This window comes from Calidris pugnax, unplaced genomic scaffold (genome assembly GCF_001431845.1).
Source record: "Calidris pugnax isolate Ruff unplaced genomic scaffold, ASM143184v1 scaffold20, whole genome shotgun sequence".
In the NCBI taxonomy this organism is placed as follows: Eukaryota; Metazoa; Chordata; class Aves; order Charadriiformes; family Scolopacidae; genus Calidris; species Calidris pugnax.
The window spans coordinates 14,304,091-14,448,269 of NW_015094510.1; the positions used below are offsets into that span (position 1 = coordinate 14,304,091).

The window sequence follows — 144,179 nt, forward strand, 5'->3', positions numbered from 1 at the left end:
ACAATTGGTCTAATAAAAATGTATTTCATTTGCCTACAAAAATCACTCTTCTGGGCACTTTACAGCCATAAAGCACGCTGTTTTCTATTCCTGGCTTCCTTTAAAAGGCCAGATCTTGCTGCTTATATCAGTGAATGCACCAGACACATGGTACAGCCAAGTGAGCACTGCTGTAGGAGTCTTCACATTATAGTTTTTTATGCTTCATCCTCCACGCAGTTAAATTGATTCTACACTCATGGTACTCCTGGGACACCCAGGCAGCTGCTTCAGGTTTTCGCCAGTTTAAGTGAGATTAGGACAGGGCCCAAGAGCTTGTGAGCTTGTGTGGCTTGTAACAGCCTACGTGTTGCAGGTGCTTTTACCTCAGTGAGCTCATATCTGTGTTTCCAGAGGACGAAGAGCAAGACTGGGATCCACAGCTGGGATGCGCGCAAAAACGATGGTTAACTGTGGGAATGGGCAAGCAAACCCAGAGGAAAACAGGCAAAACTGGTTTAGGATCTGGTTGTGATGAACATGCCAGCAGGTAGTGTTTGGTCCTTTTTGGCATCCCTGGGACCACGTGCAAAGGATGGTTTGGTCAAAAAAGGTGTATTAAAACCAGAACCTTAATGCTGCTCAGCTTGGTCTTCTGTGAGCTTAAGGCTGCTCCTGCCACCCACAGCCTCTGAGCTCTTCTTCTCCTCTCCTATTACTGAAACAGCCTAAACATCATGTTTTAGTTATAAAGTGAGTTTAGTGGATGGAAGGGTGGGAGGGGAAGGGGGATTAAATTTACTGCTTCAGTGACTACAGATCTGAAATAAATCTCCGATTCAATGATAGATCAATAACACCAAGATTGGGTTTAAATTATTAATAAACTATGAGAAACGAGGATAATTATTCTATGAGTCACAGCTCTCTAATGCACTGCACATTTTTTCCCCGAGACATCTGCATTGAAGCAAGACCTGCCTATCTTTTGGCAGAAAGCTGTAGCCAAGAAGTTAATGCTTTTTGTTTTGCTAGCTAAGCATTTCATAAACCCTTGTGGCTGAGACAGCCCAGTGACAATGTTGTGATTCTCTCACAGAGATGAGATGCCCTAAAACATTTAGGTGTCTAATGTGCCCCTGGACATCAGTGTGACTTTGGCCCTCGAACGTACTTCTGAACCTGGATGGCTGGAGGTGGAGGAGTTGCATTAGCCTAAAAAGAGATGCTTGAAAATTGACCTTGGATGGTTGCAGGGACCCATCTTGCTGATGGCAACAAGGAAGGACAACCTCAGGACTGCTGGAGGCAGAGAGGGATGGGAAGTACAGTTTTTGCCCATTGCTGGTAGACTGCAATGATAGTGCTGTCAAAACACTCGTGAACTTCAAGTGAAGTTCACTTCACTTCTGTTTTTGGGCAAAAAGAGAAGGATCCATCAGCCCGAGGAGGCCTATTAAAATCAAGATGCTGAAAACTAGAAAATTTCTAGTTTCTCCTTTGTGACCACCTCTGTTGACTGAGACAACACAGTGTGGGCTGGAGATGATGAGCACCTCTGGGCATCCTCCCACTTCAGCAGGTGTCATCCCTTGGCTCCAGCAACATGGCTTGGGGTGGTGATGGAGAGCAAGTCTCAATTCAAGGGGCAGCTCACTGCAAAATCAGCTCATCCCTGCACCTTGACAGAGCGAGCTGGAGTCATGCAGGCTCAGAGCCCTCTGGCTGATCCTAATCAGCTGCTGAGCCATCATGTGAGGTGCTGAGCATGGCCCTGGCTTACTCCTGGGCTCTCACTGGTGTGTGACCGGCTCTGTGTAGGGGACTGAGAGTTTTTGGCTGTTTCTAGGTGAAACCCCTAATAATGTGGGAAGTGAAACAAAGCTGGGTCTAAGGAAAATTGCCATAAGGCATTTTGTACCACAATAATAAGAGAAGAAACAGAACTTAGGGTCTTGGTAATGAGAAGTATTTATCCTTGTCAAAGTGCTTCAATTGAATCTCTTCTGCCAAACAAAACCTACTTTGTGAGTTGTTTTTTTTTTCTTCTAGTAAACTGATGCCAAAAGCCACTTTTTTTTAAAAAAAACCTCTATGATTCTGAGTACTTGGGATGTCAGACAGAGCTGCTTTAAAGGAACTCACCTTCCTCCCTGGCAGCCAGGGACTCATTTGAATAGCTCCACTTCGTCTGGGTCATCGCCTCCTTGATGTCATGCGTTCTCTCGGCAGGATAGCCATCTACACACCATCTGAAAAGAGGTGACACTGGGTAGGATGGTTCATGGCCAAGGAGGGGAAAAGAGCTGTGGGGTTGAGGAGCAGGCAAGGTTTCCCAGCTGTTTCCAGTGATTCTTGGTGACATGATTTTGGGCAGTGAACACCAGCCACCTTAAATGATTTCTGGCTCAGAAGATGTGAAAGTTAAGTCTTGCAGCATGTGGAGGGGAGAGATGTACTCGCAGAGCTAAGGGCAGCAGAGTGCAGAGGGGTAAATGGGGCTTTTCAGACCCCTCTCACTCTCTGTTTTCATCTGCAGTTGTTTGGCAGGGTATGAAATCATTCTCAGCCTACAACACGGAGTATCGAGGTGTCCAGCTGCTTCTATCTCTGTAACACAGGGAGAATTTTTTTGATCGCCCTTGTGATATACTAATTTAAAGATGCCGGTGGCCTTGGCAGATAAATAAAAAAAAAAAGATGCTGAATGAACCATGGTCAGGGCCTGACTTGTCCTGATTCAAGGGAAGGAGTGAAGGGCTTTTGATATTTTTTTTTTGTTTGTCTTCATTAGTAATTCAAGAAGGCCTTTACACATCACTGGTTTTTTATTAGTTGTCTACAAATTTTAAAGGATTCTGGGCACATTGCACACAAATTAATGCATCCGTAAATGAAAACCTTCGAGGAATCACTTAAGACCGATTTCCCTTGATATCACAACAGGGTTTTTACCTCAGACCGTAACATTTTCAAAATTTGGGGAATAGAGCCTGCACTCTTTCAGGCTGCAAGTTATGAATTTATAACCCTATAATGAAAAAACAACCTTTCTGTCTGTTCATGTAGCAATGCAACAGCCTTCCCTTAAACAGCTGCTTATATCCGTTTCCCTTGGTGCCAAGAGCATGTGGTATCATCTTTAAGGACAAAAGCCAAAACATCCTTCAGATATTCATACAAGGAATGTTATCAATGAGCTGAGTGCCATTTAAAGTACACTGCAGGAGAATTTGGTCTTTATTTGTCTCTTGAACGAGCGTCTCTATTCAATTTCTCTTCTCTCCCCTTCTCTCTGTCTGCAAGGAAGATTAGATATGTCTAACATTTATATCGGACAGCCGAGAGGAGTGAGCTACATCCCCGGCCGATGTAAATCCGCCTTTCTGCAGCAGCACCCGTGGCACGAAGGGTGGTATTACACTGATTTACCGTGGCTGGGGAATCAGACCTCCCTTTCCTCCCCAGCTGGAAGAGCAGCCTGCAAAATAAAAATCACACGTCGCAGCCGCTTCAAGAGATGCTGCACGGGATTTATCTATCTAACAACGACAACAACAGCAAAAATAATTATTAAAAAAAGCCTCTGCAGAGGCTGGCAGCATCGCTTTTAATACAGGAAATGCTGAGGGGCCCGAAGACAACCACTTGGACAGACATAACTTCCAGTTTATTAATAGCAAGGGGACAGCAGTGGCTGGCAGGCTGTAGATGTCTCAGGCATACTGTAATTCTCCAGTTGTTAGGTGCTCCTGCTGCTCACCCGCGTGTGGCATAAATACAGCCTAACGTGACTGAATTCTATAGAAAAATGTTACCAATTACTCTTCTTACTTGGATTCCTTCGTCTTAGAGCCAGTGGGCTGATCTGATGGGGAATCTCTTGTCGCTACTGGAGGGAACAGAAAAAGCTTTCTTTAAAAAAAAAAAAAAAAAAATCCTCTTTTTTGTGTAGAACAGCAGGGGTATTTTTCTCGCCTTGAGATTTCTTGCCATTTCATTATTTTTTATTTCAGATAAAACCTTCCCACCTTAACGAGGAACATTTTTTGCCATCGGTTTTAATGGTATAATAAATTGCAGGAGAGCGAAGAAAAAGCTCCCAAAAACGAGCCGTAAAAAAAGTTGCTGGAGACCGAGGGCAGGCTTTGCAGAGGAAGAGACAAGAGTTACAAGCTAATTTACTTTGCCCTTCCGCTCAGGTTTCATCTGTAAGCAGTTTGGGTCTCTTTATTTTACAGACTCTTTGGGTGGGCGTATTCCCACCCGTGTTTCACCGGCTCATGCCAGTGCGGCTGCACAGGGGCAATGGGGGAAGGGGACCGGGGCTGCCCCACTGTGGCACGATGCTACAAGAATGGGGAGGAAACTGAGAATTTTGGCCTGAATAAGCTTGTACAGGCAGATGAAGCACCCTGGGGAGGGGGTGTTGCCAGAGGAGACCCTTTCTCCTCCAGGTTTGCATTAATTCAGTGGCCACAGGCTGCACATGTCCCTCTGCGTGCCGAGCACAGCAGACCTGGGGTCTGTTGCAGCCCCCTCCTACAGGGTTAATTATAGGTCTCATCTCACCTCAAATGCTCTCTCAGATAAATCACTGCTTAGGCAACCTACCTCCGTGCCAACATCCTGAGTGCCGTTATTTCCAAAAAATTAGAGCAGGCAGAGGGAGAGATTTAGGGCAGACATATGCAGGAGGTAGTGGGAGAGAGGAGAGGTCCAGGGAAAGAGCGTGGACATGGAAGAATTTGGGGAAGGCAGTAGGACAGCAGAGGAGATGGCAGAAAAGAAAATGTGGAAGATGTGAAAAAAAGAGAGGCATGGCAGTAAGAGAGAGTCAGAAAAAGCATTAAATGAAGGTTACTGCTCAGATTACATAAGCCACTCTTACGAAAGACAAAAAGCAATGAGAAGAGATTGGAAAAGGCCAAAGAAGCCCTGTGAATCACTGTACTGTACAAATTCTTGAAGACATAATAACTGTTCACTGTAGGTCCCTAATGAGGCATTCCCATATTTGATTTTCCTGGGTAAACCTACTTGTGTCTAAATACTAGCCCTCTACTGAAGCAGGCTGAAAGAAACTTCATATTTCATCTGAATTTTAAATTGTGATGTGGAAATCCAACAAGCGATTGCTTGGAATATCACTGAGCGAGGTTTCTGCTTGCATTTGCTTCTAGTCACTTGTGGCTGTTTCAGCTCCTCAGCCTCTTGCGGGGGCAGATTTGTCCTCAAGGATGCAGCTCACGTGTATTTCTGCTAAGAATACTTGATTTCCACATGGAAAGCTCTTAAAAAATAAACCTTACGTGTGCAAACAGTCGATTTTTCTCATTCTTGGGAGCTGGCAAATTTGCATTGAGAAAAATGCAAAAGTGAGCACAAAACACTTCTGTTGGCCCAGCCCCAAGGAGGACCAATGCATGGATTCCCTAGGAAATTGGTAACCCTTTACTTCACGGATTAGCCTGGCTTTTTCCTACCGGCTGTGCATTTCTGGCTGTGCCAAGGCAGGCTGTGCTAGGGGCTCTCCTGGAGCAGGTGGAATGTGTGCTTATGATGTATTCAAAGAATAAATATGGGAAAAGTCCAATCTTTCCTCTAAAAACCTGATTTATACTTAGAATAAGGCCAAATTGTCCCACTCGGATCCCGGTTTGGTATCCAGTCTCTGTTGTAGAAAGTCAGAGTCTCTCTATGTAGAGAATGAGTTGCCCTTCCCCGTGGCAGCTGTGTGGTCCCTCTCCAGTGGCTTTTGATGGGACCACTTGTCCCTTCTTCAGCCACTCGCAGGGGACAGATATGACCCTGTCCTCTATACAGCCACAAGCCACATACTGGCTTGCAAGCAGAGGAGATGGGCTGTGTCACCACAGGCAGCTAGAGCCAGAATGGGACAAGTTTTTTTCCCCCTGTAATTTAGAGGGGTTTCCTTTCCATGGATTAACTACGCTTTTGTCCCTACTATCTGTCTCCAAACATTGGCTATGTTACTTAATGTGCTGTAAAATATTATTAAAAGCAGCGTACATATATATAAAAAAGGTAAATATAGCTTGTGACATCTAATAAGAGGTAATTGTCTAATATTAATTTGCTGGCATTTAGGTGCCCTGCAACAGAGCAATTCTGCTCCAGACAAAAATAAATCACCGTGTTTGGACTCTGAACACCTTGGAAAGTCAGAAGTACTGCCTAAAACAGGTGGGTGGGTTTCCTGTTTACATTCTATCCTGGGTTCATTCTGCTTCTGTTTAAATTGCTGGTAAAATCCCGTTGGTTTTTTTTTTTCCTGCTGGGGTACTTCGTCTAACACCTTGCATTTGTGATGAGCTCTCTGACAAACTCCATGGTTGGGATTCAGGTCTACGTGCTGGTGCTCCTTACCATGCTCTCACAGCTTAATACTTTTGCCTAAAACATGGTACAAACCAACCCAGCAGTCCACACAACTGCATCCCTCACTGGCAGGCAGGGAAGGAAGCAGATATTGCACCTCAAAATCCATCACCATTTTAGGTGCCCAAATATCGCACTTATATTTACCATATGCAAACAGAAATGTAGAAAAGATTGAGGACAGCTGTCTTATTCTCTCTCCTTCCCTCTAACAGATTGCTGAAAAATACCTGTTAACATCTTATCTTTCCTTGATATTTCTTCAGAGGTCTTCCAACAAACTTCTTTGCTATTTTTGCTCTGCTTTACAGGGAAGGACGAGGAGGGTCCAGGCTCTGCATCCTGGACAGGCTCTGTGCTGGCTTCCCTGGTTGTCTCTTTGTTGAAGCAAGCAAGGTTAGTCTGCTTAATATAATCTTGTATTCTCTGTTTAGTGAAGGCTTCTTTAGAAGTCGTGTATTCATTTTCCAGCCTTTTCACATTTTCCACTGTGAGAGCAGAGCTGGAATCTGATGACCCAGTCTCAGGGGGAAATATTTTGGGTTGGGACTGGTTACTGCCAGACCCTGACAGCTTCTGTCCATTAGACATATCTGCAATGCATTAAGGAGATGAGAATCTTCAGCAACAGGCAAAGTCAATTCATCATTCTGGTAACAAAGAAAGAAAGAAAAGAGAAATCCCATTAGTCATTTACTCCTGACGGGCATATTGATTGATGTAGTTAAAATGTTCACACTAAGATAACCTTATTAGATTGAAAATCACTTTCTTTTCAAGAGGATCTACTAGGCTCCAATTCAACAAAGCACTTAAACAAATACCTGATATTAAGGGCATGCCCAAGTCCCATCGGCGGGATTTGCTTAAAAAGGTTCTACCTAACACTTAAATGCTGAAGCTTAAGACAGCTAAAAAAGACGGCTTAATGCCTATCTGTCTTCAGATGGGCCCAAAGTTGAGCAACCAAATACCTCGCATCATAACATGCAATGGTACCCTTGTCCCCACTAAGGCTGTACTAAAGATTGCATCAGTGATTTTATTATTAACCCAGTTTGCTTTGGCCGTAAAACGCGGTACAGCTGAAATTTACAGTATGCAGGCTGGAACAGAGTGCACTTTATATTCATTACTAGTACTCAGACAAATTATTTTGGACATTTTATGCTACACGCTGATGAAGAAAAAAAATAAAAATGTACAGTGGAATCTATTGAATCTGTTTAATTGGACCTGCTGGTGGCCATCCGACCATGCCAATTAAATAAAGACAAACAAAAGCAGCTCTCAGAGGACTTGCAGTGAATAAACCCAGGGTAAATACCGCATGATTTTTGTTATTGCATTATTCTGTATAGTCGTGTGCCTGAAACATAAACTAGCCATAAAAAGCAACTCGCCCTCCTGTTTGCAGTATCTGGTTAATTGTGTCTGCATCTTCCTTTCATCCACTCAGCCTGTTTAATGTCAAAAGAGAATGGAGGGAAAAATAATAAGGTTAGTTTGGCAGAACTAGTGCTTTGCAACCTCCTCTTCCCCTGCCAGCCCCTCCCTACCAATTCCCATTGGGCATGATGACCCTCTGTTCTGACTGGCTGTCAGCTGTTTCCAGGTGTTTTACTGACATAGGGGGCCCAAAAACCTTCCAATGACCTCGGTGCCAGCTTTGGGGCATCCGTGGATCACCTCTGGACTACACAGCCCTCTCTGTCCACATGGGCAGAGGGGTGTCTGCCCAAGCTGGGGGACCCCACGGACACACATGGGCACTGAGGATGTGCAGGGGAGGGCTCAGTGGGACGTGGTCCTCACCCCTTCTTCCTCTGGGCTTCCCTGGTCGGGAAATTTCTGAGAACAGAGTAGGCAAATGCCAAGCAGGAACGGCACAGTACCATCCATGGTGAAGATGCTGACCAGGTGAGGTCTCGGACAACACTGTTCCTGTGGTACTCTGGCAATGGTCACCTGTTACGACTTCTTGTGTAAGAAGACCATAGATCTGAGACACGGTGGTTAGTGCATTTTAATCCACAAGGCTGACCTAGTTTAGTTTCTTAATACAAGTCTCTGACAGAGACAGCAAGTGTGGAGAACTTCCCCTCCAGCAGTGGAAAGTCATTTCAAATGGACTTTCCCATTCTCCGTGTGCCACTCCACACAAAATCATATAGCTGACCCTATGGGAATTGTACATCAGAAGGGCAAAGCCTTCAGGACAGGCAGCCTCTGGCTCTGTGCTCATATCATGCCTGCCAGGCTGAGCTTTCATGCTCATCGGGATGGTCCTACTGAGTAATATGAATTACGGCAACTTTTAGAGGACCCTCTCTTGGCACTTGGCAGATCAAAGCTGCACAGCTAACGGATCAGCAGTTTCTCCACGATTTGAAGAAATGCAGTGGTACTTGAATGTTCATGTTGAACTTTTCCAGGAAACTGAAGAGGATCAAATGAAGCATTTTATTGAATTCTAAATAGGGTTGGTTTTTTTCTGTTTGCATGCTTGCTTTCATCAAAAGAAATGTTTGAAACAAAAAGCCCATGGCAAATTAGAGGGATGAAATGCCACATTTTGTAAGTGCCAAAATTAAAGATTTCTCCTTTGGAAGTTTGCCTTCCCCCCTCCATCACGAGCCATTCTGGGATTTTGATATCAAGCCATCACATTTTTCACTTGACCTGATACATATTTTCGTTACAAAGCCCAATCTTTTTTGGTAAAATGCAAATAAACATATTGCTAATCTGGCCAGATAGGATCGCCACACAAAGAAGAGTGCTCTTGCTTTTGTAAGCTCATAGTTCACAGGGACCGGTATTAAATAGAAAAATCAGTCATATCAAAATGACAGGCTTAAAAATCTAATAGATAATGGTAAGCTGCCCATTACAATGTCACAGGAGATTGTCCACTAAGTATTCACAAACACATCTGCAGCACAGGGATGCATCTTCTCCAAAGCCATATCTGTCCCTGACATCAGAGCTCGCCATAAAAAGCAAGTGAATTCAAAGCAACATTTATTGGCTATTTCCTCTGTGAAGCTTCAATTTCTCTATAGCTCTTCTGTTCTCATAATAATATGCTGAAATCTAGTCAGAATATTTGAATCTTAGGGAAACAAAACACAGCTGAAGTAGCTGGAAGGCGAAGGGCTAGGGAGGCAATTTCCTCTGATTCATCGGGAGACAAAGGCAGAGCGATGACTGTGTTTGTGCTAATAACAGTGGAATTGCCTCCCTGGCGCTGTTACCCCTCTATTTCTTTAGCTCTTGTTGTCATGGCCCATCTCACAGCCCCTCACTCCCCCGCTCTCAGACACAGCCAGGCTGGTCGTGGTCATAGGAGGTCATGGCAGGACCTCCTGCCATCCCCATCCTGGGGCACTGCTCTGAGCTCGTTGGGGCTGGCAAACCAGGTGCCCAACCCCGCATGGGCATTCCCATCCCAGCCGCCTGCTTCACCATCAAAACCTTGCTTTCCTTAGTCTGAGCTCTCTCATCACCTCCCATTAAAAATCAAGCTGAATTCACCATTTCTATGACCATGGTCCTTGTGCTGGGGTTCCTCTATTGGGTGGTGCAAGGATGGCCTGGAAAGGATGTCTTCTGCTGAGAGTGGCTGGTGGCACCCAGCATCCCCAGCACACAGTCAGAGGTGATGTCTTCCTCATGGGATTGTTCCAGGGGAAATGGTATTATTTGCAGGGCTGTAACTCCCCAGGCAGAGGCAGAAGGCAGAGAGTGCAATGCCATCAATTGAGGATTAAACTCTGCACCGTACCACAAAATGTCAACTTAATTCCAGTCGTAAGCTCCCTGCACGTATCCCAAAAGGTGGAGGAATGCTATGCACACATAGCTAGAGAGACTTTCATACACAGACATCGCAGGGGAATTTCCACTCTGCAGTGGGCCTGGGGAGAATACTATGTAAATATGAGTTTAGTCAGCCTCTGCTTTCCTTTGCTATCTTCAAGATATTTGTGCTTGTGGAGGGAATCTTTCCCTCCAAGCAATGCCTGCTTGATCCTACAGGATTTATAATCTTCTGCTTTGTAGTCCTCTGCAACGAAAGGCATCTGGCGGTGCCTCTGCTTTGTTTAGATGTGACTTTGCAGCAGGACTATATAATGCAATATCATTTCTCAGGAGCTTTCAGATCTCCAGCCCAGGAGGGACTGAGGCTCCCAGTGAAGCCCTCACATCATTGCGGTCACCCCATTTTGCTGGCATCATGGGTGCTGTGATGCTCACAGCTACAACTAAATACCACCCACCAAGGGTGATTGGGCTGGTGGGAGTCCACACTTCCTTAAATGCTAAAGCAGCAGCTATATGTGTGTATATATGCATATACATATGTATGTATATCTCTATTTACAGATTCAAGGAGAGCAGTTGACTATTTTCCTAATATCTTTTATATATGTGTGTATACATATAACATATATTTTATATTTATACACACATGTATGTAAAAAAGCATTTATAGGCTTTAATTGCAGAATAAGCCTATTAAAAGCAAACAGGATGTTTCCTCTATTTCTGCCATTGCAGCTGTGTCCAGAACAGATCTCCAAATTCCAAGTTGCAACCACTGCTCTTGTAGAGAAAACAATATCTCCTAAATAACTCCATTTCTGCACTTTGCACTTTCAAAGACATTTGGATAGCAATTGGTCACCGTAAATCACACAGAAGACTCTTGAGTGGTCTCCTGTTGTGCAGCCCTCATGCCTATTACATCCTGCCAGTCCCGTAAGTGCCAGCAGAGCCAGTAATACTCGTCTCAGCAGTGCGTTTCAGCTTGAAGAGCTGCATCCAAAAGCCTGGATCTCACCGTAGCGGTGACATCGGATCCAGCCGAGGGGCTGCCTACCTCTCTGTAACCTGCAGTGGCCATTCACAGGCTTACAGGAAAAATAAAAGGATAGGAAAAATATGCAGTGATCCAGACCCTGGTGAATTCACTCAGACTCAAGGTTAAAAAGACAGTGTTATTTCTGTAGGTGCACGGATGAGAATCAGCTGCCTCTGCTTGTAGCCACTAACACCCACAAATTAAGAGTTAAAACCATTTATTCTGGTAAATCAGAAAAGTAACTTTTCTCCATTTGCTTTTCTAAAACGTAGACACAAACAGCTTAGGAGCAGCAATCAGGCAACCAACCTCTATCCCTGAGATTTTAAAATAAACCTGTTTTTAGCAGATGCTGTTGCCTGGACCGTGGAGCAGGCAGGACACATGCTCTACAGACAGCCAAGGAACTACAGTCCATGAATATTCTTCAGAAAGCCTGGCTCTTCAACAGGATAGCAATTACACAGCACAGTAAAACGAAGCGGCTCCAGCCGTAAATCACGGTTATTAGTGTGTGTTCTGGGATTTGTGTCACGAGAGACAAGAAGTAAACTGAAGTTAGGTTGTCTGAAAGCACAGAAACCCACGGCTAACAGCTCCAGCGGTTATGGCTCCTTCCTGCTCTGGGTGGGGAAAGGACTCATCCGACAGCACGGCTGGAGATTTACTGGGTTTGGCTCTGGGTAACACGCAGCTGAAGTTACTGCTCTGGCTGCAGGTTTGATTTCTAACACTGCAGCGAACTGCAGGTAGAAGCATTTTGTGCTTGTTTTGGCATGCAGGACCTGATCCTCTCATCCACGCAAAGGTCCTCTGGCAGGAGAGCCCCTCCTGCCTCACGTCCTGCAGTGTGAGAAGGAAGCCCAGCACTGCTGCTTTTTGTCCTGCCCTCCCCAGAAGCCAAATATTTTAATACAGACCAGAACAGCATTACTTACAGGTGGCAAATGATGCATAACTAATCCATTAGGTCCGAGAGGTTCAAGAGGTTTGAGACCTCTTAAGGAACCTGAAGGTGCATAAGTCCATGGGACCTGATGAAATCCATCCTCGGGTCCTGAGGGAGCCGGCAGATGAAGTTCCTAAGCCATTTTCCATCATATTTGAGAAATCGTGGCAGTCCGGCAAAGTTCCCGCAGACTGGAAAAAGGGGAACATAACCCCAATATTCAAAAAAGGAAAAAAGAAGACCTACACAGAAACTACAAGCCGGTTAGTCTCACCTCTGTGCCTGGCAAGATTATGGAGCAGATCCTCCTGGAATCTCTGCTAAGGCACATGGAAAATAAGGAGGTGATTTGAAACAGCCAACATGGCTTCACCAAGGGCAAATCGTGCCTGACAAATTTGGTGGCCTTTTATGATACTGCCACACACTTGGTGGACAAGGGCAGAGCAACAGATGTCATCTACCTGGACTTGTGCAAAGCGTTCGACACTGTCCTGCTGGACATCCTGGTCTCAAAATTGGAAACCCATGGATTCGATGGATGGGCCACTCGGTGGATAAGGAGCTGGCTGGCTGGCTGCACTCAAAGGGTTATGGTCAATGGCTCAATGTCCAATTGGCAGTCAGTGACGAGTGGTGTTCCTCAGGGGTCCATACGGGGACCAGTGCTATTTAACATCTTTGTTGGAGACATGGACAATGGAATACAGTGCACCCTCAGCAAGTTTGCCGATGACACCAAACTCGGTGGTGCAGTCGACACGCTGGAGGGAAGGGATGCCATCCAGAGGGACCTGGACAGGCCTGAGAGGTGGGCCCGTGCAAATCGCATGAGGTTCAACCAAGCCAAGTGCAGGGTCCTGCACCTGGGATGTGGCAATCCCAGGCACAAATACAGGTTGGGTGGAGAATGGCTGGAGAGCAGCCCTGAGGAGAAGGACTTGGGGGTGTTGGTGGATGAGAAGCTTAACATGAGCCGTCAATGTGCACTGGTAGCCCAGAAAGCCAACCACATCCTGGGCTGCATCAGGAGAAGTGTGGCCAGCAGGTCACGGGAGGTGATTCTGCCCCTCTACTCTGCGCTCGTGAGACCCCACCTGGAGTACTATGTCCAGCTTTGGAGTCCTCAACACAGCAAAGACATGGATCTGTTGGAATGGGTGCAGTGGAGGGCCACAAAGATGATCAGAGGGATGGAGCACCTCTCCTATGAGGACAGGCTGAGAGAGCTGGGGTTGTTCAGCCTGGAGAAGAGAAGGCTCCAGGGAGACCTTATAGCGGCTTTTCAATATCTGAAGGGAGCCTACAGGAGAGCTGGAGAGGGACTCTTTGTCAGGAAGTGCAGTGACAGGACAAGGGGTAATGGTTTCAAATTGGAAGAGGGGATATTTAGATTAGATACTAGAAAGAAATTCTTTACTGTGAGGGTGGTGAGACACTGGAACAGGTTGCGCAGAGAAGCTGTGGCTGCCCCATCCCTGGAAGTGTTCAAGGCCAGGCTGGACGGGGCTTTGAGCAACCTGGTCTGGTGGGAGGTGTCCCTGCCCATGGCAGGGGGGTAGGAACTTGATGATCTTTAAGGTCCCTTCCAACCCAAACCATTCTATGATTCTACAATTAGCCTTTAAACACAGAGCTAAAGGTTGTAGTCACGACACACCCAGTGAAACGCCAGCGGTGTAAATTTGCGGCAATACTGAGTAACTACTGTTACTATAGCTTTACAGCAGAATAAATCACAGAATCGCAGGCAGTCACACTGAGAAAGAGCTGAGAAGCTCTCTGATGTCTCCTCCTTCCCCTGATGGAATAAAATATACTTCTACTATTCAACCAAGCCTTTTTTTTAATGTTACTCTTTCTGAAGTATGCATCCAAAGATAAAAATGTTATGGTAAGTCTCAGGAAAAAAATACATATATTCACAGAGATGTCTATTAAAACTACAAGTCCTGAAGTCGAAATTTATGACAGTGTAATCTGAAAAAAAAAAAAAAAAGAAAAAGAGATAAAGGAATGTGAACACTGTTTATTAAGGGAAAACAGAGAATGAGAAAGAAGCCAAGAGGGAATGCTGTCAGCCTTGACCCTGCTGAGGCATGGTCTTGCCAAATGCCCTAAAAACCACCCCCCTGCATGCTACCCATAGGCACCTGTGGAACAAGAGGTTGCCTGCAAAGCAGCACTGTCCCCATGTCTTATTTGTAGGGTCTACCAGCCCAAGGTCTGCACCGGCACCCTGGGGTGGGGGCAGGGGGCGACACTGACTCCAGTTCTCACCAGGATTGGCTCAGCAGCTTTTGGAGAAAGTAAGTTTTCTCTTTTTTTCCCCTTTTTTAAAAATTTGTATTAGGATATGTTATAGTATGGTCTGGGCAACATTGGCTCCTACATTTCAGGAACATCTGACTTCAGGGAGGGTTGGGGCAACTGAAGGAGGAGGACAGTTTTGCATCTCTCCTCTCCTCTCCTCTCCTCTCCTCTCCTCTCCTCTCCCATCACGCATTCTTGTGTTTCCGTCCCTGCCTGCTGTGGGGAAGGGGACAGCCCTTGGGACACCCTGCAGCTTCCTCCTCTTCCTTTCATAATTCCCTTATGGTTCCAGGTTTTTTCATGCAGGCATTTGGTTTTCATCTTCTGGGAGAAAGCAAAAATGGGGAGAAGAGCAACAAAAATGGGAGAAGCAAGGAAACATGGAGAAAATGGTAAAGCAGGATCTGACAGCCACAGCGAAGCTCCAAACAGGCTTCCCCCCACCTAAAACCCTGGACAGGCATCCCAGGACAGGCTTACCTCTCTCCAGGAGACTGGCAGAGGAAACCACCCCTCCCTGTCCCCCGCTGGTGGGGAGGTGCTCAGGACGCCTTCTTGGTTCTCAGTGGTCCTGAGGGTTGGTGGACTTCTTCCCCTTGTTCCATTGTCCCCCCATTCTGGCTGGTGGTTGGTGTCACAGTCCCCAGGGCCATAGCAACAGGGGCAAGCAGGGAGGCTCCTGCCAGCTTGCAAACTTCCCTGGAAATTTTAGCAGGGCTGCAAGGGACTGGTGCAGGGCTGGGGGATGGAGGGGACGGGACTTGCAGTGGTTGAGGATGTGCAGGACTGTGTCTAGAGAGGTCAGGGCTGTCCAACTTGAGGGAAGCGGGATGCCGACCTGACAGCTTGTCACAGGGGAAGATGGCTACCACCATCACTTAAGACATCTTGCCCCAGGCAAGCTCTGAGAGGAGGGAGGTGGATTGCCCCTGTGTGTTTCTCCGTAAGGAGGGTCTGGGCTTCTCACGCTTGGACCCATCTGTCTCAGTCACAGTGGACAGTTTCCACCCCAGGGTTCCCTCCCTGGTGTTCTTCTGCCATATGCTGCATCCCAAGCCCTCTTTGGCATCATCCTCACCCCACCGGCTGCCGGTGTCAGGGTGCAGGATGAGTTAGTAACCACTGCTGTCCTCAAAACAGGCTCTCCAGCTTGGTGGGTTTTAGGTCTTTTATATATATGCCTTTTTTCCCTCCATCCAGAGGTGAAATAAGGTTGCTTCTTACTTCTGGCAGCTGAGTGTCTGAGCTGCAAGGGCTTGGAGTCCTGGGGAAGTCGCAAAGGCCAATGACTCAGGCAAAAGCTGCTTCTTGGTTTCATTCAGAGATTTCTTGAGAGGAAAGCCAGGTTGAAAGGCAAGGCTTGCTAAAGTCCAGCTGTGAGATGTACTGGTGTAGTCAGGAAGTTTGTGGCCTTGTCTCTGCTGCCTCCAGCTGTGTTTTACCCTTTGCAGCCGGTTCCTTTCAACCCCTCCATGAGTCTCTGCGGGATATTTTCCACTCCAGCAGCCATGCTTGCAGTGGGCCCAGGGGATGACCTTACAAAACACACAGAGAGGAATTTACCTTGTGCTCTGTGGTGTCTTGGTGCCTTTTTTTTGGTTTTGTTTTGTTTTGTTTTGTTTTAAAGGGAACAAATGACAATAGGTGAAGCAAAACGTGACAAGGTCAGGGACAGTGCAGCTGGGCTGCCTGGTGAGCTTTACGTGCTCTTCAGCTTGATGCTGCAGACTGGTTTTCCTCTTTTGCAGGACCGGCAGTAAAAATTGAACCAAAATGTCAGTGGGTTTGACCTTTGCGTGTGATCTGAGAACTTACCATTGGTAAGTTGGCGGCTGGAGAGCCGGTGGTGCCAGAGGAGTTTTCCTCCTCCCAGCTCCTGCTGCAAAGGGTGGGGAGAAATCTCCAGACGATGGTCAAAGACATGATGTCTGGGGCCAGGGGCTCACCCCCTCTCCCAGACAGCCGTGGTTTAGATGTTCACCTTGTGTCCCCAGAATTTCCCTAAGGGCACCCAGATGTGGAAGTTTCTCATGCAATGGTGCTGTCAGATGGGGGCTGGGTCTTCAGCTTCCCCTTGCAAAACAAGGAGTGTTTTTGCAGAGGAGGCAGGGGGCATTCCCTAATATACAGTAATTTAAATCCAAATCATGTATTGTACAGTACATACCTCTAATATGCTATAGATTTTATAATTGACTCAAATTTCTCACTAGGAAAAAGTCAATTCCTGCATGGCAGGGCAGCCAGAGGAAAGAATGCTTTAGTCTGTTCAGCAAACAGGGACCTATTTTTAATCCAAAGGCCTTCCGTTAGTTCTTACCTATTTAATGTAAAAGCAGGATTTACTACACATACAACTTAATCCCCTTTTTATATTTGCATAGAGATCCCGGAGCATGTGTACGAACAGCTTCTGAGATAAGAGAGGGAAGGCCTCGGGAGTCAAAGTCATTATTTTTGCATGAAGTATTTAATGCTAAACATAAATATTGAGAGGACTGAATTCCCATGCACTTGCAGACTTCACTCTTGCGCTCCTGAGGATTTTTGCTTTACATCCAATTATTAAGAGTGTGGTTGTAAGTGAATGAAAAAAAAAATATCACAGGAAGCCTTTATAGCAAAGACACTTAGCAGGCTTCATTTTCCAGTTAAAAAGAGAGACAAGGTATAGATAAAACAGAAGCAAAGGTGTTATCCTTCTCACCTCCCCCCAGAAAGTGTGGCTAAGGAGTGGATGTGCCAGGCAGTAGAAACCCAGCCCTAGGAAAGGACTTTCTGCAGTGATGACCTCGAAGGGGATTGCAGCTGGAGTTCCTGTGGTGCACATTCATCAGCCCCGCTCATTGTAATTCGCATGATTTATGTTCTCACAATCATGATTAGGTGGTGAAAAAAATGATCTACACACGGGTTGACTTCAGAAAGCGACATTCTTTGTCCAAATCCAATCAAGCCCCGCGGCAGGCAGTCCTTTTGATTTAGCATTAATTTTAATATGTGTGGCTCTGAAAATAACCCTTCTGGCTTTGGAAACCTCAGAGATGAAAAGACTACGGGGTAAGTGCTGGGCAGAAGATTATGTCCAAGACCTGTCATTCCTTCCTCCAGAGACAGTTTTGCTGGAGTGAAGAACGGGATGCTGCACCGGCGTGAATTTCATTTAAAAAATGTAGTCCAAGGCAAGTCAGTGGGGAAATTCACTTCTCCAGATGTAAAAGTGGGTCTCGAGGAACTCCACCAGAGTGGCTTATAGAGTTATTGTGAGCTCAACAGTGTAAAGCAGTGAAGAGCAGACTTTTGTCTTACTGGGGGCAACATAATCTGATTTATTCCTGCTCTTTTGTTTCTAATGGCTATAATAAGACTGGCAAAATGCTTCTGCCTCTGGATGTGAAATCCCTGACTCACTTGATGTTGTTGTGACTTCAACGGGCCAAGATTTTCTACTGAAATCTCCTGCTGCTGCTACTCAAAGCTTTCCAAGACAGTCATATAACAGCCTGGTTCTTGCCTGCTGACAAATGGGCTCTTCACTGTGAATCAAAGACCAGAAACGGGCAAACTGCATGGGTATCAGTCCCATTCTCACTCCTAAACCAGGGCAAAACAGGAGGGTAGAAACCCGGGCAGCATCTCCCCGATATGTCTTTCTACACCACCTTGCTATATCAAACTTCCAAAAGCAAATCTCGACTGGCACTAATGAGCAAGAACAATCTGTGGCCAGTTATTCAGGCTAATGCCTCATAGGTATGGGGGAGGAGGAAATCAGAAGAAATGTGTTACTTATCTACTGCAGGCTGAGAGAAGGAGTTTGAACCCAAACTTGAGTCGGGTTCAATCAGTCAGACAAATGAACACGAGTGTTTTTATTAGATTGCTACATACCGGAATTAAGGAACTGTTCTCTCCTAATAACTTTTTTGAAACTATTAACCAGTCACACTATGCCGGTGACAGCTCTTTCCTATGCTCTTGAGTGGTTCTCCCGCCCTACAATTTTTCTCCTAGGAACAGAAAGCTGTAGTGCTGATTGCAAAGGACAGACACCTAATTATAGGGCTTGTTATTAGTAGAGTCTGGGAAATAAAAAGTCTGCAGTTCATATAGTGTATAGAATGACAAAGCACCTCTAATGGCTAATGTGACTTAAAATGGGGTCTATTGGAATTTGCACGGTTTTTTTCCCCAATCTTTGGGAAAGCTTATTTGTAGCAATATTTGCAAGGCTTTGCAGTTGTTTTTCTTGACTTTTACTGAAACTAAACTTTGAATGTTTTCCTGACGTCTTTATCCCATCAGTCTGTCAGTCAGGCTCACAATGCCCTTCATGCAAACCTATCAGGGCGTTCTATGATCTGATGTTTAATAGAAGTCTTGAAGGGAGACAGTGGTTGACAACACCTCAAAGGCTTGAGATCCTGCTGCACTCGGACACATCCCAGCAAGTTTCTGGGGCACGTTGTCCCCTTGCTACCCTGGTGCGTGCTCGTGGTTGATCACAGTGTTGCAGGCTCATTGTCCTCATGTGTGGCTAACAGGGAATGACCTTGGGAAGCAATGGGAGTGGGGCTGTTTCCAGTCGGCACGCACTTCTGTCCCTGCTAACAGTCTGCTTTATAGTGGCATTCAAACCAGATATATTGTTTAGTCTAAAACGGGGAGAGAGGGAGAGAGAGAAGAGAAAACGTCCAACAGTAAAGATGTGAAGTGAGGGGAAACAGGCACTTCTTTCTACGTTGCTGAAGGCTTTGTAAAGATAACAAGCCATTAAACTTTATGGCCAGGGTCTCGGGGTAGTACTGGAGTTTTTTTGGTTTTTTTTTTTTTTAATGCTGCAGTTGCCTGCAAAAGTTTTGGTCTGTTTTTGACCCCTCTTGTCTCCTCCTGCATTTTCCTCCCCACTTCCTGTGCCCATTTCTATGAGATATTCAGTCCTTTGAATAAATTGCACCTATTCATTTCTCACAGGCTTGTTGTCAAGCCCAGCACCTGTCTCTTAAGAACAGTCCATCAGACTGAGATAACCTCATTTGGTGATGGTGTAAAGCACATCTGGGCTTGTCTCTTCTCAATTGATGTTTCTCGAAATCTTCTGTGCTGGTACTCACTCGGTTAATGAGCACTGTGTCTTTATGGCCTGAAATACCTGACTCCAGAGTCCCTCTTATGTGACACACAGTATGCACGGAGATAAAACTGGATTTCTCTGCAATTTTAATCTGGACAAAAATATAGGGGAAAGGGTCATTTCTAATTCCAGACTTCTCAATTTTCACACAAGAAACATAGATCCTCCAACCCTCCTTCCTTCTCACACCCTCTTTTGGGACTATTATATCTTAACCTTGTTCTAAACTTTGCCCAAACCCCAGAAGAGATATAGCTCATAATTAGCAAGTGATGACTTGCCAGACACAAAGGTATCAAATGCAAAAGAAAAAAACAACATGAGGAAAAAGGAGAAGAAAGAAGAATGGTACATTCTTGGGACTGGATGGAAGGAATTAAACTTTAACTTCATGTGCAAAGGAGCAACAGAGCAACTTAGGCTAGAAGGACGTTGCAGCTGAACACACCTAAGTATTGGAAATCTTGGTCTTTGTAAGCTTTGTGGGAAACTCAGGGAGTCTCCTGGAAGCAGAATAATGTGATCTTGAAGTTGCTAATGAGCTGGTGGCTGTGGGATTCTGAAGCAGCTGCAAATGATATAAAGAGTTTTACCAGGGAAGTCAAAGATGGGAAGAAATGAGTAAGTAGAGAGAGAGTGACAAAATTATGTTTCAAGGATTCTGGTTCTCCTTGACATAACATGTCAAAAGCTGGAAATATCCAGGCATAGGCTGTAAACAGCTTTGACAATCTGATTGATGTGAGCATTAACTGAAGTTACGACATAAAATATATGATCCTGCAAGTGCTTATTTTTCCCCATGAAAACGATTACCAGAAGCACTTTACGCAGTGACATGTATGTGAACTTGTACCTGTGGTTTCTCAGATGTACTAGAAAAAGATGTCAGTAAAATGAAACGGCACTCTCTCTATCATTTATTTTATATGTATATGTAAGTGACAAGGCATTTAAAACAAGTCTCTTTTTAATAAACTTCATGGTAAGACCACGCTTTAGTTCACCGCTTGTTACCACATCTGCCTTTTTAAACTTAGGAATTTTTTTGCTGATTCTGTTTTTTGGGAAAAAAAACAACAACAAAAAAGTTGTGTGGTATTACTTCTCAAGTATTGGTGTTTTATATGCCGAATTTGGAGGAAATACAGCTTCATATTTCTGTGAGAGTCTGTACTTCCAGTGCTATGTATTTTTCCTCCCTAAGAACACAGAAGGATATCTCACAGAAGGATATAATTTCACTCAATATTAACATTCCCCTATATCTCAGAAGCAGTTTCTTTAGCAGGCCTCCCAGGAGATCTGCAGATCAGCTCCAGCCATCACCCAGGAATTGCCTCTGTTTTGGTGGCAGTTGTGCATCAGAAATGGCATGGTTGAACAATGTGGCAAACATTTTCTGGTCTCATTTGCTCAAACATGTTTATTGCATGCAAATTTTTGCTTTTAAACAGTACTACCCAGGGCTTCCTCAAAAGAGGAAATGTGAGGGTTATATGCAGGTGTAAATGGCGATGGTTGGAGATGGTTTCTAAGAGCTCAGCATTTGTTGGGATGAAGCTGGTGCAAAGAGAAAGAAATGGAAATAGTGGCAGGTAACAGAACTGGCAGGACTGTAAGGGCAGCTAATATTCCCTCTGGCCAGAGCAGCTGGAGGTAGCTTAGTCATCTGTCTTCTTTTCTCTTCCGAGGCAGAGTTTCATGAATTAGATGCTCACAGTGTGGTCTTTTACTCCTGATATAACAAGGAAAAACATTCTGGGAAGAAAATCACAGAGCAAAAGTAAATATGATAAAGCAAAACCAAATAATTAGGCAGATGTCTCATTATTTGTAAGAGAGCATCTGCTGTCATCATAAAGAAAGTAACTTTCTGTCTCCCAGGGGTGAGAAGGAAATTTGACCTCTATAACAATCCAGAATCCAGATGTCAAATAAAAAGAACCTCTTTTCTTTTTTTTTTTTTTATATTATTTTTAAAATGGTCTTTATTTTTAGCAAGTTTTATGACTGTTGAAGGCTCGGGGTTAGCAAGGCTGAACCTAGTCAATGAGACTGTAGAGTACAGCAGATAATGGTATCTTTGATCAATCAGGCAAAGCAGATAAAGATACACTGCAAAAAATTGGCCCGAGAGCCACAGAAATATCTTTTTTTTCTGTCATTCATCAGCTCCTGGGATGAGGCTTGTAGAAATTAATCAGCATTGAGGTGGAAGGTGAGGGAGATATGGACTGATGACATGTACCTTGTCTGTAAGCTTATGACAGGCTTTGGTTCAGTCATTTCAGATGAGGCCTCCCAGGTCACTGTCGTGCCCCTTTCTGCCTCAGAAAGGTGGTGTTGGGATGCTGTCTTCTTATTAGTGTCAGGTAGAAATCTTCACTAGAAATAGGAGGACAGTCTTCAGGTGCCTTGTTAGATACCTAAGATGTGACAATCACAGCAGCAAATAATACAAAGCATTTCATGGCTTAGGGAAGACTTTGCTGTCTCATAAAAAAGGGTTTGCAGCCATTCTGCAGCCGGGGTAACCATTCTTTTCTAGCAGTTCAAACTTGTGAATAAACATGCAAGCAGGTACACTTTTAGAGGAACAGCTGTGCAGCTTCCACAAGCTATGGGCTAGTGACAGCTTGGCTTTAGACAGGAGCTATTGACCCATTATTGTCTTTCTTTTATAAGTATAAAAACCAGTGTCCTTGGTGTTTGTCCATTCAGCAGTGAGCACCATGGTGCTTGGTCTGTGATACCTGCAATGCACTGACAAGTATAAACAGTAAATCATAGTCCTGATGCTCTGTCTGTGCAGAAAGTGACTTTGGTAAGACAAAAAGAGTAGCATCAGCACAATGTGTAACCTCAGTGTTTGTATTATGCAAAACATTAAGTTAATGGGCTGACTGTCACATACTGTATCACAGAATCACAGAATAATATGGGGTTGGAAGGGGCCTCTGGAGATCATCTAGTCCAACCCCCCTGCCAAAGCAGGTCCACCTAGAGCAGATTACAAAGGAACGTGTCCAGGCAGGTTTTGAATGTCTCCAGAGAACGAGACTCCACCACATCTCTGGGGAGTCTGTTCCAGTGCTCTGTCACCCTCAAAGCAAAGAAGTTCCTCCTCATGTTTAGGTGGAACTTCTTATATTTAAGTTTATGCCCATTGCCTCTTGTCTTGCCACTGGGCACCACTGAAAAAAAACCTGGTCCCGTCCTCTTGACACCCATCCTTTAAGTACTTATAAGTATTAATCAGATCTGTTTATCTTGTACAGAAAGTCTAGGTGGCTTATGGTTTCTACCACAATGCTCAGGTTAAATAACATACGAAATATTTTAGTGAGCATCACATATTTTTGCCACCTCTTCCCTGCTTACAGTTGGAAAGAGACAAACTGTCTTTTCCCCAAGCAGAAGAGGCTTAGTTTTGCTTAGGACAGAGACAGCACTTGTCAGATGAGGAGTGATGCCTGGCAGTGCCTGAGATGGATGGCAGCTCAGATAGATAACATGACTTATGTTGTAGGAGACACCTTGCAGAAGAGACAGTGTCCCTTGCACTGTAAATCAGAGAACCAAAGCTTATGTATATATGTGAGCCTGTTGGAATTACACTTATGGTGTTCTGCCTCCCAGGGCCACCATATCAGAGACCTTGCACAAGAGGTAGTTGCCATCACTTGAGTTCACTGGAGAAAAGCTGGTGTAAAAGGCTCACTGGAGGGGAACCAAGGACACATGCAAGCTGGTAGCACACAGCTAATGTGTAGCTGCATGGTCACAGAGCCTGACACCTGGTCCAGAGGTAGGGTCACCTCTAATACTCTTCCCATCAGTTGTGGTAGGAATAAGACTGCAGTTCACATTTAGCAAAACAGGGCAAGGTTACAGCTGTTTTTGAGGAGTGTTTCTTCCCCATCCCATTCCATCCCATCCCACGCTTCACCCCACCTTCTCAGACTTTTCTCACCAAATCACTGACATTCCAGTAATGTGAACATCTTCCGGGAATGCATCCCTACACCTAGCTGAGATCTGTGCTTTGACTGAGATCTGTGCTTTTTTTCCTCCTGGATGGTTAAGAGTGAAATTGCTACACCAAGTAAGGAACAACAATAGTAATAAAAAGTAGGGTAATATTTTTTAAAACCCAATAACTCCGTACTTGCTCCTGCTGAGATACACCTTGCTATGAAGCTTATGCCACTGATGGAACTGTTCATTTGAGCGAGGCAAAGCAGCAGGGACATTATAATTAATAATGCTTAGCAGGAAACAAGTTATTGTGCTTGGGGCGAGAAGGGGGAAAACTGTTCTCTATTATTTTTTGAAGAGTTAATTGGTAGTAGGCAAAGATTTGCTGCATTGAGCCAGCAGGTGCTGCTTTATGACTACATTAATGTTAATGATATCCTCTGGACACATATGAATACAGTTTAACCTATTTCTTTCTCATGGAATTTGTCTGGGTGGATGTGTGTTTTGGTTCCAGTCATTTCTCGAGTGCTGCCACAGAGCACTTGGATAGACAGTGACTCCAAATTTGCACAGATGTTTGCCCGTAGTTTTATAAGACCAGGTAACTTTGGTAACCTCCAGTCACCCCAGGACAGACTTTGCAGATTAAAAGTTGAGGGAAATGGGTAAAAAGGGCTGCTTCTCTGGCATAAAATCATTCCTAGGGGTTGCATAACATTTCCAAAATTGCCTGTTTCACTGTTCCTAGGTGTGCTTAACAATTTTACCTGGGATCTAACTGTTTATTCTCTTCTTTTATTGCTGAAACTTCTTTTCTTCTGGCATACCATTAAAAAAGTACTCTGGCAGCAACTTAAAGCCTGAGATGAACAGGTGTTAAAATTGTGTTCCTCTAAGTAAAGTGTTCCATGGCCCACCAAAGCATGATACATGCTAGAAAAGGTAAACCAGCGGCTCCACAGAACTTGAAATGGTCTTGTTTCACCACTGCTCCACATTTGAAGTTTTATTATGAGCTTATGTTCCCTTTTTCTTTTTTTTCAGTGCTTTTTGAGTTTGTCAAACCTATATTGTCCAGTAATATGCTTCAGACACCCTTCAAGATATTTATATTTTTCATAAGATGCTTGTTTTGAGCAATCCCATCAGCTCCAGTCAAAGTCTGGGTAGATCTGTAGGGGGCAAAAACACTGTGGAAGGACAGTCCTTAGAGCTGGGTGTGGAGATCTTTACAAAACTCAGGTGACAAAGCTACCATTAGAGAAACCCACTGAGTAGAGGGTGTTTTCTGAAAGCCCGACCTGATTTTTAATAAGATTACCAGGTAGGTCCTGTGACCTGTTAGAAGTCTGTCCCCATAGAGCTAGAGATAACAAAACAGGAGAAGAAATCTTCATGCCTGTGAAGGCCGAGAGAGTTGTACGCAGCCCAGGTATGTTTGCCCCTTAGAGCATGGGTTCAACTCCCAGTAGCTATTTCATAATTTGTTAAAGGATGAAACATGAGTAATGAGGGAGGGAAGAGCCTGCATAAAATCATAGGGAGGAGAGTGGGGCCCTACATATTCATCCTTTTTGGAAATGGCATTTCTAGGATGCGATGCTATTTCGTGAGCTATATGTATAGGAGAAAGAAACCGGGACCGGCAGTGGCTGAGGAAGACAGAGAAGAGGTACAGAGTAGCTGATGGAACTGGGCTGTAGTGAAGAGCTACTAGGAAATTCCATCCATCCCACAGATCCAAACCTAGTGTTTTGGGGTCTGCAGGTTCCTTGGTTGTCAGCACATACCTGTGAAACCCATTGACAGTTCAACCATCTCCTTGCATCATATGTGTCTCCCTATAGTGTGGCCTTGTGTATAAAATAATAACTCGTTATTATTGCTACTGCAAATGCATCCTGTTTAATTCAAATGTTACCAGTCCTGCTGGTGACGTGTAGAGATCAATGCTGCTGTATATAATCAAATTTTCTCAGTTCATCTTTTTAAAAATGTCAGAAAACGCACACATACAAACATGTGTCAGTTGAACGTTGAGGCTGTAAAGTCAAACAGTCAAAAGGTGGGAAATACCTGAGCTCGCCAGTATTTCTAATTGAGACACGTCTTCCTTCCCTGGTAGATTTCCAGTGTGCTCTGCCATTTAATCCTCTGGGTTAGCAACAGCATGGATTTTTCATGTTGCTTTCATGATTCTTCATGTGGCATTGTTTATAGTACAGACTTTAGTAAATCCTAATGGGATACTAATTTTTTAAGATCTTCCTCTTCTTTACAGTTTTTAAAATAAAATGAGATGGTTGGTTTTCAGTGTCATTATTAAAGCAGGAGCTAGTCTGATAATGGCTTAAATTGGTTCTACGTGGCCATCACATGCTATTTTATAAGCATTCAATTACAATTAAGAAGTGGCTAATAGACAATTAATATACAGGATTACACACTTAGCTAATTAGATGACTTTTTTTTTTTTTTGTTAGATTAAAATGTACAGGACCCCATAAATCACTATTAGAGATTGTTTAATAAGCCTGAACCCTCAATTTTCTCCCTGTCAATCAGGAATGGAGCCGCTGACTTTTCCTCTCACCCAGCGAGACTTGTCATGTGAAAGAACCACCATATTCAAAATTAGCTGAAACACCCTTGACTCCCAAACCTCACAGCTGTTTGTAGGACATCACAAATCAAGCCTGTGCTCTTGTGGTCTCCTCCGCTCATTGAGACTCTCAGCTCCTGCCCTTGCTCATGAAATGGGACGTTCCTTAGTGTTCCCCCCATCCCCACACTTTCTGCATTTCTTGCTTGATGCCCATGGGGGACAGGGGTTTTGCACATGGTTTCTGTAACCCCTGGGAAGAGGGTTTCTTAACACAAAGCTTTCGTTGCTGTCAAGCTGACGCCATTTAGGTGTCCCAGGCCACGCAGCAGTCTTTGGCTGGGCAGCACCTTCCCTTGCAGGGTGTATGTGGGAACCAAGCTGATCTGCAGGGCTCTGCTAGGGTGTGAGGCTCCTTTCTCACCACCTAATCGGAGAGGTTAACCACTGCAGAGCTCTCTGCAGTCAGTGCAGGGGGAGACAGCTACATCTTTAAGAGGTTGCACACCATATCTGTCAATGCTGTAGACCAGGAAGGATTCACCTCCAAACTGTAGACACCTACTTTAAGATGTCTACATGTGCCTGCAGTGTTTAAGCTCTCCTGCAGTCAGTCAGCACAGTAATGGGAGCTGGAGCATCACTTGACTGATGAGCCACCATAGACCCAAGTCTGGTGCCTATTGCTCTTCGGGGTTTGTTGGTATCAGAGATCAGGGCCAGCAGGTTTGGTACAGCCTGGTGGCAGGTCTGCCTCTTGGAGTGGACCCTGGAGTCCATGTAAGATACCCCACAGTACACATGACACATTGAGGTAACTGTACCCATGCAATTTGTCCCAGTGGATGGGAAGACCAAAGAGCTTCTTTAGATGTTGTGTCAGCTCTGCACCTCCATCACCCCCGATGAGCGTGCCTCTGCCCTCTCCACAAAAATAAATGCACCAGTGACTATTGCTGCTAATACTGAATCAACAATAAACAACCAGTGGGGTTTTTTTCAGCAACACAGAGTATGCTGTAGAGTTGAAGTAGACAGAAGTAGGACAGTGATACTGTAATTGGGCTGTGAGTATTTTCTTGGTGACAAGTGATACATCACAGAGACACAGCACAAAAGAATAGCATTGACAGGCAAAGGCTTAGAGTTGACCAAGAGACTGCACATGGTTTTGATATGTTTTTTAAAATATTCATAGCTGAAGTGCAATGAAAGCAAGGTGGGAATGAGATCTAAGATGGAACAACGCAAAGCCTGACATCTGTAAGATGTCAGTTACAAGCAAAAGGCAAATGTTTTGCTTCAGCTTGTAAACAATGTGTGTATTACAATCCTGGGGATAAATAGGAGTGGTGCGTAGAGCTTCTTTGCTGTAGTGATTTTCATGTTCAAGCCACTTTACAAGTAAGAACTAATTTGGATGGATGCTCCATTCTTGGAAACGTTCAAGGCCAGGCTGGATGGAGCTTTGAGCAACCTGGTCTAGTGGGAGGTGCCCCTGCCTATGGCAGGAAGGGTTGGAACTAGATGATCTCTAAGGTCCCTTTCAACCTAAACCACCGTATGATTCTATGATTCTAATTTCTCTTGACAGCTTGCACCAGAATGTCAGTATCCCAAACTCACTGACAACCTGAGGAAATGGGGATATGGGAACAGATGATTTGCCCAGTGTCTAAAATTAAATCAGGACCAGAGGAAAGGTATAAAAGTAGATTATTTCCACCCCTCACTTCAGCTCTCAGCTGACTCAACCATCCTGGCTGGTGTTGACATGAGTAAGCAGAGTTTGGTGTTTTGCACAGCATTGCACAGTAGGAGTTACACTGAGGCACACTGGCAGCAGCACTGTGATGCTGTCTCTGAAAGGGAAATTAGTTCGAATAGATGGTGGCATAGTTGAGCCCCTCAAGCCATTCATCTGAAAAAAAACAACCCTGTTCTGAAGGCTTTAATTAATGATTTTTACACTGCTGACCAAGTGCACTCATCTCTTCCTGGGCAGAATACAAGTCTGAGAAATCATCATCACCTCTCCTTCCCGACACCTCACTGCCTCAAAAACTGAGAAAACATAATTTTTACTCCCTATCCATTTATTCAGGTCAGGAGATGACTCAAGATCACTCAAATATGCAAGAATCTTTTGAGTGACTCAGTGGGATTTGCAGCCAGGCTTAATGCCCTGCAGAAGAGTGGATGAGAGTGTGGTGAGACCAGCCTGTGCTGACATGAACAAAGGCTGGTGTTTCAGAAGCACAAATGAAATTGGGGCGATAGAAAGGGGCAGTGGATGTCTTTGGTTTAATCAAATTAAAATTCAGTGGTATAACACGCTTATAAAAAGAGAGAAGATGCTCCAAGTTCAAAGAAATATTATGCTTTTACAAAAAAAACCAGATTATTCTGATTGCAGGTACTTTAACAGGTCAAGCAAAGGAAGGAAAGGGTTCAGATTTACTGTAGGTACATGCCACGGTTCCTGATGGGAAGGAGGATGGGATGGCATCCCCCTGAACTTTCTGAAAGTTCTTCATGGCAGCAGTTCAGCCCTCAGTCTCCCCTCCATTTCCAGCCCATCACTGGATGGTGACCTCTTGCAGCCCAACATGAAGCTGCATTTCCAAACTGGAGAATATTGTGAATGTGTGTGGGATCATCCACTCTCTCCCGCTGGATCCTTTCCAGAATGAGATAATCGCCAGGAAGAAGGACAGCAAGTCAGCTGAACAGGCTGGTGTAAGATGTGCAGGTAGGATGTGGGGTATGGCTTTAGTTGCAATTAAAATTTAATCCTTTGTATAGTGAAATAACTTCACTTGGAGAAATTGAGTAGTCTGAAGCTGTGGACAAAGCACTCAGCTGGGAAGTTAGTTCAAACCCGTCTTACAGAGCAGGGGTTACTTGTCTCCTGGCAGGGAGGGGAACACACTCAGCATTATTTCTGCCTTTGTAGTCCTGTGAATGACATCTCAGTCCTTCTGAGAGTCCAACTCAGAAATCAGTGTAGCTGTTACAAAAAATCTGCAGTGAGCTATTGCAGCATTTCCAATTCTGATGTACGTCTCCATTTATGCCTATACACATCTGATGATATTGACTAAATTTCATCCAAATATATTAGTATTTCAAGTCACAATTTTCAGCAAATAAATGACTTGCCAAAAGAACTTCATTCAACTTTAGGGAAAATATTACATAAGAAAAGTCAAAGGTACACTGCTAAGTTAGTTTTCAATGGCTCTGGATTAAGCAGGCTTTGTCTGCTGACCACTCCTATGCTGTGCCTGTCTCTATTAACACAGTTTCCAGTTAGCTTTTAGACCTTAAAATGTTCATCAAAGGTCTGTTTTAGTGGCCCACAGCTTCAGTTCTTCAGAAGTTCAGATCAGCCATTCCAGTCACCTCTCCTGAAAACTGCTGCACCTGGGCAGCACCCTTAAATTCCCATCTGATGGAAGGCCAAGCACAAGCACCCCATGATATCTTTTTCTTTCTCTTTTCAGGACATTTTCCTGCTTTCCTTTTCAGGATCCTGGGGCTTGAATAGAGGAGAGTGGTCCCTGGGGAGTTGCCATAGTAACCTGTGATGGTTTTTTGTTGTCTGAGATTAAATATAAGCAAGGGAGAAATTACAGAGAAGAATTTTACACCTGAGTTTATCATCTTTGCTAACACCAAGGCTGAACTGTACCTCCAACTTCCAAAAGCAATAAAAGTCACCTTGAGGCTGATGTCAAGTTGGTAATTTTCACTGGAAAAGAAATTAACTGCTGTATTTATTATTCAAGAACCCTGATTAGAAAAAAATATTCCACATCTGAAAGATGTAGCAAATAAGAAAGAGAATGAGATCATTAGAAATGTAAAGACATGGAAGCGGGAATAGCTGCTACAAATAATATCTAAACTTGCAATGCTTGAATGCCCTGCATACTCTATTTTCTTCTTAATAGTGTTCAGTGATAGTCTGCTCTTAACCTTATAGTCAAAGAAAAACTCCTAAACCCACGTTGTCCTTGGAAAACAACTTCAGGTCTCATAGTGTATACCAAGAAGTGATTTTGGAATGTGTCAATATCAGTTCAGCAAGAAATATAATTCAAAGATTTGGAATAAAAACAAAGTTTGTTTTAAAGGGGTGTGAAGGAGAAAGAATCCGTCCAAATTGCTCTCAGTTATGAGCATCAAAGGCAGATCGGGAAGTCTGGGTTCAGGAAAGGGCATGAGAGCTGAACTACCAGAAAGGTCATTTCCATGAGAAATATCCCAAAACCACAGTGCTGGGAAAAATCAAAGAGAGTCCTTGGGGGCCAGTGGGGAAGGAGCTCAGAAGTGGGTTGTACAAGGATGCGCAGGACCTCACAGTCCCCGGGGCAGGAGCTGGGGGGCTGGTTCTCGGGGGAGGTCCCTGCCAGTGCTTGCATCACAGTGGGTCCCCCCTGTCTCCTGTTGCCACCAGTGCTGCCCCGGACACCCTGGCAGCAGCAGGACCTCAGCAGGACTTCAAGCAGGACTCCGTGCTTGGCAGGAGTGCAGGGAGAAGGAAGACCATCAGCCCCGGTGAGCAGGTGAGCACACGCCAAATCGTAATTTAGCGCTGCCAGATTAGCCAGCTTGGCTGGATTTCATGTGATTTCCCCCCAGCCCTGCCTCTCCACCTCTCCACCCCGACTGCCCAGCATTTCCCAGGGTTATTTAATTCAGAGATAAAGGGAAATGATACGGGAAGGTGGGAGAAGTGGTACCGCCTCTCTGAAGCCCGGGTTGATGTCTCCCCTGCAGTGCAAAAGAGCTGACAGAGATCCTGTCAAACTTAATTGTCCCCAAGACAACGTCCTTCAATGCTGTATATATTATACGTTTCTGTTTATCCTGAAAACTTGCCACATAAACACTTTAAATATAAGTGACTTTATCAACTCTAGCTGCCTGCCCATGGTAAGCAGTGGCAGGTGGGTCTGGGCTTATGATGCTCCATGTCTTCTGCTTCTCATCTGGATATTTAGGCATCAGTTTCCCTTGTGGCTGATTTACCTACCCATCCTGGGGCTGCTGGTGGAAATTCTGGGACTGGGATGCCCCGAGGGACTCGGATGGGTTGGTGAAGCTGTGAGGGAAAGAGTGGAAGAGAGGGAGCCATGTACTGCTCTCAACAAAAGCCCCCAAAACTGGGAGTTTTGGAGGAAATCCTTTTTAGCAGAGTGAAAATATGATTCTGATGCGAGATAAGCCAAATGGTGATGCAGGAGACAACCTCGAAAGTCCGAAGAAGACCCTACTGTAGTTAAATCAAGTGTTACTGCAAACAGACTTACACTGTAATTGCCATCTTCTGCATTAAGGGGTTTTGGATTTTGAATGTGATCAATAATTTGCTGAGTTTTTGGACAAACTTGGGAAGGAAGTAAAGGAAGCATCTATAGATGTTGGTTCTCGGAAGTAACCTGGAGGAGCCCAGCCCAGAGCTGCAGTTCTGTAGGGTGGGGGTGGCAGGGAAAAGGGGCAGTGGCAGATTTTAGAAAGGAGGGGGCAAAAACAGGGAAAGGGGTGCACAGTGTGATGGCAGAGCTGGAGGGTATGAAGAGCTTGTACATGGTTGTCACTCCATGCCTAACGCTCGGGGCAGAGACATGGGGGTAAAATTCACGATTGTAAAGCTCTCCTCCCCGACAGAAAGGCAGAACTGGGTTTCACAAGGGACAGGAGGGCAACTGAGGGACCTGAGGGAGGGAAAAGGGCATACCTGGGTGAAATTTGATGGCCAACTTCTTTTTTTTAATACTAGAAAATGGCACAATTGTGCTGTTAGAAACATTGTGCAGAAGCCTGAAGAATTCTAACAATTGGTTATAAGTATAGCTCAACCTCAGCTCAAACGACTACGTCTTGAAAATCACACAAATTTAATCATGGTAAAAACTGAAAAAATAAGATTTTCTTTAGCATAAGCCACTTTTTGGATGTTTTTTTCTTTTGTTCAAGTAAAATACTGAAATCCTTCACTTGCCCAGGTTTACTTTTAACTAGAAGGTGATTTAAGTAGCAACATTTTGGGCAGAGGGAAGGAAGGGTGTTTAACAGATAAGTCTGAGGCTTCTGTGACTGAAATGAGAAGCATTGGAGGCACAGCCCAGCAGTGTGGATTTTAAAAAGATGAGTTTTCTGGCGATGTGAAAAAGAGGCAGATAGACTGCGAGAAAGAGATGAGCAATCACTATTGCAAGCCTAGAAAGCAAGAAAAATAATAGAGCTATCAAAGGATATAAAGAAAAGAGTGATCTGGGAGAAAATAGAAGGAAAGATGGAGAATTACCTATGGGTTGTGACAGTTTTTGGACCATGGTGATGGGAACTTATCAGAAAAACATGCAAAGAGCAACAGAGCTCTCCTAGTCCCAATGTTCCAGGGCTGAGGTTTGAATTTTTAATTATTTGTGCATATTGCACAGTTCACAGCTCTTGCTATTCACAGTTCCGTGGATTTTAAGATTAAAAATCAGAAATGCCAACACATTTTGTGGTGTCCTGTTAACACAGGCTACTGAGCATTAACAAGAAAAAGCTGCTCTTGAGACTAGTTTTTCACTATCATCCTTTAAAAATGTTTTGTTTTGAAAAGTGGTTTCAGTTTCGTAATGATTTTTAATTCATTTGTCACTCAGTTGGGAATGGGCTATTCTGAGGTGCAAAATACTTTTGCATCTTACCCCCTTATGTGTCTACAAAAATGAGGTAGAGAGATAAAAGAAGAATCCAGATTTTACATCAAAGTTTGTGTGCAGCCATAATGCTGCTTTATCTACCAATGCCAATTTTCTCAGCCTCTATAAACTGCATTTCTGGTGTATTTCTTACCTCCCAGAGTCAAAGAAGCAACAGAATCGACTGTGGGTACTGACTTATTTGCTTGTTCTTGTCCTTCAATGGACTTTAATTCTGACCTTGAATTTTGGCAGTAACTCTGTGCATTTGTATTGGCTGTTCTTTCAGTTCTAGATCAAGCTTCTCCATCCCTGCTGTGTCACCTACTCCTTGCCAGTGGACAGTGGCCTCTTGCAGGAGTCTTGGAAGAAGCCTTTTCCCACAAGTCTTCCTCAAACCACTAAAGAAAGGCCATGTCTGCTTTTGATCTAACGAACCAGTGTCCAGAGCCCGAGATGGAATATATCACCCCCCGGATGAAACTGAGGGATGACATGTTTGTCTTTGTGGACGGTAAATGGGTGAATGAGATGTTCTGCCAGCCACCCATTACTTCCCAACGGAAACTCTTTAGCAAAAAGGCACAGAATGAGTGGAGCATCTGGGAGGAGAACAGAGCACTCTGGGAGGAAAACCATGTCCTCCGGATTGAGAACAGGATGCTCTGGGAAGAAAACAAATCTCTACAATGTCTCCAGCCAAAGAATAGAGCTGTCCAGGTTATTTACAGTGATGCCATTCAGCAAAGCCCCCAAAAGGAAAATAAGCCGTTCCCATTCTTTCAAGAGAGGAACATAGGCTTTCCAATCAGCTCAGGAGACAAAGCTCTCCAGGTGGTCCAAGAAAAGAACAGAGTCTCACAGGATTTCCAGCAGGAGAATAAAACAGTCCCCATCATTTGGAAAGATGAAAAACCCATCAGAGTTCATGAAGAGAACAAGGGTGCCAGCTCAGATCTTCAGCAGGATACTGACACCATCACAGCTGTGGAAGAAGGTAGCCCAGGGCCCCAGCTGGAACATGAAGATAAAGAAAAAAGCACCACTCCAACCCAGAAAAAGATCAAGTCTTCCCCAAGTATGCTGAGTGAGCATGAAATTGTCTGGGCTCTCCAGGAATTATACCAACTCCTTGACATCTTCCTGAAAGAGAATCATCTACTTGGGGAGGAACAGGGCTGTCCCATTCTCTACAATACGAGCAGATCCTTCCATGATGATTACAATGAATTGAAGATGCAGTTGAATGTTGTGAAAAACACTGTGTCAGACATCAGGGTTCAATTGGAAATGCTGGAAAAGGAGCTCATTGCCATCACGTTCCCAGCATATGAAGAGGCAGGGCAGAAGCTGGCAACTGAGCGCCAGCTTGGAGAGATGTGAAGCTTGGTGCTAAGGCCTGTTAGTCCAATTACTTGGAAAGCTTCTCTCCTTGTTTCAGGGAATTGAATAAAATCCCAGTAGAGCCTGAAGACATCTGGGGAACGTTGTGTTATTTTGAAACGTTCTTACGTTACTTAGATGTATTTCACCTTCTGATTATACAATGTGGGTGACTGTCATGAATTTGCCTAGTTTCAGGAAAATATGTTTTTCGGCATTTTTTTTCAAAGTTTCTAACAATAAGGCTTAGATTTTCAAAAGATAATTGATGTTTTTCACACTTCTGTTGGCTATACTTTTCAGAGGGATGAAAATGAGGATCCCAACTGCGAGCTGAATTTGAATCCTTAGCGGTCCCTTTCTTTTTTATGGCTGGCCAAGTTAAATGGCTGAACTGTGTCTTCTGCCAAACGCCAGCCTTCCCTCTCATATAGGGCAAGCATGACAGTGGATCATGGAAAATGAAGCCTCCCAGATGAGACAGGCCCAGGAAAGACAATGGGGCACAGAAAGTCACTGTATGTGCCATATACGTACATTCTTGCTGTTTCCTTTTCCCAGTCCCACATTCCCACTTAAATTGTTGTCTCTTTCCCTCGTTTAAAGCTCCCCCTCAGAAGAGAATCCGTCTCTTGCCTCAGAGCATAACAGAACCATAAAGCAAACATTGCCCACCAGAACAGCATGTCCCCTTCTGCCTTGGTTATTTGTAAATTACCTCCATCATTTTGTACCTTAATTAGGCTTAATTCTTCTCAAATTGCCTTGTTTTGGTACACTTGAATAATCCTACTGATTTCAAGTGAGATCATTATTAGCTGATAAATGGCACTTTTAGGATGCAGCGTGTATAGGAAAGACAGCTTAGTGTCTTATTTATAGCTCACTGCTGAAAGAAAATTCAGATGGAGAACCTGTTGATAAAAAACAGGTCTATTCTCAGTTGTGTGGCCAGGGTGTCTGGAAACACATTTTGCTCTGTCTTGGACATCCCTGACGCAGTGCAATTTGTCGCAGTCTGCAGGCAGAATAGAGGAATCTTTAGGTAATCTGACAAGACAGGCACAAGGAGACTTCTGCAGAGCAATTGTAGGAGCATTATTGTAAAGCAAAGGGAAGGTTGTGGTGGGGTTTGCCTCTTGCAACAGGACCCAAGAAGCAGGTTGTCACTCTGGTTTATAGCTCTCTAAGTGATTTGGCACCAAATTACCTAAAAGATGAATTATCTTTCAACTCCTATTTCACTCAGACAACACCAGGCCAATTACCAGTGATGACTGTTTACTTCAGAGGCTTAAAGTAAGTGGTATTTTCTTCTGTTGTTAGGACTTCAAGATGCTGAGGCGAATCTTCTCTCATGGTTGAAGGTAAAGGGCTGGCTGTCAGTGGTGCAGGGAGAGCTGCATGTGTAAGGACCAGGCGGGAAGAAGAGGGATGATGTCCATTAATTGGAGGATGTGCAGCAAGCCGCTCCTGCTTGATGACAGGATTACAACTATATATAGATAAATACATCAGACCCATGCTGTGGAACATGTTCGTGCTTCTGTGCCTTCAGACACAATCCTTTTCTCCTAACAGTCTCCCTCATTGTGTTTTAACATAATACTTGTTAGGAGTCAGGAGGGGGTCTGTGAAGACTCTAATGCCAAGCTCTGAAGAGGAGTAGCAGTAGTGACAAGCTTTAGTTGTGTGTCCATATTTTAACAAAATGATTTGTGTTCTGTTAGAAGAAATAAATTGTTCCTTTGCCAGTGGTCAGGGCACTGATTCCTACCACATCCCTGTACATGGGCAGGAAAGACACACGGACATGCAGCTTTCTACTAGGTGCTTGGGAGGTGTCATCTCACCTAACGTCAAGTCTCCACCCAGGACAGGGCATCCAGATACCAGCTAGTCACCGTGGGCTTCCTTTCTAGTCTATAGGAAGAAATGGGCACCTTCAGGCTGTGATTTGTCTGACGTCTCTTAGACAAATGTTTTAGGATGGGCTGAGTCACCAATTGGAGTCACCTGCTTATAGTTGCTTTGAGGGCAATTAGCTCCGACTTAGACATTCAGTTTGGTGCTCTCTGAGTTAGAGGGGACATATCCTGCTCTCTGAGTGAGAGCCTTGGCAGTTCTGAGCAGAGGAGGTGCTTCACCAGATGGTGAAGTGGCACAAGTTCGTAAGCATGTGTGTTACCGGTTCCAGTCCCTGGCTTGGCTTTCTGTGAGATACCTTCATTAAGCAGCTGACTCGGATCCCTCCATTGTGTGGGGAAACTATTACCTTGGGAATAAAATTGAGTTAGTTTGGCCAGAACTTGACTGTCAGGAATGCATGTAGGATCCTCAGGGGATCTTCAGGCTACTTCTCCTGAATGCTAATGATGTTTCTGGAGGGAATTAGGTTTTGTGAGCCCTTCATGCTTTGGTCATTGCTTTGGGTCTTTGATCTTCCTGGTTACAAAAAAGTCTATACCCGGTGTGATTTTTGCATCTCTCACAGAGAAGTTCAACTGCCTCCTGCCGTAAAGTTTTTTCAAGCCTGTCATGTGCTGAGATAACAATGCCCATAATGACTGCCCAGCACTTAATCTTGCAGAGGAATGCGTGCCAAGAAAACTCTCACATTTCCAGAAGGTATCACATCTCCAGTTTGCACTTATTAGGTTACAAAATGGGCCTAGTTGGTGCCTACAGTGGAGGATCACTTCTGGGTGATGGGAGGAAGGCAGATGATCACAAGTATTGCTTGGTCTACATGAGTATTGCTCGATCTGTTACTCAATGTTGAAGGCACAAGAGGTGAGATTTGACTGAGTTGCCTGCAGAGTGCCACAGGACTTCATGGGGAGAGTGCCCATTCTCTGCTTTGCTCCATGCCCCCGGTGAGTGTCATTGACCACTTCAGTGGGGGCCATGACACTATCCATCACTCTGGTCTCCATCCAGAGTAGGTGCTGGTAAGGAGGGCTAGCCTCACAGATTTTGCAACCTATTTAAAGTACCAAAGGAGGGAAAACACAGCAGTGGGTATTTACAGGAACAACTTGTTCATTATCATAACATTTAGGTAGGTTTGGGGAAAAAAAAACATAGTAAGCTTAATTTTTTTTTCCTAGACTGTTCACTGATTTACAAGTTCCTGGAAACTGATAGCTATTCTGATTTAAAATGGGTGGATGTCATTCTTATGGTGCATAATTTACCTTCTGCAGAAAGACAAACTTTCTGTCTTTCTCCTTATTGTTGCTGATTAGCTCCTTATTTTTGCACTACTCATTTGTCAGTACTATTTTTGGAAAGCTGGATTTTTGGCAAGGTCACCATCAGCCTCTTGCTTCCCTGAAAATTGGATTATTGCCTGTAGCTGGGCCCTGTGCAAATGCTGACATTCCTGTTCTCGTTTCTTATTAGGTAGGCTAAAACAGCTGCTTTTGTACTGTCTTCATATAACACGCACCCTGGCTTTTTGCATTTGTCTTAGTAGCCCCACCACATCCTTATGACCCTAAATTGCAATTCAGGAATTTTTTTAAAGTGATCTGAGCTTTCTTGAGCCCTGGCTTGCTCCTGTTAACTGCCGAAGACAGTTTTCTCAGAGTTTTGCTTGTGATTCCATGAAGTTGGGGATGTGCTTCAGAAGCTGTGGCATTGGCCAAAACTCATGTTCTCCATGGTGGTGCAAGCTGTTTGTTGGGGTTCTCAGCAGCCCAGTCTGGTCCTCCCAGAGTTGGTCCCAGTTCAGCATGGAATTAGCCATAAGTGTACTTTTAAATGCAGGAGATGGTGGATGTTGTTCACGCAATCTTTGTGCTGAAACAGCACCAGTCACCTTCTTTTATTTTGGTATTCAAATTTGAGCATAGAGTCCTCACAGTATTCATGCAGTGAGATGCTAAGAAGGGGGGAACAACTCTTCGGGTAAGGTGCATGAAGAAATTGTTTTCTGCAGAAGCTGTTGGCTGGCTTAAAGCAGACAGCTTTAAAACACTACCGCATTTTCCAAAGTGGCATTCAGCCCACCTAGGTGAAGGCACTTAAGCGAAAGCAGTAATTGAGTCCCATAGCCACCTGAGGTAACTTCTGCAACTGATAGATGAAGGCAGACTTGCCAGAGAGACCTCTCCAGGGATGCAGGTCTTTCCCTGCTGGCAGCAGAGAGCCCGGAGTGGCCAAGGTTAAGTGGGAAGAGCCTGAGACATGGTCTCATCCTTTAATACATTTTCCCAGGCAACACCCTGAATGAAAAAGGGAACTGCTGGAGAGGGTACAGCAAAGGGTTACGAAGATGATTAGGGGGCTAGAATATCTCTCTTATGAGGAAAGGTTGAGGGACTTGGGTCTTTTTGGTCTGGAGAAGAGAAGACTAAGGGGGGATCTGATCAACACCTATAAATCATAGAATCATAGAATCATAGAATTTCCCAGGCCGGAAGGGACCTCCAAGGGTCATCTAGTCCGACCTCCCCACAGTCAGCAGGGACACCCCCAACTAGACCAGGTTGCCCAGGGCCTCGTCGAGCCTCTCCTTGAATATCTCCAGGGAAGGGGCCTCAACCACCTCCCTGGGCAACCTGTTCCAGTGCTCCACTACCCTCACCGTAAAGAACCCCCTTCTAATCTCCAATCTAAATCTGTTCCCCTCCAGCTTGAAGCCGTTGCCCCTCGTCCTGTCACTACAGGCCTTTCTAAACAGGTTCTCCCCAGCCTTCCTGTAGGCTCCCTTCAGGTACTGGAAGGCTGCTATTAGGTCTCCCTGGAGCCTCCTCCTCTCCAGGCTGAACAACCCGAGCTCCCTCAGCCTGTCCTTGTAGCAGAGGTGCTCCATCCCCCTGATCATCCTTGTGGCCCTCCTCTGGACCCTCTCCATCAGGTCTATATCCTTCTTATATTGAGGGCTCCAGACCTGCACACAATACTCCAGGTGAGGTCTCACCAGAGCAAAGTGGCAGAATACTTAAGGGTGGGTGTCAAGAGGACAGGGCCAGTCTTTTTTCAGTGGTGCCCAGTGACAGGACAAGAGGAAATGGGCACAAACTTGAACATAGAAGTTCCATCTAAACATGATGTGGAACTTCTTTACTTTGAGAGTGGCAGAGCACTGGAAGAGGCTGCCCAGAGAGGTGGTGGAGTCTCCTTCTCTGGAGACATTCAAAACCCGCCTGGACAAGTTACTGTGCAACCTGCTCTAGGTTGGACTAGATGATCTCCAGAGGTCCCTTCCAACCCCATATCATTCTGTGATTCCGTGAGATGGGAAGCTTTTGTGACTTGGCAGAGGTCACTTGTCTCTCCTTGTAGGCAAAAAGTAAAAGCTTATTTCCTGAACCTGACATCAGCTCCCCAGCCTGATCCCAGTGGCTCATAGCCATTCACCCAGCCTTGGAGTTAGGGATTTAGCCACTAAGCAGGTTTTCAGCATTGCATCTGAGGGTTCTGTCCCACGCTCCTTGAAGCCCATGGCAAAACTCCAGCTGAGCTGAGCATCAGCAGGATGGAGGATCATAGTTAGATCACATAAACAGCACAACCAAATCTCACCAAACTCATTATAAATATATACATTTTAGCTTTTCAGGCTTTCTGTGCCTCTGGGTTAATAGTTGCTTTTTTTGTTGTTGTTTTGTGCGCAAAAGGTAAAATTGCAGAACTTTCAGATTTTTAGAAAAATATAATTGACAGAAATGTTTTCTAAATGCAAATCGAACATCTTCCTTTTGATCGTGGGCTATGCCAAAGCTCTAACATACATCTTTGATCTTATGGCAGTGTCTGGAGAAATTATGGGATTCTAATATGGAATAATAGATTCTCATCAAGACTTCTAGCTTTAGGAAATTGTTTAATCTCCATTCTCAGTGGCTGTTTCTTTGATGCAGCTGTGACTGAAGGGTCCCAAGTGCTGGGAAAAACAGCTCACCAGCTCAGAACAAAGCTGATTATGTAAATTGTGCATTAAGATTCAGCTTCGATTTAATTTTATTCTGTAAATAAATATCCCATTAACATCCATCTGTTAAAAGTCAGGTAAAACATTTTCAAAACCTCCATTGCTACGGCAGATGTGACTGTGCCATAAATAGTGACGGGGTAGTGGCATGAGGACATCAAAGTATACAGTGAGAAGCACATTTTAAGAAGCAAGGAAGGTGATAACATTTAATTATAACAAAAGGGACCTTGTCTGATTGTTTGAGACAAACAGTGTTTCCATTTGTATTGTACTGTTTGAATTATGCAAAATGCTTTCTCTGATCACCGTCTCCAGGATTGCTAATAATTATAGCTCATTAGTTCACTTAAAATACAAAAACATTTTAGCTGATGAAGGTCATTACTGATCAATGTCCAAGCCTTTTGCTTAATACCTTTTTATTTCAACAGCCTACTTGTGAGTAGTCATCTTCCCTTGGTCTAGCTGATACTCCACCGCCAACGATGTAAAAGATTATACTGATCAGGAACAGGATGATGAACCCTGTGAGGTTTTTTAAATTACTCTTTGAAGAGTATGAAAAGGTTCAAGTGCTCTTAACCCGTGGCTATTTTTAACTATTTTAAATAATCAGAGATTTCATGGGCGCTGCAAAAGAGTGCTCAACAAAAAAGCAAGCAGGGGATTGGAGCACTTATACTGGAAGTATAAAACTGTGTGTCTCTGTCAGCTGGAGGTCAGAAACGCTTTCCTTATTATATCCTTTAACATCCTGAAGGAGGATTTGTAACAGTGCTAGTTTAATTCCACACAGAGAATGGAAAAGTTACTTTCTATGGGGCACACTGTAGGGAACGGTTAGAGGTAGTGCATTGCTGTACGCCCCCGAGATGGAACAAGCAAGGAGAAATTATGATTCTTCAAGGTACTATCAGGCTTGAGTGAAAACTACTGCTTTGCTATTCCACCTAAGCTCCTTGTTTATAGGAAATCTGCACCATATGTGCAAACCCTTTCTGCTTGGCGGAAGCTAGCCTTAGGCATAAAATTGCGTGACTGTAAATACCTAATTGTTGGTACAACAAAATACCATATGCCACGCTAAAGCTGAAAAGTCTAATTCCCAGTAAAACCACTGTACATTAATGCTGAATTGAAACCTTTTTACCAGAGCAAGTATAAGCGGAGCCTGTCACCAAGTTTCAAGGATGGTTTATTGCTCAATTTAAATGTGTTTGCAAATCTGAGACAGCTCAGTGGTTCTCCAGGTATTGGATATCAGAAGCTATGTCCTCATTCCATTCAATTTTCCAAAGAAAGTGTGAGGTTGTGGGGACTGTAGATAAAACTGAAGAATATGGCTGATATTACGAGCTCTCCCCATGCATCAGTATGCAGCAAGTCTCTTTTGACTGTACATTTTCTCAGCTATCTTAACCTTTCATCTTCAACTGGATTTTCCAGTGATGTGGGTGTTGGGCAAGGAATTAGAAGGCCATGCAGCTTTGATCACCTCCCACATCCCCTGCTGTCACAGGTGCAGACAGATTAGAAAAGGGAGGTTATCCCACCCCACAAAGCCTGAGCCAGAGCTCTAATGAGGCAAGAGTGACCTCTGAGGAGGACATGGTAGGAAGGGGCCCTGAACTTTGTTGTGTTCAGCATTGCTGCCCTGCCCATTGCTGGGTGAGGCTCTGAAGGCCAATATGGATCCCTCCTTGAATATCCACCCATCCCTCCCTTTCTCCCTCATGTGAATTGGCTCTTCTATCACCTATAGGCATGACTTGGAGAGAAACATCTTCTTCATCACGTGTCCGCTAATATTCCCAGGCTGGAAAGATACCAGCAGTCTGGGGAAGCTGGACTGTAATAGGGGAAGGTGCATTAAACACCATTGCTGCAAGCAAAGCTTTGCTCAGGTGCAGTCTGAGAGACCTGGAGGGGTTTCTTGGCTCTACTGCCACGTGTGAAATACAACACACAAACTCAACCTTCCTCAAGAAGCCTGGACACCTCATTTGTGACATTATCCAGGCTGATGTGCTCTGCTAAGATGGCAAGGGGGAAGCAGCAAGTGACCCTGCTAGAGAACATCTCCAGAGCTAGAGCATTACATTGACAAAATCTGCCCAAGAAAGTACTCTTTTCTGGCACGGACACCAGCTATTATGCAAAAGGAAAGCTCAGACTCCTCCTGGAAATAAACACAGATAGAGCGTGGATGCACATAGTCCATGGAGTTGCTCTTTTCCAGACAAATAATCACCCACAAACAAAGCATGTGATGCACAATCTGTACTCCTTTACAACATATAATCAAGGTTTCATCTGATCTGGTTTTTACAAGATTCAGATGCAAAACTTAAATTACTCTTCAAAAAAATATTTGTGTTCCTCTCCTCTTGACAGCCCATGTCACAGATTTGCAGTGTGCCCATGATGTGACACCATCATTATCTATTTCCTCACTGTATTCCTAGTCTCTCCTCAAATCCTTGCCCACTCTTGTTTCCTAAACTCCAAGAGCCTTACCTTACAGAAGTTACTGTAAGTCCTATCACATACATCTTGAAATCAATACTTTTCTGAGGGATGAGGCTCCCGGGGACCCTTGGGTGTGTGACTGCTTTTCCTGATATGTAAAACTGGGTTTGGATTTCAAGCCCAAAACTGGTTTCAGGAAATTACTTGAATTCAGGACTGATCAGGGCTATTTGTTCCATTTATTTACTTTTGGCAGGAAAGGGATAACTTGCCATAGCTGATGGCTTTTCCAGCTTGCAGCAGGCAGGGAGCAGTAGGACTCCCGAGGCTGGGTGGGCTTGGTGAATGGCCCCTTCACCCCACGCTCACAAAGGGGCATTTCCGATTCATTACATGTTGCCCATCCAGACTGAAAATCTTTTTAAAAGAGGATTTTTAGAAGACACGTGTTATTCTAATCAGATGCCTCTGTGATCTTTACAGCAGAGAGGCCAGGGGATTGTTGGCAAGCTTTATTGAGTATGACTTAAATGCATTAGATTAGAAAGCACTCAATTTAGCTGGTTGTTTTTCCTGATTTGCTTGGCTACTCCAACCATCTCCCCCTCCCGTTCCTTTATTGTGATGGAGATGCCGTGAGGCTGGCATGCAGAAAAGTCTACATGTCAGCATATTCAGGGTCCTAAAGGCAAGATGCATCTATGATTGCGCAGCACAATGATGAACAGAATTCCAGGGCTTCCTAATTAACCTATCTAATTTATCTTCCTACCATATGGTAAATCGGAAGTTAAATACAAGAGAGGAGTAATTCAAGGCCTCATTTTCAGAAGGTCAGCCTTGCAATTTGCACGGGCTCTTTCCACCTGGGATGGAAAAGCAAGCTATTTGGTGGAATAAAGGGGAGTGGGGAGAGATGCAAGTACACGGGGAAGTGTTTTGCAAGTGCAAACAGGGAGGTGCAATTTTTACAGGTGAAAAATGTCATTAGGCAAGAGGGAGGGCTAAGCCTTGCCCTGTTTGAAATGTTTCTTCTTAATAATTTAGTTTCAAGATTTCTACCACTGCAGCTTGGGGCAAATCTGTAGGATGGGTGCAGCCACAGGGCTGCTGCTCCCACACCCTGGGACTTGACATAGTTGTAGCTCACAAGTGCATTGTGGTAGTGGGCTGTGCTACGTGAGTAAGACCTGCCTCCTCCTTTTAAACCTCTTCCTTAGGTCTCAGCAGGACAGACTTGCTCAGACGTGCAGCTGTGCTAATTTCTCTGAATAGATGTTTAGGAGAAACAGGTATGGCTCAAGTCCTTTGTGGTTGGTTGTATCCAGCTGAGTTCACCATTAAAAGGGAGATGTCATGTTAGAAAAGTTGGTGTAGTGAGCTCCTGGATGGATTGCAAGGATTCTTTCCTGCTTAAGGCAAAAAGGCATATTAGTTCTGGCCCTGCAAGAAGCAGTTTGCAGGGTTCGTGAGGGATTTAGGTGAAGGACTTGACGACAAGCCCCTTTCCCAGGGCTTGCACCCTCCTGGGGTGTCAACCATTGGTCCTCAATTCTCTGCCTCATCCACTCCCTCTTTTGAGACCCCTAAGCCTCCCACCATAACAGCACCCAGTAACAGCTCCACGCTCCTCCACTTCTTTTCTGGAGGGCAACGCACAATTTTCAATAGAGAAAGGAGGCAAAGGAAGGGAGGGGGGAAGGCAGAGACCAAAAGGCAGCTGCCTGGTAATTTTTTTTACAGTGATTTAATAAAAGATATCCCCGGCCACAGAGTCTCCAGGAAAGGGATTTAAACACATGCAAAACAGTGTGAAGACCTGCCCATCTTACTTTAGGGTTTGACATGCCCTGGAAGGGGGCCAGGCTCCTTGACAACTGCTTCTTGCTCTGCACAAAATGACTTAACTGTCTGCTGTGCCCAGCCTTTGAGAAATGAGCCCTGGGACTTGGGCTGCAACACGACGGCAGCCTCAGCCAGAGCTCGAGCATCACTGTGGGATGTTCTTGTCCACCGGTAGATTATTCACCTACAGCTACGTCTTTCCTTTCTGCCTGGCCTCTGGCTCTCCTGCTATTAAGGTAACCAGTATACACGCCCAGTAAATACCCCAAGACACACTGCGGTGGGAGATGTCCAGGTCACTCAAGGAGACAGAAGCCTTCTTGGTTCCTCAGTGCTGTGACCTCCTCATCCCACACCTGTTGTTGCAACAGGCTGAGGTGTCACTGACACAGGCAGAGACAGTGGAAACAAAGCTGTCACGCAAATATACATATCAGGGGTAAAATGAAGGTGAAGAGGCACAATTCATGCCTGGTTAATTCTTTTTCGGGATCACCAACTTCTAATATAATTCCAAGTTATTCCATATATTCTTATATATACATATAAAATGTATAAGCCATATATACACATGCACACACACATGCACATACACACAGACACACACAGCCACATATATATGTAAATCTTTATAATCCATTTTCAAATCCTTTAAAGGTGTCTGGGAATGAACGTGTAATGACCTCTCACAAGACAGGTTTTGTGGATGTTTACAAAGGGTAGCAATAAGCTCAGGTATGCAGCAATCAGGCAGGTGATGGACAGGCTTGAAAACACAGTTCCAATAATACTTACACGGCACTTCGAAGCTTCAAAGTGTGCTGAAAACACAAATAAATCTCACGAGCTGAACAGCTTGGTAGTGCTACCTGACTCTTTCAAATGGATTCCAAAGGAAGAAGTGCTGCCATTATCAGCAACCAGCTTCAGTTTTTTCACTGAAGAAAGAAACTACTTGAGCTCAAAGCTGAAAACTCAAGGTTTTCAAGTTTTAAGAACAAAATAGGCTTACCCTTAAGGAAGGCTGTGGAGAGCAGTTACGACTGCTATGAGGGTCTCCAGGGCTGAGGGTGTTTTCTCACCACTGCTTTCAGAGGGGACCAGTGACAGCACTCTATGAGTGCTTATTTCCTTGGCTATAAAGGAAGCTGCATTACTGGGCTTAGACGTAAACATCTACATTTTAAACTATGAAGCTGGGTGAAAGATCTCTGATTTCTCATGCTACAAGATTTGTTGCTGCAAAGTCCAGCTTTCTGCTTAGAGAAAAGCTGATGGCGGCAAAAAATCGAAGAGGTTCCACACCATCATTTGTTTCCCTTCACTATAGGAGGAGATAGCTTTAGCACAAGCACATTTTTCCATCCTGAAAATGTTTACAAACCGTTCTGCTAATACCCATTGAGTATTAAATACATGTTTTATGTACTCTGCTGAACTAGCACCTAAGGTGAACAAGTTCAGTCCACAGAAAATTCAGCTGGCAAAACCAAAGAAAAAAGAAAAATGACCAAAGTATTTTTGCGTTGTCTGTGACAACGACTAAAGTGAACATCATCCTGCAGGATGACAGCTTTCAGAGCCATACACTCCCTTTTAAAGGGCAGGTGACAAACAATATCTTTGCTGATTTTTTTTCCCTTCTGCTTTAGCAGCTCAGATAACTTGTAACACCTCTTGCACTCCTTTCCCCTCAGAGTAGAACTTTAATTTTAAATTTCACAGTATGCTGGAAAGAAAACAAACAAAAGCAAATGACAGAATAAATCTACCAGGGAAAAGAAAATGACGGTGAGTCGCTCCAGTGACTTCTGAACGTTAGAGGTGTCCACTTGATTTCCTGGGTATTAAGGTTTTGAAGTGGTCAGAGCTACCTCCGCTGTACTGCAGTCACTGCAGTTCAGGCATGAAGGTTTGGCTTCCAGTTCTCACTTTAGCCTTTTTAAATCCCAAATGAAAAAAAAAAGCCCACACCAAAAAACCCAAACATAAACCAAAGAAAAGCTCAGGTAATAGCACACACCCCACACTGGTGGCTCACAGGTCTGGGTGAGCACTAACAGTGGGGAGAGAGCACTGCACATCACATTGACAAATCATTCCAGCCTGACAGGGCTTAAGTTTACTTTTGCTGCAAAAGCGTGACCAGTACTAAAGAAGCAGGCATCATAAACAACGACCCTCCTGGATACCCCCTTGTTTTCTCACTGATGACCTCAGAAAGCAATTGGATGTCCTCCTAAAACACATGCCATAGCTCAGCAAGGAGGTTTGAGCACTGTGTGAAAATATGGAGTGAAATCAAATGCCCCATAATTCTGTCAAGGAGCTCAGACTACACAATTATATATGTGTATATATATATATAAAATTAGTTTCCTTCCTGGCCCAAAAAGTTATGCATTTTGTACCAGCAGTGACTGGCACCAGGTTTAAGTCTTTCCCACACGGGGCTTCTCTCCTGGCTCCATGATCCAGCCCTTTATGGGGGACCAGCGACAATTTGCCTTACAGAGGGTGGCAGAGGTTCTCTCTCTATAACAGCTGCAGAACTGGGAGAGGCTGAGAGGATATCCTAGAGATCAGACTCCAGGAATAGCAAGAGGTGTCTCTTTGAGGCTGTGCCCTTGAAGATACATATAGATTTAACCCTGCTACTCAGATACAGCTTCTCAAACACATGGGGTCGGGGAGATGTAATCCAAGCAGAGGGTGATGGTGATGCTGTCTCTGTGGGATGAGAGAGTTTTCCTGCCTGAGTGTTCTCTCTGCCACCAGGGTGGGATAAGGCAGGTTCAAGCAACCTCCATTGGAACTGTAGTATAGAAATCATCCTGATCTGTCCCTGAAACAGCCTCTCTCTTGCTCTTTCCTTGAGACCCTGGATGTGTCTGATGCCATCAGTGGAGAAGACTGATATAGGTATATACAGTCTTTTAGAGTGATCTTGGCAGGACTTTAGGAGGACCTTGGAAGGACTGACCAGGTCTGTCTGGATTCAAATAGCAAGTTTGCAGCGGAGATCTCAGGCTCAGATATTGTCGAAGAAGTTTTCCCCAGTGAAGGCAAATAAGCACCTTCAAGCTGCAAGACGTCTCCTAGCACAGAGGTCCAAAAGCAGTCAGACAAGACAGATGTAAAATGTGCCCATTCCTCCCCACAGATAGTAAACTGAGCTGAGTGTGGGATGTTCAGGAGGAGACAACTGCTCTGTTGGTGCTCCACGCTAGGTGAGACAAATCCCTGGCCCTTCTAGCCCAATTAGCACCATCCAGTCCCTCTGGTTCAGCTTCACTGATGGAAAGCTGTGATGGTCCCCCCATATCAGTATGCCACAGAGAGCTCTGGTCCACTTCTTGGCAAAGAGGAAACCTCTGCAAGGTGTGCATGAGTATATATGTGTGTGCAGTAGTAAAATCCTGTGTATTGTTTGGTTTATGCTAAGTGCCTAATTAGGTGCACGTGCTCCTGGAAGACAAGTTGCACTACCCAGGTCAAGAACTTCAGCTCCAACTCTGAAGGAGGAGGGTAGGTGACTCTAAGGATAAACTGAGAGAGCTGAGGTGTGATACAGTGAGTGACTAGCAGCCTGTGGCCAAGGCATGCCCAAGAGCCTTCCCTGCTCTTTAGTGGAAAGGAGGTGGTCAGGCTCCAGCCTCTCATCCAGGCAGGCAGTAAAACCCTGGGCCGTGTTTCTTTTCTGGGACAGTCAGAGCTGTGGCCAATAATGCACCATTCACTGTCCTCACATGCATGCCTTGCAAGTGCATCCCACCAAAGACAAAGCTATTCAGGCTAGGCAAATCAAGGAAATAATCATTACTTGTAAAATTACTGCAAGCTGATTTTCTCATTAAAATTTCATTAATGTCCTTTTTTTTTCTTTCCCTGACTGTGCTAAATCCTGTGCTTTTAAAAACATCTCGTTCTATTATATTTCCATTAACACTAGCCACCATATTAATAGCTTGAAAACACAGGTTGGTACATTTATGCTGCTAATGAGCACTGCCCTCCCTGTCTCAAAACATAGTTATGCCCTGCAAAATAAATAATACAGCTAATGCTTTGCATTCCTTCCATGGAGGTGTTTTAAAGACATCAGCAGGGTTTCCAGTTGATCTCAAAGGTCTCATCCGTGTTTGGTTTGGAAACAAAACACCACCAAGTTATTATTGCCTCCATCCAAGCACAGTCAGTGCCCGGCTGACAAAAAACAATAGTGCAGGCTGCTACTTTGTCGTCTTCTCCAGGATCTGAGAAGAGTTAATTCACAGGCAGAGGCTCATCCTGGTGCCCCTCTGTTGGGTTTGCTGAGCCCTTCAATGGCATGCGTTTCTGAAGTGGGTCCCCTGCCCTGTGGCAGCTGTAATTCTCCCAGAGGGTTCTGCTCCACCTTGTCCTCCAAAAGTGGTCTTTTCCTGCCGAAAACCAGCAGCCCCATATGGAGGGACTGGTGAGCACAGTGGCTTGAGAAGCTGGGGGAGGGATATTCGTCAAGGATGTGCCTTGTTGTGACAAGGAACTGTTGGTACCAGTCAGGGACTGGGAAAAGCCTCTCTGGTCTGTATGGTCCTTCCCTGTTTGTTGTGCAATCAAGATTTGCACGCCTGCCTCTGGTCTGACTGGGGTGTCAGCCAGGGAAAAATGCATGGGGGGCTTACTGGAATGAAGGATGGCGGAAGGATGCTGGAGGGGAAGAGTGCATCACTAGGTACCAACGTTGAGCATCTTCTGAACGTGCCTGCAGCCTGTGTTACAGGGCTGCCTCTGTCCCCATCCCTGGAGGACATCAGCCACCACAGGCCCTGGCTGCAGGGTGCTCCTTAGTTCAAAACATAAATGCACCCCTCCGGTGTGCTGCCAAGAAAGCAGCCTTCATGGCCCATCCCACTGACATTAAAGGCAGCTTTTAGAATGCAAAGATTTGGCTGGATCAGGCACCTCAGAGAGATCAGGATCACCCCTGGTACATGCAGAAAATATTCCCATTAAAAAAAATTGCTCCTTATGACCAGAGGAGTGTGCGAGACCTGAGGAGGCAGAGGAGCTGTGGTACCCCAGCATGGCTGCCTGCTGCAGATTCACACTGGTGTACATACGAGCAGAAGCTGACAGATTGCTTCAGCATCTTGCAAAACATCAGCACAAGTCTTATGAGGAGCAGCTGAGGGAACTAGGTTTGTTTATGCTGGAGAAAAGGAGGCTGAGCGGAGACCTTATCGTTCTCTAAAACTACCTAAAAGAGGTTGTAGGGAGGTGGGGGCCAGTCTCTTCTCCCAAGTAACAGGTGATAGGACAAGAGGAAATGGCCTTAAGCTGTGCCGGGGGAGGTTTGGCATGGATATTAGGAAAAATTTCTTCAACAAAAGCGTTATCAAGCACTGGAATAGGCTGCCCAGGGAAGTGGTGGGATCAGCATCCCTGGAGGTATTTAAAAGATGGGTAGACCTGGTGCTTAAGGACATGGTTTAGTGGTGGGTTTGGCAGTGTTAGGTTGATGGTTGGACTCAAAGATCTTAAAGGTCCCTTTCCAGCTTAGACGATTCTATGATTCTATAACCCCCAAGGGCTGGGAAAGACTCCCTTGGCTTGTCCTCCCTGCCGTGTGGGTCAGTTTAGTGTGCTAATAAAGCAATCAGAGAGTGCAGAGGCAGTTCGCTCCAGTTACTGTGCAAGCAGCAGTGTTTACTTTCTTATACTTTCCTAATTAGGGAGAGAGAAAAAGCAATATCCATGCACTGTGTCTCCTGGGAGGAGATTGAATTTTAACACGTAACTTAAGGAAAAGATAGAGTTATCTTTTTCGGGACCCGGGCTAATCTCCCCTTTCCACAGGGGAGGATTAGGGTTAGGGTTGTAGGATTTGCAGTTTTAATCAGAGGAGCCTCGACAACTTTCATTGTCTGCTCCAGATTACTCTGGCGTCTCCATATCCTCCCATCCCTCTGAATAATGAGAAGCTGCAGACTGAATCCTATCTTACTGATACTGCCGGACTTTTCTGGCTTTATGGAAATTGGCAGTAACTTAGGCTGCTACCTCTCTTTTCAGAGAAAAATGAAGGTTTCAATGGCATTGGGCTCTCGCCCTGCTCCCTTCAATGACCCAAACAATCTGGAGAACTTAATGAACTTTTTTCTATTGATGGTGGGAACAGCAGGTCTGGTCGTGCTTGACATGAGTGATGGTTGATAGATGGCCCAGAGCAACAGCTAAAAGGAGAGGAGAGGAGAGGAGAGGAGAGGAGAGGAGAGGAAAAGCACTGTAAAATTTTCTTCTCATAAGTAGTAGAAGACGTTTTGCCTGGAGGTACCAACCGAGGCAGGTGCAAGAGCTGAATCAGGAGGAGGAGTCTGTCTCTCTGACCTTACCAAGGATTTAAGTTCACAACCTCAGGAAGCCCAAGGCTTTAAGGAGAAAAAAAATTAGCATACTTCAGGACTGGATGATTTGAGAAAATGATGAATTATCATAGAAGGTTTGTTTTGTTTTGTTTTACCTACAAGAGTAATGTTGATAGTAGAGGCAATGTATTTTGCCAAACCACTGTTAAAATAGAATGGAAATGAAATCCTATTCCCCTTGTTGAAGTAGAAACAAGCACACCTGGCATTTTACTGGCTCAGAAATCCCATTCTGGTGAGTTCTGTGACCAAAAAAGTCCTGTCTGTGTCCTTGCACAACTAACCTGCCGTTGCTCCACTGACGTACTGCTGCCAGTGCCTTCACGAGGCAAATTTAAGGGATCAGCTCTTGCTTCTGTGATCTGAAAACCCTATGACCTGCATTAACCAGCAGTGACCAGGCCCTGAGATGAAGATAATTTTCTTGGTTCAGGAGCTAACACAGTGTCCACCTACCCAACAACAGAAGCAAGCCTAAATTTTATTTCAGCTGAGATGTCTGAGAAGAAAATGTGCTTAGGTGAGTTGCAGAGAGAAATTTTTTTTAATTAAAAAATGTGGGGTTTTGCTAGCTCTTTTTTTTTTTTTCCTGTAGAAGATATTTTGCAGTCATATATTGATTTTGACTGTGTTCTCCCATTCTGCTTTAGTGAAGTTTGAGGTGGACTGTCTGGTTATATCCTTGAGGAATGGAAACAAAGAGGGAGAAATACAAAAAGATCTGAAAGCTCTGACCTTTTCAATCTTTCAAAGGATCTTTTTGGTCTGTTTTGGCATAATCCCCTGCTGTGAAAACCATCAGAAGCTCTGGGATTTCTTCTAATGTGAAAATTAAAGCAGATTTCAGAACTTCAAAAATTCAAATGAATTGCCACCCTCCAGCCATCCTTCATGCCTTGCATAGCCAGGTGCTTCAACTGGACCTAAAGCTGGCCTCAAGTCATAGCTCACCTGCTGGCCACCACTTATTCCCCTCATCCTCATTAAATGAGTACTTTAGCTTATGTTCAGCAGGTCTGTCCCAAAGGTGACAATAAATAGCTCCAGAAGAGGTTTGAAAAGAGGAGGTAGGGGATCCCTCTGTGTGGGAAGCAGACTCTGTGTGTGGGAAAAAACCTGGCTTGCAGCTCTTGGAGGCAGGACTCATGCAGATGTGCAGAAGGACTCAGCAGCTGAGAACACTCCTGGGTCCAGTTATCTAGATGTAGGCATGGTGGAAAAAAAACATCCTTTCACCTCGGGCTGGGTGTAAGGGCACCTGGTGTCCCACATGAGGACCTCCTGCTTGCTAGGAAAAATAGCCCTGAAGGATTTCTTAGGAGCATCAGTGATCCAGAAAGCAGGAAAGCTTGTTCACGGAAGGTTTTCTAAGTAAAAAAAAATAATTACTCCCTCAGCATTGGTGTATTTATATGGATTGCACACAGATGTGCTTATGTCTGGGGTTAGATACGCTCAGCCTAGGAGTACCAGAATCTCCATCCAGTGGTGCACGGGGACTGCTCCTTATTCCCTGAAGTGTCCTGATATGGCTGAAAAAGGGCCCCAGTAAGCTGACATTGTAATTTCTGGGAGAAATCTCAAAATTTGCAGAAAACTCTCTTGTAGCTGTGCAAATCATTTTGGATTAATCTCAGTCGTGTCAGTGATCCTGGTGGGGTGATAACTGGCCTTTTTCCAATTTCTCCTGTATTGCTTGATGCAGGGTTGCTCAGCTTTCAAAGCTGATATTTTTATAAATAAATCTGGAAGCAAATTGAGTTTACATTCAGTCTCTTTGTCTATAATGCAGTTTTCATTGATGTAATAAGTTTGCAGAATGAATTTCTTTCTAGAGTCTTTATTATATTTGTTAACAAGAGCAAGGCTAATCCAGTGGAGCATTTCTACCATAGTATTTTAAATACAAAGACATTTTAGTCTCTCAGTTGCTCTTATTAAGCTTGGTGGCTTAAAAAACATGACTCCATGTGGGTGGTTGCAGGCATGAAGAATCCATCATACTCATATCCTTCCTGAGTCCACCCCTGTTTTGCCTGTAGCTCTGGGAAAACCACTTCTTTTTTTCTTTTTTTTTTTTTTTTACAGATGTCTGCAGCCTCCTGTCACTTCCAGAAAATGGGATTTCTCACCTACAGATGGTGAGGAGAGAGGAGGATAGCCGTGAACATTAGGTTGAAATTACTTGTCAAGTTTGATCAATTCATAGAAAGACAAAAATCCCTTTTGAAAAGGCACAGTTGATTTTTGAAGATTAGTAGCGGTGTCCTCGCAGCTTCATTGTTTGGGTAAATTATACAAGGGTGCAGTTTATTACCTAAATGAAAGATACATTTGCATGTAGATGGTACATAAATTATTTCATTCTGTGCTGGGCGATGCAATAAACAACCCCTCTCCTACACACACACACACACACAAATGCATACATGCATTCACCTACCCGGGACTTATGACACAGGGGGTGGTTCTTCTCTTTGTGTTTTCTTTTTCCTTTTATTGCCTTGTAAGTATTATTACTTGACAAAGCACTAGGGAAGGAGTACATGAATCTATTAAAGATAACAAAGCTCCATTGTGACCTGAAACTCGGGAAAGCAGACGAATAAATCTTTCATAATGTGGAATGGCTGGTCCCTAGCTCTTCAAGCAAAGAAGGAGTTGATCTCAAAATGAATCCTGTTGTTCTTGTGGTGATTTCTTGTTGCAGCAGTTTCTTCTTACAATTTAGTCATGTCATGATGCATTAATTGCCATCTGTGTGGCTCCGTTTAATGGGACCATTAAGAAACAATACCTGTTTTGTTCCCTCCTGGAGTAGTATTTATAGGAGGCAAGTGTGCATGTGCCAGAAAACAGCTCCTGATCTCCTGCATGCTTTATGGTCCACCAATGTAGGCTGCTAACAGGCAGGCAGTTGGCTGCCACTGACAGGAAAAAAAAGATAAGTTTCATAAACACTTCTAGCTTCCTGCTCTGATTTTCAGCCTGGTTTCCTTCGGAGATATGGTTTACACAGCCCTGTGTCATGCAATGCCCTCATCCTCCCCAAACCATTGAGCAATTTTGCCTGGGTACACCAGAGCTGGGGAGGGCTCAGCCTCACCACCAGCAGTTGCGTCCAGGGCTGGATTTCAGTTCTTCTGTATCCATGCTGCTCATAGATGTGAGCAAGCCCTTCCCTCGTCTCTCTCCCAGCATGGTGGGACATCTCACCCCCAGGGAACATCTGTGTGAGCTATATGGGCAGCTGGGAAATTGGGTGTCCCACAAAAGTGAGTGTCCTGAGCTAACCTGGAACTGCCAGGTGGGTTTCAGGAGGAGAGGTGACCAAGGTGAGGACAGGGAGTGCTTACAATTGAGGACAGGCTGCATCATGCATGCACTCCTGGGGGACAGTGTAGGGCCTGGGAATGGGCTGTGAGGATGCAGAAGTCTCCCAGGCTTGCAGAGAGGTCCAGCTGGAGCTCACGGTCCATCTCTTGCACAAGCTACATGTCTAAGCCTTGGGCTGAAATAAAAAAAATGTGGATGCTTCAGCCCCCAGTGTCTATAAATCATGGAAAATCAAAGTCCTTCTGTGTAAGAAGTATTCCAATCTCCCATCTTGGGTTGTGTGGAAATCTACCTGAAATGTGATGAAAGTACTCCCTCCGACCCACTTTGTTTGCTGATCATGTGCGAGCAGCCTCAGGAAAAATAAAGCAACTCTTGCTTCTAGTCGTTTTCTCCTTTGTCCATTAACATTTCATTTTCCTAAGATTAAGGAGAAAAAAAAAAAAGAAGACCCAAACAGCTTTGTGTTTCTGAACACTTTGCGCCAGCAGAAAGAAACAAAATGAAACAACTCCTTAAATTATTTCATTTTCAAAAAGAATCATCACCTTGTCATACATACGGTGTGCGCCAGGCCCTCATTAGCATCCCAGGCTATTTTTAGCCCCTGTTCTTGCCGTGTATGAAGTTTGGCTGTATTAAAGGAAGAACTGCACTGCCTTCCCCAAACATGATTTTGCTCCACAAAAAGCACTCTGCCCCTTATTGCCTTGGGTTTTAAGACACTACTGTCTTCTCTGCAAACCAGCAACTGCTCTGCAACTGCCAGTGTATTTGTTCATGGGGAATTGGAGGAAAATCACCTGCCAGATCTCCCTCTCTCATTGTCAGCTTTTGTTTTTTTGTCTGCTATCAAGCAACTTGTTAATCCCATAAAGAGGTGGAGTCCTCCTCTTTAGACCTTGTTGAAACAGTCTAGGATTGTGCTGGCAGGTCAGAGAAAGTGAGGATAATCGAAATTAAATCCTCTCTTTGCTGCTGAACTGGAGACCGATGCTAACCCGCGGCCCAGGGTGCTCTTTTGGTAACCTTTTGCTATTGCCAGCTGGTAGATGAATGAATCACAGAATCACAGAATGATATGGGGTTGGAAGGAATCTCTAGAGATCATCTAGTCCAACCCCCTGGGGAATTTTAAACACTTAGTGCAAGCACAAGCCACCCTTCAGTTCTAGCCTGTGGTGTCTGTCTGGGGTAGGTTTCACTCTGATTCTCCTGGAGATTTCAGCCCCCAACAAAGAGCAGAGGTTGATGTGAACAATCTAACGACTTTATGCCTTTCCCCCCAAAGCAGGTGTCTAAATAGCTGAAATTGGTCACATGCTCAAAGTGGACCTCACTCTCCACAAGGGAAACTACGGGTGACCTGTGCAAATGCACTTATCTTTCAGATGTCTAAAATCAGAGAGGATAACATCCATGCTTCATGTCCAAGGGGAGAAGCTGGTTCTTGTAATTCCTTCAGGTCTCTTTTCATTTGTACGTTTGGCAGACAATTTCAGGTGCCTCCACTCTGTATCAGATACAGTTTTCTTTCACGGTTTAGCTGAATTATTTAACATGAGCTTCATGTCCCTTGCAGCAAGGTTCCATAGGAATAAGTGGTAATGAGGCAGTAATTTGTATGAGATACAACAGGTCAGCTGAAGATACCCTTCTCTGAGAAGAGGGTGGAGGTTGCTCCAATAAACCATGAATATTCATCTTGCACATCTGGTCAGTTTTGATCACTCAGCTCTTTTCAAGGCAATTTCTATCAAGCTCCATGAGTGCCTGAAACAGGTTTTGGCAATAAGAAAGCAAAGAAGAAGATTGATGTTAAAAGGAATTGACAGGCAATAGGGTTAGAGATCCTGCCCAATTCTGATCTTGTAAATAACCAACCTGAAATTGAAGAATTAATCTGTGAAGGTCCTTGACAATTTATGGGGTAGTGTTAAAGTCTATTCCCTGCTAATTGTCCAGAATAAAAAAAGCAAACAAACAAAAACCAGCTCCCAAAGCCTGAAAGCAATGAGGAGTGGCCTCATGTTGTTTCCATATGGTGAAATGACAAGAAGATTGGAAACCGCCAAGAACCCCCTACTTCTTTTCCCCACATGACCAGCTTTGGGCTAGACACAGGTCCAAAGCTCTTATTCCCACGTGAGTTTTCAGGCTTCCAGCAGCAGACACAGGCCGTGCTGAATCCAGCTCATGAGAGCAACTGGGGACAGCCCAAGCTGGGAGTGCTGGGACCTTTTTTTTGCCTTTGGTGATGGTGACACTTTTCTTTTCAAACTGGTTGTGACTGTAGAAGATTAAAGGTAGGCAATAACGAATTGTAAGGCAAGCTTTTACAGGCAGTGCACTTTGGCAATTGTTCTTTTCTCCCTAATATTTCATTTCTACTCTCTCATGACGCACTACCCTCTTCATAAAAGTCGCCCTCCAACGCAAGCTGAGAATGCCAAATAGGATTTAATGTCATTTTTCATGGCAGACATTGTGAAATGTTTTACAGATACCAATAGAAAGGTTTATTGCTGCTCTTTCATGTAATACATCATCATAAGGTTTTCTAGAAAATTACATACATTGGTTCAGATTAAGAAATTCTCTCTCTGAGGCATCACTGCATGTTAAAGTAGAGCACTTCATACAACGTAATATATTAAGTTGATGTTGAATATTTGGGGGACAGTGGAATATGAATGCCAACAAATACAAGGATATGTCAAACAATGTATGGAAGAAAACATTGCTTAGGATTTGTACAGTAAATTTCCTACCTATTCCTATGCCGCTTTCTCTACTTAAACTCCAATCTGGCACACCTCACCTGGCTTCAGGCAGTCTGTGCTTAGTCCTTCCCTGACCATTGAAATGCTTAGACATATGCATAGATCTCCTGACTGAAGTCCTAGGAAAAAATTGCTATGCATTTGTCCTTAAATGAAGCAGCTGCTTTAGGAGCTTTGCCATTGTAAGGCTGTAGTGTTCACACAAAAAGGAACAGTTTCAGTTTCTCAAAGGATTAATTTTCTAGAGGCATTAACAGAGTGACACTGCTTGAATTTTAAAAGAAAAAATGGGTTTCTGAAGATACTGTCTTTGATGCTCACAGATGGATACACCTCAGCATCTCAGAGGTTAAGCTAAGTATTTGGATTGTGACCTGAATTATAATTAAATCATGGAGTAGTCATGTTCCAGAAACTCCTCTTCTTCTGCATAGTCCTCTGCTGAGCTTCAGGGATGCCCACCTTGCCAGTCCAGCTCCAAGTACTCCTTACTGCACTCCTTGATGCTTCTTTCTAACTAACTGAAACTGGAAGTCTGTCTCTCAGTCTGTTGCTGGTTTTCTGCCTGCTGCACGTTTTGCAATGCCTCGTGCTAGTTTGCCTTAGGGTTAAATGTGTCTGTCCTGGGAAATGACACTGTGTTATGACATGTGGCATCTAACACAAGGCTGAAGAGATAGCCAGGATCCCCTAACCCCTTGGGAATATGAAGTCTTGTGCAGTTATGTTGACATGACATCGAGGTGGTTTGGGTTCACTTTTTCAGCTGGAAAGTTTTCTGTTTAAAAAAATTAAAGTGAGGGCCTTTGAGCACTGCAAGGGGATGGGATCGTTGACTGGGGAGGAATAAGAATAGTTTTGTGGGGTGTTTGGGCTGGAGGCAAGGCTGCTTGCCAGGGAAGGAGTCTGATCTGGGGTGGGGTGATCAGGGGACAGCCATCTCTTCTGCCTTGGGGGTGGGTGACCCCACATCCTGTGACGGTGTTTCAGTTGGAGCTGCAGCCTGAAGGCTGTGGTCCAAGGTCCATTCTCAAGATCACACATCCTCATGCCCACAATGAAAATGTCTCCCCAGACAAAGTGATTTGAATGGAGTCGTCACCACTGGATGAGTAAGCCATAGGCGTTTTAGTGACAATAAAAATGCTTCCCAACATCACCACTGTTATTTCTGCCTTTCCCTACAGGGCCTGAGACCAAACATTTGTGTAGCAGAGGAGTCAGGAGGACCTCTCCTGATCACAACCTCGTGCAGGAGCTAGCCAAAAGCCTCTAACTACACAGTCTTTTTCCAACACACTCCTGCTTGACAACAAATAAGTCCCCAGGCCAACTGGGTTAGTTCTTCTCTGATCAAAGATGACTGCCATTGAGTCTTTTAACATGCAATTATACTTTGAAAGGTCACTCTGTGAAAATGGTGTTGTGAGGCTCCATGTTTATTGACTCCCTTCCCTTGGCAATTTGCTTAGTTTACATGTAATGAATAAATGCTGCTCTTGGCTGCTGCCCAGGCCTACGGGCCTGAAAGCCAAGCTGTGTCAGCTTTCTGCCAGGACATTACCACCAAAACTAAAGGTTGCTGTAGAAGAACCTCTTGACCTGTAGCCTAAGAGTGTCTTTTTCCTATCACATTTGTATCTGGGCACTTTGCCATAATCTCCTTATCAGCATGCCCCATTTCTTCTTGTTTTTAGCTGCTGGTGAACTCCGCCACTCATTGTATCTGAGTTAGATTTTGGTGCCATTTTGTCCCACTGTCAGTGTAGCTCCTAGCTGAGCTATGATGGTTCAGACCTGTTGCTAGAACTGGCTGTTCTGTCTGCTCAGGGCAATCGGGAGAGGAAAATAGGATTTGCCATGTTAGACTGTGTATCAGTCTTGTACATGGCTGCAACCCATAGGGTTAATTTATGTCCAGGATGGGCAGCTGACCCACCACGGGCTGAGCAGGTGACTTGACCTGGCAAAGTGGTGTGGCTATTATGGCAGGATGGCTTCTGATGCTTGTGCTGGCTCACCTGTAGTCAGATCATGGAACTCACGGCAATGCAGCATGAACACAGCTGCTTTACGGGTCTAAGGCTGGAAAGGCTCACTCTGACCTTGTGGCTGAATGGTGCAGCTGGGGTTTCTGCAGCAAGCCTGCACCTGGTGAACATCATCAAGTCTGGAGAACAGCTACACTGTGCCTACGCAGAAGAACAGTCTTGTCAGTCACTGAGGAACTGAGAGGCCAAAGTGTGGCCCATTTGACCTGAGAGCCATCAAATCTGAACGGGAATTGGCACCAACACTGCATAGGGAAACTTCATGAATCATTGCCCCATCCCTGGAAGTGTTGCCCTATCCCTGGAAGTGTTCGAGACCAGGCTGGATGGTGCTTTAAGCAACCTGGTCTAGTGGGAGTTGTCCCTGCCCATGGCAGGGAGATTGAAACTCGATGATCTTTAAGATCGCTTCCAACTCCAACCATTCTATGATTCTATGGCTTTTGCTTAGGTTACAACTTGAATGAAGAAAAGTTTGTTTTGCAGATAGAAATCCTCTATTTCTCTCTGAATGGAGCGTCTCTGAAGCTAAGACTTATATTCAAAGACTTCTCAGCTTTTGGGTCTGTCTGGTTTGGAGTTTCTCTCTATGGACAGCAACGGGCCCTCCAGGATAGACATCCCCTTGGTGCTTCTGTGCTGGTCTCAGTGGCATGGACACCTGTATGGCTGGTGACTTGGTTCTGGTTCCTCTAGGTTTCCAGCTGAGAGAAGAAGAGTAATCAGGAGGCATGGGTGAGATGAGATCCAGAGCCAGCACAGACAGTACGACTAAGTGCTCATCCTCAGTACGCTAAAGACGTATCTCATGCAGGAATGTTTTTTCAACATGACTTCCTAGTATATACATAAGCACCAGTCAACATTTGTCAGTCCTGCATCACAAGCTATAGGACCGGTGAGCTTGCCATAACCCACAGCCTGGCTGTCAACATCAGCTGGTACAGATATACACTGCTGGAGGGCCCAGGTTTAATCTCCACCAGTTTTCAATGCAGGAGTTATCACACTCAATCACTGTACAACAGCAACAACAATTTACAGGCTGTCAGGAATGCAGCCAGTCCTCCTCTGACCTGGGGCTGTCCCTACCTTCTGCCAATCCAGCAGAGGATGCATGTGGAGGCTTAACCAGAGGAGACTGGATAAATCTCCGTGGCAGCTCTCACACTGGTCACAACATTCAGTGGATATTTATACTCTTTTTTTTTTTACAGTCCCAGTTAGGTATTTCTTTGCGAAAACTCTTGAAGTGACAGAGCAGGGGCTGTGATATGCTGAAGTTCAACCCTCTCTGCCTACTGGAAATCCTTTTCCAAGGACACATGTCACAAGAAACTGCTGCCCAGAGGCAACAGCAATATATTTCTGCTTCACTCAGGACTCTCCTAACAATTTTTTTTCAGTTCAGCATTTCTTTGAGTAATCAGAGTAGCCCTGAGACTGTCACTCTTCTGGATATCTTCTTCCACATCTCAATAAGGCAAAAGCACAGGCATCACCTGAAGCTCCTTTTGAGTAATGATCCCTTTCAGTATCAGTTGCTACTTTAAAAGATGTTATCAGCCCTAAAAGGCCTCACTGCATTATTATTTTATGTTGGTATATTATACTATTATTCATTTATATTACTGTAGTTCCCAGAGGCCTTTCTGGGGATCAGGACCCTATTGTGGACAGTACAGTAGCCTACTGTCATTGTCACAAGCCAGAGAGGAACCTATATCCCTAAAGCGAAGCCATCTGATGAATATATGAAAAGGCCTAATGTTTCTGTGCAAGATCCTGTTTTAATTCTCAAAGCTAAGGGGGGAACTCCCAGTGATTTTGGTTGCTGTTGGACAGAACATCTCTAGAACTGGTGGCATCCAGTTCTATGATTCAGAGATTTGGCACAGTTTATTAGGAGAGATCCAAGCTGATCACTGCAGGTGTATCAAGAGCTCCTGCTGTGAAAGGCAGAGGCAAACATCTAGGACTTGCCTGCATCCCTCCCATGCACACACACTCATGAACCTAGCAGAGCCTTGGTGGAGCCTCATTGTCTCATGCCCTAAAACCACCTCAGCCTAAAAGCTGATATTAGTAGGTTTTAGAGAACAGTCTTAAAGTCATCAAAGGCTTCAAGACAGCTGCCTGACAGCTGTTATCTTCAATAGTTGAAACAGGGATTGTAGAAGAAAGTGTCTACATAGGTTGTGCTTGCAACTTTGGATTCACCCCGAACAGGCAGGAGATGTAGCACCTTCCCCATAGTCTGCTGGCCAGACTGTCCAGTCTGAAAAGAAAGATCCCTTCCAGACTTGTTTCCCTCCCTTAGTAAAGAAAGGAAGAATATCTGAGTTTCTCTTGAACTCAAGCCAATAGGACCTGACTGGCAGCAACGTGACTGTTGTTACGCAGACATCCAGTCTGCGGCAACAAGGAAAGTGCTTTTAAGATCACCTGGAAATTCTGCCCCGCATCTCACGTTTGCATTTGAATAAGTTTATTTCTGTGTCTAAAAGCTCTCATTTTTCAGCCTGCACCACATGGATGTTGAAGCAGTTCATCACTGTTGCCATGAAAGTTCAAAGCCATTTATCTTCAATAAGGTTACTTGATGCAATTTCTAACAGCAAGAACCCCTCAGTCCTGGGGCTTTCTACAAGATTAAGTGATGTATTCAGATAGGCAATGTCTCAGGAGGATTTTCAGTCCCTGGAAGATATAAAGCTCATTTTAGTCGAAGGACAGCAGGCTTTGCAATTGGTGTTTCCTATTTGCCTCCCATTAAGGTTTCTTAGGCTCTTTTCTGGAGCCTGGCACCCCGTTGTGAAAGTACTGTGAGAAAAACCATCTTTGCAATGGATGCTAGTCCTCATCCTTCTCTTGAAGGTGATCAGTGCCTGCTAATCCTTCATGTGCATGTGCCTGTTCTGGAGGAACTGACCCCAAAGGGGGATAAAAAAGCTATTCAATAGTCTATTGCCTTTGTGAAGAGAGAATGAATGATCATAGTCCTAATCAAGGGTAAGAGGTATAGGTTTAATTTGATATTCTGCCAAAGATTTTTTGGGTGGTTTTCAGCAAGTACTTTTCTACCTTGGTGGGAGCTATGCAGATGAAAGACAACAAAACTGTTGGGTGCCAGGGCTTGGAGGAACCACTGGTAGTTGCAGTCAGCTGGATACCCACCAAAACCAGGGAAGTTGTGGGACAGGATTGGGTCTGGGTGTCTGCAACTCACCAGGGAGAGTCAGGGCCATCCACACGCAGACCTACAGTGCCAAGGGCTAGTCTTCTCTGCACTGGTCCCAAGACAAGACTCCCAGAAGACGAGTGACCCTTTTGCTGGTTGCAAGGTACTGATGTAAAGAGACATGGCTCTGCACACAGACTCAGCTCCCCACTGGTTTGCTACTCTCAGAATGTGGGATGATTTTCCTGACAGTCCCTGCTGTGACCTCACTCCGAGTGGTTTCTGTTGAGTAATGTTTCTGTCCGGAGGCTGAACTCTGCCCTCAGTGTATGCCAGTATATGTGTATGCCTCCGGAGCTTGCAGGTGATGCCCTGTGCTACCCTGCTGTGAAACCTCCTCGTTTTCTGCAGGTTCATCCCTTTAGAAGATGAATCACCTTTTTGTGTGAATAGTTCTGGTGATGATACATGTGGCAATCTTTGTTTTCCGCCCTTCACTCAGACGGTGTGAGCATGCAGAACTAATTAGATTAAAAAGAAAAAAAAAAAGGGATTAAAAACTTATGCTTGTGTCTGAACAGTTCAGAAGCTGCAGCTCCTCCATGTGAGAAGGTGTTTCTGATCCAGTTGGAGCAGAAATGCATCTCTGAGTCTGTTCTGGTAGACTCTTCTCTGATTAAAGTGTTTTTCAGGTGTGGTATGGGCTAGAAAAGCAGATAAATCACCTATACTACTGTAATGTCAATTGGGTTTCATTCCTCGGATGCCCAAAAGAGAGAGCCAGGCAGCAGTATCCGGAAATCTATTGGAAACCATTCATTTTGTTATCACCCTTTCCATGTCCAAAATTTACCGTCCCTCCTTTCTTCAGGAGCTTACTGGCCTGTATTTGTGAAGGATGATATGAATCGGAGGATGTGATATGAGTGCTGTGGGAAGAGGACTACTGCCCTACTTCTCAGCAAGCCCTCTGGCTGGCACTGGCACAGCAAGATCCTTTGTCATCTTCAAGATGATGAGAATCGGGATGCTTTCAGCTGATTTATAAGGAGTCATGGATGTATGATGTGAGCTTAATTCATAATGGGATTGAGCTGAAAGCACTAATGCTGTTTTACTGCAGATCTGACATTAACATTCACACTGTGTCTGATGGATGGTGCAGAAGAACCAAAGTAGGTTTTCTAGTGGGTCTGGTAGCCATCCATCTGTCTCAGACTGATGAAATTATTGTTGCAATTTACTAATCTAGGTACAAGAAAATCTCTCCGTGAACACAGATATGTAAAAACTCTAAAAAAACCCCACCATTTTGTCTATGTAAAAAAAATAAAACAAAATAAAGAGGGAACGCTGCTCTCAGGTAGGTAGGAAAACAGAATTTTGCAACACATGCATAGCAATTTTGCAAGACCTCATTTTCTTCTGCACCTAATGAAGAGTACTTCCTTACTTTAAAGAGATGTAAAGCTGTGTTATTCACATTTTTTTTTGAAGGAATTTGGAGTGACTGGGTATAATACAATGTAAAGATGCAAAATATTAGATTACGAAATTAATTCTACAAGCACCGATTTCAGTCCAAATTTGGGAAGCCAGGCTATGGCTGTCTTTCAATCATGAGTAGACATCTGTAAAAAGTGCTATATTATAGGTACTGAAAGAGTGCATGTAAACAGAATTTCATTGTTGATCCTACTTGCCAGTTTTTTAGAATTTATGTCCTACCGTGCTTCACCTTTGCTTTATGGCAGTGAAGGGTTGCTCATAGGCTTTGAATTATGACAGAGTTAGAATGTCTTCTATAGTAGCAAATCCTTAAATACACCCTTAAACCTTGGAGTTTTATGTTGAGATGCTTATAAAGGCTGGGTTTAAGGATCCCTATCTCCTTTCTCCCCAAAATGTGTCCTCCATTTCTGTATTGGGAGTCTTCCTGGGCAGATTTTCCAATGTATCTGGGTTTCTGAAATGCCTGGGGATTTGGGGCTGGGAGCTGGGGATTTGCAGCTGTGGAGAGAGCCATGCAAGGAGATTACTTGGTTGGCTGCAAAGAGCAGTGAGAACAATTTAAGCAACGGTACCCAAGAGGCAAAAGTGGGAGGAGGCAAGAAGCTCCATGGTCTCTGCAAGCCAAAGGGTGAAATACAGGTTGAGAGCCTGAGAACAGTCTGAAAAGGGTGGCCACAAAATGAGGGGGAAGACTGGGAAGGAAATGGAAAGGCTGAACTGTTGGTGTGATCATGAGAAAGCTCTGGGAGGACACATGGTATGTGAGGAGGTCTGTACCAGGGAGGTCACATTTCCACTGTGCCTTTCACCCCATCGAAACTAGAAAACCAGCTTGCTGGCAAGGGATGGAGATGCCCATCCCAGAGAACTGCTGCTGTCACACTCATCTTGCCAGGAATATACTGGTCCTTTGGCAAGTGGCATGCCCAAAAATGCTAACAGCACATTCTTCATTTCAGTAGATATTTCAAGAACAAAAGATGACAACTAGAAAGAGGGAACAAATGAATATCTGAGGGATATGTATCCTCTTAGAATGATCAGGCAACAAAAGCAGCATTATGTTAGGTCTCTACCATAATGTACAAAGAGATCAGGAAGTTTAAGCTAGAGGAATTGGTTTTAGTGGGGTTTTATTGACTTTGCTTTGTTTTAATTCAGCAGTGGAATATTTGTCAGAGGAGCTGGAGAAGCCAGTTTCAGTCCACAAAAATGTCAATGATTTATTTATTGCTATCATTCAGGGAAAGGAAAGCAGTTGTTGGTTCCGAATATTTAATGCCGCAGGAAAACAGCAAGCCACTCTGAAGCCTGCATGTTCCAGTGAAGCACTGCAAACCAGCATGCCTCCCTGGCCCCCAAAATTCAGAGGTGGGACAGCTGTGAAGGTATGCCCCAGCATACTCTTGGAAGGACTGAGACTTCTTCAGACCTCAGCTGGTGTGGTCATGAGCAGCCTGTTGAAGAGACTCTAGCTCCTTTCTGAGCGGTGACCTGCTATGAAAGCCCAGGTAAGAAGTCAAGGCATTACCTGTGTAGCATTTGTCTCAGAAAAATTGCAATTCGTTTTACTTCACGTGTCATTTATAATAATTCCCAGGAGAGCAGCCGGTGGGAGAGATTAGCATCAGTGTGTTTTCCTACCCAAAGGTAGCTACAGTGAGATGACTTTTGAAACACTCATTTGTTCTTAACTTCCTATGTTCTTAGCTTGCTTCCCACCCTTTCTTGTTTTTCCAAGGGACTCAAGGAATGAGCCTCAGCCTCTCTAGCTACTAACTGACCCAACCCGCCAGATGTTTTTCAAAAAACCATTCAGGAGCAGCCAGGCCACAGCCACACATGGGCAGAAGGGAAAACAGGAAAAGACAATTTCCCATGCTTCTCGTGTATCACACTCACTGTAGATCCCACTCCTTTAATACATCCTCTACTGTGGTGGGATTTCACTGCTGTTGTTGGCTGTGGAGGAAACACCTGCCTGACTGCAGGTGGGACTGAGTGTCAGGAGATGGACAGCACCCACCTCTGACTCTCCCCAAGGAGTCACCCAAGTGAGAAACTCTTAGAGAAGCCTGTGCCTTCTTATTCACAGATTCACAGATTTGACAGGGTTGGAAGGGTCCTCTAGAGATCATCTGGTCCAACTCCCCTGCTAAAGCAGGATCGCCTAGAGCACATTACTCAGGACTGCATCCAGGAGGGTCTTGAAAATCTCCAGAGAAGGAGACTCCATGACCTCCCTGGGCAGCCTGTTCCAGGGCTCTGTCACCCTCACCATAAAGAAGTTCTTCCTCATATTTGAATGGAACTTCCTATGTTCCATCTTGTGTCCATCGCCCCTCGTCCTATTGCTGGAAACCACTGAAAAGAGTCTGGCTCCCTCCTCCTTCAACCCACCCTTTAGATACTTATAAGCATTAATAAGGTCTCCCCTCAATCTTCTCTTCTTGAGGCTAAAGAGCCCCAGCTCCTTGAGCCTTTTCTCGTAAGGGAGGTACTCTAATCCCTTAATCATCTTTGTTGCCCTACATTGGACTCTCTCCAGTAGTTCCCTGTCCCTCTTGAACTGGGGAGCCCAGAACTGGACACAGTATTCCAGTTGTGGCCTCACCAGTGCAGAGTAGAGGGGGAGAATGACCTCCCTTGACCTGCTGGCTACACTTCTCCCTGTGCAGCCCAGGATTCCATTGGCCCTCTTGGCGACAAGGGCACATCGTTGGCTCATGGAGAGCCTGACATTCACTAGGACTCCCAGATCCTTCCTTCCCAGAAGATCCACCCATAACCTATATTGGTGCCCAGGGGTCTTCCTCCCGAGTTGCAGGACCTTACATTTGCTCCTGTTGAACCTTATTAGGTTCTATTAGGTTCTTCTCTTCTTATGACCATCACTGTCTGTGAAACACCCTCAGCAGAAGAAAGGGACCATCACCACCTTCCAAGTGAATGGAAGGAAAAAAAAAAAGGTTATTTTTAAAGGAGAGCATTTGAAATCTAGTAGCCAATTTGCACACAGGTATTCCAGCTGCATTGTTTTAAATCAATATTCAGCCACACACTTGAGAGTCTAAGGGGCACAGAATTCAATAGCAAGATCAGTACACAACTTAGGACTGTCCTGATACTTTATTTTCTGAAAACCTTTTTCTGAATGCTTAACGAAATAGCAGCTAAAAAGGTAAATGTCCCAATGGCTGGCAATAATTATACCTATCCTGAAGCCAGGCCATCCAGCAAGCGTTTCACTGCCCATCATGATATAAGAGTGTGATGTAACCACACTCACAGCGACCATCTGTCATCCCTGATTTAATTCAGGATGAGGCTTCCCAGGCCCCAGCTCAGTGGAGGTGGTGACTTTTTCTTCTGAGGGTTTAACTTCTCACTGGGTGGTGAAGGTTGTTTTCCCAGAAGCTGAAGGGAGCTCTGAAAATGCAAACTCCTTGAGGCTTAGTTGTGACCACAGTGTAAGAGTGAAATCACTATTGCTAGTATGGAAACCTGGGTGCTCTTGTCCCTTAGTGGAATACTTTACCTTTTGCCAGGCACAGTAGCCTCATTAATACCAGGCAATTAGGCAGATAGAAACACATTTGCATAGCATGATCAGGCCAAAGGTTTCTATAAGTCACCCCGGGTGGCATTTTCAGGAGAAAGCTGTTGTTTCCAGTGTTGCTGGAGGGCAACAATAAATTGATTAGCCTCTTTAAAATTTCTCATAAAATTGTATTAACAAAATGGTAAATACGTTACACAGAGACCGTAACCACAGAATGTTTACATAATGCCCACTGTGGATGAGTACTAAATACCATAAAAGACCTGAGACCCCCCCGAAAAGTCCACAAGTTCTGGCTCTCACAAGGCAGCTAGAGCACCGTTGTTCCTCCTCCTCCTTTTCTTCCTCTTCCCCCTCACATTTCACCTTCGGCGTTGTGAACTTTGCTGGTGGTTATTGCAATTCCTATCGCTAGGCTTCCGTTGTCGGAAAAGAGCTGAGCCAGTGAAGTGTTCAGCACAAGGCAATCCCCATCAGATATGACAGAGTCAACACACTCCAGCACCGACCTGGGGGTCGCCTCCCACTTAAGGCGCCTCTGGTTCCTGTTGAGCTCCAGCCGGTAGGTGAAGTTGTCGGCCTGGGTTGGCGTACCGATCAGCATCATCGTAGCAAAGAACTGGGGATGGCCTTCATACTTCTCCTGCTTCCTGAGGACCAGCAAAAACTGGTGGCCAAGGCAAGAGTGCATGATGATCCAGTCTGTGGGGGCGGGCAGGTGCATGTCCGTGGCCAGGAAAACAATCTCTGCCCCCTGAAGGATGTTGATGCGGTGGGTCTGCCTCAGGTGGGACACCACCACCTCCAGGTGCCCTTGCCATGGGCAGGAGAAGAGCGGGCACGTGCAGGGAACCAGCTGGGGGTCGTGTACTGCTTCGTGGTGATGGCAGGGAGGAAGGACACCTTGCTCTGCAGATGTCTGCCCAGCTGCACAGCGGGTCGGTGCATACTACAAGAAGAGAGAGATTACAATGTGATAGCGGGTGGACAATGAACTGGTGCAGATATGTAAGATGCAGACCCAGCAGACAACGGCCACCAGATACCCCACCCAAAACAGCACCAGTGGGAACACCAGGAACTCAGCACTGCTGAAACCAGGCTGAGATCAGGGGCGATCCAGGACTGGATCAGCGCAGCAGAAGATGCTGGCAATTGCCGTGTTCTACAGGAGAAGAGAGAAACCGCTTGAGCCATGATAAGTCACTTCAAATGAAAGTGATGTATGTGTTTAAAGAGCAATTTCATTAGTTTGGGGGGGAAAATCTGATTAAAAAGAAAAAAAAAGCCCAACAAAGCAAGGACGACATGGGGCATGTTATATAGTTAAGGTTCCTGCAGCTCAGAACAAGGAAATGAAATATGTATGGCTTTATTATTCTTTAATGAAACACACTGGCAAATACAGGCATTTCTCCTGAAATAATATGCTTTATAACACCCATAATTTATGAAATAAAAGTCAGTTTTTATTGTGTATGATACCTTCGTTTATTTTTTTTTGTCAATGTATTTGTGCTTAATTGATGCGTTTACCTCCATAAATCTTAAATGTCTCTCAAAGGTGGATGGATGGGCATTTTTATACTAAAATATATATATACAAGTAAATTTGGATTAAGGTAGGGCAGCTAGCTGAAAAGGCAGCAGCTCTTGCAGAAGGATTCCACGTGAGGACCAAGAAGCAAAGCACTCTACCTCTGCCAAGCCGATGTTATTGAAGAGAAATGAGTGAGTCTTATTCAACCAAAAGTGTATCCACACGTAAGGCTATTCAGGAAGAGTAATGGCTCTTTGGAATAGCTCAGTGCATAGACAAACCCTAAGGCACAGGCATGCTGGTCATGATTCATCCTACCCAATTTTAAGCATTTACTTTAGCCACCCGAGACGGAAACCTGGTTACCTTGGATTGCCTCCGCAGTCAATAGAGGGAGGCAGCCCTTCCCAGTGGTGGATACAGATCTTAGCAGGAGTAATTCACCTCCTAAAGGTGGCACAGGATGCTGCCAGGATGACTAAGGCAATCTGTCTGTGACAGATATAATCTGTCTAGTTGTATCTAAATTTTAGGTGCTTAAATGTAGGAGGACAATGTCTCCCTCTGAATTTCTTTGGAGATGCTTATAAGGATTATAAAAATTAAGGATATGCACGCACTCACATATGTATATATATGCACATTTTGCTTTAACATAGGTTTTAGGAAGATTTGATGTAATTCCTCAGACACTGCCCCATGTCTACATTTTTTAACATATGTATGTACCCAAAATTGCAGGAACAACAGTACAGTTCTAACATCTAACAGTTGCTCTCCTCCATGCCACATTGAAGTCATAGCAGACTTGGGCTTTATTCAGCTATTTTTGAACACAGATTTGTTTTAACCAGGGACAAGTATAATCATAGAATCATAGCATCATAGAACCATGGAGTCATAGAATCATGGAATCACAGAATAGTTTGGGTTGGAAGGAATCTTTAAAAGTCATCTAGTCCAACCACCCGGCAATAAGCAGAGACATCTTCAATGACATCAGGTTGCTCAGAGCCTCGTCCAACCTGGCCTTGAATGTTTCCAAGGATGGGACATCTATGACACCTCTGGGCAACCTGTGCCAGTGTTTCACCACCCTCATTGTAAAAAATGCCTTCCTTATATCTAGTCTAAATCTTCCCTCTTTTAGTTTAAAGTTACTGCCTCTTGTCCTGCTGCAACAGGCCCTGCTAAAAAGTTTGTCCCCGTCATTCCTGTAGGCCCCCTTTAAGTATTGAAAGGCTGCTGTGAAGGTCTCCCTGGAGCCTTCTTTTCTTTAGGCTGAACAACCACAACTTTCTCAGCCTGTCCTCACAGAAAAGGTGCTCCAGCCCTCTCATTGTTTTTGTGGCCCTCCTCTGGAGTCTCTCCAACAGGTCTTTCCTGGGCTGAGGGCTCTAGTACAATAGGTGTCAGATATGTTACAGGAAGTTGTGTCATCTCTCTATGGATGCTGTGATGCCTTTCATTACAGCCTTGATGTGAGAGCAAGCGAATATTCTTACTGCAAGCAGTTTTTCCCTACCAGAACTTTCACTTTTTTCTTTCCAGGATGTTTTGGAAGGCAATATCTTGGGTCAGCTCTCCCAGCTCAGAATATGAGGGCTTCCTTGCCAACCAGGATGACAAAATCCTGGATCTCCATTCTCTTTCTGTCAGTAGCTGTCAAGGGACCTGATGGGCAGAGCAAGGTTGTGATTGACGCTGCTGTGAAATTCATAGTGCTTCCCAAGGCATTGGGTATCAAAGGGAGCTGTTTCTGCTTCCTCTGACATTTAATACGAAGAATAATTGACTCTTTAAGTCCTGTTATTGAACCTTGAAGCTTTTTCTTTGGAGAATTATGACTTCAATAGAACTGTTTGACTTTCCCCTTCCTCATATTTTATTTGTTTTGCTGTATAAAATTCAAGAATATAAACTTTCCAAGAAGATAATGAATTGAGGACAGATAAATGACTATCATTGTCTGGGAAATAAAACAGGTCATTATACACTAATCGAGGTTTGTGGCTTTAGCTGCTTGCTTATCGCAGTGGGATTGCTGGTTCATACTTAATTCTACATTAATTTTTGCATCCCATTAGGATGAAAGTTATGGTTAATTTAAACTCTTTTTGGTGAAGGAGGCTACTGCAATGGCAGATCGTAAAAGCCTTTTAAAAAATCCCTGAAATGCTAATTGCCTCATAAAATGAATTCTAATCTCCCAATCTAATACAGTGGGTGTGAGCAATTACTTTCTCTCACCAAACTGTTAATGCAACATTAGTGATTATACTAATTAAAACTAATGAACTCATACTCACATGCTGATAAACCTCTCAACCACTCGACAAGTTTCAGCCTTCTATCAGTTTTATTTAACTCCTCTTTAGGAAGATGAATCTTAAATTAACCTCTTGAATAACATTCAAAATTAGGTTTTGAAATGTGAAGCTTTATAGACTGTGTATAATTCCTCTCCAAAGATTACTAGAGTCAGAGAAACCATTTCCACCGGGGATGTAATTGAATTTAGAAATGCATTCTCCTAATTTGATAAGCACGGAGAGCAATGGTAGCTCATCCATCTAAACTGTATCCAAGGTAAGAAAATATAAGTATCTTCAAAAATAACTTTATGATAAGCATGTTTCTATGACTCACAAACTGGAAAAATAAATTATGATGATCAATTTATTCAATGTGTCTCTCATTTCCTTCATTTGCGATCTGTTTCGTTTATGTGCAAACAATTGAGATTTTTCTTTAACGCCTCACATTTTTGAAACATTTCCATTAATCCCTTCAGCAAAGGATTTTTGGTGTGACTTTGCTCAGGTTCAGGTTTATTGAAAATTCTGTAAATCCAGCACAAACCACATGATCTATTTTTATTCTCTGACTAGGTGAGAATCATCTTCAAAATCTGGTTTCTGAATTATTCAACATTCCTGTTTCTAAATGTTAAATTTTGTAATATTCTGAAGGAAATGTTTAAAAATTCTCTTTCTCTGAAAAAAAGCCTCACAGAAAACTTATTTTACTTTTACTTTTGAAGTATGAGTGTAACTACTGGGGTGCCTGTGGTCCTGTTGGTCTTTCATATGGCTGTGAATTGAACCTCTAAAATTGAAATGCAAAACGGGAATAAAATGGTCACCTTGAGTGCATTTAAATGCTTGGATAAATATTTATGAACATTTTTTCCATGTTTAATCTACTCTGGTGTTTGCTTTCCATCATTTATTGCCAATTACCTAATAAAATTAGGTTTATTGTATGGTTGTGTCGGTCCAGTATTATTCTTAATTATATTTTAGCCTGTTGGCCAATTTCAGTCAAATTTACCTGTGTGGTAGAAGTCTCAAAGGCTTTAATTTTCAACCAGTTTTGTGAGAAGAGGCAGCAGGGTAGCGAAGTATGACCCTTCTGCATCTCCAGGGAAGAACAGCTTGCCACGTGGGCGATATTACATTATCAGGTACAAGAGAACCTAAACAATGGCAGTTTGACCCCAAATGTATTATAGACACCAGAGAATTCACATGAGACAGCGTCTTTATGAACAGGAGAAAAGGCTTCAGCCAGAGTGCACCTCATTAGATGCGAAATAATCCCACCATGAGACACCAAACCGCAGGAAACCAGGCTCTGCTGCTCACAGGATAAGTTCTTTTTAATGATGCAGCTTATTAGAGTGTAATTCTTTTTAAGAACAAGTCATTTGGAAAAGACCAATTCGTAAACACAAGGTGCTTTTCTTATAAGAAAAAAAAAAAAAGAAAAAAGTTATATTTGGACCCGGGACACAGGGTTTCTGGGTCCTGCCCCAGTCTTTCTACAGACTTTCTGCTAAAAATGCAACAAACCGCTCTAGGTGTGACTCATCTGTTCTAACTTTGACATCTGATGAGTAGGTGGCTAACTCTGAAGAACATCAGCTCCTTTTACAGCCCATGCAGAGCCCCGGAGTGTAATTCACTACATCTCAAGTTATGCTGAAGAAACATCCCCACAGACGCTGCTCTCTACATGCAGCCAGGACCAAACCCATCCTGGGGGCAGACCCACAGAGGTTTTACTGGTTTCTGGACAAGGAGCAGAAAAGCACCCCCGTTTCGGTCACGAGACAGCTGTACCACTGTGGGCTTCCCCTGCTGCACCAGAGACAACACAGTCCGTGGAGAGAGAAATGGGTGCCTGTTCACACAAGGATGCAAATCCATGGCTCCCTTTTTCATTACACCTCCAGTCACCAGTGGCTTTATAGAAAATCTAGGGGAAGGTTGAAGGGTAGATGCAAGAGGTAGAGATCTCCAAGAGGTAGAGAAGACACAAGCATATCTCTGAGCCTATGGCTGCAAAGCTGAGACATCCACCCAGGGGAGAGGGCTTTGGTATTGCTCCTCATGCTCTGGGGGACCTTTTGTATTTTAACTAGCAAAGACTTTAGGTCAATTGTGGCAAAAATAGAGGAAACAGAGGCAGTAATCCACACTGCACCCCTGCTGGCTGAGCTCCCAGCCCTGTGGGGTACAGGCACTGGCTATACTGTGATCCCTCAAGCCCTGCTTCTCTGCTGCACGTTGGCACAGCTTCAAACTGGAGAGCAAAGGCGGTGGCTGCCCTGAGCAGCCAAATGACTTGCAATTAAAGTCCTGACTTGCAAATGGGGAATTTGCTCACTGCAAACCCTTCAGGGTGAGGGAAGGTTGAATCCAGTCCCCATGGGAGAGGACCCAGACCCTGATAATCTTGGAGTAGAAGAAAGGTGAGTAGCACCACCACATTGTAGAAGAACGAATGCTGCTCAGGTCTGGATATCCCATTCAGACTTTTACTTTCAGTAATGCATGTAATGTGCAAAAAAAATTTAGCCTTTTAACATGCCTACGAACAGTGCAGCATGTGCCAAGAACATGCCAAGGAGTAACAACAAGGACTTGTTTGCTGCCCAGTCAATAAGGGTTTCTGACAGCAAAGCAGGTGCTTTGAATAATCATCCTTCTCTATACACTTCACACTTGTGCAGCTGAATTTTATCCAGTGATCCCATGCAACTTTGCAAACACTCATTAATTCACCCATGGGCTGGGCTATTTGCTTGGGGAAGTCAATGGTGTAGTCTGATGGTCATCACAGCAGAGCTTCTGAGCAGGGGCATGCAAAAAATGGCAGAGATGACAATAAAGCTATCGGACACACCACCCAGCCTGAACTATCAGAAAGCACTCTCTCTGCCCTGGTCCATCTTTAGCACATCCTGAGACACTGTCACCTAACCTTCCTCCCGAGAGGGAAGCTGTATTTGCTTCTTCTATGGATCCAAATGCTTTCATCCTCAGCCATAGCTTTCTTGACTGGGTTACAGGAGACTTGGTAGGAGCTGTGCATGTTTGCAGCAGCACAACAGGTCCTTCGGTGGGAGCCAGGGGTTGAGAGGGGCTGTGCTCCGCCCCCTTTCCCCCCACTACAAACCCACCACCTGGGCTAATGCTGCCTCCCGTGATGGCCAGCCCCACCCCAAGATCCAGTTTCCTATTTGTGTACAATTTTGTAAAACTTAGGCTGTTTGGGATTACAGCTGATTCAGCCTGACTGTAAAATATGTATATTCAACTGAATATACACTTACGTGAACACGCATACACATATTTATATATTAGACTCATAACACTTACAGGTCTGTTTCAAATGTTTCTAAGAATAATGCAGTGGGGAAAAACACATTGTTTTGTCCAGGTTAAAATACTCTGGTACATTTTTTATTTCAAAAATGGTGGGAGCTGGGGGGGATAGAAGCCCACACATTTTGATGATAAGCTTACTTTTGCTGTCCTTTTGAAAACAGTCCTAAATTTGAGACTGCAGTTTTATTTTTTTTTTTAAATCGCCTCTGAGAAGAGTTAATTTTGCCAAGTATTTTTTATTCTACGAGGCTCATTGCTGTGGCTGTCTCTGTTCATCACAGGCATCTGTCAGCTGATACCTACGATATTGAGCTGTAGTACAACAGCAGTATTATTTCCCAGTTTTGGGTCAAGGAGTTTAGGCACGGGGAGATTGAAGATCCAAGTGTACTGATCATATTTTGTTGCCTTGCTTATATCACACAGCTCCTGATTTTTCATAGTAGAATTGCCTCCTAGAGCACTTGATATTTTCAAAAGCCAGCCTCCATTAACCTTAGATGCAGCTACAAGTGACTCAACTATCAGCAAATCAGGTCTAAGACTTTAGATTGTGCAACTTGGGAGCAGAGCTGGACTGACTAGAAGCCATCCGTGAACAGCTTGCTGTAAATGACTCTCCAGTATCATACAGGACTTTCCAGGCAGAGACAGGAGTGGAGTCCAGCTCTTCCCAGCTGTAGAACCTCCTTGCTAACCTGCCATCATTTATCTCATCTTCCCCTTCGCCCTCCGTGTCACCAGGGACAACAAGGAATGCGGTCAGTCATAGGTAGCTGAGCAACCTGGAAACATGCCACGAGAACTTTGTGAGACTTTGGCTTTGACCTAAAGATTTCTGCAGGCAAGGAGGGACCCGGGCCTGCAGCTTTGGGATGATTTGGGTGAGAGCTCCATGATGACGTTCAGGGTATCTGTTGAACCAAATCGACACTTTCCTTGCCAGTGAAATGTGCTATATATTCAGTTTTCCTACTGTCTTCTTCCTCTTCCCTGGCTTCTCAGGGTGTGATTGCTTCTTCTCATCTGTATGGAAACTGCCTCCAATAATTTTCTGATTCTCAGCTTCTTTCTGCCTCATAAAAGCTTTGCCACCCACTAACATCCGCCTCCACGTTACTTACACCCACCACACAGGGACAGATGTTCAAAAGAACTATAAAGGTGACATGAAGAAACTGCAAGTCTTTTAATCCCGGTCTTCATTTAATTTATCTTTTGCTATTTTTTAGTATGCTAATGAGATTTTGTAAATCTCTCAGATGAAAGAAAAGAGAAGGAAGGAGAAAAAACCCCAACCCTCAACCTATTTTGTTAAAAGCTGAATTTCTATATCCAAAATTAAGAAGTCCAAGCCAGGACTTATGTTGGGGATTTATTTAAAATTTTAATTACACAAAATCCTATTCATTATGAATGCATCAGTTGAATTTCTTAAGTACTGAATATTAGTTGCAGCTCTGGCAGTGGAAGGATTTGTTTTCCCTACTATCAAATGGCAGCAAGAGGACAACTTCAAGCTCATTTTGCTAATCTCACTTTGCAACATAATCAGGCATGACTTGGTGACACAGTGCACAGGATGTGTTAATGGCTGTCCTCATGCTAATTACACACCTCTGAGTATGCAGAGAAAATGCTGCTTTAGTACATGTCCACACTGTAGCACCACAGTTCTGTCAGAGGAACTCAAATTTTAGATGAGGCCATATATTTTCAGAGGTATTTTGGAAAAAAAGAAAATTGTTTTTTGTGGTAGTAATAGATGTAGCAAAAATATGTTACAACATTTTAAATGTATTCCAGATGGAAAGAAAGACATTATTCTCTAATTAAAATCCCTTGCTTGCTTTTCAAAAATCAGGGTTTTCAGCATAAACTGTCATGCAGTCTTGAAGTGCAAGCAAAAAATATCAAGAGACTTGACATTCTTCAATATATTGAAAACAATTAATTATAATGAAATATACACAAGATCCATACTAAAGTGTTTCACCCTTGTAGATGTTTTTTGAGAGACACTCAGATATAGACAGCAGCAGGGTGCAGCAGGGTCATGCTCACCTACTTTAAAATCAAGTTTGATGGACCATTCCCAGTCCAGGTGAGAGGACACCAAAACTTCACATTTCAGAGTGAAGGGAGATACACCGCCTCACTGACCCTCAGCCAAAGCTGCAGATGGGTCATGGACATGCAGACAAATGACCCTGGTTTAGTTCCTGTGTTTACTGGATCCTACCTGACATCACTTTCTGTGCTTTTTTTTTGAGGAACAAAATAGACTGAGTAGATACAAGCAAACCCATGCACATAGGCAGCTCCTGTGGAGCACCTCACACAGTTACTTGCTAGCTGAAATAAATAAAAAGTATGGAGATGAAAGGATGAAATAGAAGCATCTGGAACCGTGGAGGTCTGGCAGGTTGGCAAGTTGATAGACATCACCTGCTCTGGAGTAATTGTCTTGTGTCTGCTCCAAGGGCTTAACCAAGCATGACTCTTAGTTTTAAGATTGAAGAGACATCTCAACTACTGTGCTCAATTTTGAGCCCCTCAAAGGCATTGAGATTCTGCAGCACATCCAGAGAGGTCGACGAAGCTGGTGAAGAGTCCTGTGAGGAGCAGCTGAGGGGACTTGGGTTGTCTAGTCTGGAGAAAAGGAGGCTGCGGGGACACCTTATCGCCCTATACAACTACTGAAAGACGGTTGCAGAGAGGTGGGGGTCCATGTGTTCTCCCAAGTAACACATGATAGAACAAGAGGAAATGGCATCAATTTGCACCAGGGGAGATTTAGGATAGATATTAGGAAAAATTTCTTCCTTGAAAGTGTTATCAAGCACTGAAACAGGCTCCCCAGGGAGGTGGTCAATTCCTGAAGGGATTTAAAAGATGGGTAGACCTGGTGCCTAGGGACATGGTTTAGTGGTGGTTTTTTCAGTGTAAAGTTAATGGTTGGACTCAATGATCTTAAAGTTCTCTTCCAACCTAGATGATTCTATGATGAGTCTTAGCTTTAAGATCTGTACCAACAGAAAAAAGGCATCCTGGCTTTGAGTAAAGACAGAATGAGACCATGACTGTGGGAACACATAGGACCAGATTCACTCATAGTGCCTCGAGCATCCTTGCTCAGTGCAGGTTTATCGTACATCCATGCTCACTACCATCACCCACGTTGCCTTTCTTCTCTCTATTACTTGGGCTTGGGAACTCCTGACAGAAACATTGGCTTTCTGGATATTTAAGGCCTTTTCAAACTAAGGGGAACAACAGAAGACAATAAACTGCTTCTGTTCCTCAAGGAGAAGACTACAGGGGTGCTCTTGCCTGTACCATTTGAAGCCCTTTGAAGAGGCACTGAAGGAAGGAGCTGAACTGAGTCTGTTTCTGTTGTGCGGGAGCTGTTGTCCCCACCATGATTGTGGAGGGAGCGGAGGCAGATTCTGTCTCTACCACAGGGATATTCCCCGAAGTGCAAATGGCTACTGGGGATGCATCCAGACCCCAGATCCTGAGTTAGAACTACCACCAGCAACAGAGGTGGAAAAGGTGGGCAGCTGCAAATCAGATACGTGGGCTCCTCCTCTTCTGGTGGTTTAGAGATAATCTGATCATTTCCCTTTCCGTTTCAGTTCTGGGGGACCCTGAACCTCCTCCTGGCAGACTGCTCAGCCTTGCAGAGAGGCTCTAGCCACTACAGATACAAAAGAAGCCAGGCTGGATAGTGGGACATGCCCTTGGGACCTGATTTGCTAGTTGAATTCCCTTTGCTGCTTTTTAGGACTGGGCACAATTCAGTGACAACAAACCATCATATAGAATACTGGATGTTGCATTGCATCTGCTGAGGCACTGGGGCATGGAGAAGTTCAGCTTCTTATTGGACCAGGGTAAGATTTTATGCCTTGTTTAAGCAGTGGTGATGGCTTTGAATATCATCCCCTTGGTCACACAGGGAAAGTATCGGAAGCCAGGGCACACACTGTCATCTCTTGCTCCAGAAGGGCAGGATGTAACCCCTATCTATCACCAGACCACTCATGAGGCAATGCTGGTTATGTCTCTGGATGATGTAGCCTGCATATGTAAAAAGTGATAATCCAAAATGTAGAATTATCTGAAGATTCACTTCATCCTTTATGTACTTTGTATTTTGTATAAAACCTGTTAACAAAATGCAAAGTGCATTATAGGCTTTAATTAAAAGCAAAGTGATAAAGTAGTTCCAGGCTGCAACTTCTCTATCTGATAGGGGAGGCAGAGTTCACAAAAGCCCTATATCTGACCTGTTGATTTTGTGTTTTACATTCACACTGAGGAAGAGATTAATATGGAAAAGAGGAAAAAAAAAAAAAAGAAGAAATTATTGCCCACTGTGCTCATAAACTTTCCAGTTCAGACTGGCTTTAATAACTCATCATCCGATATTCATTTACAAGTTACTACAGTAACAGCACGTCTCCAAGAGGAGCAGATTTGCTGGTGTCATCTGAGATAATTAGACCAAATCCACCCTGAGACAATCGAAATGCTTCCCTTCCATCAGACAACCTACAGCTATCTCAATTATATGACATTTAAATTTACTAACTGCTCTTTCAGGAACGCACCCCAGGAGTGCCAAAGGCCAGCACAAACATTACTGGCCTGCTGCAAGGAGAAAAGGGATGAGGTGGTGATTGTTGAGCAAGCCTGCAACCTCTCTTGGTGGGACTCATGTCTCCAATCCCATCCACACATGCCTCCTGGCCAAGGGTTTTCTCTATAGTCTATGCCACATTGCTCTCGTAACTAGCATGGGATAATGAGCAATTAAGCCTACGCCAGGTAGATCACAGCTGAGTTCAGATCCTGGGCTGGGACCACGTATGCAGAGCAGGGAGGAAGCACAAGGCACCCAGTGCTGCTGACACTGGCTCCCTGCCCCATTTCATAGGCTGTGCCCGCACCTACATCTCTGTAACAATCACCAAGCAACCTATCAGCCATAAGACAATCCTCCTTTTTGGTTAGGGCTTTCTCCCGAGAACTGTGGAGGAATGTAAGAGGGGATTAAAACCTCTCTCCCACTGGTACCAGTGCGTGATGGGCATCTCAAACCCATCCACGATGGTCTGGTGTGGTGGAGATCATGCTCAGTTTTCAAGAGCATTAGGAAGTGAAGAGGGGAAAATAAACTGTGCCAGGCTCAGAGTAACTCTCTGTTCCCTGCATGTCCCTGCCCCTTCTCCATTCTTGACCCAGCCCTGAGCTTGCAGCTCACGCTTGCTCCATGTGCCTGCAGTGTAAGTGTGGCGTTGAATGAGAAAAAGGGTCCCTTTCACCAGACAACCCAAAATTTGTCATTATTCTACTGTCAGCTGAAAGTGTGGCTTGAGTTTGTGCAGTCAATCTTAAGGAAGGGGGAAAAGTGCAAAACAATTCAGAAAACCAATGCGAGGCATTAGCTCTGGGCATGAAAACCAAACTGCAAGTCTGGGGATTTTTTTTTAGTCTGTGTAATGAAAGCTGCTGTTTCATTGAAATATTCTTTGCAGTAAGGAAAGGGACATTTCGGTGGGAACATTTGGCTTGTGTCATAAATACTTCTTCTTTTAATTTTGTGCAAATCATAGCCTGTTCCTTCTTCTTCCTCCCCCTCAAATTCTCAAAGAATAGTTCTTCTAGAAGTTTTCTTCCCATCGGGAGGATGCAGGTGGAAAGAAAGAACAGAAAGGGAGGCTCAGCTTAGCCAGAGAAGACAATGTTCCACCTACAGCAAGAAAATTATCTCTATTAATAGAGTGAAAGTTTGAAGGGTTTTGTTGAAAGAAAAAAGCACCCAACAACCTTCTAAGTTAACATTCATGCTTATGGAAAGGTGCTGTATTGACAGCCTCCAAGTTTGTAGTGCTCTGCCTGCAGAAGAAGCAGAGCACAGAGAAAAACAGCATGGCTTTTTTTTCCCAACTTGTCCTGTCAAAATGCCTCAGGTCTGAGACAAAAATGTCTCCCCAAGCCAGGAGAGGCTGAGTCAGTCTCCACGCTGCCCCTCCTGCAGCACTGGTCTTTTGGGGAGGGAATCCCCTAGTACCCTCCAGCCTGCTGCCACTTCCACTCTGACCTTGTGTGCCACCAGCAGCAGGGAGCATAGAATCACAGAATCACAGAATGGTTGGAGTCCACGCAATCCCACTATGTCATCAATGAAGTTATTAAATATTATTGGTCCCACTATGGGCCCTTGTGGGACACCACTTGTTACTGATTTCTACTTGGATATTGGGCCATTGACTGCAAGTATTCAGACGCTGCCATCCAGTCAATTCCTTATCCATCTAATAGGCCGCCCATCTAACCCAACTGTCTCCAATTTAGAGGTAAGAATATTGTGGGGGACCATATCAAAGGCCTTACAGAACTCCAGGTAGGTGACACCCATAGTTCTTCCATTGTCCACTGATGCAGTCACTCCATTGTAGAAGGTTACTAAATTGGTCTGGCATAATTTGTCATTGGTGAAGCCGTGTTGGCTGTCTCTACTCACAACCCTGTCTTTCATATGTTCCAACATCTTCCAGGAGGATCTGTTCCATCATTTTACCAGGCACTGAGTTGAGGCTGACTGGTTGGATGTCATAAAGGATTGACAATGTTGTTCATGAGGAAACCACGAACCATGGATCCAGAGGTGAGAGATCTGTCACCCAGCAGAGCTGCAGCTCCTGGAGCCTAGTTATTTTAGGTTGGGGAGGCTTTTGCTGGAAAGTCATTGGTGTATGTGGTGCAACTCTGGCTACAGCACCACAGGCTCTTTCTATTGGCTCTGGTTTCTCCGGATCTCCATCCTAAAATTTCCTATTTCAGTGCAAGTGTAGGATAAAGGGGCCAAAGTCGCCACATTTCTTATTCAAAGCCATTCTTGCACTTTAATGTCCCCCCTCACACCCTCACTTCTCTTGTGGGAAGTTTTTATGTTTTAATTTCAGCCAGGTACTCCCTATCCAGGTAGCTTAATGCATGTTCTTATAAACTTATCTGGCCATACAATACTCCATACCTTGCACAACATAAAAGTGAGTAATTGTATAACTATTCTGATAGACTTACAGGTTTTGAAGATTTGAGAGTGGGGTGGATTATTATTTTTTTCGTATTTTCAGCTTTCTGTAGAGAGATTTTTATGGAGTTCTCTGTGTGACATGTTATTGAACAAGATGACAGACCACTCATTTCATCACATCAAAGACATTTCAGCCTTTCTTTCCCAGGAAAAACCTCTCTCCTTCTTCCCGAAGGGCCACCAGGGCTGGAGGGAGGAAGCATGGTGGCTCAGGGATGGGACACTGAGGGAAGATCTGCTCCCTGTCTCTCACGTTGCAGTGTTGCCTACTTACTCCCTGGGCCAGGATGCATGTGTGCAAGAGAGGGCACAGCTCCACCACCCAGTGCTCGGTCCCTGCTCCCTCTTGGGACATTACTTTGGGTGAACAGCATGGCTTTGCTGCAACAAACTGCAAGCACTTGTGACAACTTGACTCAGTCGGGATCAGCACTACATCTCCTCTTGGTTTTGTACAGGGTTAGGGGAGCTCTGGGCAGACCTCTGGGACTAATCTTAGCAAGCAGATGGGGTGTTTTGTGTAACCTGTCAGACCAAAGACACGAATCACTTGTGTAGCTGCTTCAAGAGAGAGATCCACACTCCCAGGAGGAGTCACTCAAGTGTTTCCAAGGCTTCACCAGCAGCTACTTGCTCAGTGAAGGCTCTTAAGTACCTGCAAGTCTTCATGCACCTACGAACATGGCTTCCAGCTGCCTTTTAAACCCTTCATTTCCCACTTTTCCACCATATGAGCATGCAGTGACACTCACCCTGCAATTTCCAAATCCACAGCAAGTTCATGCTAACTGAGACTAACATCTTTCAGACACATGGGGCTTGCAAAACCTTCAAGGAGAAAGATAGCATTACCTAGCAGAAGAAACACCTGTGACAAACAGCTGGATAAATTTTGGGTGGGATTTGTCTCACCTAAGTGTAAATGTCTAAAAGATTGACATATTCAAATCTGAGCTACTCGTCTGAGGCTCCCTTAATAATGGAGATAAGGCATACCTCTACAGAGCAATTCATCATCCCTATCTTGAACACCCCTATTTTCAGGAAAAGATTAAATTAGCATGCAGCACCGATGAGAGATGTCCACTTCTCTCCCGTGGCTAGAAGTGGTGCTGGGGTCACTGTCCCAGAACCGGACATCAGACTTGAAAAGTTTCACTATGTTCAGTGCAGCAGGAGAATCACAACTCGGAGTAGCAAAGGATGCCAGGAGACAGCCACTGTGACTGCTTAATGGGTGATTATGAGCTGCCTATTTGCCTAATGCAGAAAATCCCTTGAGCTGACACATTTTCTTCCCAGCTAAGGGCTGGTCATCCTAATTTTCAAGCCTCTAGATTTAACAGTGAAATAAAGCTAATTTACAACTCTTGCCATTAGGAGGACAAATTCTCATCTCTGTCCTTTGGGTGAGAGGCACTATAACAAATGAATGATTACTGACCCATGATACCTATTAGAGATTGCAGTCGGGTCATCTCATTTGTTGTTTTAACACAAGAAATTAAGAGCCCTAGCAGGGCTGTCACAAAAATTGAATTGATAATGAGATGAACAGTGCCTTTACCAGAGGCTCTTTCTAGAATTACATGCGGGAAAAGCTCAGTAACGAGAGGACCTTGAGCTGTGGACCTGAATCGTGGAACCCAGCAGGACTTCCAGCTTGGCCTGGCTTCCTTCCGTTGATACCTGGTAGTGGAATTGAGCTGCTGCATGTGGAACTTCACACAGAGTAAGGAGCAGTTTGCCATGTACTCACTTAGTCCTTTCCCCTCCATTGCTGCTGGCAGCTATATTTCCCAGCAAAGAGGTTTTAAACCAAAAGGGGGTCAGTGTTGGGACAGTTTGGTCCCAACAGCAGCTGCTGTGGCAGGCTCTTGTAGGCTTAGCCTGATGCTGATTGCAGACCAATCCCTGCTGCCAGGTCAAACAAAGCTGGTCTCCTTCTAAAGCATCCTCAGTGCTGGGAAACAAATAGCTTTCAAGTTTTAGGGGAAATACTGAGCAACGTGATGGATAACCTGACTGCGTTAGAGTCTGAAGAGCAAGACATATTTCTATGACTTCTGCTCAGACTCTTCTGCCCCTAGAGCGAGGGTGTTGTATGTCATGCACATGAAGCTCAGCACCACGGCACCTTGTCCTGGTCTGAGACTGTGCTCTAGTTGTACCCTGGACCCTCGGATCTGCCAACTGTCTCTGATGTGGCAGCATTGCTCCTCCCTGCAACCTACGCTGACACACTGGGCATTTCCTATCGTGTGACACTGTGTCCTGGCATTGTCTCACATATTGAAGAAAAGAAAAATGTAAGAATTGCCTGCCCCTTAATCATTAATTGACCAGTTGTTCCTTTTTCTGGCCTAATATATGATGGAAAATGGTCCCATTGTCCTTAGCTCACAGAGGTCTGTTTAGTGCATCCACAGGCAGAGGAAGTACTCAGAGCAGTATCTTACTCTTACTTTGTGGAGTCAGGTTATATGTTTCCTCTCCACAGTGGGATTTCAGCTTAGCCCTCAAGATGATCTGCTCCATTACTTTTTCTGGCACTGAGGTCAGACTGACAGGCCTGTAGTTCCTGGATCCTCCTCCCAGCCCTTCTTGTAGATGGGCGTCACATTTGCTACCTTCCAGTCAACTGGGATCTCTCCAGTTAGCCAGGTCTGCTGATAAATGATGGAAAGTGGCTTCATGAGCACTTCTGCCAGCTCCTGCAGTACTCTTGGGTGGATCCCATCCCATCCCATCCCACCTGTGTGTCTCTAAGTGGTATAGCAGCTCACTAACCATTTCCCCTTGGACTGTGGGGGCTTCATTTTGCTCCCTGTCCCTGGCTACCAGCTCACTGTGCTGAGGGCCCAGAGAGCAACTGGTCTTACGACTAAAAACTGAGGCAAATGAGGCATTAAGTACCTCGCCTTTTCCTCATCCTTTGTCTCGATGTTTCCTCCTCCGTCCAGTAACAAATGGAGGTTCTCCTTAGACCTCCTTTTGTTGCTAAGGTATTTATAGAAAAAAATTTTATTGTCTTTTATGGTAGTAGCCAGATTAAGTTCTGGTTGGATTTTGGCCGTTTTAATTTTCTTCCTGCATAACCTTGCAATGTCCTTCTAGTCTTCCTGAGTTGATTGCCCCTTCTTCCAAAGGTCATAAACTTGCTATTTTACGCTGAATTCCAGCCAAAGTTCTTCATTCAGCCAGGGCAGATTATTAACCTCATCCCTGCTTGAGGTCTTGTCAGCACTGGAGAAAGCAGCTCACTTCAGGGCAGGCAGTGGAGAACCTGTTTCCACAGAAAGTGTTGATGTAGTTACAGAGGAAAACCACCCACTCCCTTAGTCCCATCACTGCAGTCCCAACTCATTCATCAGAAATGCTCTGTCCCCAGAGATGCTTTGTCTTTCTGGTGGACCTGAAGTTATGAGGTCAACGTTGCAAAGTTGGACTTGCAAGTCACATCTCCATTTTGCATCCCATGTGAGCTTTCTCCTCATTTGTTCCTGTTGCTTATTTTACACGAAGATCTGCTTTAGCTTTTGGGCTTGCTCCAGCACCACTCGCTAAAATTATATCAAGTATTGATTGGTAACAGATATATTACAGGGGCAATGCTATTGAGGATACATTAAGTAAATGGAGGAGCAGCCCCATGATGCTTGGTTTCTTTCACTCTGTTGCTGTTTATCAGAATGGCATTCAGCCGCAGCAATGATGTACAGGATCTGAATCAGCCGTGGCTTCAACTGGCCAGAGATCATCCAAATTAATATGTTATGAAAAAGACCCCGTGTTGTGCTAAGTAGCCATGGGCCTGTCAATACCCGTGGTTACACAGTAGTTGCGTGGATGATGTTGTGAAATCAGAATAGTTCAAGGAAAGAAACTTTGTGATTCAAGAACCTCAGAATTTTGGTGGTCTGCCATGCCGCTCCGTGTTTCATTTTCACTTATTATCACTCAATATTTTATTTCCTTCTGTACTTAGGTGCCAAGCAGTTGTACCAGTGATGGCTGGCCACTATTTTTCAAACCATGCAACCCAGGCAGTGATATAGAAAAGACAGTAAGAGAACAGGAAAGGGAAGATACAGTTGCAACTGCAGGTGATGGACATCAAGGCAGAACTTAAGAGCAAAGCGATGTTTCAGGCTGAGATACTGAGGTAAAAAATAGTTTTAAGCAGCAAATTTACACTAAGATATGGAGCAAAGTAAACTACAATTCTTTCTTAAGAGTCAAATGTGAAAATAAGCATCAGTGACACCAGTATCAACCTAAACTGACTTACAAAAGCCCTTTTGCACAGGTGACTGTAGTTGAAGGAATGCAGGCTGAAAAATCAGACAAGACTGATTTTCTTGTATATGAATGTATTCCTGATGTATAAGACACAACATCAGGAAGGAGTTAAACCATCTGAAGCTGTAGAGCGACAGAGTTATAGCTAAACTTCTTTTCCAGTTCAGTCTGTTGTTGTCCTGATTCTGGCATCACTTGGCTACTTCTCTCCACTGCCTCCAAGGGGAGTTGAGGGTCAACAAGCCAAGCTCAGACACAGACATCTGGTTTTCGGGTCCTACGTTCAGCTGAGATTAATCCTACCCTGCTCATGCTTTGGCTCCTGAGCTTCCTGGTGACCTTCAGCCCTTTGATTCTGTCTCTTCCTGATTCCTGTCTCTTCCATCTCCCTGTCCGTGCACTGCTTGTCCCCATGTTGCCACAAACATGGCCTCCTTGTTGACCCCATATCCTTCTTGAGATTAGTACCTTTATGAACTTAGGCTCTCCTAATGACATCTCTGCTTTTCCTTTGATTCTGCCCTAATTGAGCCACAAACAAGGACTGCCAACATCTCACTCTAATGTTAGACAGCTTTCAGGATCTCAGCCAGCCAGCTGGAGTACCTTCATACCCTCTCTTTGCTGTGTGGAGACACCTTGATGCTGATAAACTCCTGGTCCCTTATGTGAAAGACTCCATGTGACAAAGCAAGCATGCCTGTTTTCAGCATGGTTTGCAGCCTTTGAAAGACAATGATACAAAGGACAATGTGCAAGGCCTAAACTGCCAAAATAAAAGAGGTCTAGGGACAGATCTCTTGTCCCAAGCTTAGGTGACACAATCTGGCTTAGAGACAGTTCTTCGTTGAAGGGAGACAATGCAGGCTGAAGCTGTGTCAAGGAACAATTGGTGTAGGTGGTCAAGGTCCAGAGCTCATATCTAATTTAACAACCTTTATACACGCCAATAAAACAGACTAGGAGCCATTCCTTGGCCCTGAAGACAAGTGGCACAGCTTGTGTCCATGTGGTTCAACTGGCCTCTTAGATGGGGTGGCCACTGTGGGAACAGTTCCTGGTCCCTCTGAGCCCATCAAGAAGAGCAGTTGCTGGCACAGCACAAATCCAGGGACAGTGCTGGCCATCACACAGCGTGGACAATGGCAAGTTAGTGCTGTGGCCATGGCACACTGCAGCTTTGGTGGATACAGCCCTACCCGAATTTCCTGCTCCCAGAGGCAGCTCTGCTTGCGTAGGCGAGAGGCAGAAATTCACATCAGGGGAGTTCATGTGCTGCTTCCCAAGCCCTTGAAGGTTAATGGTTGCACAGAAACTGTCGGCCTTCAGGGACATCTTTTAGCACCTTTACTAAGCACTCAGTCATTTGGAAGGGAAAATAATAAGCGCTTTCCTGTGGAAGGCTTTTTCTTTTGGCATCTTATGTCAAGATTCAGTTACGTGTCAGGTACGTGTTTGTTTTCATAAGGCGCTATGTAAAAAACATCTCTTCCTTCAAGCACACTTTGTGTCAGCAGCTCTTTTGGACCAATTTCAACTCCTCAGCCAGACCTTAGTTCGTCTACGGCTAGAAGAGGGCATTCAGGCTTTACCTTCCCTGTCAGCTGAAGAGTCACACTGCTCCGCAAACTGCCCTTGAAATCAATGCGGTTGCTATATTAGAAATACTTAGCACATAAATTGTAGGACATGGAGGCAGTGCATGTTACAAGGCATGATGAGTGTGCAGTGAACTGCTGTACAAGCTCATTTCAAAATCTAGCACAGACTCCTTGCTCTCCCACCTGCTTGGTTCAGGGCTTATTTAAGGGAGGGTGTGCTTGTGAGGGTATGCAGCTAACCCCATCCAAAATCCAATCAGCCAGAAATCAGGACCAGCTTTCTCACACATTTTATTCTTTTTTTCTACTGACATGCCCACACTGGAGGTTTGATGGTAAAATGAGCTTTCCCGCCTCATTTGTGCATTTTCACCTGAATCTGAGGATGTTACTGGGTGGGCAGTAGTCAAAGAACAATGAAACAGGAATGGAAGTGGCATACCCACATTTCAACAGGTACCTCCACAGGCCATGACTGCGTACACACTGATAAATAATTATAAATAGGTACCTTGTCTTGGAATAGTAAGACAGCAAGGGAAAGAATGGAACTATCTGTGTAAGTTTTCACGTGCCTGGGCATTTGAAAGCCAAGGAGACCACAGTAAGGATGAATCCAGGTGTTTTTGTTTCCAAGCCCACCAAGGAGAGCTATAGCTACGTATGTAACTTTTAAAGGCACATCTTAGAATCATAGAATCATATGGGGTTGGAAGAGACCTCTGGAGATCATCTAGTCCAACGCCCCCACCAGAGCGGGTCTACCTAGAACTTGTCCAGGTGGGTTTTGAATGTCTCCAGAGGAGTCTCCACCACCTCTCTGGGCAGCCTGTTCCAGTGCTCTACCACTCTCACAGTAAAGAAATTCTTCTTCATGTTTAAGTGGAACTTCTTATACTCAAGTTTGTACCCATTTCCTCTTGTCCTGTCACTGGGCACCACTGAAAAAAGTCCAGCCCTGTCCTCCTGACTCCCTCCCTTTAAGTATTTGTACGCATTAATGAGATCTCCCCTAAGCCTTCTCTTCTCAAGACTAAAAAGACCCAAGTCCCTCAGCCTCTCCTTGTAGGAGAGATGGTCCAGGCCCTTAATCATTTTTGTGGCGCTTTGCTGTGCCCTCTCCAGCAGTTCCCCGTCCTTCCTGAACTGGGGAGCCCAGAACTGGACACAGTGCTCCAGATGGGGCCTCACCAGGGCAGAGCAGAGGGGCAGGATAACCTCCCTTGACCTCGATCTTCCGTGTTTGCAAACCCAAGCCTATAAAAAGACAAGCTCATTTGCCAGGGAAAGTCTTTCTCTGTGAAAAACCTAAAGGCTCTTTAGACGTGCCAAATTGATTTCTTTGTCTTCAAGCACGAATATCAATTAAGCTGAGGTTATGTCCTAGCTTAAAAGCAGGGTGAGATTTATGTGAACAATCAGTTTCAGTTACAGGGAATTAATCTTAAGTGTATAGCACAGGCATAGGAGTGCATTACTTCCCTTTTATGTCATTAGTTTCCTGAAACTGGCACTCTGGAGCAAGGGTATCTCAAGTAAATTTGGCTTCTCATTATACATCCAAATCCCATCAGCACAACTACAGACACCTGGCGAAGGGTCACATTCAGTTGAAACATGCTCAGCTGTGTGCAGGTGACATCATGTTTCAGCAGAGGCACCTCAAGGTTTCGGAGACACTGCTGGTAGAGGAGCTGTGGCTCCAGGGAGAAGAGCAGATGCTGAGCAGCCAGAACGGGTCTCATTGGCACTGGAGCAGTGCATTTCTCACGTGGCTGCTTTACCATCGTGCCACCCTCGTTATTTCTGCTGTTGTTATTTCTCCGGCACTGAGCAGAACAGGTACCTTGAAAAAGGACCATACAGAAAGGGTGAACCCCTATAAATGCAAATTCTTAGCTGAACAAAGACAACACAGCTCCACTGCAGCCATTGCACCTTCACTATGAAGCCATGCTGCTCAGAGCAGGGAGGCATGGGGACAGCAGAGGTTTTCGCAGTTTGCATGCTGACGTGAGGGAAGATAAATTTAGGATCTAGTCCTAGTTTTTGTGGATTGTGTTTTACAGGAGACAGTCAGCAGCTAAAAGAAACCAGGCTGCTGTTCACTGTTTCCACAAGAGGTGTGTATATGGAGTCATATTTCTTCTAGCCCAAGAGGCTTGTGGTTTTGCCTGCATGATGACCTCACTTCAACAGAAACAGTGGAGGGTGATCACTGCCCTGATATCTTCCACCATTATGGAACTCCTGTGGGAAGTAGGAGATGTGACTCCCACCCCATGGGAGAGACTTCTTGCTTCGAGGTTGCTCTGCCAAGCAGTGAATGAAATGTAGACTGAAAGCTGCTGCCAGGGAGTTGTGTCTTCTCCTGCTGTCCCTCTGTGTTGGGTCCACTTAGAAACTGAATACAGGATCTAATTCCTTGGGGAGCATGGGACTGCCTGATTTTGCACCTGGAGAAGTACAAGTGGGAGACACTAACCTGAGCTAGATGGTGTCCTAAGATGTCAGCCCTTTGGGGGTGAGGAGGCACACTAGGCACATATTAGCACATTTTCAGTACCAACTTCAGTGTACAGGCACTCTTACAGTGTCTAAGTGATCAGGTGAGTCTTTTGGAGTTAGAGACTAAAAAGCATCTAACTGTATTTTAGGAACTGGATCTTGCCCTGACCATATTCATGGACAGGTAAAGGAAGTATCACAATTTGCCCCTACACTGGCTAAGGCACCATCCTTCACAGGAACCTATCCATCCCCTGTATACTGGAAGACTGCTGAAAACCTTGGGTATCTCAGTCTATTGACTGCAGAAGAGTTACTCTGCTCTGTGACACTGCACTTGAACTTGCACCAAATGGATCTCATACAGCCAGCAGAGAAGAATGGGTTATCTTCAGTGAAGATACTGAGAAAGTGCATTCAAAAGGAGGGGACAGGTACTGGAGGTCTTTGCTCTGCCAGTGGGGGCTGAGTCTGCTGATGATTGTAGCTTCAGAAGAGCATGGGAAAAAATGAAACTAGGCTCAACCAGACTAGAGGTTCAGGCTGGAATGCTAATACAGGGCTTCCCCAGATGCGAGGGACAGGATACCAGTGACATGAAAGCCTGGCATGATGCCAGAACCTATCAGTTGTAATATGCATCCTCACCAGCACTGCTGATCTTGGTGCCCAGCAAAAATCTCTTACGGATCTGCACATCCATAAATCACTTACACCCAGACACACTCACAACCTCTTCTCTTCCTAGAAATGTAGCTCTCTGTGATCCAGGGACCCAGCGCCTGGCTCTGGTTCAACCCAGTTATGTGGCTTTGGCCCAGGCTGCTGAGAAAGAGCTGGGAGAAAGTCTGTAGAGCATTGACTCAGGAGATGAGAAAAGTGAAAAAGCAAACAGAGGTAGAATTGCTGACATGGGGATAGAGAACAACTCAAGGATTTAAGATGAAAACCACCAGCATGGAAAGATATAAAGTCCTAGATGGCAACACAGAGAGCTAGAAACTGGAAACTCAACAGCATGGAGAACCTGCCAAAGTGCAGTAGAAACGTACGAGTCCCCACCTGATGGCTGACTGACTGGCCAGCAAGGACTCCTCAGGTGTCTTATCAGGTACATGAGCATGCTAATACTCAGTCTGGTAGCACATTAAATCCCAGCTATCTCTTGTCTGTGTCAACCAATAAATAACCGTGTTATACTTCAAAGTTGTGTATATCCTGCTTACAAAGTCTCTTTGTGCATAGCAAAAGGTGCCTGAACAAAGTGACCTAGAAAAGGAGGGTTACACTTTCCTCTCTCCAGCATAGAAAGCCAGCATGACCAGTAGAGGAAAATCCGGTTTCTTTGTTCTTGTTCTCCCTTTTATTCTTCATTCTTCCCTCTGTTGGTGTGGGGGGGTTATGACAAAGGCAAAGGGGTTAAAAACGTGGTTCCACTTATACACAAGAGAAAAGTGATGTATGTAGTATGTCATGGTGTTGACTCTTTTAAAGGACAAAATTTCAGGTTTTAGTAAGAGTCAAACAGTAAGAACAAAATGCCTTTGAAGATCTGGAGCATTTAGGTAGTGGAAGGTGACAGTCTGCTGGACTAGAGTATCTACCATCTCAAAAAGAGAAACGTGGTTAGAGTTTTATGCTCTGTGTTTCAAAGTTTTGAGATCACAGAAAGGTTTCAAAAACAGCTCAAAGAAAAAGTGTTATTCATCTTACCTAACATCACAGGTTCACAGGCATCTGCATGTGATCTAGTCAATATGGGTTCTCCTAACAGAGGAAATAGCGTAGTCCCCTGGGCTGACCCCCTGATCTGCTTTTGCATCTAATCTAAGCATGCTTATTTCCCTCCACTGGGTAAAAAGAGACCCTGCATTTAGTCAGGCATCTTCTGTATTTGGTGCCAGAAGGGAGCACTGGGCATGAAGGGAGGAGTCACTGGAAGTGTGGAGTGAAATCAAATTAAGGAGCACTGGGTCTGGCTGGAATGGAGTTAGCTTTCTTCACAGCAGCCCTTATAATGCTGGACTTTGGATTTGCCACCAGAACAGTGTTGATAACACCCAGATGTTTCAGTTATTCCCAAGAAGTGCTTGCACAGCATCAAGGTCTTCTCTGTTTCTCACTCTGCCCCCCACGGTGAGTTGGCTGGGGGTGGGCGAGAGATTTGGAGGGGACACAGCTGAGGCAGCTGACCCCAACTGATCAAAGGGATATTCCGTACCATATAATGTCATGCTCAGCAATAAAACTGGTGGGTAGTCTTTCCAAGGTAGTCTTTGCTTGGAAACCAGCTGGAGGTGGCAAGTGACTGCATTTGCATCACTCGTTCTTTGTTTTCTCTCTTCTCTTCACTTATTAAACTGTCTTTTGCCCGATCCATGAGCTTTTCTCACTATTGGTCCCCTGATTCTCTCTCCCATCCTGCTGGAGGGGGAGTGAGCGAGTGGCTGGTGGGTGGTTAGTTGCTGGCCAGGGTTAACACACCACAAAGGGCAAACAGAGCAAGAAACATTAGTGAAGATCAAAAGGAAAGGAAACCAGAAAATTGGTGTTTGTACGAAATAAACCAAACTCTGTCATCCCCTGGCAGCACTGCTGAAATATGAAGGAAATGGAAATAGCACTTCCAGGGGTCCAGTGCCACAGAGCAGGCAAAGAACCATAGACTGAAAGCAGCCTTTTTGCTGGAAGTTTATAACGCCTGGTTGCATCAGACATGAAAAAACCCTTCCCACTTTGTATAAGGTCTCAGCAATCCTGAAAATGCTGTTTGAACAACGCCAGCTGCAGGGGCACCTGCAATTAATGAAAGAGCAGTTTGGCAAACCAAGCTGAAACATAACCCAAAGCTAAGACCAAAACAGCAGGAAATGAAAAAAATTGAAATACTGAGAATGACACGTTTGGAAACAAAATCATGTTTGTGCCATTTATGGAAAAGACAGTCCAACAGGGCTGAGCCATCTCAGCATGGAGTCTAGTAGTGGGGAAAGACCTTGCAATACAATGCTGAGTCAAGGCAGAAGTAACAAACATCAAAGGAGCCTGTCCCTGGCATCCACTACTACTACAAGGAGAAAAGGCAGGGTGTGCAATCAGCCCAAAAGACAGCAGCAAACTCAGACCTGCAGTAGAGTCACCTATAGGGAAAAGAGAGTAGGAACCACTTGCCTGTGCAGTTTGGAGAGCTGATGCACACCACACATCACTTGTCTGCAACCAGAATTGCCAGGGTAATTCCATGTTTTGCATCAGGACAACCAGAAAATAAGCGCATAAGAAACAAGAGGTTGGGGCAGCATGCTGGCATGAGGCTAAGACCCTCGTGTTAGCTTTGTCAGAGGTGTCCCTGAACAAAATGGACTGAGACAGTAGCGAAGACTGGACATGTGGTCTTCAGTGCCTGCAGATGAAGGTTGACTCGAGCTGTGTTAGCCTGCTCACATTTCAGGTGTGATGGGGAAAGCAATGGCTGAGCAGCTGCCTACTGCCAGGGGTGAAGAAGGGGGCTGTAGGCATAGAGTAACACCATCTTTTTTAAATTAGTTCGTTTGCGACCTCTTGATGGGGTTCTACAGTGGGGTGAAGTGGCAATTTATACCCTGTGGCTAGATGAAGGTGCCCACACAAAAGCTTGTCAGTGTTTCTCTCCACCCAGGCCTGCTCTAGGCAAATGCAGAAGAGGAGAAATGATCTTCTCTTTAACCTTTCCATACACCTCCTTGGCGTGGGGTCACAACACAGCACAGATGTGGCCCAACCACTAGGACATTCGGCATCCTTTATATCATGTATCTCTCCTCCAATGGGTGTCATCCTACAGCCCTGCCCTCCTTTCCCTGCTGCTCCTGCCCCACTCTGGTGGGGCATAGCTCTAAAACCAGCATGACCTCCACAGCCCACCTCAACCCTCCAGTCTTCAACTTGCTGCCCGTGATGTTTGTTGATGCCAAACTTTGGCCAACACTGCAGCAACATGTCTTTAGGGTTTCCTCCCTGTCTCAGTTACTGTTACTATTTCACGTGAGCTCCTGATGATTTGGGAGCATCCTGGTACTTTCTGACCTTAAACTAATCTTCCTTATGACCACATTAACTTCTCCTTGTCTGGTGGTGTATGATACGAAATTCTTAGGAGGTCTGGCAGCCAATCATCTTGTGTCAACACTTTGGCAGCTTGCTGCCCAATGCACTGTGTTTCTTGTGGTCCTCCACTGCACTGAGGCGAATCTGTGTGATAAATCTGATGTGACAAACATGCCCTGACCTGGTGCAACCACAGCGACCAGATTTGGGACCCTCTTTTTGTATGAAGTACACTTGTGGAACAGTGGCAGTCCGTTGCTTTCAGATAAATGCAAATAAAGAAGGAATTACTAAAGCGGGTTGCTCTCCCCTGACTTTGGATATGCTGAAGGACGCCACATTAACAAGACTCCTAGCCACCCAATAACATTTCTGAGCATGAAGCCAGGGCTGGCACCCTCAGCGTCTCCTTTCCCTACCTCCTCTGAGACAAACTGACCCTGCCTAAGTAAGAAAAGACTTTCCTAATCACATTAGGATCAGCTTAGATGGCAGAAAGGGTAACAAAATTAGAGCTTTTAAACCATTATCTCTTCTTCATGAACATCTGCGTTGATACAAGCCTGCAGAGAGTTAAGGAAAGCTGAGCTATGGCTGATCTCATTATAGCTTTAAAAAACAAAATATGTGATGGAGAGCTGGTCCATGGCTGTAACAAAATCATCAGTCTTTTTGTAAGAGGCAAGAAAAGGCTTTGCTCAAGCACAGAGTGGTTATATTCTGGTCTTGATTTAAAAAATAAAATGATCCCCAATTCATCAAATATTTTCCTGGGCCCCATATGCAAACTAATATATACACATATACTTAGTCAGGTAGTGTGCCTATAATTTCATATTATATGTGTCATGCCATAGTGTTTTAATCCTGTTGTCTGCTTCCTGTTTGATGTAATAATTTATTGTAATATTTTGCATAACCAGAGTTGATATATTGTATGGAGAAGCCAGAGAGCGTGTCTGATCTCCTTGCTATGACAGCAATAACTGAAGTGATATGGTTATTGTACTCCGAGAGAAACACAAACTCTGCAGAAAAACTGGAATGGATGAAATAGGGGATCGGACTGGATTTTTGGCTCATGCAAAGTAGACACTTATGTGGCAGATGATGCAGTGTCAGGAGTTTTACTGTGCAACATATTTCTCTTAAAAGCACTAAATATGATCTATTCACATATTTTTAAAGATAAATCAGGAAAAATAGGACTTTCTATTCAAAGTATAATTTAACATAAGGAACCACTCCTTTTATTTATATATTTGCATATATAAATAAAACTAAGGAGGTCAAAAATCAAACCAAAATATTCTGAATCTGATTACATCGCATAGATGGGTCTAAAACAGAAAGCCAGTATCTGAAGCTGGGTACATTCAGTGCAGAGGGATACATGGCTATATCTAGCAAGAAAATATCAAGTAGTGAACCCAAGCACTGGACTCCTGATTATCCACATACCTGAGTTATCACTCCCTGGCTCTGTTTGCACCACCCCAGTTACATCACTCCAAGATGATATTCCTATAACAGGAGCTGACCCAAACCAGTTAAAGAAGTCATTGGTGTTTAGCTTTAGGCAAGAGATTGCTTCCGATCCCTCTTTCATTTAGCAGTATAGATGTAACCCACCAGTCTTGGACTTTGATACTGTACTTTCTCTGTGCAAACATCACTTCTGCAATGCTTTTGTACTCATGTGCACAAATACACACGTGCATCCACACTCACACGTATGTCTTTTTCGTTGCTCCATTTTGGCAGAAACCTGAGCCTAATTCTGAAATGTCACAGCTCAAATATAATCCCCCAAAAGAGTTTGCAGTGCAGATCACTTCAGCAATCTGGCTCACAGCACAGCCCCAAAATCAGTATTATTGGTAACAGACTGACATGAGAGAGCAGAAACTTTTTAAGCCAGCCTCACTACTGAGGTCTATTACGAAACTCCCCTCTCCGTCTACAGACATTTAATTGCTACCTGGCTTTTGGCCTCATTAAATTCCAGATAATTAATCCCCAAGTACTAGATTTTCACTCTGCCCCAAGACACTTCAACAGGTTTTCTTTGCAGTGGCCCTGAAATGATCATTTCCTGCTCTCCCTGCTGAACATGCTGTGCCAAGCAGTTTAATGCGTGTCCATTAATAGTGGACCACTCTGCTGTATTAAAGGGGGAGAAAAAGACAGGTGAAAAGTACAAGCCCTGCACTATCATCAGTTTCGCTGTGAATTCGAGTGATCAGAAAAATGCAGATTCGACGACTTGCGGGACAATTACCCCGTTGCTCTCCAGGGAGCTCGGTTTGCAGAACGGCCAAAGAGCCAGGCTGATCTTCAGAGCTGCTGCTGCCACAGCTCCATCATGCATGTCTCCTGCTCTGGGGTCACTGTCTGCCCCGCGGGGAGATGACCATACCCATCCAAAGGGAAGGGACCAAAACCCAGTTCCCCTTTTTGCTATTGAAACCACCTCCCACTTCTACTCTCCACTCTTCAGTTCTGGTTCAAAGGTGGATAAAATCTAAAGGAAACAAGGACAATGCACTACCCATTGTGAAACAGGGGCATAAAGCTCAGCTGAAATTTAGTTCCAAGTAAATCCTACCACAGATTTAATTCAGTCAAAACTTCCCTCTTCCTCTTAATAATCAGGAGAAGACATTTGCTGTAAGTCTTCCCTCCGTGACCGTCACCAACAGAGGTGTATCTGGAAAGCAGCATCTCACGGGTGATGTCCAGGCTCTGCCCTCAGGGACAAACAGAAAGCATCTTGCATGAAATTTGCACTTTTGCCCCTGGAAACCCAACAGCTTCTTAATTTTTTCTGTGATTTGGATAACAAGTTCAATGTAATCTTGAGACGATGCAGCACAGACTTGGGGTTAATTTTCTTAATTTATTTTCTAGACTGTTGGGGCTGCCACAACAGACCTGTCAGGAGCTGAAATGTCCTCAAAAAGCTCCCAGTTCATATACTTTGAGGTGAGATAGGGAATAGTGTCTGTCCTTCAACAGGCACCTTTTCTGGACTACAAATGTTATCAGCTTACATTAACTTTTCTTCCTTTTTTTTTTTTCTTTTTTTAGCACTGTATTTCTGTTTGTTGTACGTAGCAGGTGCCTAGACTGATTATCTCTGAAAACAGCATAATTAATGGCTTTCTGTGACTTCAAAATCAAATGCATTTTGATCAACTTCAAAAAAAAACCCCTTCTTTCTGCTGATAGGAGGTGTGAACCTGTAAGTGCTGAGCTCCTGAGACTTTCCCTGACTTCAGAGGAGGTTTCATCTCTTGTTCCACAGAACTACTGAGAACGAATGACTCCTTAATGAAAAGAGAGGAGACCGGGGCTTCCTCCTTTCTGCATTGCAGACTTTGCTTTAACCTCACAAAGGCCTTGGTTCTTCCACCTCTATAACGCAGGTAACTATTTATAAGCAGACTGGGAGTTTGTACTTGAGGAACATTTTATATAAGCCTGGCTATTTGCCAAAGACAAGCATGATATTTTCCAGGCCAGTGAGCCATGGCCTCCCTACCACAGGGGGAGAAAAAAAAAAAAAAAAATTAACCTCACAAAGGCCTTGGTTCTTCCACCTCTATAACGCAGGTAACTATTTATAAGCAGACTGGGAGTTTGTACTTGAGGAACATTTTATATAAGCCTGGCTATTTGCCAAAGACAAGCATGATATTTTCCAGGCCAGTGAGCCATGGCCTCCCTACCCCAGGGGAAAAAAAAAAAAAAAAAAAAGATGTACAGGAAGACCCAGTTCCCTGAAACAGGAGTTTCAGTATTGAATTAGAACAGAAGTGGGGCGTTAAGGCATTGTAATGCTACCAGGCGGGTACCCCCAAGGCTGAGGGAACAGAAAGCCTGATCTCCCTGATGTGGAATGAGCAGGGCTGCTTTAGGAGCCTGCAGGAGCAGAGGTTCTGCAGGGAGAGTGCTCTCTGCCAGCTCCTGGAATGGGAAAACCAACTGGATGGGTCAGGATGTGACTGGGGGACAAGTAAAGGACCAATCTGGCAAAATGGGGCAGGGGAGTGGGAAAGCAGTGGGGAGAGCTGGGACTCTGCTGCAGGGTGTAAGTGGTGTGAGCAGACATCGCTGGCTTTTGCTGAGTGCTGAAGCACCAGTCAGTGGTTTTGCAAACTGGGGTGACTTTCACGAAGCCTCAGAGGGCAAGAAGTGCTGATCCAGCAGTTGAGATGAGCTGTAGCTGCACCTGCAAAAGCTGGGAGAGAGAGGAGCCACCGTGGAGGGAACAGGCTGACGCGGCGAGCGCTGAGGGACCGTAAGGCTATTGCAAAACTGTCCCGAGGAAGGGGAGTCTCACCAAATCGATACAAAGCTCTACTGTCAATCAGCTGCAATTGATTTTTCTGGGGTTATTTCATTGCCTTCCCCCCTGCCCCCTAGCAAAGTTTCTTTGTTTTTTACAACAGTCGCAGTGTTTCTGTGGGGATATCAAAATTCTCTCAAGCAGGACGGAGGAGATGCTTAATTTCCAGGCTTTTATGTGCATTCTCAAGTTCACGCTATTTCGTGAACATTCAGGAAAACGAAAACACTGAACAGTCCCTTCCCAGCTTCCCCAAAGCCATTCTGAAGTAATCAAATGTAGCCCTTTTTTCTGCTGACAGTACGATTTCTAAAAATATCGTATTTTGTCCATAGACATGCGATCTCTATCAGTGGAAGTCATTGTGTCCAAGCTGGAGGTCTTTCTAAAAGACATCAGGGAACTGAGGTTATGGACTTAATCTCCTGAGAAAGGATCTTGGCTTTGGATTTGTGCAGCTGGCCTGATTAGTTACCCTAAGAGCTTCTTCTAGCTTTAAAGGATGTGAATTTATGTCTGGGTGGCAAAAAAAAATTCACTGTACCCTAAAAAACCACTGTGTTATGTCAATGAAGTTTCAAAACAGAATCCCTCCTTTTGCCTGCCCCTGCTGCCAGCTTCACGGGCTCCCTCCAGATGCTTGTCCTCAGTGATGGGTGAATGTGCTGTGAGTACACAAAATCAGTGATGAGCAGTGGAAGATCCTCAGCCTTGTGACTTGCACTTCATTTAGGCCAAAGTAGACACAGATGTGATGCCCTGTGGTTTCTGGGGTTGGTGGCTAAGAGGCAGCTCAACAATCCCAGGGAATGGTGGTATGATCCTTGTTTGAGGGAACCAGCTCTGCACTTCCCAGGAGGACTATATCCCTGAGCATGACAGAGAGACAGAGAGGCCACTTAAGCTGTGCAATTTCCATCTTGTCCAGGGAGCTACAACAGAAAGAACTCTGACTACACTGTTACTTGGTCCTGACAGGTATAAATTCCTTTCACAATTAATATTTGTTCACGTGTATGTATCGCTTAACCCAGATCTGGTGCACAGAAATGTGTTGTTCATGGTAACACTCTCCTCTCCTTTGATCACAAGAGGCCAGGAGTTCTATGAAAGTCTTTATTACCTGCTGTGTCTACAGAAGGGTTGATTTATGGTTTGCTTAATTAACGTTGTTCTATTGCGTATTGATTTTCTATGTGGTTAATAGTTTAACTTAAAAATGATGTAAAGGCCATAACTACGTTAAGCCTGTACGAGCAGCAAAACACCCTGACATAATAAAGCGAAAAATTGTTGCTGACCTGCAGCTTGTGCATCCTCTCTCTGAGAACCTGCTTAAGCATCGTAGTTAACACATTCTCTGAAATAATTTTCCTCAGAGGTGAGCTCATAAGCAAGCTAATTAAATACCAAATTGGTTATTGCGTGTGCATTTACTGGGCATGAAAATGTGATGCATCTCTGACATTTCCCTCTGTAAATATGTTTTAAAGAAGTCTTTGGTAGTTAATTACCACACTGTAAAATTAAGGCAAATAAATGTATTTTGGATGCTATAAGGCATCTGCTTTATGGTAATTAAATAACATCAGTGGATTATGCTTAGATAAAAACTCTGGAAAATCGGGACCATCGCGTCATGGCGTGGCATTTATTGCCTCCCCAGGCACAGCTTCTGGATTTGAGGAGGTGCAGAGGATATCTCCACATTAGCAAGGAGGGCAGCAGCAAGCAGGATTTGCAGCAATCTGTTATATTTTAAGAATAACCTGTCCACACCCCTTGTTTCCTGGCTATGAAGTCTGGGACAGCTGCCAATGCTGCATGTACACCACAGGTTCCTTCCCACCTGGGTAGTGCCCAGACGTGAGCTATGGGGCACAGCTTCAGGCTTGGGACCCTGGGGGGCACGGCACCCCTTCCACTCTTGTCAAGAGAAGGATTTGCCCCCTTGAACACATGCATTTCTTCCCTTCTTTGGCTTTGGGATTGGGTTTGAAAGGCAAGCCCACCAGAAAGGCAGGCTTCCTGCTCTTTTTCCTCTCTTTGCTTTACAGCTAAAGCAGCCGCCCAGGATTGATGAGATTTGTGCCTTTTTTGAGATTTGGCCGTGACACTGTATTGCGTCTGAGAGGCAATTCAGCGAGTCCCGTAGACTGGCCAGCACATGAGTGACCTCAGCCTTATCTCACACACTGGAAGTGAAGATAATACACGAAAAAAATCATTCGGGACTGTGACAGCCTCAGTACTCATTTCCTATGGTGACAGGTATTTGGAAAATGAAGTTTCCTGGCAGGACAAAGGGAAGATCTTGCCTCTGACGACATGGTACATGTATGTCTATTATTGCCTGACATGCCCCTCCAATTCTCGTTTTACCCTGCCCAAAGGCAGCAAAAAGTACCCCCTTGAATGTTCTGCCAGCTAAGACCCTGCCGAAGGTCACTGAACAGACGGGTTCTTTTATTTGGCGCATGACATTAGGACATTTTCCATGAGAATCACCCCCCATCCCTCACTTTCCCTGGAATTAAATCCCAGCGAGTGGCTGGCTGTACTGCAGACACTGCCTTTTCTGCCTCTGCTTTGATGCTGGGAACTGTTAGTGCTTGGCACTGAACAAGGCACAGTCTGATTGCTGTTGTTCATGGGGAACCACCAAGAAAACTCAAAGTGACGGAGAGCATTTCTGTTTATCAGTGAAGAGAAGGCAGGTGAATTCCCCCTCCCATCCCCCTTTTTTTTTAAATTGAGTCATTGGTGTGGTGAAGCCTAGATGAATTATGATTGACCTCCCAGGGGTTTTGCCTTGGCTAGGGAAGAGCACGAAGGCTGCTGCAGTGACACGCACCTTTCCAAAGCATTACCCTCAACCTCGACCTAAGTGGCTGAATTTTACTCTGGTTGGAAGCTGAAAGCAAAAGGCACCAACTTTGCCATCTTTGTTAGGGAAAAAGTCAAGATGTTGATGCAGATCTGCCTCAAATCCCCGAAGACAAGGGAGTTTGTACATGCCTTGTGGTGTCTACCCCAGACCATCATTTTGTGTCCATTTCCACCTCCTCCCAAGGTCCCAGGTGGAGTGAGCATCCTCCACTTCCCTCCTGAAGGCAGGCAGGGGTGGCGTGCTGCGTAATGCTGGAGCGGCATGATTGCTTCATTCGCTCTCAGTGGTGGCTGCATATTAACTGTGGATTAATGAGCCCTCTAAGTATTACTTAATGCTTCTGAAATGCTTTATATTTTCTACTTGCAGCATAATCATCATTAAGGGATTAAGGTAAAAAAATTATAAATTTAGGTGGCTACAATTAAGCTTCAGCATCCTCGTTTTGCATTTTAGATATTTACAGTCTGACTCTGGGATTGGAAAAGCGTATCCCCCCCGCCCCAAGTCCCATTGACACCAAAAGGATGGGTGGCATCACAGTATTTATGGCAACAGGACCGGTTTTGCAGATGACTCCCTCCCACACATACAGCAGCTTAACCTACAGCAGGAGACTTGGCTATTTTGGCCTCCGTCCCAAACCACCAAACTGACGTCAGGGAACATTGTCCCCTACCTCAATCATGGAGAGAGAAACCAGAGGTGCAGACGCCTGCAGAGCATCCCGGCGAGCTGATGGACCACTGCAGCACGGGGATGTGCCCGTTGGGTTTGAAGGCCAATAAACCTCAACACCTCGGCAGGATGCTGCAGTGAACAGATCCTGAATCCTGCAGGGCTTATTAGTTCAGGCACAGCACCCGCCTAATGCAGCTCTTTAGCTGCTGGGCTCAGGCTGGCTCGTACCCAGCCTCTGCTGTGCCTCCTCTCCATCCTCTCTCGCACCCCGGCTTCTGGAGCCAGCAGGGCAGGGGACAGGCAACCTGCCGGTGCTCTCGGTGAGCTCAAAGGTTGTGTTGGTACATGGAGGGGAAAAGCAGTTTTGAGTATGGAGGTAAGCACAGCAAACTCTCTCTCACCCTTAGCTGTAGCCTGGGCTCGGAGGGTTGGGTCAGCCATCACGGAGGGCTCTCCAGGGAGCCCAGCCAAATTTTGCCCACGAATTGGAACATAAGAGGTTCCACTCAAATATGAGGAAAAACTTCTTCACAGTGAGGGTGACAGAGCCCTGGAACAGGCTGCCCAGGGAGGTTGTGGAGATCTTCAAGACCCCCCTGGATGCAGTCCTGAGTAACGTGCTCTGACAAGCTCTCGGCAATCCTGCTTCAGCAGGGGAGTTGGACTAGATGATCTCTATGGTCCCTTCCAACTCTAAAAATTCAGTGAAAAATTCAGTGAAACTCAGGAACAGACAGTCGCTGGGGGAGTCTGGTGATACCCACCAAGAGGTAAGGTTGCTCACTGCCATGGAAACAAATCGTCCCCCAAACTGGGCTTAGGTTGAAGGACTGCCCAACTGCAGAGGGTTAGGTGAGATTCTCACTTGCCTTTCAACACAGCTCCTTGCAAACACCAACCAGGTGGCACAGGTCCTCCTGAGTGACTGAGCTGTAATTATGGGTCAGCCAGGACGGGAGCTGGCTGCAGCCCACTGCATGACTTGCCCGTAGAGAACATCAAGGGCCTTTTTCACAAAAAAACAACTCAGAAGCTACTTGATCTGCAAGTTTCTTCTGTGTAGTAAAAGTCAAGAAACAAAAGTTACTATTACAAAAAATGCCGAAAGGCTGCTTTCAGCATCAATTAATTTTCCCTATGAGTGAGTAAAGAAAAGGTCTTCCCTTCCTTAACATCTGCTTCATCAGACTGAGTTCCCTTGCTACAGGCAGTTGATTGGCCTCTGGCAAATTAAAGTTGCTTTAGTTAAAGCAGCATATAGGCAAAATACCCAGACACAGCCTGGATTTATCTGTGAACTGGGATGTTGTTTTCTAATCAGTGGCTTATTATTAAAAAATCATTAAAAGCTTAAATATTATTAAGAGAAACCTCACCAGTAAGCTTATTTTTAGCTGCAACACTAAATTATCTCCAGTTGCCTTGTGAAGCTCCTGGAGATTAAGCTGGCTTCAGATCTGTTTTCTGATAGTGCCTTCATCTTTTACCAACAGCCTAAAAGAAAATTCATTCTTTATAATCAGTTATTTACAAACCAGTGGTTATGTTTGTGCAGCCTTGCATGACCTTAACATTTTTGAGTCTCTTTTGTGAAATATTTTCTGTGGCAAAAGAAACCCAGTAAAAATTTTTGTTTTATTTTTAAAGCTGTATTAATTCCCATATGATTTAGACCCTTGAGATTCCAGGCAGGAATTATAATTGGATGAAAGATTCCAGTTTGACTGTAAGGGGGAAACCAGATGAAGCAATGGCAAATTATTGCAAGCATTTGTGTCTGTTTTCCTGCACACTTTAAAATCTTGAGCTGGGCATTGCCACTAATTGCCTTCAAGTAAAGACACTTCGTTTGTAAAAAGCATTCTCCTGCTGCATTGCTGCCTTCTTTGAGTTTGCGTTTGAGGTTGGCACATGGCTCTGGAAAACATGTCTTTGCACCCACTCCCAAAAACACAGATAGCAAGAGGTCTAAACCTGCGTACGTGTCTTGAGACAAATATTTATATGGGGTGCTGCTTGACTCAACAGTAGTAAAGAGGTTCCCAAATAACATTTGCCAGAATGATGGCAGAGAGGAAACTAAATGATCCAGACATGCCCCTGACCACTTCTCATCTATTTCGTAGGAATACAAGGAGAGAAAATAAAACGCAAACGTTGCACCCAAGCCAACAAACCTTAAACACTAGCATAACGTTTTTCAAGGACCGATGCCTCAGGCTCCTGTCAGATGTCTTCTGGTGAAGCTCGCTATGGTGGCCTAAGACATTCCTGATCCCAGTGCCTGCACAGCCACTGCTGGGAGTCGTGTTCCGACAGCCAAGGTGGCAAAGGGGAACATGTCCCTGCATTTCACCTGCTTCTTCAGTCTGACATACTAATGCAAACCTTTAATAAGCCAACCAAGGCCTATGAAATGGGTTGGAGGTGGAGTGAGGACCAAGCTTTGTCTCCCCCTTTGCTGTTCCTGCATCAGGGCATCCTGCATCCTGCACCAGCTTTTAGGGAACCAACAAAGTCATGTGTGATGGCAATATTTTAAGTTGCCCCCCCAAAATACAGGTCAGCTACAGACTTCCATACTGCAAACCATAAGTCAGCCTAAAAAGGCTGGGTAAATCAGTATTTCCTCACCTCCAGTGAGGCTATCTCAGCCTAAGTCACCAAAATCTCTGTAGCAACTCTGGCTTTCACTGCTCAAAGGTAAACAGAAACAAACTCCATCAAGTCCAGAATCAGACCCAGAACCCAGTCAGGGAACAGAAGCAAACTATGTAAGTAGCCTCTCTGCTTTCTACTTCTTTGCACAGCTAATTAACATAGCTCACACTCTAAAAAGCAGTCTGAAGCATTAGGGATCCTGCCTTAGGGGGAAAGTGATCGTGAAGCAGTTAATTGAATAAACCCAGGGAAAGTTTGTTCTGCTGGCAGCCATCCCATAAGGAGAACGAAAGGCAGATTTGTCCGAGTGGATTATTTGCTCCACATGACTTGCTCCACATTATTTGTTCCACTCATCGCTCTTTAGGATATGTTTACCCTTGTGCCACAGTGCAAAGTCTTTTCCAATAGATGTTGAACAATCTGTCCTCTGCCCTTCAGAGTTTATTTTGCATTGTTTGTAATTACCAATGAGGGTGCTTATCCCAAAGCATATTTTAAAGTATGTCTTGCTCTCTTTGGCCATCCCTCATCTGCCCCAGTGACCTCCTTTCCAATCCAAATTGATTTAATTAGCTGATAATATCCCTGGGCTTTGAACTACCATAAGGATTTGCATTTCTGATGAGTTTAAGTTACCAGATACTTGTGTAACTGGTATATTTCCGTACTTCTTCATTGGTGTCAGTCTTCTGTGCTGATCCTAGGATATCTGAGTGTGTCCCACGTCTGTGTCTGCCTTCTTCACTCTTTTCAGATATCTTTCAGATATGAACCTTGGCTTGGTCATTGTTGATGCAAACGCTTGACAATTGCTCTTGAGACCCTTACACTGCTGCACCCTTCCTTGCAGTAGTATTGCAGGGTCAGAATAATTCAGGAGAGAAAAGACCTCTAGGCATTGCGTTGTCCAACCACTGCTCAAAGGACAGTCAACTGCAAAGGTATATCAGGTTGCTCAGGGTCCCATTGAGTTTTTAAAATCTCCAAGGATGCAGACGGCAGAGCCTCTCTGGGAAGCCTGTGCTACTGCCTCACCATTCCCATGAGAAGGACTTTTTACATCATATCTAGTTAAAATATCCCTTGTTTCAGCTTATGGCTGGCCCTTCCTATTCTTCCAGTGTGCGTGTCCGGGAAGATTCTGTCTCTGTTTCTCTATACAATCTCAATAGTTAACTGTAGGCAGCAATTCCCTTCTCTTCTCCAGCCTTTGGCCTCTCCTCCTCCGTCCTCTGCTCCAGCCTCCTGACCAGCTTGGTGCCCCTCACTGAACTTGCTCCTCTGTGTCAATCCCTTTCTTGTGGTGGGGAGCTCCAAATGGGACTTGAAACTCTGGATTTGGTCTCACGAGTTATGAGCAGAGGGTAAGAATTATTCACCTGGATCTGACAGTTACAATCCTGCTAACACAGCCCAGGATGAGGTTGTCCTTTGCCACTAGGGCACATTGCTGGCTCACTTTCAGCTTGTCCATCAGGACCCCCAAGGCCTTTTCTGCAAATCTTCTTACCCACTCACCTCCAGCCTGCACTGTTGCATGGGGTTATTCTGGCCCTGATGCATGATCCTACATTTACTTTTGTCCCTCTGTCTTGCCTGGCAATGGTGACAGCACCCACAGTCTATTCACTTGCTTTGCCTGAAATTCTTCATTGTCAGTCCAAAAAGTTATTCCCTGTTGGGATATTGATGGGAAGCCTTGATGGGAAGTCCCATTGATTGGCCCTTGATGGGAAGCCCCTTCTAGTAGAAATAAATTGAAAGCTCTTACCCTGCAGTTATGTTGCCAAACCTTTTTTGCTATATCTGAATTTTCCCTCAAAACTTGCTTTTGGGGGGTGAAAAGAAGATAGTCTTACCTGAACCTGTGTAAAATAGTAATGAATATAATACTTGGCATTACTGTGCTCAAACTTTCTGGATTTATCTTAAGGAAACAATTATCCTGATTGGGTTTTCTTTTGCATAATTCAGAGGAACTGTAGGGTGTAGGTGGCATTCATTTCATCTAACTTCAGCTAGATAAAAATGCCATATCCATCCCAAGCTAGTCTTCTGGCTTCCTTGATCACCAGTGCCAAGAAAAGCAATGTTCCTTTGAGGACAATTCATCTCACTGACCCTAGACACCAAAAGATGCTGCATCTCAGAGATGTCCTCAGCTCTCAGGTAGTACAAGTAGGGAACTCACAGTACTGCCCCACAAACAAATCCTGGCTCCACTGGTCTGCAATGTGACTTTTAATACCATGGGGTTCCAACCAGCAGAGATAACATATTTCTGCAGGCAAACAAAGATCCTCATCTGAACAGACGTTGCAATGCAGTAGCGAAACATCCAGGCTCACTTCCCCATTGAAGAGGAAGATGTCTTTGGTCCACCCTGAGCTCTTCAAAAGGGATGGGTAAGTTTGCTGGACTCCAGCAGGTTTTTCATACAGACTGTTGTTGGATCAAGTTTGATAATATTTAGAATAAATATAAAGGGTCTGATCCTGCAAAACATACATATCTCTGAATCTGTGCACGTGCTTGACGCTGAACCCCCAAGTGTTCTTGCCAAGTTCAGGGCACCACCGTGATACACAGCTGAGGGCACAGGTGTTGGTGGGAGAGGGCTTGCAAAGCTACACCCTCTGACACCACGCGTGCCACCACCCTGCCGTTCCCACTTCAACCTCTCATTTCTGCAAAGCCTGAAGGTGGCCTTAACAGTCCCCTTACCCCAGCTGCCCTACATAATCCTTGTGTGGTGGTTATTTACTCCATTTTCACACTTATAACTTTGCTTATTTTCCACATGGCAGTCCCTAAGAGTGGAAGAACATTTTCATCCTCTGCTGATCGGTGTTTTTCTGCTCTGTAGCAGTCGCCTCCTTGCTCATCTGTAGTGTTTGTTTTCTGCACAAGGGGACATTACTGATTTAATCTTTTCCTGTCTCATTTATGCTCCATTTCTCTGTTTCTCTTTCCATTTTAGCTGGCACTTGATGTGAGAGAGTGTGTGATCTTGTGTTTAAGATATTCACAAGGACCTGTGTCTCTTCTCTGCCACACATTTCCCAGGGGTTGATGGGCAATACACCAACCACTCTGGGGCTTAATATTTCCATGTGCAAAATGCCGGTAAAATCACTAAAGTTGTGCAGATGATTTATTTTTTACTGGGGAAGCGAATCTGAAAGGGAAAGGCATTTCAGTTTGTATCAGCTCAGAATGAAATTGCTCGAGAAGAAAAGACTAGAACTGAAAGCACTAGATCTGGTATGGAAATTACCGATTAACTAATTTCCAAAGTTGTTTCGAACATTTATGCCTTTTAAAAAAAGTACAAGGAAATAAACACACAAAGTACTCAGAGGTCTCTGCCATTCTCCCCTGGTGACACTTCCACGTTATTGCTGGGACTAAAGGGGAAAGCTAAAGATAAATCCATTAATGTTATATAAGATGCTCAGAAATGCCTCTAAATAAATAAAAGTGCTTCAAATTGTACACTGTGTATGTGCCAGGATGTTCTTCCCTCTTTGGAGGAGAACGCCGTGGGAAAGCTGAGCAGGAGTACTGCAGGTGGCTATTAGCAGCAGGTCACCCAGAACAATTTTCGGGACATCTCCATGCATAGCTGAAATTTTGCCATTCAGCACAGCCCTCAATAATCCCTAGGGGTAAGAGCTTCGTAGGAGGTTGTGAGAACCAGCTGAGGCCACTGCCTTGCCCAGCTGCTTGCTCCTGCAGCATGGAAGCAGAAGGGACATGTGACTACTCCAGTAGTGCACACACCAGACCACCAGCTTAAATCCCTGCTGAAAGTGGATTTGCACCGCCACACAGAAGCAGAAGGAAGATATTCTCTTTTGCCAGTGGTAGTCACTATCACTGGATAGTGACTATAGCTCACTGTGCTGGGTGGACAACAGGCGAAGGCGGCACCTCCAGCTTGACCTTCTTGAGCCCTGATCCAGTGCCTGATGGCAATAAGATTTTGCAGGCGTGTAAGGCACTTGGCTTCCTCGCCAGCTGCATCAGCAAGTGGTGACAGCAACGTTTCGCTGCTTTTTGTAGCTCTCCTCATCTTGCTGGCAATCATTTTAAAGTGGGACTTCATCTGTCAATCGGTAAATTGGTGGCACCGAACAAGCTGAGGATTGAATGATTGTGATTTCTTCTAAAGGAGCTTAGAGGAAAATAAAAGATCCAAAGTTGCACTGAAATTAGCGATGCTTTCCTTTCAGCGGGAGTGAAAAAAGGCCAAAATAGGGTTATTGAACAACAGATGAGGAGAATCTTCTGCTTTAAGACTTTGGTACAGTGGGGAATGGGCACGATGAGGAGGAACAATACCACAGAAGAAAAGGTACTTAATGAAAAGGGACAAGCTATAGAAAGAAAGAAAAATATCGCAGTCTGATAAGCATTTAATGTCTCAACATCTGTGCTTTTCCTTTCTAAATACAGCCCATAGATACAAAGGTAGGCTGGGAAGTTGCTGCCATGTTCAGCCAGAGAGTGGAGAGTGGCCACAGGCCACAGCCTCAGGCCCAGGCTCTCCAGGCTCCATCAGAACGTGGTGACTGAGCTCTGCTCACCTCTGTTGCGAAAACCACACCAAAAAGCAGGACTAACGCATTACCTAAATCTTGTTCAGCTCCCCAAAAGAATTCTCTCCTTCTTGGTGGCACACGTGCTTCCTGGCACCCACCTCCAGCAGCTCCAAGGAGGATCATGGCTCTGCACCATGCTGTGCCATGCCATGCCATGTGTGCCAGTGCATGCGGGCAGCCCATCACGGTCATCACTCCCATGGTCATTGCTCCCACCATGCCAAGGGATCAGCAGTCCTCATCACCTTGTGCAGCCAGGAGAGTATGGTTGTGTCCTTCCACGTTCCTCACTACCTCACTCTGTCCCCAGTAAAGCTGGGTAAAGGCTGTCCTCCCCCCCGCCACTCTGTGAAATTATTGCAAAATTCACAGTTTTTCCCTCTTCTGTACCAGGCAGAGAGATGTTGATTGCCTGTTGTGATGGGAAGGCTTTAAGGGTGCTGTGTGGAACCCAAACTCTCATCTCTGAGCCGGGCAGGACAAGGATTATGGTCTTACTACAACGTAGGAGGCACTGAAGCCCCAGGGAGACACAGCACAGACACAGCAGCTCCTTTGCCTCTCTTTACTGGAGCTCTCGGGATCTGCTGTTCTTCCTTTAAACTCTTCATTTTTTGTGGTTTTTTTGATTACTTAAGAACCTCAGACTGTCTCTGAGGAAAAAAGGAAGTTTCTAAGAGGTGCCCTCCAGCTGAGTGTGCTGGGAGGTCTTTGATACCGGGACAGCATCTTAATGATGAAACAAGAATTTATACTCTCTGCATACTCTGTAAATTCTGATTTTTAAGCAAAATTCACGATGCTTGGGAACCTTTTTAATGTTTGAGCCTTGCAGGACAGTATTTCAGTGCTTGGCTTCTCTGCTGAGACAACCAGCACAGTGTGCTAATTAATGCCAGTTGCGGGAATGTCCAAAGGTGGTTTGCATCTGCTGGGAAGCAGACTGAGAACTCGCCATCATTTCATGTAATCAAGGCTCCTACTAAACCTCCCTTCTTTCCTCTGCACCCCATGTGCTGGCCACAGCAATTGCTTTGGGAAAGTATTTCCCCTGAGGGAGGTATCTGGGCTGTTCTGTCTAACCCAGAGGGCTGCTCTGAGGAATTATTGACACACTGAGCCGTATCAGAGTGGGAGGATTACAAAGTGATGTGTGGCGGTGTCTGATGGCTACTCCTCATCCTGCTGTCAAATGCCCTGTTGAGGGGAGAGGCATTTCTCTAATATTATAATAATGGCACTGTCTCCCGTTGGTAGCATCTGACTTGAAACGTCCCGTGACCAGGTTGAGTTTATTATGGAAATTCACCCTCAAAATCAAATGTGGATAGGAAAGGTCTCGATGCTTACCCACTCTATCCCATCTCTGGAGCTGTAGCATGACAGACAGCACCAGTTAACAGCGGTAATTAATTTTCTGTGATGGTTTTGAGGCAGAAGAGGGGGAAAAGGAAGCTGGAGCATATTATCACAGACACTTCTGAGGTGGCAGCTCTTCCCCTCTCTCTCCCTCTGCCAAGGAGACCCCATAATTGTTATTCTGGGAGACCACCCTGAAGCTTGGAGCTACCCAGCTTTGCAGGGTGCTTGAAGCAAAGCCTGTGCCACACTGCTCACCAACCCCACCATCCCGTGGGTTGTGCAGGTGCGTGGGTCGATGGGCTCAAGATTAATGAGTTATGGGAGAGGGGGACCAGACAGTGGCAGCGGTGGATGGAGAGCCCCCAGGGAGGGCTACCAGAGTGTGCTCTTCCTTCCTCCCCTCCATGGAGCATCATTAGGGTTGCATTGGCCGGTGGCTGTGGACGCATGGATGGAGGCTCCCAGGGTGCTCACGGTCAACTTGATTACCAGTTTTGCCCACTGAAACCCCTCCAAACAGGGGCCAAGCTGCAAGCAGCCAGGGGGAGGGGGTGGGAAGAGGGGGAAAGGACAACAAAGCAGCTTCTGTCCACATCCCTACAAAAGGATTTGGAAGAAGTGCAGTGCCCAGGGCTCAGGCAACCCTGGCCCGCAGTTGGGATGGGACCCAGGCAGCTTGGCAGGAGTGTGGGTTTGCAGGCAGCAGGGGGTTTTGCAACCCCTCTCACTAGGGCTGCCACAATCCTGCCAGACACTGGGGCCAAGCGCCACTCGGGGTCCCCAAATCACAGCCCTTGCATGGGAGATTTGAGGGTGTCTGGGCCGAGATGGTGGTGGAGGATGTCTGGGGGTTGTTAGCAGCAGGTTTCAGAGTCCCTCTCCTCCCTTGCACCAAATAAATAAATAAATCTCATGGGGGTATAATGGACCATAGCACTTTAATTCTGCTGGGGATAAAGTGGATTATAATGCTATTTGGCTGGCCATTGTGCACGGAGCCAAACTGTTATAACAGGATTCAAATGCCTTCCCTAAGTCAGACTAGATTTTCTTGTTGCTTTAAAAATGCATCTAGAAGACAGCTTGGCCTCATAAACCATGCTACGACCCTTTTTCAATATAAGGTTGAACTATTTACACCCTCCTTTAAATATGTTTCTTTTAATAATTCAGCGAGTTCCTTTAGGTCCTACAGAGATGGGGAAGGGCGGTTTTTACAAGAGCATTGTAAACACACTCTCTTACTCTTTACAAGAACATTTTTCGCCCTCTTCAAAGAGATAAAGTTGCATGTAAAAAGCCAGTAACTCCTTGAATGAAGAGGATCTGCTTTACCCAGCCACACGCAGCCCCTTGCAAAGCATCAGTGCCCAGCTGGGTTGAGATTACCCTGCAGTCCCCTGCCACCTATGGCTGGTTTTTGGGGCAGGGTCTGATGTCAGATAAGGAGCAAGGGCACGGCTGCCCACCTTCACCTTCTCCCCGATTTAACAGTGCTGGGGAGAATTGCTATTAACAGAGGGAAAATGCGGAGGAATTCACTGAGCCTCTTCTCCACGGGGGCCAGCAAACCCTGCTCGTTTCTTCCCCACGCACGGAGTGCCTTAAAACTTTCCCTGCACGCTGGGCCCTGCAGCATAAGTGGTGCTCCTCTAATTAATACGGTCTTGCAGGGAGCAGCCACTTATCTGGGGAGGTCCGTTGCCTGGCGGTGCCTCTCCAAAGGGAGACGTCAGGACGACCGTACGCTTGAAGGAAGACAGGTTACAAGGTAATGCATATAATACGATTGAGAATGAAGGTGACCTGTAGAAGTGCAGTAAATATGTGGCTTTCTCTGCTTGCCAAGTGAATTTTGATCCCAGCGCAGCGCTGTGTTGTAAGGCGTCGCTGCCGCGCCTGGGGAAGCAGCAAGGGGGACAAAGAGGCTCCAAAACACACACCCCCCACCACCCTATTCCTACCCTTGCCAAACAGGCAAAATGGAGGGGAAGGGTTGCAAAATTGTCTTTCCTTGCTTAAAGCTGCCAGCGTCAGCCTGTCGTGCGCAGGGAAAATAGCAGCAGATCAATAGAGGTGTCTGCGCTGACACTCTTACCATCTTCTCCTTTAAGATGCACTGAAAGGCTCATCAGCCTTCCCAGCTAATGAGCCTTTCAGTGGGAAGAAAGACAGAGGTTTCTTTCTAAGCTTGTGCTTCTCTGCCAACCTCTGGACCTCTCCTAAAGGAAGAGGTAAGTGATGGGCTCTGGTCACGGTCAGAGGTCTGAGCTGTGATTGCAGTGACAGTGTGCTGACATAACTTTACTGGAGCCCCCCCCCTTGGCCCAGCCATGGGTCTGTGACAGCAGAAGCTGGTGGAACCTGTCCCTTGAGGGTACCAGGACTCCCCTGCCCTCTGCTGCCCACCGAGTGCTTTACGTGATGCCAAATCTCTGAACACACATACGTGATCACCAACCATGGGTCCTCAGGGTGGGCTGGATCCCACCACCACCCCCGAGCACTGCCCTGGATGGAAGGAGTGAGAATGGAGGTCCTGCTGCAATCTGACTTTAACGGAGTTACGCACGTTTGCACTGATTGAGGACCTGACCTGTGTGAGAGATGTCAACGTGCATAATCACCGCCGAATATGATGCCTGTCATTTATCATTTGCACCAGTCAGCCAGGAGCCCCCTCACCCAGGTGCTATGGAGATACGGAATAAAATAATCCCTTTGCAAAGAGCTTACAATTTTGGAGTAAGCTCAAACATTCAAGCCTTGAAGGGAAGGGAGAGGAATGACATTGCTCCCAGCCCTTGTTTCCTCGCAGGCTTGTATTCATCGACTGCGAACCTTAATACAGTTTTCACTCCACTTGTCAACGGTTAAGATAGATTTGGGGGCTGTCAACAAAATGTTGCAGTTGAAATGACCCAGCCAGAAATAATAGACTATGAAACAGCAAAGTAGTCATAATACTATAAACCACCACAGAGTAATACGTTTGGCCCTTTCTATTTTAGTGGTCCCTCAGATGTCTGTTGGTGTATGGGACAGTTTAGGGGGAATTTTCCTGTCCCAGCTTCAGAAGCTTCTGTGCCAGTTTGCTGGAGGGAGCAACCACAACCTCCCTGTGCATCTCTGGGGGGAGAAACAGGCACCTCAAGAAGCAGGTTCATCTAACTTGTCTTTGACACCAGTTTTTGGACAAGGTGCTTTGCTAGTTGGAGGTGACCACCTCTCTACCCCTAGGCAAGAGTCAGTGGGGTGAGGTGTCTTGCTTGGAGACAGCTAGCGTTGGCCCATGGGCTCTGACCACTCTCTGGTGCTGGAGGGTGGGCACCGGCAGTGCTGTGCTGGCCACAAAGGGGTCCGACCCACACATCTCTTCCGGGTGCTGGCACAAAGCAGTGGTAAGCTCCTTACAGAGCTGGTAGGAAACCAAACTGATCACCTTGAAGGCAGATCAGTGCTAAAGCCCTCCATATTTACCTGGCTGGATGTGAGCCGGGTAACTCGGGAGCACCTTCAAGGCATATTTCACTTTACAGTCAGAGGGGCTTTTTCAGAGCAGGGAGGTTTCTTGTCAGCTTGTCTCATCTGCCTGGTGTCACAACAGGCCCATTTGGGATAACACGTGCCATTGGGTTCCTGCTGCAACCCTATCACAGGAGCAATTCCCACTGAGGTCAAGACAATTCTCACTGGGGTTTCACTGACACATCGGACCTTTTCCTACAGGCTTCCATGTGTTTCCAAGAGAGTTTTGCATCCAGTGCCTACTCTTAAGTGCTGCCAAGACAGTACTGAGATTACTCATCTCTCCACCGGGCTTTGGGTCTGAGCAAGTGAAGAGCCTGGCCATAGAGAATTTTAATACACTAAAATGCCCTGTGTGTTTAACAGAAAGGAAGAGAAACATCAACTTTTTTTTTTTTGTATCTTCAAGTTAAAATGCTGCAGCTCAATCAACGGCAAATCTGCAACTAGAGGGGATCTGAACAGACAAATTCAGGTCTATCTCTAGAAACCAGTGGAGCAGTCAGTGGACACCCCTCTGTGTGCTTATGGGACCTCATCAGAAAATGTCACTAGCACTGAAATTGTATTGTGACCTTCAATAACCTTTTTTCTGCTCATTTTTTTCCCTTTAATAATTAAAATTATAGATGAAAGTAGCAGGAGACAGTCACATAAAAGGGGTCGAGCTCAGGAGCATTCATTTACAAAATCTCCCCATGCACTTAGGAAGGCGGCTATTTCTTTTATCCATTTGGATGACCAGATCCTTTCAGATAAATGACAGGGCTGGGGGTTTTTTAAATAGCTTGTGTCATGGGAGGAGCAGGATGTCAGGAGAGATGAGCCCTCACCCGAGCAGTCCATGCCCTGGGAGCACTTGCCCTGGCTGGTGATGGTCCCCGGGCTGAGCACAGCTTTGCAGAGAAAATCCTCCCGGAGCTACTGACCTGCTAGAAACAACCTCTCTCTGCCTGAGCACAGCCTGAGCCTGGAAATATAACTGCAGGAAATCTGCCTTTTTTTGGGCTGCTCTGAAGATGGATTTACCCCATCAACAGACCTTCCGGGGTCCCGTGGCTGGGGAAAGATGCTCCCCACAACCCCTCCGAGTTCCTTGTGGGGACCCCAGCAGAGCCAAAGATAAATTGTCCTGAATTACTTTCATTTCCGAGCTTGTGTCAGGCTGGTGGAGCAGCACCGTAAGTCAGGTCCGCAAGGACTTTCCGCAAAGCAGGAGTCACTTTGTTAAAGTTGGTCATTCGTTACGGTGATAAAGTAATTAAAGCCTCCTAGTCGCTTTCTCCCCCTGCTGCTCCTTCTCTAAGTACAAACATCAGGGCTCTGGTAGGGATGGAGCTGTTGACACTTTGTCAGTGAAAAACCAGAACGATGCCAGTAAGAGAAATGTTTTATGGGGACTATAAATAGTTTTGCATTAAGGCAAATGTATTCTCCCGCCTAAAATAGATTCACCTTGCAAATAGCTTAAGGACACTTTCAGTGCCTGAGCAACGCCTTGAGACTCCTCTCAGGAGACAGAAACAAGCTTTTTCCCCCCAAAAAAGCAAACACGACCAAAACCTGGAGACCTCTGTGCTGCTGTGCCCCCCCTCTCCCCGCTCCCCACGGCTGGGCAGCAGCCAGCTGTGCTCCGGAGACCACCCAGCATCCTGCCACCAAAAAAGGGGACGATAATTCATCCAACTAACTTTCCCAACCATTTTTTTCCAGAGGCTTTGCAACGCTCGTGTTCATTCCACGGGTGAAAAGGGATGAGGAAACTTTGGGGAGGGGGAGCAGCGACTTCCCACGACCGCTCGGAGCAGCGGGTTGCGTCTCCTCCGCTCCGAAGGGGATCGTGCAGCCAGAACAATGCAAACATCCTCTCTGCCGGGGCTGCAACGTGTTAACAGCACTCTCCCCTTGCTGCCAGAGCATCAGTTAATTCCCTGCAGAGCAACGCCGGTGGTGGTGGCGGTGGTGGCGGCGGGAGGGGTGGAGGGGGGGGGGGAAAGATGAGGAGATGTCAGAAGAGAAAAAAATAGGTTTAAACCTCACCTTTAGGCTGTGCGTTGGGTTGACGACGCAGACAAGTTGCCCGGCGGCTGAGAAAACCCTCTTTGCCTTGTAGTGCTGAAACCGCAGGTGAATAAGATCTAACACAGCCCCAAAGCACTGGGTGAAGAAAAGCATCACAACTTTTGGCGGTTGCTGCTGCTGCTGCTGCTGGTGCTGCTGGTGGTGGTGGTGCTTCTACCGCTGCTGGTGGTGCTGGCGGTGGGCAGGGGAAGCAGCCTTGGAGCCCCTGAGTCCTTGAGCCCGGGGAAGGGAGTGCAGTGGTCGAGAGCTACGCTCCGGCACGGCTTAGCATGCCTTCATATTCATCATCAAAATAAGACGGGAAGAGGCTTGCAGCAGCAGGGCGGCCAATGGAAAGGACAGAAATGTTATCCTTGAGGTCCAGAGACAGCCAATAACGAGTGCCTTCCCCCCCCCCTCCAGAAACTCCCTGATGAATTGAGCCTGGTGGAGAATGTATTATTGAACATTACCATACATCAGCACATTGCATTTATCTTGTGATTACAGCCAGTCGTACGTAAGGTTGTGGAGATATGCAGGCAAAACTGATTGCTTAACGTCTCCATCTATTAATTGCCTTAATTTAACAAAGGAGCGCTCGGGTACCGAGGCTAAATATAAGGTGTAGGGAAGAAGCCCACCAGTGAAACTGTTAAAAAGTGGCAAAAACAGATGAAGTAGACTACGTTTTACTGAGGGAGAAAAATCAAATATGCAAAGAGACTTACAGTTCCTCTCAGGGGTTAAGCAGAAGTAAAGCTCTCTATATAAATAGATTCACGTCTGTGCATTTGCAGACTTTGATTTGGATTTTCACTGCTCTGAAGTTTTCTAAATTTTATATTTACTCTGCCACTTCACAAGGGTCCCAGCATTCAAATAGCATTTTCCCCCACCACTAAAAATAGGAGAGGTCAGGTCTCTGGTGTAACTTGGAATACGTCCATTTGAAGTCAGCGATGTTTTCCTGATTTACACTCGCTGGTGGATCAGGTCCACTGGACACAAAACATGGTAATTACTGGATGCTGGAACTATGAGAGCATAAAAAGGCACAGAGCACGCTTCTAAAAATAATGAAATACATGATGCATGAGAGCACATGCAGAGAGAAACTTGCACTGAGGGAAAAGTGGCTTCTAAATCAACAGAATAATTAAACATGCAGAAGGCTTTTGCTTGTCATTCATCTGCATATCGGTGGGCAGGAAATTACTAATTAGCCATTAGATCGTCCTAGGCATTAAAAAGGAATTAGGGAAGTGCAAGGAAAGTAACATGCTTTTGTGTATTACTACCCGCGTGTATCTCTGTTGGTGGGCAGGGATCCTTTTCGAGCCATTGAGTCTCATTAAACTTGAATCCCCATAACCAGGTTTTCTGGGAGGTGACTGCACCAAAGCAGCCGAGGGAATCAGAAAGCACATTCATTTCATGGGACAATCCTGTGTGATATGTTGCTCTGCTTGTTAATAAATCAAAGAGGGTTAATTTAATTAGCTCTCTGCCAGAACTTCCTATCAGGGTGCTATTTAGGCTTGCTAGCTAAGTACTCAGATGGCTTATTTACCCTTGGTAATCCTTTTTCCCTTCAAAGCAGAACAGATAAAAGTAGCTTTTCTTTTTTTTTTTTTTTTACTTCTTTTTAAACGTGATCTCAGTGCTGGGGGTGAGGCTGCTGCTCTGGACAGAGCAGCCCCTGTGGAACGTGGGCTTCAGCCAGGGACTGGATTGTCACAACTGCCTCTTCCTAAATCAATACTGCAATACTGGCTCTGCCAGACTGCAGAGAGCCTGTGTGTGTGAAAAAAAAAAAAAAAAAAAGTAAAATAAAAAAGGAGGCCTGAGTAGATAAATAAGCGGGATATTGTGAATGCTGAAACAGCTGACGACACAATCTCCCCCCAAAAACATTAAAGACGGGAGGAATATGTATCTCTCAGTTCTTAACATTTGCTTGTAAATGAGAACAGGAGATAATTTTTGCAGTGCTGAGAGACACTTGGAGAATATTTCAGACAGACTTGAGGACAAGTGAGCGAATTGATTTGCTTAAATGTATCCTTTTCTCCGTTCCCAAAGTAACTGTGAGCATCCAGCTATTTATTATTTATTTCTTCCTGATTTGTAGTTGGTAGCTGCACAAACACTTTATACCAGCAAATTTCAGTCTGCAAGTTATCAGTGCAAGTATTTTGCCTTAAACGAGCAAAAGGTGCCTGTTACTTACATTGGATACCACCGGCCAAATCCCCTGGGATTTTTTTGTGTTCAATGGATTGACTCAACTGGATGTGTAGCTTAGGGGGCAGGACCCCCTCTACGGGCAGCAGAGATGGCACCCCTCATCCCTGACATCCAGCCAGCCTCAGAGCTCTGGTGGTGCCGTGGGGCAGCCCCCCTGAGACACTGCTGCCTTCTCTGGGGGAGAGGAGAAGTGTCCCTGATCCCATAGCTGCAGTGAGATGTCTTCAACCTAAATATACAGCCTGGTCACTGGGCTGGTGTACAAAAAGGGTTGCCATTCGTGCAAAGAAAAGACCACCTTCAACAGGTGCCCAGGGAAGTGGTTGAGGCACCATCCCTGGAGGTGTTCAAAAGACGGGTTGACATGGTCCTCAGGAATATGGTTTAGTGTTTTGGGTTTTTTTTGTTTTGTCTTTTTTTTATTGCTTATTTCTTATTTATTTTTTTGTCAGAGTTAGGTGGATGGTTGGACTAGATTATCTTAAAGGTCCCTTCCAACCTAGACGATTCGATTCGATTCGATTCTATTCTACTCTATTCTATTCTATTCTATTCGCAGATGAAGGGCCTTCTTGGTGCCCGAATGCCTGCATGAATCTGCACCCATCTTGGTTTCTACACATGACTTTCTGAGGAGCAGCTCCCCACCAGCAATATTTGTGGAAAAGGACAAAAACAAGCTCTGAGTGCATCCGAAAGTAACTCCTGCCCAGAGCACGAGTTCACATTCGTGGTGATGCTTTGGTGAAATTTTTAATTGCCCATATTCTTTGTGTCCCAAGACACTCATGCAGCACCTGCTTACTAAGTTTCAACACGCAACACCGAAGGACCCTACAACCTCCAAGCTGCAGTAGCCGTGCCACATGCGCAGCTTCGCTTGCAGGCAAAAGCTCAGCAGCATGGTCTGGTGTGCGGGTGAGAATCCAGGTCTGTCTTCTGCTTTTGCACATGAGGGCTCTTGACCAGCCTAACTCCGTTAATTTGAGTTCACGGTGCTCTTCTCAAGGCTTGGGAATGCAAGGTCTAATGTACTACCTGGACTCAAACCATGGACCAAGTCCCCAACAGCTTAATGCAGCTGTTGGATGCAGCCAGAGAGAGGAGGAACAAGTCCCTGTGCAAAGGGTACTGGATGAATCCCCTTTAACTGCTGGTTGCAAATTCCGTATGACTGTAGCTGTTATTTCCAAGATAGATAATTCTATAACATGCAAGCAGGATGTGGCAAAAGGCCATAGGCTAAATCATCATTAGAATCCAGATTTTGCCACATTAGCAGCTCTAGTGGCATCACTGTAGTCCCCATGGGGTTAATATGCTCTCACAGCTCAGCTGCATCAGGTTAGCATGATAATAGGATCCTCCAGGCATAAAAACTGGCCACAGCAGGGCTGGCTTTCTGATTTTCCCACTTTGCTTTCCATGAGACCTTCGAGGTGAAAGGGAAACACTCCTGGGAAACCCTGGGTGTCCAGGACGGTGCAACTTGGCAGGGCAACAGCCTGGGAGATGCATCGCTCAGTCCTAACCCGACATCAAATTGCAGGGCTTGGGTTTCAGTCTGACTTCTTTACCTTTCTGACCAGGCATTTTTGGGGGTGACCTTCCTACATGCTGCTCTCTCTCCCATCCTGCCCCGTCAGGCACCACAGGCATAGCAAACCACCTGTATATCTTGCTGACATCCATGGGATGACTCCCATGCAGATGGCACCAGGCTGCCTTCCATTATCAACAGACAGAGAGGAAACTTAACCTGCCTTAGACAAGACCAGCACTAGTCTTTATCCCAAGGACGGGAGAGGCAGATGCTGTTCAGGGCATTGTGAGTATCCATCCAGGCAGCCAACCATCCTGCTTGCTCAGCCACCTTTCTGATGGTTCTTGGGATTTCTGGCAGGGCTGGCTGACATGGGATATACTCTGGTTCCACTATTTATATTTCCTTGGGGAAGGAACCAGGCAGAGCTGACCTGCAGTTTCTCTCTAGCAGGGACAGCCCACATGGGCACCTTGGGGCAGGGAAGAACCTGTTTTATACTCTCAACCCTGCCTTTCAGGGGTGTTAGCTGGCTATTTACATGGGTCACTGCCCCCATCTAGCTAAGGTTCAAGCCCATTTTCTGTCTGGCCAGGGGCTGGAGGAGAAGCCAACTAGGCACCTCTCCTGTGAGTGTCTACATCTGAGTGCATCAGCCCAGCTCCCTTTGTAGTCATGGGGGGAATAGGACATGCTAAGGATGCATTTCCCCTGGCCTGGCTAGGACATCAGGCAGTTTTCTACATCCATTGGATGAAAACTTAATGTATGAAGCTTCACCTGCTCTCCTGGATCTCATGGTAAGTTTTGATGAGAGGTGTTTGCACTGCAAGTTCACATTTCCTTCTCTTGTCCACTAGACTTTTTAAGCAAGAGCATAAGAAAAGTCCCACTGTCTCGGGGCAATGGTCCATCCAGCCCAGCACCTTGTCTTCAGCAGTAGCTACAGGAGATGGCATTTGAATTGGCTCATAGGCAGCAGCCACCACCTGCTGTCCATTTTCCTGGTATTCCCACAGCACCTAGAACTGTCATATTGAGGTACTGGAGGGCACATCCCTAGGGAAGCAGAGCTAGCAATTTTTAAAACTGAGAGGAGAGTTGTGGCCCTCCAACCTGCCCCCTGTACAGCACGTGTCACTTCATACCGATTGCTTTGTGTTTTGATCAGAGCTCATTCTCTCCAAAAAGCCTGGGTATGAAGTTTCCCATGAAGGGACCAGTGGCACCACCTGGTAGAATGGCTAGCATTTTTTATCATATCTCCAGTTGGAATTATTTTCCTGCATAAGCTTCTGTCTGCAAAAATTCATTGTGTTTTCCCTTGCTGGGGGAGCCTCTGCCATCCACAGACCTTCCCCATGTGAAAACACAGTTTTTGCTTAAACTGTCCTTCAGTGAACCCAAAAGACAGACAGTGTTTCCCTTGCAAAGCACCTTTGTTGCCCAAGATCAGGTCACTCTTGTAGCTTTTCTATGCATTTTCTCTACCCCTTCATCATCTCTTCTTGAGCCTGATCTGGTCCTCACCACTGATGAATACAGAAGTGAAAGGACCCATTTGGCTCACAGCTTCATGGTGTGCTTTTTACAGGCCTGACACATCCACTCCATGGGGTCCCCATTCCCGCACCTCCTCTTGGCTTTCAGGGCAGATTTCACACCACAACCACGTGGGAATCAGAGCTGCCACAGAGCAGGGAGGAGAACTGCAAACCTCCCTGGAAAACACTTGGAGGTAGTCCTTCCTCTTGTCTTCTCTTGTGTCTACCGCGATAAGGAGCAAGGGCATCAATAAATCTTTTTCCCTCTTAAAAAATTATCTGTTTTTTCAGATAAAAAGTTGTTGGCTTTACCCAAGTATTTCATTTGTGGTAAATTATTTTGCCAAAAACATTTTCAAAACTCCATTTTGACCCCATGCAAAAGTATAAGCAGTAGCTGCACTGTAACTGTATGGATGCTTTAAGCAGAAACTAATCTTAAATGTCTCAACAGTTTTCATTTTCTCAAAAGGACAGCTTTTATCGGGCAAGAACTAGCAAAAGCAATCTTTAAAGCAGTTAAATAACACGCCAATTAAGATATCAGTGATAAATGCCACAGATAATCTTACAAAACTGGGAAGAAAATGGAATTTGCTGGTCTGGAACCAATTCACAGTTCTGAGGTTTTTCCTGAGGTTTCCTCAGTCCTGCCTTCCTCCTCCCTCGGGGCAGCTCACCCTCATGGTCATCGCCCTCAGAGCTGCTTGGCAACACTACAGATCCAACACCACCACCGCAACAACCGGGGACGCACGCAGCCATGGTTTGCACACTCGGGACACGTCTGCCCCATCTGTCACAGGTCAAAAGTCATTTCTGCACCCCGTGCCCCCCTGCAGAGCACCGTCGATGCACAGCTGCTGAGCTGGGCTTTTCCTGCTAATCTCCCTTCCCCAGGAACTTACATTTCCCTCTGGTATTGAAGGACACTAATATGGCAAGAGGTGTTTTTCTTTTATTCCTTTCAAAGCCATCGTTCCTACATTATTATTAGCAGTACATGAGTTTTCCAGTCGCTGGGTCAAGAGGGGAATTCTTCATGTCTCCCTGGGGGACATTTGCTGCCTGGGGAAAAAGGTTGCTGCCTCCACCTTCTTAATTTTGTCCCTTCACACCGCTGCCTTTGGTCTGCTCTCCCTCCCTCTGCTCGCTTATTAACGGGAGAGTTTATGGCAATATCTCATGCCACTTCTCTCTGCAAACGTTATACCCGAGAGAGCATCTCCTTTAACTCTCACCAGCAAGCCAGCAGCTCAATAAAGACACTTTACATTTTCATGCTGTTATTAGATAAAGTAACTGCCATCATTTCCTATTCATAGTGGCTGCCTGGTGCCCACATTAACATAAGGAGGTACTGCTTTCAATTGCCAGCCTCACGCAATGCCCAGTGGAGAGGCTTGCTGCCCTGGGTCATACCAGCACTGAGCAGGGGGGTGGATGGACCGTAGCCACCTCGGCCGCCTTACGTCAGAGAGAAAAAGCACCAGGAGCTGGTAGTGATGGATGGAGGAAGCTCCTTTTCCTGACGAGAGCCCGGGCAGCAGCTTGTTCGCAGGCAGCCTCTAATTCTGAGCAGGTTTTAAGGGCTGGAGGGTTTCTCATTTGCTGAGGAGCCCATCGGAGAGGCTGTCTCTGGTCATCCTCTATGGGCTGGCGTTTCTCTCCCAGAACTGCTCTCCACTGAGGGAAGAGGCAGTCAGCAACACAGATTGGTGGCAGCACTGCTGTCACCCTTTAATCTCCTTAGTGTGCTCCCGGGTCCAGCACTGGTTTGTAATCAGGATGCTGGGGGCCTCCCTAGGACCCTGACAGAGTCACAACTGGCTTTTTTTTCGGTCCAACGGCTTTAAACAGGCACAGAGACACACGGACAGAGTCACACCAAGGACAGACAGGTAGCAGGAATGAAACAGACTTGTTGTGCTCGTGTCAAAGTGTGAGCAGCTTCTGGGTGTGCAGACAAGCCCTGCTGAACCAGGTCATGCTGCTTCTGCCTCCCCCATGGAGGAGGAGGGCCTGGACAAAAAAGAAGTGGAAGGCTGCCTCCAAATGACCCAGCAAGACAGACTGAAGTCCCTGCTCTTCTAGGTCACAAGAATGATAAATAATTCAGGCTTGCTTCAGAGCTTTGCATCCTACACCCACATTTTCCTAGTCTTGGACTTTTCTGTTTTCAAAATCTGGTTGAGGCAGATTTAGGAGACGTTCATTGAGGATCTTCCAGCCATCAGAGGTGGCACACATCTTCCTTTAGTGGATGCCTATGCCTAAATTAGCCAGCCGTGCCTCCTGAGGCAGTGCAGAGAAGCAGATCTGGGGCATCTCAGGTTAAAAGATATACCTAAAATGGGTTAGATGACTCACCACCTGAAAGTACAGAATCGCCTCCACTGATTGTACACCTACAGCTCTCACAGACGTAGCACCACACTCCTCCATAACTAGGTGAGTTGAATCCCAAGCCCAGCAAGCTGGGCAATGCCACCATAAGCAGCAGCTCCAGTACGTGGCATCCTGCAACCCCACAGGACACCTGGGCAGTGGGTGCCGTGGCGGGGGCTGCTTCGGTGAGGTCCTGATTGTCACCAACACTGCAGGAAGGCCAGCCTGGCCATGACTAGGGGAAATAGTCTCTGCCAAGGGGTCCTGCCTGCTGCAAGGGCACATGCACAACCCATGCTGCTCTCCCTGGTCACGGCATCTCCCTTGCCTGGGCCTAGTGAATGTCCAAGAGCTCAGGTGACCCCAAATTAGTCTGGGTACCCACCAGTGCAAGAGACTCTGTGTTCCTCTAGTCCCCATCCTGCTTTGGGCAATGGAGATCCCTATTGCCAGCCTTACCTCTCACCACACAGACATGGGCTGGGGATGGTTGGACAAGCACCAACTAGGTCTAAATTTCTAAACCCTTTCAGTGAGAGCCTCTGACAGAGAGCCCAGCATTAGCATCCCACATGGTCCTGGTGAGCCCAGGGGCTACCACCACTATCTGAATGTCTCACCAGCACCTGCCATCTAAAGGTTTGCAGATCCCACTGATGACCACTGGCCAGGCAGGACACTTAGCCCTTCCGAATCTGTATTTACTCATTTGAAACATGTGCCCACCCATGCCAGTGTTGCTGAGGGTATTGCTACAAAGCTCAATTAGCTAATGGCACAGAGATTCAGAGAGCGCCATGGATAGGAGGCAGTAGTCAGTGCCAAGTGCTGTTAAGGTGATTACTGCCCCACAGTATCACCAGAGGCATGTATTCCTCATGAGCTGCACCCGGCAACAGCTTGTCTGGACCATGTCCTTTCCCATCTCTACTTGCACCAAAGGCATCCTGGCAGCTGGTGGCATTTTTTCAGCCCAAATATAGCTAAGGTTAAGCCCATCTAGGTCAACTTAGCTCAATCTAGGCTCATCCTCTGCCCAGAAAGAGTGTACAAAAAAGGATGCTCAACAAGAAGGGCCTCACCTGGAGCACTAAATACTCTTTCCATGTTCACACATGGTGCTCCCATGACAATGATGACATTCGCAGGCAGGTATCTGATGGCAGAATTTCACTCTTAGACTGTTTATTTCACCTTCAGGATCTTCTCAGGAAGAAATACCAGAGGTGGCCAGTCCTCCCTGAATTGAATTAAACTGTCCTTCAGCTTAATGTACCCTTGCAATTATGCTGATGTCAGCAGAAACAAAGCAGACCGGTGCCTGCCATCACCAGCTGGCCAGAGCAGTGGAAGCCACCCAGCTCCCTCCACGCTACATCCTGCAGTGACTGCTGCTTTCTCTGCATCTGAACTAGCATCTTGTGAGCTAGAGACAGGCTGTGGTGTCCAGGACCCACGTCACTTCTTTCTTGCCTGGACTAACATGGCAAACACCAAGGCGAGAAATGCTGGGTTGTCAAAGTGTGACCTCTTTTTACCTCCTTTTCGCATCATGGGTGGAAAAGTCATTCTGTGCCCTGCTTCAGATGTGGCTGGAGTCATGGACAAGGCAGAGGATGTTGGTAGAGCAGTGGAGAGGGGCAGGAGGTGAGAGTTAGGGCGCCAGGACATGTGCCTATAAATAATCCATAAATCTATGAATAATGGTAGAAAGAGATATAGCTGGATTATTGACTCTGTTATAAAAACCTTAATTCACCATTTCCTTGGAGCAAGACAGCACAACTCTCCTTCATGCTGGTTTTTGTATCACCCCACCAGGTCCCTCTGGGCAGGTGGTTTTTTCACCAGTATAGGTTTTCAACAGTGCTTGAAATAGATTTAAAATATGTAGCCCTGGAAATGACAACAACCAAATAAATACCTGCAGCCACATTGCACTCTTGGTTTCCCTGGGGAGAGCAGTTTTAATAGTGACATTGTTGCCTCTGTTTTGGGGCACAGCCACAGGACAGACCTTATTGCTTTTCTTCCTGCCTTTGTAAATTTAACTAAATTAATTTGATTTATATAGCAAATAAACAGGCTCTTCTGTCCCCTGCTCTCAGACACAATTGTCAAATGGACTTTTCCTGCAGCCGCCTCTCCCCCAATAATAATAATGTCTTTTAGTCGAAAATAATCATTTATAGGGGCAACTGTCCTGATTACCTAATGCCTTAATTCTGTGTCTATTTTCCGGAGAATAACTAACGTTTTTCATAACGAGATCAGTTATCATCTCTGGGGGATGCAACCACCTTCTTCCTGGGATGCTTTTCCTGCCGGAGGACACACGCGTGGAAACCCAGAGCAATATTGTCCAGCGAAAATCCCAGCTGACGTTACGTGTTTCTGGCTGTGATACAGCTGACTGCCGAGGGGGGAACAGAGCCTGACCTCACAGATCAAGCCTGCGAGGTCCCAGCCTGGGATTTAGCTCTGCGACTTTACGCCCAAGGGAGAGCTGCCAGAGCCTGCTCGCCAAGAGGATTTTTTTTTCCGGCAAAGCGACTATTTTGAGTCAAATGTCTCATTGTGAAAACGTCCCTCTGCTGGCAGTAAGAGCTGAGGGAGAGTTCCCGGTCTGATTTGTGTGTAACAGCACTGGGACTAAAACTGCGTGCGTTGCTAATCACGACACATCAAAGAGGCAGGCAGTAATTTAAGGCTTGATTTCTTTTGCAGGGGGAGGGAAGGGCTGAGTGTTTCAATTTCTATTTGGCATATCTTACTGAAAAAATCTGAGCTTTAAGTAAAACTGAGCGTCCAGAAAGCTCAATGCAAAACCAAAAGCAGGCTGTCAAGACCATCCTGTCTGTATCTTGACCCATGACTAGAAAATAAACAACTTCTGTGGGTCTTTTGCCGGCAATTATCTAGGGGGGAGCAAATGGCTCCTCCCCAAGCCCTTCCACCACTGCCACCGGCTCGCCGAGCTATCGCCCTCAATCAAGGAAAGCCCCACGGAGCAGATGAACCCTGACCCATGACCTCGAGGCCACCATGCTCCAGCTCGGGGGCTCTCGAGAGGCTTCCTTCCAGAACACACGCCGGTTTACATTTTAAATGGCAATTTATAAAACCACAATACAGCCAGCACCAAGAATCCAACTTGTTTCAAAGCAATCCCAGTCACACAGCGTGACAATGGCATGCCTCAGGGTTTGCCTTCTCTTTTTTTTTTAATGTAAAGATATCAGATGATCAGTTGACTATCCCGGTGTTATTTCACCTCCCCGTATGAAGCAAGCCCATCAGAGACACTTTTCTTAATTACTCAGCAATCCCACTGAGATTCATTTATCTACAGGATTAAAATATGCCAGGCATTTAAAGTGCAAACCAAACGATTGTATTAAAAGTTTGCCAGAAGGACTATCAGCATTTTATGTGTGTAACATGCCTGTTCGAATGATTTGGAAAGGTGGCTGTGATATATTCCATTTAATTATTTCTTTTGATAGTTTTATAAATGGGCGCTCTACGATCTACAAGCAGTGTACATCTCAGTTATATATGATATGTTTGTTTTTAACTAAAAGCAAATCAATAAAGAGGCTCCACTTTTTATTTAATGTTGCTATTGGATGGCTGCTCGCAATAAAAAACCCACAAATATTAGTTGAATCATAAAAATCCAAACAGGCTACTTAACAAAGCATAAAAAATAGATGCCAGCCTTTGTTTTGGAATTCAGAATATAAACCATGCCCCTGCCTCTGAAATGCAAAGCAGCAGAGATGGAGCTTAAGGCAGCCCCAAAGTCTGGATCCACCATTTTCTTGCATTTTTTTGGATCCAATGTGCCTGCCCCTGATTAGCCCCTGATCAGGTGTGCAGCCCAGGTTTCAGGCCTGTGCTTGATGAGGGATGACATGCTCCAAAGCACAAGCACAAGCAGGATATAGTCATGATGGAGGACCTGACCCCACCGGTGGTCTTGGGTGCCAAATGCATTTCCCTCTAACAAAAAAAAAAAAAGCATATTTTTGTTCCTCTGAAATGCAGGTTTGGCCACCCTGTGTATCTTCACTTTTTGCTCCCTGGCTGAGCTGGAGCCCCTGGGCAGGAGGGCAGAGGTGTGGACTTGGGGACAGCAGTAACCAGGTCACAGCAGAACCAGACACAGAGAAGGTCTGGGCATTTCAGGGTGGAGAGCGCCCATGACACCCAAAGCTCAGCTGTAGGGGCATTCACAACCCACGGTGTCCTCAAGCCCCTTGGGGAGTCCAGACTTTCCCAGCCCATGAGTTTTCCTGACTTGGTTTTCACTCTTGCAGCCCTGTTCACCTCCCAACACCAGTCCCAGAGTGGTGATCTCTTGCCTCCAGTGGTGCGTCTGGCAGTGGCCACACCTCTAGATGCAATGGACTTTTCCACCTCAAAGGTCAGGGTAAGGAGAGTGGTGGAGGAGGAAAACAGCACCCTGATGAATTCACTCTTAGCAGTTACTGTTAATATTACTGGTTTTCATCATGAGAAGGCGTGAGCAAAGAAAAGGATTTAAGTGGCTTTTGCTTGTTGTACATCTGCCTTTTCTACCATTTGCAGATCCCTTCAATTAACTTCTCCTTGAGAAGAGAAAGCCCTTCTAGATCATTTTCCAAGGCTTTGTAACTAATGTAAGTGGAGCCCTGAGGGGCGTTCGATTTGTGTTAGAGTGTCAGTCTCATTTACGGTTAATTTGGGACGGATCCACTCCACTTTGCTTTGCTGGACTGTAGCACGGAGTCAGATCTGTTTATGAGATGCACTTTATTACCAGCAGAGGTACCCTCAGGGCACTACATCAATTTACAAGTACTTAGTCAGTGGCTGCTTTCTCTTAACCCTCTGACTGCCAGCATATTCGCATTTTGTAAGATAAATAAACAGTAGTCCCTGGCTGAATGGGGCAAATGGCAATTTCTTTAGCTAGATCCTTACTAATGAGATAGGAGTAAGTAATATATCCTAGTAATACTGTCATTGCACTGTGATATTTCAGCTGGGGATCCCTGGGACCTTTATGTGGCAATGCAGGGGACAGAAAGGACATGGAGGAAGGTGGGTAGTCACTACATGAACCTCCAGCTGCAGATGGACAATGGGGATTGAGCGACCCATCACTGCCTGCACAAAAGGTCTGGGCAGTGCTTGGAAGGGGGCTTGGAAGAGAGCCCACATGTCCCATATTTCAGAATTCTGCTCCCCTCTCCACTCCAGTATCTTCCTGGAGTCAGAAGTCAATGCAGAATTGTTAAGGGTGGTTTCACCCCAACACAAGAACACCATGAAATCCCGCTGGTCTCCTGGATGTTTAAAGGATGCTGTGAGCCCTCTGTGGGGGCTGAGCCGGGGAGAGCTGACCCTTCCACCATGGCACCATCCCCATCGGTGGGAGAGAGGGAGAAGGGTGTTTTGGGGAAGAAGGCAAAATAAATAGAAATGAAATGGTGTAAAAAGGGAGCTCAGGCTCAGGTGTGACTGATCTACTAGAGCGGAGAAAATTGTCCCTGATGTTTTCCAGTGAAAAACAGCTTTTGTACTCAATAAACATTTTCAAGAACATGCTGCTTTCAATGATTTTTCATGATCTGAGAAGTTTTCATGGCTGAGAAACTCCCGAACATTTTCATTTCTCAAGCTCTGGGCCTCTGATGGAGAAAGCTGAAAAAAACATCAGCAGGGACAACAAAAGTCCTTAAGTCCATGGGGAAAAAAAAAAAAAAGAAACCCCACCAGCTCTAGTTGCAGTCTAGAAACAGCTCTGCAGATAAGACCCAGGAACAATTTCCCATCCTATTTGCTCATGGGCAAGGAAAAGTTTCCACTTTGTTAGGTCTGCAGAACAGGCTTCCTCCAACATCCTCACGAGATGGAGTAATGGTTACACAGGGCAGAGGTGATGACTCTGTGTCCTATGTCAAGGTCAGCTGCCTTCTAAACTCTTAATGGAAAATAATGTGAGAGGAAAGAAATTGACCCCCGCTCTACCAGCCTGTGGGCTATTTTCCTGCTCCAATCACACTTCGATGAAAGCTGGGGCAGAAGAGGGGGCAGCAAAACAGGGTTCTGTAGGAAATGATAAGAGAGAGAGCATATCAAGAGGATTTAAATGAACAGCTTACATCGGATGGAGGAGTAAATGCGGTTAACACAAAGCATTTAAAGCCAATGGTAAATGACAACTATGTTCCTTTGCTCCTTATTATTAAATCGTGTTGGATTAATCTGGCTTTAAGTGGTATTTCTGTCTCTCTCCTCTGTCACACAGATGCATCATTCCTGTGAAGCACTTTCCTGTGATACGTTTCACATGAACTTCAGCGAGCAGTGTGGGATCTGCCTCTGTTTGCAGAGGTTAGAAATGGATTTCTTGACCCTACTGCTCTCACAGATTGTGTTTCTAGATACTACTCAGGAAAAAGAAGTTTGCAAAACTGGGGCATTGACTGTTCAGTTTCAGCTTGGCTGATTCTGTTCCTCCTAATCAAAATCTGGCTATCTTGGAGAAATGTTCTCTCCTGGTGAAAATTGCTGTGTACCATCACCTGGCAAAATTGTGTTGGTTGACCTTGGAGAAGACAGCAATGAGGAGGTGACCCTCCAGGACACTTTTTTTTTAGGTGCTCTGGGATGTCTGGGGAAATAAGGAGTGATGGGCCTCAGCGACACACAGAAACAAACAGATCCTTTAAGAAAGTCCACTGTTATTGTGGCTACCCTGAAGAAGGAACAGCCCTGAGAGCTGTGTTGCTCCTGTGGAAGTGGCTCTAAAACTGTGAATGAAAAGTCATGGGTACTCTGCAAGATTTTCCACTGATCTCTCAGATAATTTGGAAAACTTTCAATTCTTCTCTTCTGGACCTCAAAGACGAACTAAAAAAAAAAAAAAAGCAAGTTAAAATAGCAGCAATTCTTGGAAATTCTGCTGAGCTTTCTGGCATGGTCCTAGTAACAGAAGCAGAATGTCTGCATTCAGCGTTCAGCATTGATCGAATATATAGATTGGTGATGTCTCAACTTCTGTTTTAATCTTTCCATTACCTATGGTATTTTTTTACAGGGAAAGCCTTATTATTTAGAAAACAATTTCTATCAGCCTTCAAATAGACCAGAAGCTGCAGCATCTTGATGGAAGGTAAATTACTGGTGCTTTCACAGCCAGAGCCCCTCCCTGGTCTGATGGAAAGGTTAACCATTTAGCACCTCCTCAGCCTGAACACCACGTTTTCCAAGTGAATGAGAATTTGGCAGAAATTCTCGCCGCATATTCAAAAGCGGGACAAAGTTCTCCACATCTGCTGGGAGGGATGGTTACTCCGTGCCAAAGAGGGCTAAATGTTTAACAGTGGGGAAATCCCCTCGGGGGAGAGCATCTGGCAGGGGAACGACTTGCAGGGACACGTGCCTTGACGGGCCACCCCATCTACCAACACCCGTGGCCCTGGTCCTGGTGATGGCCACCCCTCGGCTGCCAGATGGGGGCCATTGGCCACCGGGGTGATTTGGGTGACTCGTCTCCACCCCCCATCCCCTGAAGCAAATGAACAATTTCATTTGAGCGCCAAAATTGGATTCCAGCCGAGGTGTCTAGGTGGGGAAGGCAATTGCTTTAATCCATTAAGCTACTTTAGCTCTCCGCCTTTATCTGAAACTCACAGACAGAAAGTGTCACTGGGAACTTGACGGACTTAACTGCTTAGTGCAATCAGCATTCCTGGGTGCAAATTGGGGTTTCTTGGTTACCTTGTTTAAAAGGGAAACGGGCAAAAAAGAAAGCTTTGGATGCACCATTTTGGAACCATATCCTTGTCAGACAACCCATGACAGCCAAAAAGCGTCTCAGAAGAGGATGGGGACAGGGGTGTTGTGGAGTCTTTGATCTGAAAATGGCTACAAGCCTGAGAGCCTATCTGTTTTTAAAAGCCAGGCAAATCCAACACAAATGCTAAAAAGCGTGGAGTCAGTTAAATCAGTGTGAGTGCCAGCAGACACTGGTGTGACATGTTGATTTTCCTGCCTCTCCCTGTTATTTGGTAAACTGCAGAAGCTTCCCACATCTCCAGCTGTCACAGATCCTTAATTTAAGGTGTGCACCAGCCTCACAGAAGTTGGATGACTGCGAACAGTGCATAATGAAAGTCACTTTTGGCATCAGGCTTTTAAGGCCCCCCTCCCCCCCTGCCCCAGGGTATTATTGGGTTTAGATTTTGACAAGAAGGAATACTTATGACAAGGGGGAATGCTAAAACCCACCTCCAGCTCTTGCCTGTGAGTAGGCAGCAGACACGAGGCTGAGACAATCCGTCTCCATCCTGCAGCCTCATACTGCCTCAGCCCCAAATTTCACAGAGGAACTAGAGAGAATTTGGGAAAGGACGTGGAACTGGCACCAAATGTGGGGGCAGCTCCCCAGGCTCTCAGGTGAAGCTGCTGCAGCAGTGGGACCCTGAGCCTTGGAATACCTTACCCCCACCCTGGGCCCCTTCTCAAAGGCGTCTTGAAACCATGGCCAGATGTCCCAAAGCCTTCATGTCCCACCCCCACCACACCAGCCACCTTGACACAAAACCTAAAATACCCTTCACGAGGTTATTAAAGGCAATGAAGTGGGGGACTCTGGAGGTGAAGGCTATGTCCAGTGTCACTAAATCAGGGAGGGGTGTAACAGCTCAACAATGTGCCCTCCTACATGGCTTTGAAAGTCAAAAGCAGAAGCACCAGGAAAACTTCTCTTTATATTGGAGTTTATAATCCACTCAAGCATATTCTTCCATAAGGGGTTCCTTCTACGTTTTACTCTGACAACCTGACCAGGAGCCAGGGTGCCCAGTTTTCCCCTTTCATTACCTGGATCAGGAGGGGGCTGCTCTTCAGTAGCTTCAACCCAACTGTTTCACTGAGGAGCAGTGCTTTGCCCCTATGTCTGACTCTATCTCAAAACAGTGGCCATTACTCAGAGTTTCCCTTCACCCATCCCTCCTGACTTCTTTTTCCTTACATGCTCAATCCTGCAGTTTTTTTTTTCTTACTGTTTTTTTTCCCCCTCTCATTCTTTTTCCCCTGCAAGTTGCCTATTTTGGGATTTTATGGCCCTTCTTTCACCATAGGGTCAGGGCTTTGTTCTTTCCCTGGGTGGCAGTCACCAGCCTAGGACTTTGCAGGCTGACAGAAGAGACAGACCAGCGGTGCCCTGCGGGAGGGACTACAGCCACTTGCAGAACAATTTCCTCATTTATATAGCCCTGAGTCCAGCTCCAGGCCTGAGAACAACACACCTTTCCCTGTGTTTCTCTCATCACCCCCAAAGAAGATCTCCAACTGTTTCTTAACTCCATGGCTGTTACAATTGTTGCCCCAAAACGAAGATGTACCATGATTTAGAGGGTTTTTATTCCAGAATCCAGCCTCTGTTCCCCAGACCCAGGGCACTTGCTGGCTGATGGTTAATGGTAATAGCCGTGTGGATGAGAACCAGGAGTAAATTGAAGGCCCCCTTGAAAACAGGGGAAACAGATGTTCGGAAGGCTCACACTCCTCATCGTTAACTTCAGAATGTAAATGCCTGCTAATTCCTCGTTTTATTGCCCAGCCTCGTGCTCAATGTCAGAGAGAACAATCCTGCAGGGATGCTCCATACATCAGCTCTGAAGGTCACGGCAGTGGTGGAGACGTACCTAAAGAGGAGAGGGGAAAGGGGGCGGGGGGCGGCTGTTGCAGCCGGTGGCCTGTGGTTGGGAACAAAAGGGTCTCCTGAGCAATTGTGGGAGAAAATGAAGGATCAGGGTCTGACACCAGAGAGGGGAAGGGGGACCCCTGTCCTGGACAAACAGAACTACTGGAGTTGAAGATTATCCTTAGCTGGATTCCTGATCATTTTGGTGTCCAGATTTTTCTCAGTAAAAAGCCAAGATACAGTTTTGCTTGAGATGAAGCTTCTAAAAGACAATTCCCTGAATCCAGCATGACTGTGTTGGGAGCTGGGTCTGTCCTAGAGAGCAAAGGATTGTTCTCTGTGTAGAGGGGAGTTTTACTACCTGATGAACAGAGATTTAACAATACCTGTTCCATCATTTTCTCACTCTCTCACTTCTTCTTTCAGACATTTATTCTAACCCTTTTCCCTGGCTTTTCCATTTCAGCTTTCCTGCCCTCTCTTCCCAAGCACTGTCACTGTTCAGTGCCATCTGACAGTGCTCAGGACCACAGACGTGGTGGTGAGCTGGGTGAGGATGGGTCTCTGGGGTTGCAGTCTCTGACCTTGTCGCTTGGACTTTCACACTGAAGCTCATACTCCCTCGAGATCCAACTCCTTCTGCACAGAAAGGATCCTGCAAGAAGAGCATTCCTAAGGAGATTTTACTGAGGACAACACATGAACAAGTGGCATCTAGGAGGGTCCTGCACTTACTGCAGGAGCTCAGCTGGCCCCTGCTGTGGCAAGAGGGACCTGGCATTGCTCATAGAAGAAGGTGCAATGGAAAGCAAAAGCCTGGAAGACACAGGACGTGCAATGGGTCCCCAGCATGGAGGAGTGGTTTACTGGACCTTGGTACACAACAGGGAGCACGGCTGATAATATTAAAGGTGGATTTACAATGCAAAGGCTTCACTAGTGAGCTGTGTTTTCATACAAATGGATTTCTACAAATGCATGTATGGAAAAACAGCAGCATGGATGAGTGGAGCGAAGCTGAGGTGGGCAGGTGCATCCAGCATGAGCAATTTACAGTGTTACTCAGGAGATGGGTAGAAACTCCTCTCATGTTCTCTTAATGTCTAGAGTTTCACTTAATAAGCAGAGAAAACATGCGTATTTATTCTAACCTTTAACTGCACGTATGAAGTATAGGTCAAATATATATTTGAAGACAGCATGACCACAGCAGTATTCCTTGGGGATCTGAGTAATAAAAAGGCACCTGAAAGTTTTCCACTTAACAGGCCTCTGTATATCACCATGGACACTCGCCCGCACTTGAAATGTGACAGTTTAATAACTATGAAGCAACTGGAAATAATAATTGAGAAGATGGTTGACTAGAGCAGTATTAATTGTCTGTAACAAATACATCAAGCCAATATGCTGTTGTACACATAAGATTAGCTTCGGCAAGTACATCAAAAGGTCAGCATGAAACGAGGGGTGGGGAAAACAACATCTCTGATTTGTGGACGTACGCTATGGACAGTCAGGAGTGAGGTATTCCAGACCTCATCCTGGTGTTTATAAAAGCACAGGGGTATGTTATCCTAATCAATCACGTCCCATTTATGAATTCCAACTCATACTCACCAAACACAAATCGCGTGCACGTGCACAAAGATTATTTTTTATTAGAAGCTAAGGCCCGTTCCTGAAAAGGCCACAGACACAGGGGGACTCTGCAGCTGTGCCTACAACCACCATAACATCTTGGCTGGGAACAAACCTCCATTATCCTTGAGGAACAAAAAATGCACAGTAATCAGGCAAGGGAGATGTCCAAAGTACAGTTAATTTTGGTGAGGCATATTGATCATTTTGCAGTAGTAATGAAGTGAGGCAATATTTTGAGGTCTCCAAGGGTATGTTAAGCAAGAAGGTTCTGCCTTGGTGCTTTGATGTGATGCATTAGAGACAGCATGGACAACATAGAGCAAACCGGTCAACAGGCCACTCAGCGATGATCTGTACTATGACCACATCCCCTAAGTGCAAGATTCTCATCAATATTCAAGTGTGCACAGCAAAGGACCATAAAATAAACCTGTAAGATGTCAAAGGCTAGTCATGGAGGAGTCAGGCAAAGAAGGACTTCACCTCCTCCAGGCACGCCAAGGCTTTCGGTGAGAGGGGGGGTGTGTGCAGTATATTAAGCCTGAAGCCAGCAAGAATTCAGACAAGCTAAAACCATAACATCAAAAATAAGGGTATGCATGAGTGCATTTTTGTCACATTGCCACTTTCATGTCATAAATGCTTCGCCTAGTCTTTTTGAGATCATTTCATACAAAATAAATGTAATCCCCATTGAGTATAATATTTGGAGCATGGGATGCAGGCTTACACAGAGTCAACACCTCCGACTTGGGTGTAAGGATGGAATTTGGTCTCATGAGGGACATGGACTGGTGTGGAAGCGACTGTAGTGACAGACCAATGTTTCTTCTGAATTACTAACACCAGACATTCAAGGGCGAATTGTTCCTTTCCAACCTTCCTTTTTATGGAATCTGTCTCTTTTCCCAAAAGATGTAACATGTGTGTTAAAAGGGAGCTGAAGACAGTAGGTAACTTCTTGTGCAGGGAATTACAATGCCTTTCAAAACAAAGGTTTAATATTAAATATGGGCACCTTGCTCCGTGGCTAAGACCCGAGTGCTCACTACTAAAAATGCTGTGAAGCGCAAGGGCAATCTGGTCACTGCCTTTCACTGTTGCATCAAATTGTATCAAGCAGAAGGTTTATTCAACTCATTAATATGAAGAGATTTTTGATCTTGTTTGTCTTTTTAGGAGAAGCAGATGACATTAGAGTTTGCCTCAGATTCTGCCTTCCCGATCAGCGTAACCTGCTTACTACAGATAAGTGTGACAAGTTTAATTTATGCCGCAACAGAACAGTGATGAAAACTGCTGAATCTAAATAAGATTTTTGATATAGCTTCCTTACCAGAAGAGGAGAGAGCACAGTAATTCATACACACACGTACACTCACTCATACACACACAGCCACTGAATCCTATGACATTATTAATGAAGATGTTTGGCTTTGTTATTTTTAATGCCTAAAATATCTTCTTTGTTGGATGGCTAACTTTAATGTCATATTGGTCTCAGATTTCTCCCTGAGGGAACTTGCAATCTGTATTAACAACCCAGTTCAACAGAGAGGCCCATTTAACACTCTTATTAGCTCAGTACAAAGATTAATTAAGCAGTAATCTCTTCTGAACAGCTCCTCATCAGTGGTTAATAACATGTTTGTTAGTTAACTTCCTAAGGCTAGATCTGGGATGGGGAATGTTCTAGTGAGCTGGTTAACTGTTTTAGCAATTGTTAAAGGTTTTATTGCCGGTATAAATTGTACTTCACGATTTGTAACAGGAGCAGTGTTCATAAGGAGTTATTTGCGAAAAAGCAGATTTTACCATGCAGATAGAAAGCCAGTCATTTAACCAGCGGGGGTCTAAGACTCAATTAGAAAGAAGGCCATGCTGAAGGTAATTAAATTTCTACAATGGTCTTCGCAATATTATTGACAGTGTATTTTTAAATAAACCTAAGACTTCTGTTGTCTTTTTGAATGTTTTTATTTACAACAGTTTTCTATTGCCATCTAATAACCCTTCCACAATTCCTCTTCCAGCAAGCCCTGCCAGTCCGCAAGCAGTAACACACACCAGCAGTGGAGGGATGGAGCAGGCTGTGGGCAACAGCTAAGAAATAATTAGGATCTAGCTATATATTGCCCTGCCCACCACTAAGCCAGGTCAAAAGCTGCATAAAATTTAATTTCTGTAGGGCTGGAAAGAAACTTTCTCAGCTCTTGATCAGTAGCGTGTGATGAATCGCAAAGTTACTCAAGTCTTGCAGAAAGGAAAGGAAAAAAACCCAACAATTCAATTTAGTTTAGGGTTACATTGATTTCTCCTCCATCCCTTTATGGGACAGTGTCAGCATTTATCAGATTAAAGTAGGTTGCAATGTCTGCAGATAAAATATTTCCTTGGGAGCGATAGACCTTGTGCTTTTACGCCCTGCTTAAAAACAGTGTAAATCCTCCTAAAGATGCAGCCACAAACATTTAGGACACCTCTGCCCATGGGCCAGGAGCAGCTCGCCGAGCCCACGGGCCCCTCTCTGGCACCAAGAACACCTCAGAGGCACCCAACGTGCTTCTGCATGTTGTTGATTCAAGCCCACACTCTGCTCTGTCCTAGGGCCAGACCAGACAAATCACGCCCTGGAAACTCTAGCAAAAACATATATATGTATTCCAGTAACAATCAGGGCCAAAAGCCAAGGAAACTCCTGCTCTTTAACTAATATTCCTTTTTTGATACACAAATCAATACAACAGTGATTAGGTACTTTTACAGCAATACAGTACATTTCTAAAGAAAAAAAAACAACCGTACGATAAATCCTCCTCTGCTGTTCTTGAGTGAAGGGCTGAAAACCAATTTCTACGGTTCAGAAGCAAGCAGGGAAGGAAAACATCTTTCCAGATATTGGATTTATCACTTTGGTAGTATATCAATTTAATCATGTCATTCTCTTCACAGTTCACATTGGTTTATACAGGTGAAAATTAGAGTTGAATCTCCCGTACATAAACGCAATCTTTCCTTTCTACCCAGATGTGCATGGCTGAGCTGAGGCTGGGACTGATGGATGCCTGTTGCCAGAAAGAAAAAAAAAAAAAAGGTCTGACTCTAAAAATTCTCTATTCAGTTGCCTTATTTATTAACTACCCGGTACATTTTATTATAGGCTCCAGGAATTTAGTGCAAAATCAGGCCATTTTATGCTCCTACGGTATTTGAGCAGTATTAAATTGCTTTTCCTAAAACGGCACTGAAGTGGGATCCTAATTTGAGCGTTACTTTATGAACAAACCTCGCGTTTACGCAGCGCTCCTGTGATGATATTTCCATGTAGATGGTGATGCCATCGGTCCCGCGTTCCAGGAAAAGGCTCGTGTACCCATTCAAACCTGTACAATGAACAGAACAGCTCTGTTTTTCACGGGTTTAGAAACGCTTTAAAAGCAGTGTTTATCAGTGGTTTGTTGTTGTTTTTTTTAAGCTTCAGATCTGCTAAGATTCCGTGCTTTCACCTGGGTCAGAGGATGCCATGATTTACGCTGAGCTGTCATCAGACAGCACTCCCCATTTTTTACCTACAGCTATGAATGCAGCGTTAACTAGATCAAACAACAAGACAGAATCATGCATCACGCACCACACGAGCTTTAGAGCCTCCTGATGAATAGGCGAGGCCATCTTTATAATTTGTGCACCAAGAGAGGGAAAAAAAAAAAAAAAAAAAAAAAAAAGGAAGTAGTCTAAAAAACCCACTCAGCTCTCCCACAGACCGTGAGTAACAACAAGATTATCAAGGTTTTTAACCTTCCAGCTTTATCAGAAAGTTATAAAGCAGCCTGACCTATTGTACAGTACTATTAAGGTAGCACTACCCTGGATTAAACAAAAATAATCAATAGGCTGGGCCTGTCAAGCGCTGACAAGGAGCCTTTTCCTTCCTCTTTCTGCTTACTGAATGGGAGCCAGCACAATATACTGTAACTTAAAATTTTTAATTTTTGGCCAAAAAAGGGAAAAAAAAAAAAAAAAAAAAAAAAAAAGTAGGTTAGATTATAGCAATAAAAATGGAAATTAAAGGGATGAATACAGCAAATAGATTATGCTATCATTGCAGAGCAGACAGCGGAGAAGTCACAGTTGCCCATTTGTGTTTTGACAGTTCATGCATCAGATGAGATTCTCAAAGAGGGGTACCACTGCTTAGGGAACGTGGAGAGCAGAATAGTTGCTGCGAAGTGTGAATTTAACAGCGCATTTATTATTTGGGCAACTTGCTTTTGGATATGCCGTCAAGAAAGCCTTTTGCATAATGAAAAAAAATTTAAAAATTCAGATCCTGCAGGAAAAATGCTGCAGTCAGGAATGTTATCTACAAGTTTATTCCTCTCTTACAGTGCTCCTAACCAGAAACCTCAAAGGAAAATGCAAGAGCCGTCAAATGAGGTCTCCTGCTCTCTACCAGACTTAGACACAGGCTGATGTAGCCTTCTCAGCAGGTCTTGCTGTCTCCAAGAGGTGAGTAGTTCAAGCCCACAAATATGATACCCTGCAAGATTCAAGCATGCCCAGGGTGATTCCCAAGCAGAGGGAGATGATTGTCTGAGTCTGAACAATTGCGTGACTCAACCAGGCCCATCCCAACCTGAGTTGTCCCCATGCAAATCCCTTGTGTGATTTGGCAGCTGGATCAGGAGATGTTCCCATTTCAGGAGCCAGAAGAGCTTGCTCACACAGAAACAAACTGGTGGGCACCAGACAACCATATATACTCACAGCATGCTCAGTCCTTTTGGAAATCTTGCTAACTTTTAGTTTCTGCAATGTCCTACAGCTTGAACTCTAAGCCTAATGAGGCACTGCAAGTAAAACAAGAATTTCTGTTTTATAATTCAATTCTGCCTCTCTTTATGTTTACTGAATTACGACTGAGCTCTGTCATAAGGAGCAGGAAAAAAGCATCTTCCGTCTTCCTTTTTCTAGACTGCTGTTTCACCTATTTCAATTATAACTGCTATTACTCCTTTCCTTTCTAAGGACACGGTCACAAAAATTTTAATGACTTTGATGAGATCTTCCACGCCTATCCTAAGTACTCACCTGTTCGGCAATAAGTTTTCCTGCATAGGAGCCTACTCATAGTGCAGTTTCTGCCTTTGATACATCACCTTTTCTCTGTGTGTTCTTCTATTCTTGGCTTTGTACGTGTCTCTTTACATCAGATGGAAATTTTCCATGAACTTCTAGCACTGATATTGCTAACCTATAAGCTGTAGAAGTTGATTAAATTTCCCCCTTTAGTGATGTGTCAATTTGCACATCTTGATGCTCACTCACAGGACTTGAAATGAGCTAAATGAATGGGCCACACGGTATCTCTGTGGGTTTTTCTTCAGTTTTAACTGTGATTTACAAATTTTCCCATCTTCCCTCTCAGTCAACTTTCCAAATCACAAATGTACAGGGAGGTCACCCACTGTGAGCTGCTTGTGACGAGACGCAATCATTTAATCCTCTGTTTCACCTTCTGCTTCCCAGCTAATTTTTAATTCACTCCGTTTCTTCATCCTTCACTTGCTACAGCTTAATTTTTTCTGGTAACCTTGTGCGAGACATTTCAAAAGTCCCGTGAAACCCCTTGCTAACACATTTTCTGTGTGCACGCAAGAGACAGACATAGGAATAATGTTTGAGATAGAGGCAACTGCAGTTTTTGTGCTGACACAAAGCACCTTTGCAACTGGGGGAGAAGGTAAATCTTGCAAACACCTATTCAAGTCCTTGGGGGGTTTCCAGTATCCATCTTTAAGATACGTATGGGCAGCTCAGTCTCACCTGTTATTTCGCTGACCTTCATTTTTTTCTTCCTATTTCTCTCTTTCCCATTTTTTTTAGGAGACAGCAGTCATACTCCACAGCAGGGGGGTTGGACCTAGGTGGTCTTTAAGGTCCCCTCCACCCCAAACCATTCTATGATTCTATGAAGCAGATGGAAAAGAGCATTTTCCATCACACCCAAAGCTGCAAGCTTTCTTAAAATCCCCATCCACTGCCTGTTACTTCAATCATCCCACTTGTTTAGGAACCACCTGTTTGCAACCAACAACAACCCTGTTGCACGTGAACACACACTTGGAATACGGCAGCCCATCCCTTTGTGACTCAGCAGTTTGTCCTAGCACGTCTTCCGACACTTCAGCCTTTAAGGATAATACCTACACTTCATGACTAAGGAAAAAGCAAGCCTGGGGTAGGTGCATCCCTGACAGGGAAAGCTGGTATCAAGAAATTAAGCCTCCCCAGAATGTGCAGACCTTCCCTCTTTCATCTATTGATCCTGACTGAGAGGGCAGAGGAAATGAAACAAGCTGTTCATTATAAAACAACTGTCTTCTTCCAAAAAAACCTTCAAACTGTTTGGGTTTTGAACACTTCTCTCCCCGCACACCTGGACTCCTTTACTGATTATAATGGGACAAATTTCCAAAGTCTTAGGAGGCCAGTTTGGTTGAAGAAACCGCTTGCATCTTGATGCTTTGCTTCAGAGTTCAGGGCTTTGTCTACAGCTTTTTATTATTATTTTAACAGCACATTTACCATTCTCAAGCCGTCTTCTGAGATGTCATCTAAAAAATCTTGGATGCCCACACTGCCCACAAAACTTTACCTACTATACAAGGTGGGTACCGAGACCAAGCATTTGCTACCATCCATCTCCGTGGGCTTCCCCTTTGCATTAAGGCGGAGACCTGTGTGGTAGAAACAAGTGTTTTGTACGAAGACCCTCTGAAAAGCAGTCTTTGGCCATTACCAAGAAAGGAGGTTCCTGAACTCTTTAAGCTGATAGCAACTACTCAAATTGAACGCGCATCCCCTGCCCTGCCTGGTATGGGCAGAGTGCCTCCAGCCAGCCTGCTCTCTGCTGAAGGACAAGCCCTACGGTGGAAAAGAGAGAGCACAACTGCACCAAGACAATCCAAACAAAAGCCTTAATTTGGAAAAATTGTATAAACTTTTGTCTTTAGGGTACACGGTGCAGATGGCCCACTATCTCGCTCCACTAGCTGAAGCGGTAATAGCCCCAAAGTACTATTTGAGATAATGAAGGTGACAATATCCCAGAATATCCCTCCACTCTGCCCTGGTGAGGCCCCATCTGGAGCCCTGTGTCCAGTTCTGGGCCCCTCAGTTCAAGAAGGACAGGGAACTGCTGGAGAGGGTACAGCAGAGGGCCACAAAGATGATTAAGGGCCTGAAGCATCTCTCCTATGGGGAAATGCTGAGGGACTTGGGTGTTTTTAGTCTTGAGAAGAGAAGGCTGAGGGGGGATCTGATCAATGCTTATAAATACTTAAAGGGGGGAAGTCAGGAGGACGGGGCTGGTCTTTTCTCAATGGTGCCCAGTGACAGGACAATAGGAAATGGGCACAAACTGAGTATGAGGAGTTCCACCTAAACATGAGGAGGAACTTCTTTACTGTGAGAGTGGTAGAGCACTGGAACAGGCTGCCCAGAGAGGTGGTGGAGTCTCCTTCTCTGGAGATATTAAAAAACTGCCTGGACAAGGTCCTGTGCAACCTGCTCTAGGCAGACCCACGCCGGTGGGGGGGTTGGACTTGATCTCCAGAGGTCCCTTCCAACCCCATATGATTCTATGAATACAGGTCGTAACCTCATTTGTGTCTCGAGGCTCTAAAAATCTGCTCTGCCCGTGAATCCCTTATGGCTGCAGGAGCTGGGCACAGCGTTTCACCCGGGAGAGAGCCCGCCCTATCTCACCAGCACGCACGGCAGCTTCTCCTCCCGCAGCTCCATGCTCCAGGCTGCACCTTGGGGAGGCTTAAAACTCATTTATCATCCAAGTAGGCACAACGGGGGCTTCACAGCAGAAGGGGCCAACGTCTCTGTTTCGGTACAGGGACTGCTTAAAGGAGAAACTGAGCAGTGAGGGAGGTTTCTCCACGTTTCCAGACTTGGAGCTGGAGCACACAAGGGCATCCAAGGCACGTGCTCAGCTCTGCTGCTGCCTGAAATACTACAGGCTCCCAGGTACCGCCGCTGGAGCCTTGCAAGATGAGAACTGGACTAAAATTCTTCCATCTACATACTCTCTTTTTCCACACAAAATCAAGTTAGGAGCAAAACAGGGAGAAAGAAAGAGATAGGTTAACAGGGGCTCGCAGATCACATCAGAAAAGACAATGACCAACGCAGGGAGGGGGGATGGAAGGTCCTAAAGCAAGTTCTCCGATTCAGAAAAGTTTCATACCCTTTTTTGAAATGGGTGCGCAGGCAAATCTCCTTTTCCTAAAGTTATTGTAAAATTACCTGAAGACAGCTAGGAGAAATGGGGAGGGACTCTATTGACGGGGTGTAGCGATAGGATGAGGGGTAACAGTTCTAAATTGAAAGAGGGGAGATCTAAATTAGCTATTAGGAAGAAATTCTTTCCTGTGAGGGTGGTGAGACACTGGAACAGGTTGCCCAGAGAAGCTGTGGCTGCCCCATCCCTGGAAGTGTTCAAGGCCAGGCTGGATGGGGCTTTGAGCAACCTGGTCTGGTGGGAGGTGTCCCTGCCATGGCAGGGGGGTTGGAACTCAATGATCCTTAGGGTTCCTTCCAACCCAAACTATCCTATGACTCCCGATCAGAAAGAATACCTGCAAACTAAACATTGTTTTACGTTAAAGTCATTGACATCAAAAAACAGTCACACACAGCAAATTCACACTCGCTGGGCTTTACCTG

General features: G+C 45.1%; 3 protein-coding genes across 3 annotated transcripts in view; 1 reads left to right on the forward strand and 2 right to left on the reverse strand.

Moving 5' to 3' along the window:
• ERICH6B (glutamate rich 6B) overlaps positions 1–6,972 on the reverse strand; it is a 25,915-nt gene extending 18,943 nt beyond the window's left edge. The window contains exon 1 of the mRNA XM_014965735.1: positions 6,612–6,972. Coding sequence (XP_014821221.1) covers positions 6,612–6,972 — 361 coding nt within the window. The remainder of the gene's footprint in view (positions 1–6,611) is intronic.
• Positions 6,973–30,678: 23,706 nt separating this feature from the next.
• SPERT (spermatid associated) lies at positions 30,679–34,369 on the forward strand. Its single transcript, XM_014965830.1, has 2 exons — positions 30,679–30,801; positions 33,224–34,369. Exon 2 carries the CDS (start codon positions 33,349–33,351, stop codon positions 34,315–34,317), a length of 969 nt encoding a protein of 322 aa, XP_014821316.1. The 5' UTR covers positions 30,679–30,801; positions 33,224–33,348; the 3' UTR covers positions 34,318–34,369.
• Positions 34,370–67,553: 33,184 nt separating this feature from the next.
• Positions 67,554–116,676, reverse strand: SIAH3 (siah E3 ubiquitin protein ligase family member 3). Its single transcript, XM_014965820.1, has 2 exons — positions 116,348–116,676; positions 67,554–68,356 (listed from the first exon to the last, which is right to left on the reverse strand). Exons 1-2 carry the CDS (start codon positions 116,480–116,482, stop codon positions 67,763–67,765), a joined length of 729 nt encoding a protein of 242 aa, XP_014821306.1. The 5' UTR covers positions 116,483–116,676; the 3' UTR covers positions 67,554–67,762.
• Between the last annotated feature and the right edge of the window lie 27,503 nt (positions 116,677–144,179).

Coding starts and splice junctions, on each gene's coding strand:
- SIAH3 (XM_014965820.1), bottom strand. CDS start 116,482: ATGCTTTTCTTCACCCAGTGCTTTGGGGCTGTGTTAGATCTTATTCAC. Junction 68,357..116,347: donor ACCCAACGCACAGCCTAAAG/GTGAGGTTTAAA, acceptor CTCTTCTTGTAG/TATGCACCGACCCGCTGTGC.
- SPERT (XM_014965830.1), top strand. CDS start 33,349: ATGTCTGCTTTTGATCTAACGAACCAGTGTCCAGAGCCCGAGATGGAA.